The sequence below is a fragment of the Xenopus laevis genome, chromosome 2L (assembly GCF_017654675.1).
Source record: "Xenopus laevis strain J_2021 chromosome 2L, Xenopus_laevis_v10.1, whole genome shotgun sequence".
NCBI lineage: Eukaryota > Metazoa > Chordata > Amphibia > Anura > Pipidae > Xenopus > Xenopus laevis.
In genome coordinates, this window is record NC_054373.1 from 87,965,284 (window position 1) to 88,079,517 (window position 114,234).

Sequence of the window (114,234 nt, forward strand, 5' to 3'; positions counted from 1 at the left end):
AAGTCCACCACACTGCCAGTCACCGATGCAGCAGCTTTTAAAGATTCCTCAGACAGACGGCTGGAGGGGTTTTTACGTGCAATTTACTCATCTGCAGGTTCGACGCTGCGTCCATGTCTGGCGTCAGTATGGGTGTCCAGGGCTGTTCAGGCATGGTCAGAAGCTCTGGTTAAAGACATTCAGAGTGGTACCTCGCGACAGGAGCTGTTAGAATCGGCACAGGCTATTGCTGAGGCATCTAGCTATCTTTGTGATGCCACTCTGGATACTTCACAAGTCACGGCCCGGACGTCGGCCTTGTCCGTTGCGGCACGCAGAACTTTATGGCTCAAGAATTGGTCGGCGGATGTCAGCTCCAAGAAGTCGCTGACTTCGCTTCCCTTTAAGGGGCAAAGACTGTTCGGGGAGGAGTTAGAGAAAATTATCTCCCAAGCGACGGGGGGTAAGAGTACCTTCCTACCGCAGGCCAGAAGTAGAGCAACCACCTCAAATAGAAGGGGAAAAATTTTTCGTGGCCAAAGTGGCAGATTTAATAGACGAAGCAACTCCCCACAGCGATCTCACTTTCGGTCAAAGACGGGAGACAAAAGTCGGTCCACATGGAAGACCAACAGGCCACACATCAAACCCACAGGAGAGAAGCCCGCCTCAGCCTGACGGGGCACTCCCTCCGGAATCGTTGGAAAAAATAGGGGGCAAGTTACTTCGATTCCGGGAGGAATGGATACATCATTCTTCGGATGTATGGGTAAAAGAAATTGTGACAGAAGGATATCACCTAGATTTCAAAACCATGCCCCCCAAATGATTTTTCATGTCCAGGGTTCCTCACAGTCCGCAGAAGGCACTAGCTTTCCTAGAATGTGTAGAAAGACTGGAGCGGTCCGGAGTAATCAGTCCAGTACCACCTACGGAGAGATTCTCAGGTTTCTACTCAAACCTTTTTACAGTGCCAAAGAGGGATGAATCGGTCAGACCAGTGCTCGATCTCAAGGGTCTCAACAAATTCATCCGATCGGTAAAGTTCAAGATGGAAACATTGAGATCAGTCATTCGGGGGATGGAACAGGGGCAACTGTTGATGTCCCTGGATATAAAGGATGCATACCTTCATGTCCCGATATGGCCGCCCCATCATCGTTATTTACGTTTTGCCTTCAAGAACAAGCACTTCCAATTTGTGGCACTTCCGTTCGGTCTGTCGTCCACCCCCAGAGTCTTTACAAAGTTGATGGCAGCAACAGCGGCCACTTTAAGGCTACAGGGGATTTCAGTAACACCTTATCTGGACGATCTCCTTCTAAAAGCCAGTTCAGTGATGAGGGCCAAAGAGGACCTGAACAAGGCGGTGCGATTACTCCAGAGCTTCGGATGGACTGTCAACTGGTCCAAGTCCAACACGGAGCCCAGTCACAGAATGATGTTTCTAGGCCTGGAGTTAGATACGATAGAGCAAACTGTGAGCTTACCCACAGACAAGCAGACCAGAATCAGAGATCAAGTCCGCTACTTAATCACCAGTCAAACCACGACGATACACAAAGCAATGCAAGTGTTGGGAACAATGGTATCAGCCATAGAAGCAGTTCCATTTGCACAAATACACCTGCGACCTCTTCAAGCCAGTATCCTAGCAACATGGAAAGGGGGATCTCTTTCTCGACTCCTGTCGCTGTCGCAGCAGACAAGGACGGCACTTCAATGGTGGTTGAGCCCCGAGAACCTAGCCAGGGGTCAATCATGGGCAATTCCGGAATGGGTGGTGATATCCACGGATGCCAGCCTCCAGGGATGGGGGGCGACATGGGACAAGCAGTCAGCACAAGGTCGATGGTCTCCGGAGGAAGCCAGACTACCAATAAACATTCTGGAACTGAGAGCAGTGAAGCTGGCCCTAATTCAATGGGAAGATCATCTCAGAGCATGCCCAATACGCATTCAAAGCGACAACGCGACAACAGTGGCGTACATAAATCGTCAGGGAGGAACAAGAAGTCGGGCCGCGCTGACGGAAGCCAGGCAGATTCTGCTCTGGGCAGAAATCAATTCAGTAAAGTTGTCTGCAATACATATTCCGGGAGTGTCCAACACAAAAGCGGACTTTCTCAGTCGGAATCAGCTGGACCCCGGGGAATGGGAACTACATCCAGAGACATTCCAAGAGCTTGTAGATCAATGGGGGACTCCCAGCATAGATCTAATGGCATCAAGAGACAATCGAAAAGTAACAAGGTTTTTCGCCCGCTGCAGAGACCCATTAGCAGTGGGGGTGGATGCCATGATGCAGCACTGGCAGTTCAACCTCGCAAATGTCTTTCCGCCGCTCCCCATGCTGCCAAGGGTTCTGAAGAAGATCAAGCAATCTCTATCAACAGTAATAACAGTGGCCCCATACTGGCCTCGGAGAACTTGGTTCACCGACCTGCAGGAGATGTCCGTAGCGCAACCACTTCGGCTAAAATGCAGGCCAGACCTGCTTCAGCAGGGTCCCATAGCTCACCACAACCCGGGTCTCTTCGCTTTGACGGGATGGCTATTGAGAGGTCCGTTTGGCAGAGACAAGGATTAGATGAGAAGGTCATAACCACTATGCTGAAGGCTCGAAAAGCTTCATCGGCCAAGTCATATCACAGGTTTTGGCAGTCCTACTCCAAGTGGTGCGAAGAATCACATTTTCCGTTTCTGGAACTGCAATTGCCTAGGATATTATCCTTTCTACAACAGGGGCTACAACTGGGTCTCAAGCTCAGTTCTCTTAAAGTCCAGGTGTCGGCCCTGTCAATTCTGTTTCAATCTTGTTTAGCGAATGAAGACTTGATCCGCACGTTTCTACAAGGAGTAGCTCATATCATGCCGCCTTTCAAGCCACCGGTTGCTAGCTGGGACCTCAATGTAGTGCTGGAGGCATTGCTGGATCCTCCATTTGAGCCAATGCATGCAATATCTGATACATGGATAACCTACAAGGTGGTGTTTCTAGTAGCAATATCATCGACTAGAAGAGTGTCTGAGATTAGCGCCCTGTCGTGTGTTCCTCCTTACCTAATTTTCCACAAGGATAAGGCCGTTCTCCGCACGATTCCTGAATTTCTACCCAAGGTAGTATCGGCGTTTCATGTAAACCAAGAAATTGTTCTTCGGTCTCTATGCCCAGACCCTAAGAATGATAAGGAACGTAGAATCCATAATCTGGATGTTGTTAGAGCACTAAGATGGTATGTGGAACGATCAAAACCTTTCCGAAAGTCTCAAGCTCTGTTCGTCATCCCATCCGGCCCCCGTCGGGGTCAGGCAGCTTCCAAGTCGACTATATCAAGGTGGATTAGAGAATCCATAAAACAAGCATATTCCGCAAAGGGAAGATCACCGCCTGAAGGACCAGAGCGGTGGGAGCCTCCTGGGCATGGCGAAACTCTGCTTCCTTGGAACAGATCTGTAGGGCGGCTACCTGGTCCTCCGCTCACACATTCTCTAAATTTTACAAAGTCGATACATTTTCTTCCGCCGAGGCTGCCCTCGGACGTAAGGTGTTGCAGTCAGTGATTTCCTAACTCTGCAACCACGTACTTTACTGTTAGCTCGTTCCCACCCTGCTGTTTGGGACTGCTTTGTTAAGTCCCCATGGTTCCCTGTGTCCCCCTAAGACGACAGAGAAAACAGGATTTTTTGATACTCACCGTTAAATCTGTTTCTCTGTAGTCATAAGGGGGACACAGGGCTTCCCGCCCTTGACGAGCTTTGACCGGTTTGGTCGAGTTTTTGTTCAGTTTCACTGGTTACTTTCTGCCTATTAGGAGAGTTTTTTGAAGTTAACTACGATAGCAGCTTTTGGAACAAACTGAAGAGGAATGTACAGTGTATGGGGTAAAGCCTGATGGGCACGCCCCTTATTTAATTATTCAAGTGTCCTGCCTCCTGGAGGATGGAGCTTAACCCCATGGTTCCCTGTGTCCCCCTTATGACTACAGAGAAACAGATTTAACGGTGAGTATCAAAAAATCCTGTTTTCTGGAGTTCTAGCTTAAGTAAAATCCATCTGCTAATTGGTAGATAAGGTTTCTGCAGGAAAGCAATGTCAGGCCCAGGAAGCAAAACACAGACCAGACGGGCCGATTAAAGCTGCTGACAGACCCGTGTGTTGGGCCCTCTGACGGGCTTTCCCGATCTATATCTGGCCGAAAGTCAGCCAGATGTCGATCGGGCAGGGTTAAAAATCCCGCCGGATTGTAGACCGAATATGAAAGTCTACACATTCTGTAAAGCAAGAATCACTCACCTTTACCTGTGAGACACATTTAAATATAAAAAAAGTTGTGAAGCATGAAAAATGTTCCTTGGGGTGTCCAATAAGGGCTGCAATTCCCTATGTGGAATGGCAGACTATATTTTTGGCAGTGCCAACTTGCCTCCAAGCCAAGAGTTCAAAAATAAGCAACTGCTTTAAAGGAACAGTTCAGTGTAAAAATAATTACTGGGTAAATAGATAGGCTGTGCACGATAAAAAATGTTTCAAATATAGTTAGTTAGGCAAAAATGTAATCTATAAAAGGCTGAGTCAGTGAATGTTTAGTATAACATAACACTACTTCCTGCTTTTCAGCTCTCTAACTGAGTTAGCCAGTGACTTTAAGTGCTCTTACACATGGGCAGTTTTACCTGCGCTCCCCTGCATTGTGACTTCTTCCGTTCAGCCGCAGGGTAGTGCAGGAGTAGACGCACTCAATTATTGTGAAGGGGGCTGTACTCACACAGACGGATGTATGCACCAAACACATGCGTCTGTGTTAGTACAGCCCCCTGGACAATAATTGAGTGGATCTACTCCTGCACTCCCCTGTGGCTGAACGTAAGAAAGCGCAATGCAGGGAAACGCAGGTAAAACCGCACGTTTGTAAGAGCTCTAAGGAGGGCCACATGGGACATAACTGCTTAGTGAGTTTGCTTTTGAATCTAAGCTGCATGCTAAAATCAATTGCAAACAGACCCATATGCCCCCCTCAAGTCACTGATTGGTAACTACCTGGTAACCAATCAGTGGAAACCAAGAGAGCTGCAAAGCAGGAAGTAGTGTTCTGGCTATTATGTTAGACATCCAGTCATTCCAGCCTTTATACATGACATATTTGCCTAACTATATTGAAAACATTCTTTATTTTGCTCTGCCTATTTATCCAGTTTTTTTTTTTATAGTATACAATTCCTTTAAGGCCACCAACAAAGGTCTTGGTGAACATGTTGCTCACAATACACTGCTCTAAAGTATGGATCCTTATGCTTTATGCCACATCCTTTCAGAAGATATCTCAAGACAGTTTGCAATTCTATTTCCCCCCCATTTTTAACTTGGGACAGACTACCAAGTCACCTTGTATGGAAATGTGCTCCCAAAGATCTATCCATGTCATATATCAGGTATAAATATTTCTGTTTTGGGTAAAAATTAATAATATTAAGAATATTTGAAATCAGTCATCTTTTGTTAAGTTCAAAAGGCGTACTTTATTAATAAAACACTAAAAATGAAAAGATAAAGCAGTAACAGCACATGGGTTTATATGTTTTGCTTGCCCCTTCACATTCTATACACCAAGACTGTCAAAACATACAAGTCTAAGCTGTTGTGAACAGTAACTTTTCAGAAGGGTAGTAGCCCACAAAAGCAGAAAGGCTTTGCGTTTGACATCTCTCTTCAAAGAAATAAAATACACAGCTTTTACAATTATTTACAATGGTACACAGAAATGTACCTAAAATAAAAACATAAAATTACAAGATGGATGAATGAAAAATTCACTTTAGTTTCTTGCACAGCCTTTCGAGTCGACTCTGGAATTGAAAAGAAAAACATTTTGTTTTATATTCATTGAATAGATAAAATGCATACCTTAAAAATGCTATATATTTTCATAGAAACATGTAACATGTTTGAAACATAGATACATGTTCAGGGGTACGGTTTCCCTTTAATAATGGATATTGAAGAAAGGTCTGTGAGAAGAGCTGTTCACTTAAATCAAGTGTCTGAAAGTTAACATCCTCTTTAATTAGCTTTATAACTCAAAGCATTCATCATTTATATGAGAGAGGGTTTAAACCAAAAACACAAGCTTTTGCATGCTTTCGTTAATAATAAAACTCATTTGATTTGGAAAAAAAAAACAAACACACTTACCGAGAGAAGTTTAATGTTTTCAAATGCTTGCTGGTCTAAGCGATTAATATCCAAACCGTCCACTTCACTGGCCAGAAGACGAATAATCTGTGTTGCCAGAAAATAAAGCAATTTGAATATTAGGTTTGAGCTGAAGAATTAAGCAACTGCTCATGACACAAAAAAATATATAAAGTCTGCAGTCAGAACAAACTATATACTATTTTCATGCATAGAGGTGCATTTTTCTAGCGCTTATTTAGCTATGTCATGTGTGTTATTAAAAGAGATGATTTCTTTGAGTTGCAAGAAGGGTGAACACTACAACGGAGCCCTTGTTTGGCAACAGAAAACTGTTCAAATCCACACTATGGATTTACTTCACTATGTGAAGATTTTTAGGGAAAAAGATCTATATGCATATTTACTGCTGCAACAATGCCTTTATACACAACAGTAAACCTGTGCATATTGATACCTTAACATTTACTTTGGGCAAAACCCACTTTTTTTGTAAGAACCTTCCTACGTTGGCAGCTCTTATTAATAAGGAGCCAATATATTTATTTATGAACCGGTCAAAATGGTATATATTATGGTGTGAGTACAAGCAAAGGAAGCATTTTCAAATATTTTCAAAGCAAATGTTAGTTAAGGAAAGCTGGAATCATGCATATTTATTTTAATCATATATATTGTTTAAATCATTATAAGATGGATGTTTGCTACACAGCTCCTCTAATGAAATATGGTTAGGTCTGGTGCATTTATTTACTAACAAAGACTCCTATTGGGCAGTGCTTTTAAATAAAACTTGATTACCTTTCCATCTCTTGCAGGTACATTGATAAACAGCTCATCCATACCAGCCAAAGGGCTGCCGTTAGCAGAGAATGTGTACACAGGTTCCTGCATGCATGGCGTGCGCAGCGCTGGAGTTTTAAATATGCTGAAAGAGTTACAAGTATTGTTAACAAAAACAGTTATGCAAATTTCACATTTATAAAAGCATGATTACTTTGATTTCTAAAATATAACTGTTCCAAAAAAAATAAGGTGTGGCAAAAACAGTGAAGCCATGCTGTCTGCATTAAAGGACAAAGAAAGAATAACTGGAGGGTGCCAGTTTGTTAGGTACACTTCACTTAGCTAAAACGTTAACCTTCTTCCCCAGACCAAACAAATGACTGAGGTATTTGTCTTTTGTTGTATCCACTAGGCAGTCCTTGCACATAATTGGGCTGGGCACATCTGTAGTACAGCAAGTCTAACCAACATATTTAATAAATGGCACAACATAGCCGATATCCAAGCAACCAATAAGATGCTTTCTTTTAAACTGTTGACCTGCTAATGCTACCTGCTGACTAGTATTTTGTATGATTATTTCAGAACTCCTTTAGCGTACTACAAATTGAATAGGGAGCACAGACAGCAGAACTTTAGTAGGTTATCTATCATAGGTCAACCTTTAGAGGTTTGTGAGGTTTTTTTTTTATACCTCTAATAAAACTTAAAATTCAAATGCTTGCTTATATATGAAAAAATCCAAATATAAAAACCTCAAATTAATGCAACTGAGGGAAAACTCAAATTGATCAAGTTTTCAAGTGCAAACCCCCAAAAATCATGAAGGCTAAAAACATCTTCAAATAGTTCATAGGACCTTTGCCACTGACTTCTACCTGAGCTTGACAGGTTTTAGCTGGATTATTTTTAGATTCAAGCTTTTTGCAGCTTCAAGGCATAATAAATATAGAAAAATTTGTGTTTTTTTTATAATCCTGAAAAATTCTAGTTTTTACTGAAACTACCTTTGAAAAACTCTAATTGTTCATGAAAAACACAACTTGACCTTTAATAAATAACTCCTTAAGTGTACTTGAAAATCATGTAAACTTATAAATAAAACCAATTGGCTGGTTTTACTTTCAATAAGGATTCACTTCTATCTCGGTTTGGTACAAGGTACTGTTTTCTTATTACAGAGAAAAGCAAAATCATTTTTAAAAATTTGGATTATTTGGATAGAATGGAGCCTATGGGAGACGGCCTTTCCATATTTGGAGATATCTGAATAACAGGTATCCGGATAACGTATCCCATAACCTTATCACTTTAAAAATTGATGCAGATTTTGTGAAGTACAAAATATACAATAATTTTAAAATCTTAACTGGTCATGGCAACAATTTGTCAACTGATTACCTGGTATCAATTCTCGGGGTAGCAGCAGGTGTATATCCCAATAAAGAGGTCTCAGCTTGTTTGCTTGCAGAGGGTGTTGCACGACCTCTCTTACTCGTCCTAAATAAAAATCAGAGTGATGTTAAACATTTGTAGTAACATAATCAAACTTTGGCTCCAAAACAGAATGCAAACAATGAGCTTTTAGTATGTAAAGGGGGTTTTCACCTTCCAACACTTTTTTCAGTGCAGTTGTGTTCAACAGAAATAAAAACTTTTTTCAATTACTATGTATTATATTACTATCTGGTTATCTACTATTGAAGTGTAAAGCTCTGAAGCAGCTCTGGGAGGGGTCACCAACTCTGTAAACTGTTCTAAATTGATACATTAGTTGATATATTGATACATTTCTTATCTTTGTCCCTGCTGACCTGAATCCAAATTTCATTAAAGGCAGCTGTTAGAATTGATACAATAGTTTCTAATATGCCATAGATGCTGCTGAGAAATCAACTAAATTAGCAAACAGTTCAGAATCTGCACCTAGATTACAGAGCTACCAACACCACATAGAAGGTAGATTCCACTCACACACCCTGGAGCTGCAAAAACCACAAACCGCTGGTGCTCAGTGTGGGAGGTATCAGCCACCTCACAACCTTGACAAAGGGGTTTTGCCCCGAAAACATTGAATCACACATTAAATTTTGCAAGGGTTCGTCTGCTAGCATTATTCCCTGTGTGCCAATGGATTTTTCCTACTGCCAACACCAGAGACAGGAACATTAAACTTTAAAAACTTCAATTCCGATAAAAACGCAAAAAATAAAAAGTGGAAAGTAATTCCATTTTTAATTGAAAAAAAATCTATTTTTGATGAACAATCTGAAAACAAATGATTTGCAAAAAGTATTTGGAAGGTGAACAACCCCTGTAAAAGGACACTATATTTACTATTTATTTTATTCTCCTATTTTAACTGTCTAATGATAACAAAATATAAATGTCTTGGGTTTCCCTTCTTGCTTTGCAATCCCTAACTTCCAAAAAGTGCTTGCAACCAGCAATAGTGTTTATCCAGGCTTTTTAGTGTCCTAACAGGGGTGAGCAAGGAATAAATTCATATATTCTACTTTCACACTACACAATCATCCATCACGTGTCAATTTTTGATGCTAATCAGATGAAAAAAGGGGTAAGGATGTCAAGTTTAACCAATACAATTGGATCCGTTTTCATTCTGGAAAAAACATGTTGTTTAGTGCTAGTTGGATCCACCAGTACAATTCTACATAGTTATAGCCAAGGAGGCATTCGGATTGCCACTACAAGTAGACTGATGTAAAAACCATAATGCTGACCTTTTGCTGGTATTGGCTACGTTTCCAACAGAAGCTCGAGTTCTTCTTGCAGTAGATGGTTTCTTTGCAGCAACCTTGGCCTAAAAAAAGAAAACTCTCAGTAAAGAAAAAAAAAATATGCATAGGCATGGGGATCTATTATTCAGAAATATATGAAAATGTTGATTCCTGTAAAAAAACAAAAAAAAAACAAAACAGTACCTTGTATTTAAAGGTGAACTCAACCCCCCAGTAATAAAAACCTCATAAGCAGAACCCTACATAGTCCCCCCCCTCCCACATAGGTCATATTACCTATAAGTGCCCCATATCCTTTACTCGCCTATAGGTGCAGAGTAAGCACAGCAGAGCTCATTTCTTTGGGTCCTCTGCCTTTTCTTTAGCAATTTCCATTAGGGATGCACCGAATCCACTATTTTGGAATCGGCCAAACCCCCGAATCCTTTGCGAAAGATTCAGCCAAATACCGAACCGAATCCTAATTTACGTATGCAAATTAGGGGTGGGAAGGGGAAAAAACATTTGACTTCCTTGTTTTATGACAAAAAGTCACACAATTGCCCTCCCTGCCCCTAATTTGCATATGCAAATTAGAAATTACTTTTGGCAGATGCACAGTTGCTACGAACTGGAAGACTGCTTTAACTGCGCAAGCGCCAATACGGCACTCACTTCGAAACCGGAAGATGGCGTCCCTGAGCTCCTTTGCGCTTATTCTGCATCTATAGGCGAGTAAAGGATATGGGACTATGTAGGGTACTGGGTAGGGGTTTGGAGTTATTTAATTATTAAATATATTCATATGATTTGTTCTATTTATCCCTATGGTGTGGCATATACCATGTTCTCACTAGGTTCATTAAATGCAAACTTAAATTGCACTTACCTTAGTTTTTGTTCTGATTACACTTTTCAGAGGATTTAGTTCCACTGTTTCGTCATCAGGCTTACATTTTCGCTTTTTCACTATAAGAACAAATGAGGTGACTGTTAAAGGAAGTAATTTGTTGTACATTATAAACCCAATAAATATGTCTTAATTGTGATTACTCTGGGCAGGATTTGTTATTTATCTTTAAAGTATTTATAGCCAGTGCAACCTACGATCCAATTCATTTATGTTGAGTGTTCAGGGGTTGGTCACCTTTAAATTAACTTTTAGTATGATGTAGAGAGGGATATTCTGAGACAATTTGCAATTGGTTTTAATTTTTCACTATTTATGGTTTTTGAGTTATTTAGCTTTTTATTCAGCAGCTCTCCAGTTTGCAAGTTCAGCAATCTGGTTGCTATGGTCAAAATTACCCTAGCAACCATGCATTGATTTGAATGAGAGGCTGAAATATGAATAGGAGAGGGACTGAATAGAGGAGTAATAAAAAGTAGCAATAACAATAAATGTGTAGCCTTAAAGAGCATTTGTATTTTAGATGGGGTCAGTGACACCAATTTGAGAGCTGGAAAGAGTCAGAAAGAAGGCAAATAATTAAAAACCTATAAAAAATAAATAATGAAGACCAATTGAAAAGCAGCCATTCTACAACATACTAAAAATTAACTTAAAGGTGAACCACCCTATTAAGGGGCAGATATATCAAGGGTCAAATTGAAAATTCGAATTTTTGAGCTTTTTTATGGTCAAAACTGTGAAATTCGACTAGGGAGTATTACATTTTTGATTCGAGTTTTTAAAAAATTTGAATTAGATTTGAGATTTGTCATCCACCTAAAACCTGCCGATTTGCTGTTTAAGTCAATGTTAGACGTCCAGGGATTAATTTGGAGTTGTTTGCAGCCTTTTTGTAGAAAAAAAAATTTCAAATCGAATTTGATTAGAGTTTTCGGGTCCATTCTATTCAACCGAGTTTTAAAAATTCGGTGTTTATAATAAATTTCGATTGGTCGAATTTCAAATTCATGGGAGTTTTTAAAAACTCACATGAATTCGAAATTTGACCTTTGATAAAAGTGCCTCTAAGATAATTTAAAACATGAATGCACGATTTTAAAGAGGACCTGTCACCCAAAGAAATAATTCCAAATAATTTTCTAATATTGTAGTCAGGCAAAATAAACTTTACACTACAGTATATAAAATTATTTAAATCTTGTTTCTTTAAGTGTTGGAATTCACAATCACAGCAAGCAAGCAGGCATCCCATTGTGGACACTTATCAAGGCAATTTTTGTATCTTCCAAAAATCTTGTTTATGCTCCAAAATGGGGGGGACCTGAGGCCCATGATACACAGTTAGACGTTGAGGAGAGAGAAGGAATGTGAGGAAGTTTAGAATGGAATGTGAAAGTAACTGACTAACATGCCAGTATTACAGTTGTATTCTCAAATAGGCATTTTGGTTCATATGAGGTTTTCATTTCAAAATCTGCAGCATTTACATTAGTTGCGTTGATAATACAAAGTTAAGAGTTGGAACAGTGATGAATGTGTGTTAGAAGGTAGGTGGCGAGCGATATATAAGTTTTAATTAAAAAAAAAAAAAAATAATAGGTTTTAAGTTTAATTTGAAAAGGAGTTTTATTAAAACAGGTATGGAACCTGTTATCCAGAATGCTTGGGATCTGGAGTTTTCAGAATAAGTTATCTTTCATTAATTTGGATCCCCATGCCTTAAATCTGCTAAAAATCATTTACACATTAAACTTGTTAAGATTGTTTTGCCTCCAATAAGGATTAATCATATATTAGTTGGTATCAAGTACAAGGTACTCTTATTATTACTGAGAAAAAGGAAATAAAGTTTAAAAATGTGATTTGTTTAAAATTGTTTTTGGGAGATAGCCTTCCCGTAATTCGGAGCTTTCTTGCTAATGGGATTCCGGATAACTGATCCCATACCTGTACAACTTTTATATCTGGATGACAGGTCCCCTTTAAGCAGACTGAAGAAAAAAATTTTAATTGCCATCGCCTGGTGTGCCTTATATAGTATAGTGGCCCAAATCATTTGGGTAGTAAAAAATAGATAGAATAAATATTTGATCTGCTTATGGAAAAACAGTCCAGAAAACATAGTACATTCATAAGAATTAGGAAAGCATGCACATTTATCAATGCAAAAGTCTTACATTTTTTATTTTTTTTTAATGGAAGTTAAGTTGACAGAGGTGATCAGTCCCAAACTAGACAATTGTGTATATACTATTTTTGCATTCTATATAGGTATGACTACTATCTGTTTAACAGAAGTTACCACCGCAGTATGTCCAGGATCCACTGAAAATGAATTAAAAGCTCTTGAGAATATATATATTTACACTACATAAAAAATATTCAACAGCATCCATCCTGAAAATATAAAGGGTATGCATAAATGATTCTTTAAAAAAAAGAAATCAAACAGTCAGCATACCCATTGTTGCCATAATCTGCTGTACAATATCAGACTTGATGAAGATGGTATAATAATAAATCTAGATGTATTCAGATTGAACACAATGTATACATACTGACCTTTCTTGTCTGCCTTGAATGGTGTTTTGGTTACAGTAGATGTTATTTCTTCCATGTCTACCTTCACCTAAAAGAAGATAAAAAATAATACTTTTACCAGCTCATGTAATTCCAAGCTAATTATATACAGTCAAAAAAGTAAAAAAAGTGACTGATGCTTGAACATTATCCTGAAGAATTTGTTGATATTGAATTCATCCGACCCTCAACTTTAACAATGGCCCCAGTCCCTGAACTAGCCACACAGCATGATGGAACCTCCACCAAATTTGACAGTAGGTAGCAGGTGTTTTTCTTGGAATGCGGTGTTCTTCTTCCGCCATGCAAAGCACTTTTTGTTATGAAAAAATAAATAAATTTTTGTCAACAGTCCAAAGCACTTTATTCCAAAATGACTGTGGCTTGTCTAAATGAGCTTTTGCATACAACAAGCGACTGTTTGTGGTGCGAGTGCAGAAAGGGCTTATTTCTCACCCTGCCATACAGATGTTCTTTGTGCAAATTGCGCTGAATTGTAGAACAATGTACAGATACACCATCTGCAGCAAGATGTTCTTGCAGGTCTTTGGAGATGATCTTTGGGTTGTCTGTAACCATTCTCACAATTATCCGCATATGCCGATCCTGTATTTTTCTTGGTCTGCCAGACGTGGGTTTTACAGCAACTGTGCCTGTGGCCTTCCATTTTCTGATTACATTCCTAACAGTTGAAACTGACAGTTTAAACCTCTGAAATAGCTTTTTGTAGCCTTCCCCTAAACCATGATACTGAACAATTTTTGTTTTCAGATCTTTTGAGAGTTGCTTTGAGGATCCCATGCTGTCACTCTTCAAGGGAGTCAAACAGAAGCACAAACTTGCAATTGACTTTTGTTAAAAGTGGAGTAAATTATTATGCAGGCCGAGAGGGGTTCCCAAACTTTGACTCATGACTGTAACACTGTAAAATAGATTATATCTAATATGGACTCTTGCACACAATGTTTTCTGACAGCTGCTCTGCTCAGGCAGAATATGGCTGTGGTTAAAATGCCATCATCCACCCATCACTAATTCCAAAAATGAAGTACTGGAAGCACCCTGTCTATGGCATACCTAACTATTACAGATGGACTTAGAAATGATTGATTTCTGAACACTGGTCTGCCTAGCAGCAACAGACAGAGCGTTAATCAGAAAATCTGATCCAAGAATTTATTAGTCCATCTGCCATGGTTAAGTTGCCAAGAGCTTGGAAAATGGTGCAAGGTGGATTGGTACATTGAATGTCAATTTTTTTTCGAAGCACAGATGTAATCAAAATCCCAAGTGTATACCTGCCTTAAAGGAACAGTAACAACAAACAAAATTTACAAAAAAATTAGTTAGAATAGAATGAAAAAACCCCCACTAAGACTCCACTTCCGTTCCTCTTCAGAAAAGGCAACAGTGTGACCATCCATCCTGCGGCGCTCAATTTCTTCTCCCTGGCTATTCACTGACAGCGTGTCCTCTGCCCTGATCTCCTTCTCCAGCTCTTCTTCATCCTCCTCCCAGGAGCAGCAGTAGGAAGGCAATGTCAACTGGGCTTCCCATTGAAGTGAACCAGCTGGACGATTGCGCTTGGGACTGAACCTGATTATACGGAGCTGGGCAGATACCGGCGCTAGGGAGACCGGACAGACCTCTGGGGAGACCCAAACCAGCCTTCTCCTGCCTCATTCCCTGCCTCTCTCATCCCATTCACCGGCCGCTTCTCCCCCATTCACTGACGCTTTCCAGTCTGTGCTAACTTGCGTTCAACCACGAGCTGGTGACCCTGTGGGGTCCACTGGCCCAGGCTCCCCCATTTGGACTGGCTCGTCCTCCACCACTGCCCCCACCGCTCCCTCCCCCAAAGCCTGCTCGGCCAACTTACTAAGACTGAGATTTTTTTCGGCATAAAACCCCGCATGATTTGTAGTAAACCCCCCCTCCGTGAAGAAAATTAAGACCTTTTACCACAGACAAAGAGACATAGAGTGATGGTGTGCACTGGCTACAGAGGGTAGCCAGCAAAAAAAAGGAATGGCATCTAACTCATTACACACTCCTTACACTCATTTGCAAACTAAGAGGGATGCCTGTGCAATGAGATGCAGATATCATCCCCACTTTTCTCCTTTGACAAATGTTATGTCCCCAGATGTTATGAGATGCAGCTGGCAATTTCTATATAAAATAACAAGCAAGCAGATTTAGTTTTCTAGGTTCCTGAGCAACAGATTAACTTTAGCGGGACTATTACTCTTCCAAAAAATTGCATTTTTCTTTTTTGTTCAACAGGATTAATTTATAAATGTCTAGCCCACAAGCATAAAAAATAGCACATAATTGGCTCACTGCTCATGAAAGTTAGATAAGCATCAAACCTGTAATTTTTGAAGTTGGATAAATACCACAAAATTAATAATGCATACTAAACCCATGACAAAAGATTTGAATGTATACCAAACCCTAATTTGCAAAGAAAAAATTTGGATAATTTGTGAAAGATAGATAGGCAAGTTCAGTTTTTTACACCTTTAAGGTCACATGACAGTTGGTTTGGTTAAGCTACCGTAATCACTATTTGGCATTATTTTAGAATTCACATTGCATAATACTGTATATACTCGAGTATAAGCCGAGTTTTTCAGCCCCCATAATATGCTGAAAGACTCTACCTTGGCTTATACTCGGGTCAAGCACAAAAACGGTCGCCGGCGCCTAAGAATAGTCGCAGGCGCCTAAGAATAGTCGCCGGCGACTATAAGAATAGTCGCCGGCATCCAAGAATAGTCGCCGACGTCCAAGAATGGTCGCCGGCATCCAAAAAGGAGACGCCGGCAGAAACCCTTAATTTTTTGATTGAAACTTACCAGAAGCTGCTGCATTTCTCACCCTAGGCTTATACTCAAGTCAAAAAGCTTTCCCAGTTTTTGGAGGTAAAATTAGGTACCTCGGCTTATACTCGGGACGGCTTATACTCGAGTATATACGGTAAGTTAAAAAATGGCTCAAGAAGATGAAATAACTGCTGGTACACCATTCTACAAAGCAAAAGCTTTTGTGCAGGGATTTGAAAATAAACCATTTGCTCTGGCAGAAACAATGAAAACAGTTGGCTTAATTACATACTGTATGTCTTACCGTGGCAGCTGCCTCCAATGCCTTTTGACTTCCACCTTTTGCTGCAAAATGCAAAAGGATGATTTGTTACTTCTACGTAGATATGATGTGTTATTGTACTTTTTTTATTAAACAAGTTTGTGAGGTTTTTATGCCTCGAAAAAACTCAAAACCCGAATGTAAAATACTACAAACAATGCACTTGGGGGGGGTGTTGGGGATACTTGAATACTCTTATCGATCAAGTTATCTGCGAAAAAAGCTCCAATTGATTAAGTTTGAGAGCGCAAACCACTGAAAAAAAAACCTGAAAATCATGAAGGCTAAAAAAAAATCTTCAAATAGTTCATGGACCTCTGCCATTGAATTCTACATGGCCTCAACAGGTTTTAGCTAGAGTATTTTGGATTCAAGCTTTTTGCATGTTCGAGGCATAATAAATCTAGTTTTTACTGAAACTACCTCGGCAGGACAACTGGACCTTTGATAACTAGTCCCCTAACCACAGACATACACATAAAAAAATACACGATTATCTGATGTATTGAGTATTACTTTTCATCTGAAATAAAGTAGCAAAATAAAGTGCCTGAAAATGTGTTTTGTTTACTACATTGTTCATAAAAATGTATCCAATATCCAGGATATGGTCCAGGTAACTAACATATTCAGCCTTCAAAAAGGGTGACAGTGCTTCAGGTTTTTGAGGATTCATAAAGCTAAACTCATGAACACACACATCACTGTTCATAAGCATCCCAGAGATAACATTTTAGTGCACTATATCTCTGGGTATTTACGTCGAATGTTTTCTATAGCCCAATGTTTCGGTCATAAACGTTTGGTTTTTTTTTCCCAGTTGACTCAACACTTCACCGCAACTTTCAGTTAAATATAACTTTCTTTTTGCACTATGCTTTTTGAACTTTATGTAATTGTGGTATTTCAGCACCCAGGCAGTTACCATTTGAAATGACACAGTGGAATCACTCACCTCAGTGGACTCATCCTATTGCATGTATTTATACACATGATACAAATGTGACACTTAAAGGTTCTTTAGACAAACAATTAATAAATTGCAAAGAGATATTAAAAGCACAACTTGTATGCAAGGATCCTTTCCTATGGTCAGATAAGTAGGCTATGTAACCACAAACTTTTTGTGCTGTTCTGTAAAATGCCTTCCAAGGAGTTAAAGGCGAGGCATTGCATTTTCAGTGTTTAGTATTCCATGGATACACAACCAAACAGAGGAAGCAGACTGATTTTTACATGCTGTACCCTAGAGTTAAACCATACAACAAATGGGAACCACAGTACTAAATGTAGTACCATAAGCTAAAATGTGTTTCACAGTGCACTGAGAATGACAGTGTTAAGCAGAAAGACAGACACAGAGCAGCTAATATTTTTGTTTGGCATTTGACTAAACAGAATTTAAGTAATGCAAAGCATATACAGTATGAAGAGCTTTACCAATGTAATCCAGCCAGCACATTTCTCGTATAGCCATAGGCAATTTGATTATTTCAATATTATACTGGCTATCCACTTCTTTAAGTATATTTACAACGCTTGCCTTCATTTCTTCTGTGATAATCTTGACTGAAAGGAAAAGAAAAAGGTCATGGTACTTCCAAACAGAGCTCTGCACACATTATATTTTCGTATCATCCTGCTTGAAATACACTTTTAAAAATAAAAGCAGTTTTCACAATTTAGAACATTTTGCTGCAATAAACCATTACTAAGAGTAGATGCATAATAGGTAATCTCTTTAAAGATCTAGATTTTCCTTTTAATTCTGAAGGCATTTTGTGAAATACAGGTGTAGTCCCCAGAAGTTATTGCTTGTTGCAGTAATTTTACATTATTTGACCTAAGAAAACACTGTTTTGTTGATATCTAAAGTAAAATATTTGTTTTCATTATTGTTAGAAGCAGAATGGCAGATCTTACTTCTATACAAAATGTGCAAAGGGCTGATACTGAATAGAAAAAAAAAAAGAAGTGGCTTCTCCTCGGGCCTCATATTATAATCTGATCATTGAATATGGGGCCCAAGTGATCATCTTATGACAATTTAGCCAACCTTTCCACTGGATATATAACAGAAAACAAGCAGGAATAGATGTAAAATCTATGACGTCTATTGTACAGCAGGGGAATCTTTTTTTTCATATTGCAAACCACCCACTCGTGCTGTGAGTTATACACATAGATGATAATTTCAATACATTAAAGAGTATGGGTGAATTGCAATCCACTTCACTATACTATATGCAGTTTCCCACTGTATTCGCTACTCTTGCCAACATATAATCCACAAGTAATTCTGGTCTGCCCCACAAAGTATTTTTATAAAGAACAAAGAATAAGAGAAATTCAGACAGTTACAGTGCAATAATTGCTGCACGACACGCTTGTTGCTGTTTATATCAGGGCTTAGGCAGAGAACAACTTGCTATTACATGCCACGGACATCCCAGTAATAAAATAGTAATTGGCTGACATCCTACAAAACAAAGTGCCAAAATCAGAATAAGCTAGCAAAGTAACACGAGAAAGTAAAATAGGCAGGTGGTGCTAATAAGGTTTCTGAGGAAAGGTTAATTTAATTGCACAAAACGTTTGCTTCTAAAGGTAATTTCCTAGTGTATAGTGCGATGGAAAATACTATTTTGATACTATGTCCCCTTAAAACTCAAGAAAACATAAAATGTATACATTGATCCAGAAATGACCTAATGTGCCCATAACACATTCAGAATTTGTATAACTTTGTTTTTAAATAAAATCAATTAAAAAAATGGTGCATAAAGTAAAGGAACACTGCATAACTTGCTAAAATAATATACAAATTTTTCAATACCTGTGTTCTGTTAAAATACTTTCACACTGAGCTCTGTAAAGCACACAATTGGCGCATCAATACCGGATATATCATTTCTACAAAGGGGTTTACCATACATTATAATACTGTACCTTGGCTGTCAAAATCCTTGATGAATGAAGCCAGCTTCTCATTTTTCACTGAGCGGTTTTTAGGTTTGCGACTGGTCTTCTTTTTCCCAGGTGCCATGATGAAAAGGTGACGTGTCCTGGAAAGGTTTGACAGAAGCAAATATGATCAGACACTTTGTGGATAACTCACGTCTCACAATTCAGAGTCAATAATATCAGTCATAAGGATTCTTTGAATTGTATGTACCCAGGGTGCTTATACATCATCATTCACACCAGGCCTTGCTCCAGTCTTCAATAGATAGAAGAGAGAAAAACAATTCTATGAAGATGACTTCCTGTTTATAGGTCAGTAGATTCTGTTTTACAATGCCTACCAACGTGAGATACGTATAGAGGTGCAATAGTACGTGCTGCAGAGGACTGAGGAGAATGCAGACAGATACGAGCATGAAGCTATCATTGCTCTTATTATATATGGATGCGAAACAGTCTATTGACTTCCTGGGAGGAAGGGGGGGGGGCTGCGAGACGTCGCGACGAGGCTGGGTTCTTTAAAAACAATTTAAAAGTTGTGTATTTTTAGGTTTTAGCTATTCTTAGTATAACGTATATGTAATGGTGTATTTTCTTCATAAACTCACACATGAGAATCACAGCCAACGCCTCTACCACAGCCAGGACGGAAAAGCTACGACTTCTATAGTTATAGTCTATACATTGTGCTCCCACCAAAATATAACGACGTTGAGCCCCGCACATGTATATTTAATGTGTTTCTGTCATTAGCCGCCCCTTATAATTCCACTTACCTCCGCTTTCCAGCCAAGCGCCTCACCGGCTACGGTACAGATTCAAACTTAAAAGCGCCTCACGACGACAGCCAATGGGAGACTGGTATGATGTCACGTGAGTGTAACAGATTGCCCGTGACGCTAACCAATTGCTGCCCGTCGCAGCACAACAGGCGTGTCTATCAGTATAGTAGGTATAAGGCGCTAACAGTGGTTGGTAATGCTGTGCAACCTGATACCACCAGCTATTCTAAGCGAGGTGGTGGTAGTAGTTGTAGTTCGGCAATTATAGAATTAAAAAACATTTGTTTCGTAAAATAAAGCGTTCTTAATTAGTGCGTACTAGTGTTGGATGGTCGTCCCAGTCCCCCCAAACGCAAAGGAGGACGCGCGTGCGCAAAGAAGCCTGCCTCAATACGCTTTGTCAGAGAAAGAGCGACACCCACTTAACCTTTTTCAATGGCGGACTAGGGGTAGGCTGCTTATGAGATACGTGCCTGGCACCTACAGGCCCGGACTGGCAATCTGTGGGTTCTGGCAAATGCCAGAGGGGCTGCTGTATGGTTCCATAGAAAGTTACCATATAGTGGGCTGGTAAGGGGATGCTTGGGCTGGTAAATGGGTTGTTTGGGCCTCTGTGTACTTGGAATGGCAGGGCCTATTTTGACTCCCAGTCCAGGCTTCAAGCTTTGCGCCCTAGGAACGTGCGTTTTCTGCCTACCCCTAGTCCGACCCTTTGTGTTCTGTATACTAAACTCATCATGACTAGCCATCGTGTTGCAGTACAGTACAATTAAAAGTCTGTGTAACGCAAATTACAATCATTTTGCAGCCTCCAATTATAGTTCTCTGCTAAGGTAGCTCGACATTTTTTTTCGACTGATCTCAATTTGAACCTTTTCAGCAAAAATGGATAATGGATTGGTAGCGGCTAGTTCCGATCCTAGGAAAGGACCTGACGTCACGGTCATGTGATCCTACCATGTGACCGCTCCACTGCGTCTTACCTATTCGTGAGCGGCAAATTCAAAACATGGGACAGTGGTAATGGGTTCTAGTGGCGGTAGCTTTGCCACCCGGCCGGTATTTTACCGGCCTAGCCGGTAAAATACCTGCAGGGGCCGGTATTACAAATTTACTGGCAATGTAGCTGCTGGTAAATTTGTAATACGATCAAAAGGAGCCCTCGGCCTGCCCCCAATGGCCACCAATCCCCTGCAACTTACCTTTTATTTTGCCTCTTCTAGCGTCCGTGGTGTGGCCTGCCCCTTTTGACGTCATGTCCTCCCCTTTTGATGTCACGGCCCGCCCCTAGCAGCCGGTAACATTTTTTATAAAAGGTGGCAACCCTAAGTGGCGGGCTTCCAACTCTTGAGAGGACCTGCAACTTAATCCCCGGGTTTGCCAACTTGTATTGTTGGTTTGGTACAGGTTGTAACCTCTACCTCAGGTTTTGGGGCAGTTCATTGTGTCACTGGATGATTGAAGGGATCACTGCCTCTGAATTTCTGTGGGGTGAGGGGGGATCACAGTGAATAAATGTCAGGTAGACTGTATTCAATATTTAGAAACCCAAATGCAGCTACAATATTGTTGTTGGAGCTGGGGTTTTTTTTACCATTACTCTCGCACAATTACGGTGCAACAATGGCAAGATAAAAATGAAAGGCAAGACATACTGACACAGTTATAATAATATTATATTCATTAACCATAAACAGCTTTGCTTTTCTGCCATTCACTGAAAGTCTCCCTTAATGGAGAATAATGTAATGGACAACTTGGGAACAATAAATTGTATAGAAACTGTTGCCATGGTGCTTCATGAGCTAACGGAAAATGTGGAGCGCCCAGTCAAGTAATAGAACATGGGAGAAGAAGTCAGCTTCACGCGGATGACCTAAAGCACCTAAGCTTTTTTTTTTTTTTGTAACTTAAATTTTTATTAAGCATGAAAATATGGTTTTACAGACAATAGTTATAACCAAGCATCAAAATCTTACATATGGTTTGTATTTAGAACAGCTGCCAAAGAAGATTATAATGTTACTCTAGACAATAAGCATGTTTTTTGTTTATATGGTAGAGAGAAAAAAAAAAAAAAAAAAAAAAAAATATATATATATATATATATATATATATATATATATATATATATATATATATATATATATATATATATATATATATAAAACAAAACAAAACCCAATGGAGACAGATCTGAACTACTGTTTATGCGGGTAAGAGTGACAACTCAATTTTCCGAGGCTAATAATTCCCAAGGTGCCCATATCTGTAAGTGGCGGGGAGTTGGTTGCGTATTTTAGCAATACCATACTCAAATCTCTTATTGATCTCTATCCGGCGTCTGATCTCTTCTAGGGTTGGTATGGTGCTAGATTTCCAGTGGGCCGCAATCGAAATTCGAGTTGCTGTTAGTATCTGATTTATCAGTGCCTGAGCGGTGTTGCCCACTCTAGGAAATGGTTTGCCCAACAGAAAAGTACACATGTCCGTTGGAATTATGTTCCTCAAAGTCCTGCTCAGTAGGTCTGCAACCTCAGTCCATAATGGGGTGATTGCCGGACAAGTCCAGAATATGTGTGGTAAAGTACCTATTTCCCCACAATTTCTCCAGCATAAAGGAGAATGATCCTGGAAAAGTGCATGTAGCTTGGCTGGGGTGTGGTACCAGTACATCAATATTTTATAGATATGCTCCCTTTGCCTAGAACATTGTGACATCCTCTTTGCATTGTCCCATATGGCAACTCACTCCTGATCTAGTAAGGGTTGGGAGAACTGAGAGTCCCATTTGACCATATATTGCAGTCTGGGAGGGGGATCAGCTTGAGGATCAGAGAGTAGTTGATAGATCCTTGAAATAAGCCCCTTTTGAGGGAGACCAAGTTTGGCTAAAGATTCAAAGCATGTTGGTGAGGTTGCTTTTGCCTTATCGCTATACGGTTTAGCAAAGTGCCTAAGCTGAAAGTATTCAAAAATCTTAAGAGTGTTTTGGGGTAGCTTTTGAACTAGGTCTTCATAGGACAGGATCTCCTTTGTTAGAGGATTTAACAAGCCCCTTATGCTGTGAATGTCAGTGTCTTTCCATTTATTAATGAAGGAGAAATGAAGCCCTGGTGGAAATTCTGGATTATGCAGGAACAATGTGTTAAGTGACTTTAGAGATATGAGTTTATGTTTCTGGTTAACAGCAAACCATAAAGATAGAGTATGTCTCGTTGAGGATAGGAGTGTTGTCTCACCAGCCAGCCTATGGGTAGACAACCAGATTAAATAATTTAAATGAGATAGATTAGCCATATAGTTTTCTATTAGGCCCCATGTATTATTGGGAATCCAGTGTGACCAGGCCAAGATCTGTCTAATGTGAGTCGCTTTATAATACCTCCGGAAGCAAGGAATTCCTAAACTGCCCTGTTTACAAGGCCTTGTGAGAACTGCTGCTGCTATTCTGTGCCTCCGGTTATCCCAAATAAAATTATGACATAGAGATTGGAGATCTTTAAGTGTCTTGAGAGGAACCGCAATCGGGAGTGTTTCAAACAAATACAGAAGTTTTGGCAATATTGACATTTTAACTGGAGAGATCCTCCAAAACCAGGACAAAGCAAACTTATCCCACTTCTGTAAGAGAGATTTAATTTGCTGGACCATGGGGACAAAGTTGTGCCTATAAAGGTCTAGATATGTTGAAGTAATATGTACGCCTAAGTATGAGATTGAATCAGCTCTCCAGCGATAGTGGTGCGCCTCTTGGAGATGTATCAGTGACTGCTGAGAGAGATGTAAGGGGAGTGCTTCAGTTTTACCAACATTAATTTTGTAATCAGAGAGCTTACTATAGATATTTAAAACCTTATGGAGATTCGGAAGGGAGATTAAAGGCCTGGTCAAAGTCAGCAACACGTCATCTGCAAAAAGGGAAATCTTGAAAATAGAGTCTTTTATGGAGATCCCCGAAATATCCTGTGAGTTTCTAATAACCGCAGCCAAAGGCTCAATACTTATTGCATATAAAAGAGGGGATATGGGGCAACCCTGTCTGGTCCCATTCGTTATAGTTATGTTTTTGAGGCTTGCCCTGGTAGCTTTAGTTAAGTTGTAGGGGAGCTATAAAGGCCTCTAATAGCAGTCAGAAAACGACCTGAAAAGTTAAGATGCGACAATAAGGAGAACAAGTAGGGCCAACTCAGGCGGTCGAATGCCTTTTCTGAGTCCAGGCTTAAAATAACTGTTGGAGTAGACGTTTTATTTACAACTTCAATTAAATCAATAGTGCGTCTGGTATTATCACCTGCCTGACGCCCTTGAATGAATCCCACTTGGTCTCCATTTATCAATTTAGGAAGGATAGGGGCAAGTCTGTTTTCCAAAATTTTAGAAAATAATTTAAGGTCTGAATTGAGAAGAGCTATAGGTCTGTAGCTAGAGCAGTTGGTAGCGTCCTTCCCCTCCTTAGGGATAAGGGTGAGATAAGAACCCAAAATGGAGGTTGGTATAGGGGTGCCCCTGAGAAACTCATTAAAGAGATTGACCAAGTAGGGGTTAAGAATATGAGCAAAGGCTTTGTAATAGCTTTAAGGGAATCCGTCCGGGCCTAGATGCGAACATCTATTGCCAAGCAGTTTTTAGACATTTTGTACTCTTTCACTTTAAGGGCCTTTCCTGGGGCGGTCTTTTAGTTTACCCAGTAAAACAATATATTGTTTTTTTCAGGACAACCTGAACTTTAAAAATATGTAAGAATTTTGGTGTAATTCTACTTCTGTAAAATAATATAGGCTTTAATAAAATGAAAAAAATCATGTTTCACAAAGAACAATCACATATATCAGAAACATCATTTATTTTATGTACGAGAACACAGCCGATTTGGAAAGGTCTATGTCTCCTGAACGCGGCAATACCAAATATATATCGTTTTATGGAGATTTCTCACTTGTATAGATCAAAATCTCTAAGCAGTACACTACCAAATTTCTAAAGCACCTCTCCCCAAACAGCATACTTCTGATTTCAAGGCCAAACATTCCACTAACAGTAGGCTTACCCAAGAAAACTACCCATTATTAGAAAGAACAGATTCTGGTGAATCAAAAATGGGTAAATATATCTTTGTACTCCAAACTGCCAAGTTGCAATTGTTTCCTAAAGTTATAATGTTTTATAGAAATTTGTGAATTTTTTGAAAAATTAACTCAAAGCTTCCACTCTACAGCATCATATCTCCCACACATCATTAGGTATCAATGTAAAACACCCCAAATATGAAAGCCTGGGGTCCACTGAACAGTTTGATGCCCAATATGTATCAGTTTACCTAAACATGTGGTATATAGGGGCCATAAAATGTAGACACCCCATTTGAGCTATCAGTTCTGTAATTCCAGATACTGCAAAATCAACACATTTGCATCGTTTTGGGGGAGGGTAAAAGTAGAAAAAAGTAAGTTCACCCCAGAAAACCATATATTTTCGGAAAGTACACATTCCCCCGAATCCAATATGGGTATGCATGTCTTTCTACTCCAAAGCACCAAGCTGCAAAACTTTCCTAAGTTTGGCAATTTTAGGGACATTTTCAAAAATAACCTCTACACGTCCACCATGCAGCATCGTATGTCCCACATAGTATTGAGTATAAAAATAAATCACCCCAAATATAAAAGCCTGGGGTCCTCTGAACAGTTTGATGCCCAATATGTATAGGTGTACCCAAGCACGTGGCCTATAGGGGCCCCAAATTGAAGACCCCCCATTTGGTCTGTCATTTCAGGTACTGAAAAATCAACACATTTACATCGTTTTTGGGGGGCAAAGGTAGAAAAAAGTAAGTTCACCCCAGAAAACCATATATTTTTGGAAAGTACACATTCCCCCGAATCCAAATTGGGTATGCATGTCTTTCTGCTCCAAAGCACCAAGCTGCAAAACGTTCCTAAGTTTGACAATTTTAAGGACATTTTCAAAAATCACCTCAAAATGTCCACCCTGCCGCATCGTATGTCCCACATACTATTGAGTATCAAGATAAATCACCCTAAATATGAAAGCCTGGGGTCCTCTGAACATTTTGATGCCCAATATGTATAGGTGTACCCAAGCACGTGGCATATAGGGGCCCCAAAAGGAAGACACCCCCCATATGGTCTGTCATTTCAGGTACTGCATAATCAACACATTGACATCATTTTGGGGGGGGGGAAAGGTAGAAAAAAGTAGGTTCACCCCAGAAAACCATATATTTTCGGAAAGTACACATTCCCACGAATCTAAATTGGGTATGCATGTCTTTCTACTCCAAAGCACCAAGCTGCAAAACTTTCCTAAATTTGGCAATTTTGGTGACATTTCCAAAAATCACCTAAAATTTTCCACCCTGCAGCATCGTATTACCACATACTTTTAGGTATCAAGAGAAATCACCCCAAATATGAAAGCCTAGGGTCCTCTGAACATTTTGATGCCCAATATGTATAGGTGTACCCAAGCACGTGGCATATAGGGGCCCCAAAAGGAAGACAACCCCCATATGGTCTGTCATTTCAGGTACTGCATAATCAACACATTCACATCGTTTTGGGGGGGGGGGAAGGTAGAAAAACGTAGTTTCACCCCAGAAAACCATATATTTTCAGAAAGTACACATTCCCACGAATCTAAATTGGGTATGCATGTCTTTCTACTCCAAAGCACCAAGCTGCAAAACGTTCCTAAATTTGGCAATTTTGGTGACATTTCCAAAAATCACCTAAAATTTTCCACCCTGCAGCATCGTATTACCCACATACTTTTAGGTATCAAGAGAAATCACCCCAAATATGAAAGCCTAGGGTCCTCTGAACAGTTTTATGCCCAATATGTATAGGTGTACCCAAGCATGAGGCATATAGGGGGCCCAAAAGGAAGACCCCCCCATATGGTCTGTCATTTCAGGTGCTGCAAAATCAACACATTTACATTGTTTTGGGGGCGGCAAAGGGAGAAAAAAGTGCGTTCATCTCAGAAAACCATATATTTTCGGAAAGTACACATTCCCACGAATCCAAATTGGTTATGCATGTCTTTCTACTCCAAAGCACCAAGCTGCAAAATGTTCCTAAATTCGGCAATTTTGGTGACATTTTCAAAAATCACCTCAAACTTTCCACCCTGCAGCATCGTATTTCCCACATACTTTTAGGTATCAAGAGAAATCACCCCAAATATGAAAGCCTAGGGTCCTGTGAACAGTTTGATACACAATATGTATAGGTGTACCCAAGCACGTGGCATATAGGGGCCCCAAAAGGAAGACCCCCATATGGTCTGTCATTTGAGGTACTGCAAAATCAACACATTTACATAGTTTTTGGGGGGGCAAAGGTAGAAAAAAGTAAGTTCACCCCAGAAAACCATATATTTTCGGAAAGTACACATTCCCCCGAATCCAAATTGGGTATGCATGTCTTTGTACTCCAAAGCACCAAGCTGCAAAACGTTCCTAAATTTGGCAATTTTGATGACATTTCCAAAAATCACCTCAAATTTTCCACCCTGCAGCATCGTATTTCCCACATACTTTTAGGTATCAAGAGAAATCACCCCAAATATGAAAGCCTAGGGTCCTGTGAACAGTTTGATACACAATATGTATAGGCGTACCCAAGCACGTGGCATATAGGGGCCCCAAAAGGAAGACCCCCATATGGTCTGTCATTTCAGGTACTGCAAAATCAACACATTTACATCGTTTGGGGGGGGGGGGGTAAAGGTAGAAAACACTAAGTTCACCCCAGAAAACCATATATTTTTGGAAAGTACACATTCCCCCGAATCCAAATTGGGTATGCATGTCTTTCTGCTCCAAAGCACCAAGCTGCAAAACGTTCCTAAGTTTGACAATTTTAAGGACATTTTCAAAAATCACCTCAAAATGTCCACCCTGCCGCATCGTATGTCCCACATACTATTGAGTATCAAGATAAATCACCCTAAATATGAAAGCCTGGGGTCCTCTGAACATTTTGATGCCCAATATGTATAGGTGTACCCAAGCACGTGGCATATAGGGGCCCCAAAAGGAAGACACCCCCCATATGGTCTGTCATTTCAGGTACTGCATAATCAACACATTGACATCATTTTGGGGGGGGGGAAAGGTAGAAAAAAGTAGGTTCACCCCAGAAAACCATATATTTTCGGAAAGTACACATTCCCACGAATCTAAATTGGGTATGCATGTCTTTCTACTCCAAAGCACCAAGCTGCAAAACTTTCCTAAATTTGGCAATTTTGGTGACATTTCCAAAAATCACCTAAAATTTTCCAACCTGCAGCATCGTATTACCACATACTTTTAGGTATCAAGAGAAATCACCCCAAATATGAAAGCCTAGGGTCCTCTGAACATTTTGATGCCCAATATGTATAGGTGTACCCAAGCACGTGGCATATAGGGGCCCCAAAAGGAAGACACCCCCCATATGGTCTGTCATTTCAGGTACTGCATAATCAACACATTCACATCGTTTTGGGGGGGGGGGAAGGTAGAAAAAAGTAGGTTCACCCCAGAAAACCATATATTTTCAGAAAGTACACATTCCCACGAATCTAAATTGGGTATGCATGTCTTTCTACTCCAAAGCACCAAGCTGCAAAACGTTCCTAAATTTGGCAATTTTGGTGACATTTCCAAAAATCACCTAAAATTTTCCAACCTACAGCATCGTATTACCACATACTTTTAGGTATCAAGAGAAATCACCCCAAATATGAAAGCCTAGGGTCCTCTGAACATTTTGATGCCCAATATGTATAGGTGTACCCAAGCACGTGGCATATAGGGGCCCCAAAAGGAAGACACCCCCCATGTGGTCTGTCATTTCAGGTACTGCATAATCAACACATTCACATCGTTTTGGGGGGGGGGAGGAAAGGTAGAAAAAAGTAGGTTCACCCCAGAAAACCATATATTTTCGGAAAGTACACATTCCCACAAATCCAAATTGGGTATGCATGTCTTTGTACTCCAAAGTACCAAGCCACAAACCATTCCTAAATTTGGTGATTTTGGTGACATTTCCAAAAATCACCTCAAATTTTCCAACCTGCAGCATCGTATTTCCCACATACTTTTAGGTATCAAGAGAAATCACCCCAAATATGAAAGCCTAGGGTCCTCTGAACAGTTTGATGCCCAATATGTATAGGTGTACCCAAGCACGTGGCATATAGGGGCCCCAAAAGGAAGACCCCCATATGGTCTGTCATTTCAGATACTGCAAAATAAACACATTTACATTGTTTTTGGGGGGGGGCAAAGGTATAAAAAAGTGCGGTCACCCCAGAAAACCATATATTTTCGGAAAGTACACATTCCCACAAATCCAAATTGGGTATGCATGTCTTTGTACTCCAAAGTACCAAGCCACAAACCATTCCTAAATTTGGTGATTTTGGTGACATTTCCAAAAATCACCTAAAATTTTCCAACCTACAGCATCGTATTACCACATACTTTTAGGTATCAAGAGAAATCACCCCAAATATGAAAGCCTAGGGTCCTCTGAACATTTTGATGCCCAATATGTATAGGTGTACCCAAGCACGTGGCATATAGGGGCCCCAAAAGGAAGACACCCCCCATGTGGTCTGTCATTTCAGGTACTGCATAATCAACACATTCACATCGTTTTGGGGGGGGGGGGGGGAAAGGTAGAAAAAAGTAGGTTCACCCCAGAAAACCATATATTTTCGGAAAGTACACATTCCCACGAATCTAAATTGGGTATGCATGTCTTTCTACTCCAAAGCACCAAGCTGCAAAACTTTCCTAAATTTGGCAATTTTGGTGACATTTCCAAAAATCACCTAAAATTTTCCAACCTGCAGCATCGTATTACCACATACTTTTAGGTATCAAGAGAAATCACCCCAAATATGAAAGCCTAGGGTCCTCTGAACATTTTGATGCCCAATATGTATAGGTGTACCCAAGCACGTGGCATATAGGGGCCCCAAAAGGAAGACACCCCCCATATGGTCTGTCATTTCAGGTACTGCATAATCAACACATTCACATCGTTTTGGGGGGGGGGGAAGGTAGAAAAAAGTAGGTTCACCCCAGAAAACCATATATTTTCAGAAAGTACACATTCCCACGAATCTAAATTGGGTATGCATGTCTTTCTACTCCAAAGCACCAAGCTGCAAAACGTTCCTAAATTTGGCAATTTTGGTGACATTTCCAAAAATCACCTAAAATTTTCCAACCTACAGCATCGTATTACCACATACTTTTAGGTATCAAGAGAAATCACCCCAAATATGAAAGCCTAGGGTCCTCTGAACATTTTGATGCCCAATATGTATAGGTGTACCCAAGCACGTGGCATATAGGGGCCCCAAAAGGAAGACACCCCCCATGTGGTCTGTCATTTCAGGTACTGCATAATCAACACATTCACATCGTTTTGGGGGGGGGGAGGAAAGGTAGAAAAAAGTAGGTTCACCCCAGAAAACCATATATTTTCGGAAAGTACACATTCCCACAAATCCAAATTGGGTATGCATGTCTTTGTACTCCAAAGTACCAAGCCACAAACCATTCCTAAATTTGGTGATTTTGGTGACATTTCCAAAAATCACCTCAAATTTTCCAACCTGCAGCATCGTATTTCCCACATACTTTTAGGTATCAAGAGAAATCACCCCAAATATGAAAGCCTAGGGTCCTCTGAACAGTTTGATGCCCAATATGTATAGGTGTACCCAAGCACGTGGCATATAGGGGCCCCAAAAGGAAGACCCCCATATGGTCTGTCATTTCAGATACTGCAAAATAAACACATTTACATTGTTTTTGGGGGGGGGCAAAGGTATAAAAAAGTGCGGTCACCCCATAAAACCATATATTTTCGGAAAGTACACATTCCTGCGAATCCAAATTGGGTATGCATTTCTTTGTACACCAAAGTATCAAGCCGCAAACGATTCCTAAATTTGGTGATTTTGGTGACATTTCCAAAAGTCACCTCAAAATTTTCACCCTGCGGCATTGTATGTCCCACATACTTTTAGGTATCAAGAGAAATCACCCCAAATATGAAAGCTTAGGGTCCTCTGAACAGTTTGATGCCCAATATGTATAGGTGTACCCAAGCATGTGGCATATAGGGCCCCAAAACAAAGACCCCCAAATGGTCTGTCATTTCAGGTACTGCAAAATCAACACATTTACATTGTTTTGGGGGGGGGCAAAGGTAGAAAAAAGTGCGTTCACCCCATAAAACCATATATTTTTGGAAAGTACACATTCCTGCGAATCCAAATTGGGTATGCATGTCTTTGTACTCCAAAGTACCAAGTCACAAGCCTTTCCTAAATTTGGCGATAAAAGCAACTGTTTTTACATTTCTGAAAATCGCCTAAAAATATTGCAATTGGCCGCATTTATCTCACCCAATTTCTTACATACAATTGTAAAACACCATAAATATTGATGCCAAGGGTCTACTGAACAGTTTGATGCCCAATATGCATAGATATACCAAGGCAGCTGGCATGTGCAGACCCCAAATAAAAATAGAGAATATGAGTTTTCTCCGCTGCCGATTCGCCTTCTGTGAACATAGACCCTTGACTTCATATTATGTGCCTCAAGACCCTCCTAACAGCAATGACCCCCCCAAAACCATATATTTTTGGAAAGTACACATTCTGCCGATTCCAACAAAGATAACGACGTCTTTCTACACAAAACTACCAAACTGCAAAGCTTTTCTAAACATATAGGTTTTTACAACATTTCTGAAAATCGCCTAAAAATGTTGCAGTTTGCCGCATTTATCACACACAATGTTTTACGTACAAAGAAAATCTCTCTAAATATGGACGTCAGAGGTCTAATAAATAGTTTGATGCCCAATATGTATAGATTTACCAAAGTATGTGTTGTGTATGGACCCCAAATGAAAAACGTGCCTATGAATTTTCACGCTAGCCAACTAAGCTGCAGAAAAGAGAACCCTAACTGTACGTTATGTGCCGTAAGACCCCCAAACTATAAAAAGACCCCCAGAAACCCATATATTTTTGGAAAGCACATATTTTGGCGGATCAAACTAAGTAAAATCTATCTTTCTATACCAAAGCACCAAACAGCAAAACTATACTAAAGATACATAAGGAACAATAATGCAGGGATAAAATTGCAATAAAACCACAAAAATAGCGTAAATCAATGAAATAACAAAATAATTGTTCTGACAGTGTAATTAGTGGCCGAAATCGATTATCCAATAGTCACGCTGCCAAAATAACACGTTTTTAAGCAAAAAAAAACAAAAGATAACAGTATAATGAATTCGTAAAAAAAAAAAACACCTGTTTGTGCATACATATTTGTGCACTAAACAAAGTTAACTGAGTGTGCAAATACATGTAAATAAGTGTAAATAAGTGTAAATAACTGTACAAAAGGGACCAAGTGTGCTAAAATTAAAAAAAAAATTTAAAAAAAAATTCCAATCTTTACTAAAATGTATAAATGTATTGTAAGTATGTGTAGGTGCAGGTAAGTGTGTAAAAAAAACGTGCACTTACCGTTTTTGGAGCAGGAGAATCGCTGTCTTCTTTGGAGGAGTCCTGGCAGCGTGTCTGCAGAGTTGCTGCGCAGCAGGAAGTGTGTGGGCGGCTCTGCAGGCAGGAAGAAGGTGAGTGTAGTAGCAGACGCTCCATGCGATGCGTCTGCTACTTTGAAGTCGGATCTGCGACAATTGAGTCGCAGATCCGACTTGACAGCCCCCCAGCCTCGTTGCCTAGGGGGCAGTCTTCTCTCCCCACTCTCTGCGGAGGCGGCAAAAGCCGCCGAAGCAGAGAGAGAGCTCAGCTGCCAAAGAACGTACAATGTACGTTCTTGGCAGCCTGAGCATTTGCCTGCCAGCACGTACGCCGTACGTGCTTGGCAGGCAAAGGGTTAAGGGCCTCATTATCAGCATCCGAGAGTCTGGGAAGATTGGCCTCCTGAAGGAAGTCAGCTAAAAGTGAAGGGTCTTGGGCCAAGACTGGGGCACTTTGATTTACCTTGTGAAGGTTATAAAGGTGAGAATAATACTTATGAAAGGTGTCACCTATCAATTCCTGGTCATAAGTTGTCTGGTCTGAGGGAGTTTTTATAGCAGTTATCCTAGCTTGAGTCTGCTGTCCTTTGAGTTTCCTCGCTAGTAAAGTATGTTGCTTATCCCCTTGCTCGTAAAACTTTTGTTTCGTCCAGACAATTGCTTTCTCTGTGTCTAGATGTTTGAGTTCTGTAAGTTGTTTTCTTATTTCTAGAATTTGAGATAAGAGTCTCTCAGAATAGGGTTTGTTGTACTGGGATTCCAATGTATGTAATTGATTTAAAAGATTAGTGTATCTATTCCGTGCTTGTCTTTTTGCGCTGGAGGTAACTGCTATGATATGGTCCCTAATAGTGGCTTTATGGGCTTCCCATAAGGTTGAAAGGGAGGGTACTGAGCCTTCATTAACTGTGAAGTAAACTTTAACTGATGTTTCAATCTGTTTGCATATATCCGGGTCATGTAGGATCACTTCATTCAGGCACCAGTGTGGTTCTCAAGGAGGTAGTCTAGCTAGATCTAAGGCCAAAGTTATAGGAGAGTGGTCGGACCATGTTATGGGATGGATTTCGCTTGTGTAGGTCAGGCGGAGGCAAGCCTGGGACATTAAAAAATAATCCAGCCGTAAGTGCATTTTATGGACCGGGGAGTAGAAGGTATATTGACTGTCATTCGGATGGTTCAGTCTCCAACTATTTTTTTTTTTTTTTAAGCATCTGCAGTTCATATGTCTGTTTCTTTTCCTTCAGACAGCTTTGGGGGTAATATTGTGAACCTCTGTACCTATGTGTCTCTCAAAAGCTCACTGACAGCTGCTAACACTGGGGGGGGGGTACGGCAGGGGCAGGGCCCTGAGACAGTAATCCCGATGGGCCCCAGACCCCCAGCCCGAAGTGTCTAAGAGATCTAAGCAGGGTCCTCATTAAATGGGGACAGGGGGTGTCCAGTCAGGGGTCCCTGGCGATCTGATGGGGGCCCTGGTTCTAAAGCTGCTTATGTTTATAGTTTATTAGTGTTGTTTCAGAATGTGCAAGTTTGATATGTATGCGATTGGTTGTCAGTTATTGGGATATCATGCCTTATCTCGGTGACATCACTCCCAGCATATTTGCATATGCAAATTAGGGTTCGGTATTCGGCTGAATCTTTCACAAAGGATTCGGGGGTTCGGCCGAATCTAAAATAGTGGATTCGGTGCATCCCTACTTTCTATAGAGATCAATGTAACAGCTCCCCTAGTGGAAGTAAATACATGTTGTTTTGCTTATTGGCCTATGGAAAGAAATTGTCACTTTCATTATTACTGGGGATTAAACACAAACTGCTGGAAACCTTAATGTCTTCTTTTTTCTTACATTTCTCTAGGACTCACAGTGGATCTACAGGAATGAGGAGGAGAGGATCTGTGAGATGACGGATTTGGAGCGCATGAGGAAGAAAATCATAGGCGAAATCAAATGGACAAGCTATGATTATTGTATGGCCAGAGACTGCCTGGAAAATCAGATTGATGGCTAAGGTCCTGCAGGACAAGATGAAGGCCAAAGCCCAACTGAGATCCCTCTACAAACAACAAGAGGAGATAAACTGGGCAATTTTCAGGAAGTTCAAAATACATATCCAGGTGCAGTATCTAATGAATATATTTGTTCAATTATTACTATTTTGTAATGGGGCTGATGTATTGAAAGCCATTGCAATGCTGCGATTTTGTGTAAAACAACCACAAAATGAACATATAAATCCTGTGCAGCTGAAACCTATTGAGATGCCATATAAACTAATAGGAAGTGTATCTTCATAATTTTGGCAAGGAATTGGGATTGGGATCAAATGGCTTGAAAATGCAGAGAAATCCTGCAATTTGCAACTTGTCCCATAATCACAGAGGGAAATAGTACATTAGCATTTAGTAATGTTAATTTGCATAACTGCAAAATTTCTGATAAAAATCCCCCAAAATGTTATAGAATTTCTACAGAGATATCACTTGCTAAGGTAAAACCCTTGGGTACAAGTTTAACGTTATTTGGTTTGGTTTTGCAGAGAGCCCACCAGCCGCCAGCACCGTCGCAGTTTAAACGGTACCACGTTTCGATGCACCTCTGTGTTGGTGATCTTCATGACACAGAGGTGAGTGAGCCATTCTCAATTCCAACAGCGGTGCCTCCACTCCAATACACCATGATTCCACCAGTGGTGCTCCCCCCTTACACCTAAAATATGGTTCCATAGACAGGAGACAGGCCACTTGGTAGACCCTGCATTCAATCCTTCCCTCAAACTGCAGAAGCCGGGTCTGCAGGCTGCCTGGGGTCCAATGGAATGACGAGGAATGCAGGGTTCACTTTGTAGCTTAATGATGCTTATGTTTATGCAGCCATATTCCCTTCTATTTTAGTTCTCTCCACCGCAATTCCAACCACAGTGTCCCTTATTTCCCCAATTATTTCTACCGTAATTCCACCAGCGGTGCCACACTTACACCTAAAATATGGTTCCATAGACAGGAGCACCCTCAAGCCACTCGGTAGACCCTGCATTCCTTTTCACGCCATCCCTCAGACTGCAGAAGCTGGGTCTGCAGGCTGCCTGGGGTCCAATGGAATAGAGGAATGCAGTGTTCACCTAGCATCTTAAAGGCACTCCCATGTATATGTAGCCATATTCCCCTCTGTTTCAATTCCCTCCACCCTAATTTCACCAGCGCTGCCCCCCTTACACCTAAAATATGGTTTCATAGACAAAAGCACCCTTAAGCCACTCAGTAGACCCTGCATTCCATTCCATCCCTCAAGACTGCTGAAGCTGGGTTCTGCAGGCTTCCTGGGGTCCAATGGAATGGAGAGGAATGCAGTGTTCACCTTGTAGCTCAAAGGTGCTCGTGTGTATGCTGCCATATTACCTTCTATTTCCATTCCCTCCATCGCAATTCCAACCACAGTGTCCCTTCTTTCCCCCTAAATATGGTTCCATAGACAGGAGCACCTTTAAGCCACTCGGTAGACCCTGCATTCATGTCCACTCCATCCCTCAGACTGCAGAAGCCGGGTCTACAGGCTGCCTGGGGTCCAATAGAATGGAATGTAGTGTTCACCTTGTAGCTTAAAGGCGCTCATGTGTATATGTGTATACGGCTCATATTCCCTTCTGTTTCCCTCACCCTGCTTCCCTTGATTTAATTTGGCGCATTGATGCTGGGAGCAAATCCGATCGCCATTAAGGGGCCAGGAAGGAATTTTTCCCTCTAGTAAGCAGATTGTCCCAGAGGTTTTTTGCCTTCCTCTGGATCAAATAGTGCAGTTTATCTAATTATTATCAATCAAGTTCCTTTGTGTGTGTTTTTATTCTGGGTATTGGTCACATTTGGGAGGTGTCGGGCTATTTAAACATGTATTTGATTAAAACACATGAATGAATTTAAGGCTCCTTATAAGTAATAAACAGGAGGAGTCTTAAATAATATATGCCCAACTCTGAATTCGATATCGAGGCTTCCCAATCAATTGGTACAAAGGGTGAAAAATCAGGACAACTATTTAACAAAATAATTTATTTATTTATATATAATAATAACAAATCAAATTATTACTTCTTACAAAATCCACCAAATACTTCTTGATATCCACTCAGTACAAATTCAAAATAAAATTTACCACCAGATATTAATTGATAAGACCAAAATCATCAACACGGCAAGCATCCACAAGACAATATACACTTTTACTAATAATGAGGTATTATCTAACTTGGAATCAAAGGAGGAATATGTGACTGATCTGGTCTGTTTAAGGAATTCTACCCTCAATCTATGACTTTCCCATTAAGTCACTAGCTTGGACATCATAATATATATGTACTAATAAAAGGGTAAATAAACCCAAATTAAACAAATTATTCCCAGTTTGCAATGCTGGGAAAGTCGATGTTTAGGGTATAACTATACAATATATAGGAATAACAAATATCCAAGCAGATAACTTAATTGGCATTAAATATAACTACAATTTATATTTACCAGTTGTAAGTTCTCACTGGCCTGTGATGTCACCCTGATCTCTCTTCCTGGAGCTTTAAGACATCTGATCCTTTTATTTTATTTGTCTTGTAGTTTAAAAGTCTGTTTTTCTCTTTACAGTCCTCTTTTTCAGTTCTTTCCTTTCTTTCCTCCTTCTTGTAGCCCCTCTCTCCTTTTCTCTTCTCTTCTTTCTCTTTTTTCCTTTTCCAGTGTCTCCGAATTTATCCCTCATTTCTGTCTAAAACCCCTGGGATTAATCAACTAACCAACTGGAATTAAAGGGTAGTCTCCAAAGTTAAACTATCACCAGATAATCTAAATATTTTGTAAAATGTCAATTATTGACCCCTGGACATGATGTCCTACACTACCTGTAGATGGCACTATTGCCTTAAACATCGTGACCTAAAAATATCCAAAAAATACAAAATAGCCTTTGACCTCCTTAGTCTGGTGTTAACCATTAATGTTGACATTGCCCCAGACTGGAACAATGCTTTATGATTCCTTAATACCTTTGGTACCTACAATATACTTGTGAACACACTATCCGTTCATAATTGGTCTGGTCTTGATTAATTATTTCCCTAACAAATATAAAGGCTCTATTCTATGGATAGCTTTTGAAATTCTTTAAGATGTTCCTATCTTATACTCAAACAGACACCAAGGATTATACAACTTTTGAAATTTGGTTAAGATTAAAGTTGTGAAACACCTGGGTCATCAGTCTGGTAGAATAAATCTCATGGATCTTTACCATCCAACATTAATTTGTATAAAACAAAATAAAACACATATTCCTCATTACTACATGATAGATCAAACATGCATAATATATAAATCATGTATACAAAAAATAATAGAAGGTTATATTATATAAAATAGAAACAATCATATGTTATTATTGAATCTAAATATTCTTATGATTAATTATTCATTTATTTGAAAATCCGACAGAGGGGTAACCTATAGATGGGGTGGGTGGGTTGGGAATGGAACAAATAAGAAACACTAAAAATTGAAAGAATGAAAGTGAAATCTACTCATGTTCTTGTTTTATAAGAAACTCAATCAGTGGAAACCAAGTGAGCTTCAAAGCAGGAAGTAGTTTTCTGTTCTGTTAAACATGCAGTCACTCCAGTCTTTATACATTACATTTTTGGCTAACTAACCATATTAGTAACATGTTTTTTTGCACAGCCTATCTATTTACCCAGTTTTTATTTTTATACTACTGAACAATTCATTTAAGCTCAGGATAGCAGAGGAATTCAAGCTGCCATCACCTTTCTGCTATGGAGCACTTTGGAAGTCAGATTCAAGCTCAAGATTTTAAAAAAAAAAAGGAGTAAACCTGAACTAGTACTATATAGCTATTTGAGGATGAATTGAGTCTTAAAAAATGTTGGTGTTACTGTTTCTTTAAAGATAAGATCTGTCATCCCAGTGTCTTTACTATAGAGACTTGACAGGGCTGGTAAACACTTGTAGGCTGCAGCTATATTTATATGCAAAATGTATTTCAATAAGTGGGGAGAAGTTATTGTGGAAAGGGTTACTACGCAGGACAGGATATGGTTAAAACTTAGCTGCACAAGGGAGATGAAGGCAAATTATAGAAGGGAAAGGATAAAGTGAATGTATGTGTGTACTTTGTGGAGAACGTGAGATAACATGATATCTTTTCCCTCCTATAAGTGTAATGGAACACCAAAGGTTTTGTTAAGCAAAATGTTTGTCAATTCATTCTTTTGGGAACAGCTTGCAAGTGCTAGCTAATGCAATAATGTATTTACCGGCACAAGCAATTTCTACAGAAATGAATTGGGTGGGGTGGCAATTTGGAGTGGTTTAGTGTATGTTCACAGCACTGAAAACACTCAAGCAGCAAAATGCTGGGTCCATAAAGAGGGTACACATCAATGACTGTTCCATTAAAAGAGGCTAGTATGTGTTTAGGATATATTTCATTATTTAAGCTAATTGAAAGGCTGAAGAATTTGTTGCAATTTCCCATTGACAAATTGGAAGCTTGTGGTCTAGGGCACTACCAGACGTGTTCTTCACACTGCTGCTACTTCATCTACTTACCTAAGAGAGCTGCAAAAAATGGAAAGTGGCTCATCTTTTAGGCCAAACTGCTTGGCAACTTCCTGCATTAGAAACTGATTGGTGGTCAATTTCTTCCCATTCCAACTGAGTTTGAGGGCATGGGAGCTGTAGTATGAAGGGATGTTACAGATGGTTTACTCAGAGTCATGAGAAATTAGTCCGTGAAAACTATTCTCATGAAAGAAGGATACTACCTCCAGGTGATGGTCCTCCAAGCTCTGAAATACCTGAAATGCAGAAACGGAGTTTCAGTAAACATATTCAATACATGTTATTATATTTTAAGACTAGAAAGTAGTCTCTGACCCTCTCCCAACTCAAGACATAAGCCTTCATGCACATGATTGACACGTTTCCCAGAAAGCACCAGCGGCCCTGTACAAGTGGAGAATGTGGAGCTCAGGTGGCACCAAGGAACCAAGGAAAAAGATGGTCAAGAGAAGACATATGGGCCTTTACTGCATTAGGGCTGCTGTGTATCTGAACTGGTAACATCACCTCTAGCACGAGAAACATTATTTCTATTCCAACACTTTTTTTATCCACAATACATCATTTAAAACCTGCTTACCAGGTGCAAGATTTAAAATGTATCAGTACTGAGATTAAGTGGCCACTGCACAGATTACACTTTAAATTCAGATTGTAAAATCCTGCATAGTTCACACCTCTAATCACCTCTGCACTGTTCACACCTATAACCCCTCTATTGTTCACACCCCTAAAGCCCTTTGCTGTTCACATCTCAGACTGAAAGTGTCTACCCTGTTCACACCTTATGCAAACTGCTGGAGGGGCACCAGCATTGTGTCACTGTATGTAGCACAGTATGAACTGCCAGGGCTGGATTTATAATGCAGGTGCCCCTGGGCCTACTGCCGCTCATCACCCCCATCCCCTCCCTTTCCTTTGCGTACATGTGGAAATTTTCAGCATCGGGTCTGGAGTACTGGTGATTGGTGCACATGGCATTTTAACAACTATTGTATCTCCTGCAAATTCCCAGTGCTTCCGAACCAATGCGGGCGTGGTTTGGCGGCATGCTGTCCCTCTAAAATTCTGCTGCCCTAGGCCCAGGCCTTTCCACAAATCCGGGCCTGTGAACTGCTCATATTAGAGTCGTCCTGATAGGTTTCCCTGTCTCCAGCTGTAGTCTGCCTTCCGTATGCTCCCTGTGTGTGCCATACTTTGCCTGCTCTATGCCTCCTGTGTGTGCCATACTCTGCCTGCCCTATGCGTGTCGGAGCTGTGTGTCATACTCTTCTTGTAATGTTCCCACCATAAAACTCAACTACAACTGCCACAGATATGGAGAAATGTTTTGTGCAACAAAGTATGCCCTTGTATTTCAAAGTCTTGTAAGTCTAGTGATTGTGAATCCCACTTGGGGTTGTTTGCCTTAAAGGGGTTGTTCACCTTTAAGTTAACTTTTAGTATATTATAGAATGGCTTATTCTAAGCAACTTTTCAACTGGCCTTTATTCTTTATAGTTTTTGAATTATTTGCCTTCTTCTTCTTCTGACCCTTTACAGCTTTCAAATGGGTTTACTGACCCCACGTAAAAACAAATGCTCTGCAAGACTACACATTTATAGTTATTGCCACTTTTTATTACTCATCTTTCTATTCAGGTCTCTCCTATGCATATTCCAGTCTCTTCTCTCCGGGACCTAGGGTTTTCCTGATAATTGATCTTTCCGTAATTTGGATCTTCATACCTTAAGTCTACTAGAAAATCATGTAAACATTGAATTAACCCAATAGGCTGGTTTTGCTTCAAATAAGGATTCATTATATCTTTGTTTGGATCAAGTTCAAGGTACTTTTTATTATTACAGAGAAAGAGGAAATTATATTTAAAAATGTGGATTATTTGGATAAAATGGAGCCTATGGGAGAAAGACATTCTGAAATTTGGAACTTTTAGAATAATGGGTTCCCGGATAACGGATCCAATACCTGTACAAGTTTCTGCTATACGTTGTTTGCCATCACCCAGTATATTTACATCCAATTAGTAGTTAGCCAATCACAGCCCTGCAGTCACACAAGCAAAGACTGGCCTTAGTCCCCTACCAGGTCAGCCCAGCTGCTAATCCCCCAGTATCTGTCTATAGTGCACTTGTATTGTAGTACTTGTAATGTACTTGCAAAGAAGAATTATATCCCCTCACAAGTGTCTTTCCCCCCCTAGATAAAACCGACACCATAACATTCTGCCCTCATAATTTAAATCTTCCACCAGTTTAGTTACACATCTTTGCATTTTCTCCAATTTTTTTATATCCTTCTTAAAGGGGTGGTTCATCTTTAACTTAACTTTTGGTGTGTTATAGAATGGCTAATTCTAAGCAACATCTCAATGGGTTTTCATTGTTTTTTTTAACTTATTTGCCTTCTCACAGCTTTCAAATATGGGTCACTGACCCCATCTAAAATCAAATGCTCTGTAAGGCTACAAATGTATTGTTATTGCTGCTTTTATTACGGGTATGGGATCCGTTATCTGGAAACCTATCATCTAGAAAGCTCCAAATTACGGAAAGGCCATCTCCCATAGACTCCATTTTATCCAAATAATCCAAATTTTTAAAATGATTTCCTTTTTCTCTGTAATAATAAAACAGTAACTTGTACTTGACCCCAACTAAGATATAATTAATCCTTATTGGAAACAAGACAGCCTCCTACTGTTAGCATTATTATGATATTTTGATTTACTAATTTTCTTACATTTTATTTTGTTTAGATTACAACCATTTCTTTTAACCAACACTGAACTGACTGCCACATCTTACACTGATAACAATTCTTATGTTAACGCACTTTAATCAAAAGGATTGTAACTTAATATGTTGCAAAACCAATAAAAATACTGAGAAATATAGTAACAAGAGAATAACCCCTTGCTAGTCCATTAGTTGGCATCAGAGATAATCTCGAAATAAACCAGCAGAGAAAGTGCCTTCAAGCTAACCTTACGAAATCTTTTACATTTCCATTAAGCAGAGAGAAATGTATTCAGGTGTGGGATCCAAAGCTCTGAATTACGGCAAGGGCATCTCCCATAGACTCCATTTTATTTAAATAATGCTAATTTTAAAAAATAATTAGCTTTTCCTCTGTAGTTATAAAACAGTACCTTGTACTTGATCCAAACTAAGATATAATTAATCCTTATTGGAAGCAAAACAAGCCTATTGGCTTTATTTAATGTTTACATGATTTTCTAGTAGACTTAAGATATGCAGATCCAATTTATGGAAAGATGTATTATCCAGAAAACCCCAGGTCCTGAGCATTTTGCATAACAGTTCCCATACCTGTTCTGGTTAATAGGTCCCAAGCATTCTGGATAACAGGTCCCATAATAAATGTTATAAAACAGCAATCCGGAAGGCAAAGAAAGGAAATGAAGAGAGCATTGCGGCTGAGGCTAAGACTAACCCCAAAAAGTTTTTTAAGTATATCAATAGTAAAAAGATGCAGGTTATTTGAAGGCTTGTTAAGGGATCATGTTCAAAATATCCTAGTGAATGGCATTATTAGCAGCAATCAGCATGGCATTAGATGTTAACTATTTGGATTTTGCCAAAGCATTTGATACCCTGCCCCACAAACTAATGCTTTCTAAACTAAGGACTGTTGGGCTTAATGAAGTAGTTTCCACATGGATAAGAAACTGGCTACAGGATTGGGTACAGAGGGTGGTTGTTAATGATACATTCTCTACTTGGAGTAAGGTTCTTAGTGGGGTCCATCAGGGCTCGGTATTGGGTCCACTTTTATTTAACTTGTTCATTAATGACTTAGGGGAGGGTATTGTAAGTAATGTATCAATGTTTGCACAAAACTATCCAGCCCAATTAATTCCATCCAGATTCAATGTTGATAAATGTAAAGTCATGCACCTGGGATGTAAAAATATCCACTTATACCCTTAATGGGACTGCACTAGGCAAATCCATTTTGCCTAATACAGATGGTCCCTGTACTGTTAGAGAAGGTCCTTAGACAGGATGGGAATTAGCTTGTTCACATATGAGCTGACTAGTTTCTATCCCTTTACTGGACCTAGTGTCAGGTAATTGCCTAATACAGATGGTCCTTGTACTGTTAGAGAAGGTCTTTAGATAGGATAGGAAATAGTTTGTTCTTGAATGAACTGACTAGTTTCTATCCCTTTACTGGACCTGTCAGGTATTTACCCAATACAGATGCTCCCTGTACTGTTAGAGAAGGTCCTTAGACAGGATAGGAATTAGCTTGTTCTTGTATGAACTGACTAGTTTCTATCCCTTTACTGGACCTGTCAGACATTTTTGTCCTCTGGTTCACCCCAAGCACTTCTGGGAATGTGGCTAGTAGTAGCCTTGGTAACGGTACATAGCAACGCAGACTGAGCAGCTCGGCTGACTTGTGAGATACCCAGTGCTTTGCTCAACATGTTCCCCCCGACTGATTCTCTCCTGAAACACGATAAAAACAGTAACATTATAGCCATAAAAAGTAACATCTAAAGGGGTGGTTCACCTTTAAGTTAACTTTTAGTATGTTACAGAATGACCAATTTTTTCAATTGGTCGTCATTATTTTTATTGTTTTTGAATTATTTGCAGTTTTCTTCTGACTCTTTCAAATAGAGGTCACTGACCCCATCTAAGAACCAATGCTCTGTAAAGATACAAAGTTATTGTTGTTGCTACTTTTATTGATCATCTTTCTATTCAGTTCCTCTGCTATTCATATTCCAGTCTCTTATTCAAATCAATGCATGGTTGCTATGGTAATTTTGACCCTAGCAGCCAGATAATACAAACAAGAAAAGCAAAAGCAAATTGTATGAGAATATCAATCTCTACATCATATTAAAAGTTAACTCAAAAGTGAAAGGACTGTCCAACTGAAAGTCTGCAAGTCGGATATGGCCCACCTAGGTATAACTAGGTTAGACGCCTTTTCTGGAGAAAAATCAGTCCTTTCTATATTTTCATTTTTCTTGTGTATTAAGAACAGTGGCATGATTGGCATCAAGCATAATTTTTACTGGCCTGCTGGCAATCATAGGTATAGCCCCCAGCCTGTTAGTTTTCCTCTACTTCTATTATAACTTCATTTTTACTACCATTATGACCAAAAACAGCACTCATTAATCACCCTAAATAACTCTAAGCTCCTCAGAGAAAACAGTAACCCCAAACCCTTATGGCAGAATTTAATTTTTTTTAAAAAAATGCATTCCATTAAACCAGGGTTACCAGATTACTTGAAACTTCTGGGACATGTCTAGAAAACACAGCTAGATGGGCTACACCAATGGCAATTTCATTTAAAAGCAATCAATGCAGCCCTGCAACATGCATTAATGATACATGTCCCTGAATGTTCAACTGATCTGGTAGCGTACATAGACAAGCTCTTTTTATTGGGCTTATGGAAGCAGGACCTCACTGTACTCGAAATGCCAGGGTATAACTTGAATCTGAGCCTAGGCATGCCTATATACCTAACTCTTAAATTATTAAAGACTAAACATTTCAAGAAAACCCTACTTCTAACTAAAACTTCAGAAACCTAATGGTAAATCATTCTGGTCCTAAACCTGAACATGTTTTTTTAGCTGTCTACCCAATAAAAAAGAAAAACCAGCTCCCTGTCTTGTCAAGTTTGTAACAAATGATACAGTTTCTAGAACTATACAATAGACTATTGATTTGTTCATTAGTGGCCAAGTTAACAGGCAAAATGGCCTCTATTTAGCCAGCTCTTAAAGGGCAAGGCAAGCCCAATGAACTTGTTTCTTTATATTAAAAGACTTACTTTAATAACTTTAGCAGCGCTGTATTCCCATCAAACAAGAGTAATTTTCACGCAGCACTGTTACATTTAAATAAGAAAAATGCAGACTTGTTTCTACTCAGTCTCCCATGAGGCTGAGGTCTGAGAGCAAGACCAGGATTCTGTGCACTGTGTTTACCAGAGTAGGTGGATTCATTAACCTAAAAGGTTCACCCTGTAGCCAATAGCAAACTACCTGTCTGGTTGCCATGGTGACACACTACTTCATATGAAAGAACTTCACCAATCGGCAGGCTATTTTTTAGCTTTCCACAGGGATGATTGTTCTTTCCCTTAGCTACCTCCCTACCTGACAGTACTTTTGGCTTTACCACTACACTACAGGTCTGAAACAATTTTAGCGGGTCAGAGGAACAAGTTAAAAATAGCGCATGTGCAAAGGGGGTGCATCCACCATCGTAACATCACCAAATGTAACATGGCGGTGCGGAAAACACTTGAGGAGACATCAACATTTCGGATGAGTGCAAACAAATAAAGCGATTCAGTGAATCAAAGGAGTGTTGAACTGATGAGCAAAAACAGTACTAAAGGCTTGCCTTGTCCATTAAATTAAATCCTAAATTGTAAAATTTAGATTCATAAACAGCGCTGTGAAATATGTTGGCACTGTATAAATACATGTTAATAATAATAATAAAAAAGTTAAAGTTAGAATATGCATAACCTTTCCAGTATACAAACATATTTAGTGTCTTATGTGACGCAATCAGCCAGCCATATGACCTGCATTTCTTTTTTTAGTCACGTCCTCTAAAAGTCAACAGTCCACAGTCCACATGCAGTTTTAACAGTTCCCATACCACCACCTCCAAAACCAAAGACACCTCTCTTAGATGCAATCAAACCAGCTGAAGAGATTTTAAATGCAATTCTTCCACCTCGGTAAGTTATATTTATATTCTGTTTGTATTTTTAATATACAAAAAAATGGCTGCACATATTGGGCCTCAGCACACATACACCTATACTTCATGGGCCAATAAAAGCTGGCAGTATAACGAGCGATGTTTATGACCAGCTTAAGAAATAATTCATCTTTATTGGTGGGAAAACAAAGTAACTGTCATGGGCAACATCCATCAAAATCCTTTAAAACCAAATAATATATGTATGTGCAGGAAGACACTTATAAAATATAAAACCTAATACATATCCAGATAACATATGAGACCAATACTTGTTGGCACTGTTCCATAAGATCTAAATAGCTACAATAAATGCTGTCTCACCACACTAAAGGGCCCAAAATGTGAATTGCCTAATAACATTTCTATCATTATTTGTGCACCACAAGAGTAATTATTCTGGAAGTCACTTCCATCAGTACTACATATGTCCCCCATCAAGACTCCAGTTATGGACATTACACTGTATAGACATCCAGTCCTGTGCACTCTTACATATGTAATACTGAGGAAATCCAGTCCAATGTGGTGCTCAATATATGTTGTCAGAAGTATATCCTAGGTGTTACGCACCATAGAAAGCCCTGAATGAGATGCATATCTGAGTGCTATGTATGGTGTGAAGTGGCTGAGGCAGCTAAAATAATCAGCCATCAAAAAAAAAAAAAAAAAAAAAAAAATATATATATATATATATATATTATTTTAATTCACACTGTTACCTACAAGTGATATACATGGAAAGACTAGTGCATCTGTTAGTGATACATCTACATCACTCATGTAAACGTAAAAGTTTATTACACCAGATTCTGAACTGCATATAATACATGTTTAAGTACTACTGCGTGGTGTGCAGTTTTGTTTATTGTATTGTTATACCATGCACCTCCTTCCAGTTAATAACCCCTTTTAGATCAAATGCGTAATAAAATGTGACTGCAATATTTTAAATGATAAATTTATAGGTAAAATTAACTCTTAAAGGAATTGCTCAGTATAAAAATAAAAACTGGTTAAATAGATAGGCTATGCAAAATAAAAAATGTTTTCAACATAGTAAGTTAGCCAAAAATGTATAAGGGGCACATTTACTATTGGTCAAATATCGAGGGTTAATAACCCTCGATATTCGACCATCGAAGTAAAATCCTTCGACTTCAAATATATACCGCATTTCCTTCGCTCGTGCAAACGAAGGAAAAACGAATAAATCCTTCGAATCAAACGATTCAAAGGATTTTAATCCATCAATCGAACGATTTCCTTCGATCAAAAAAAGCTTGGAAAGCCTATGGGGACGTTCCCCATAGGCTAACATTGGTGCTCAGTAGGTTTTAGGTGGCAAAGTAGGTGGTCAAAGTTTTTTTTAAAGAGACAGTACTTCGACTATTGAATCCTTAGGCAGGCAGAAGAATAGGAGAGGATCTGAAAAGAAAGATAAGTTCTATAGTGAATAAAGTACCCCCTCTTGTAAAATATAAGGATATTATAAGTTACTGAGGAGTTCCAGACCATATAAAAGCACAAGGCAGAAGGCCAAGTGTTTTTATACAGGTCATGGAATTCCGAGGGGACTTCTAATATCCTCATATTTTGCAACAGGGGGGACTTTATTAATTATAATACACAAGTTTTAATGAGTCATGTGACAGAAATGACATCACTAAGCTGTTATTTTAACCAATGACATCACTAAGCACCATTTATAAGGATATCATTTACAGGGTAATTATGGCTCAGTATACATGGCTGTATAATAAAAATATAATAACAATAGAAACCAAGCTACAGAATGAATCTAAACACTGCTGACTGGGCAACTACAAAGAGAAAGGCAAATAAAAAAATGTAAATTAAAAAACAACTGCAAAATATTCTCATAATATTTCTATATAGTATATAAGGTTAGTTTTAAGATTAACTCTCCTTTCATATTACTTTTACATTTTAGAATATTGATCACATATAGGTATCACGTCTACAATAATTTTGTATTTGGTTTTTATTTAGAATATTGTTGGAAATTCTTCTAAATAGTGTTAATTGTGCAAACATTTTAAACTCGTTTTGTTGAGATTGTTCCCCTCATCACAAATGCATTCTTTCCTTTGGTGACAGATGAACTCATGAGACAGGTGACTATTAACTGCGCAGAGAGGGGATTACTCCTGCTTCGAGTCCGTGATGAAATACATAGGACCACCTCTGCCTATTAAAATCTCTGTATGAAAGTAGTGTTGCTTTCGGTATGAGGAAAGCTTTGCTAGCCGAACAGGGAAAATCAGACATGGAGAAGAGAGTAAGTTCTTTCTAAACAGTTTTTTTTTATTTAGTACATTGCCATGTGTACATAATATGTGATTTGTAACCTTATCCAACTTCTTTCCTGGTGCTTCTCAACTTCTAAATAATAAGAAAAAAATCAGATTGTGCTCCTTGTTTATTATTGTAACACACCTGCTATTTTACAGCTTTTTGGTTACCCTGATTTGTACTGTCAAATCTGGTATTAGATTGTGCTACCTGCTATTGTTTCTGGTGAGGAGTAGTTTTTTAAAAACAGATAATAAAATCACCTACACTATAATTGAAAGGGAAGTTACTCCATTTCTTGTGGCAGAAGGGCAGACAGATATATTTCAGGGCAGTGTTCTGCTTGTCTTTATCGTATGTATAATTACTGTTATAATTATATAATCTGATTTGAAGATTCCATTTCTATATTTGCATGAAAAGGCAGCAGCCAAATGAGTGACATTTTATTAAAGATGGCATTTCAAGGAATACTTTTTTTTTGGGGGAGGGAAGCTGATCAGCATATGTAAAATTTTGCACCAGTGCTTTGTTCAGCCATAAGCTTTGATAAGTCTAGTGTACTTACAATAATGACAGCATTCTTTGTTGAGCCAGAGTTTAACAAAAACACAATTTTAATCTAGCAAAATACACAGAAATGCAAAGAAAATCTTTTTTTGCATCAAAGTGTGTGTTTTCCCAGGTTACCCCAAGAAGATGCAAGTAGTTTAGAACAAAAGAAATAATAAAAAAAAAAAACTCTAAAACTTATAATGTCCAGTAGATGGCAGCACAATAAAAGTGGAATAACATCAGGCTCTGTTACAGTGCTCAATTAACCTGGTCCCTGGTTTACAGAAAAATAAGATATAAGGAATAATATCACAATCTTATACACTTGTGTTATTAATATTAATATATTTTGATAATAATCATAACTGGTTGTAATTTCTGCTCATTTCTATAACCCCCATTTTTGTGTTCCTATTTAAAAAAAAATCTGTAATTGGGGGGATTACTTTCTTTATATCGATGTTCCCTTACCATTTATATCTGATATGTCTGATATATAATTTATATAGCATCAGCATGTTGCCTTTTAAAAACTGTACAGAAGCCCTGGGAATTAACATTTTAAGGGATTGTTGTTAGTTGTTTACAGGAAGCATTTGTTTTCACTATGAGCCCTATGACGACTTCTTTTTATGATTCAGATTAGTGTTGCCACAGCTGTAGGCTTCACAGTCCGGGCAGGACTGTGATGTAGTGGAGCAGGTCAGTGACATCACAAGGTGAACCAGGTGATGGCATGGGGCAGGGCTATGATGAGATGATCAGCAATTGGCCGATTGCTGTGTCAGTCTTGGAGAATCCTGCCCTGCAGTTTTGAGTCAGACAGACCTTTTTTAATGCCTCTCTATATCATATTAAAAGTTAAGTTAAGGTAAACAAGTTGAAAATTTATATAAATTCACATTATTGAGCAGCTAGTAAAAAGCTGCTTATGATCTTGACTTCAACATTAGTTTTGGCATACCACTGCAGCATCCATAGTACTGAAGTACTGAGATGCCTTTGTACGATGGAACCTCAGTGTCCAAATTCTAGACTCAATTGTAAACTTGGTTATTCTTGATTTGTAATAGTTAAAGAAAAAGATACTCTAACATGTCGGTCCAGTAAAGGTTAAATAATAAATGTACATTTATTTATGAAGCTCTGGATTGTTTTTTGTAGATTGCAGAGTTAGAGATGGAAAAGAAAGACCTGGAAAGATAAGTGAATGAACAGAAAGCCAAATGTGAGGCTATAGAGAAACATGAGGCAGAGAGATGCCAAGTGGAAGAGAAGAAGCATGCGGAGGAGATACAGTTCCTCAAAAGAACTAACCAACAGCTAAAGGTAAGGAGTCCACAAGCAGATATTAGGGATGTCCAACTTCTTCCCATTACAGATACTGATGTATTTCGGCAGTTGCTGGAAGGGCGCCGAGTGAAACAACCCAAACGCACAGGAAAGAGTGGCTGCATCGCTAATGCAGAGAGCCAAGTTACCAGAGGCGGTTTTTGCTGCCCCCAGTAACTGCCCACTCATTGCTTACTCAATGTACTGTCAGTAGGACCCAAGTCTTGTAATAGCAAAGCAGGGTTTCTCCTTCTTTGGTGCTATTCTTGTCTCTACCACTATGGGAGCACATAGCAAATCAAATAATTTCTGATTTAATTTTGATTTCCACCATAATGAAATCTTCTCCAAGCTGCTTTTTGGAATGGTAAGGGGGTCTGGCATGTCAGAAACCATTGCCTCTCAATGTATGTAATGTATTTGGGATTAAGTATGGACCATTCGTCCATACAAAATCTCTCCAGTTCAGTTAAATTTGATGGCTGCCGAGCATGGACAGCCTGCTTCAAATTATGCCTTAGATATTCGATGATATTCAAGTCAGGGGCTGTGACGCCATTCCAGAATATTGTACTTCTCCCTCTGCATTTCGAAGTGTGTTTAGGGTCATTGTCTTGTTGGAATATACATCCCCTGCGTAACTTCAACTTTGTGACTGATGCGTGAACATTATCCTGAAGAATTTCTTGATATTGGGTTTAATTCATCCGACCCTCGACTTTAACAAGGGCCAGTCCCTGAACTAGTCACACAGCCCCACAGCATGATGGAACCTCCACCAAATTTGACAGTAGGTAGCAGGTGTTTTTCTTGGGATGCAGTGTTCTTCTTCCACCATGCAAAGAGCTCTTTGTATGACCAAATAACTACATTTTTGTCTGATCAGTCCAAACACTTTGTTCCAAAATGACTGTGGCTTGTCTAAATGAGCTTTTTCATACAACAAGTGACTCTTGTGGCGTGAGTGCAGAAAGGGCTTCTTTCTCATCACCCTGCCATACAGATGTTCTTTATGCAAATTGTGCTGAATTGTAGAACGATGTACAGACAGACCATCTGCAGCAAGATGTTCTTGCAGGTCTTTGGAGGTGATCTTTGGGTTGTCTGTTCTTACAATCCTCCACATATGCGGCTCCTGTATTTTTCTTGGCCTGCCAGACGTGGGTTTTACAGAAACTGTGCCTGTGGACTTCCATTTCCTGATTACATTCCTTACAGTTAAAACTGACAGTTTAAACCTCTGAGATAGCTTTTTGTAGCTTTCCCCTAAACCATGATACTGAACAATCTTTGTTTTCAGATCTTTTGAGAGTTGCTTTAAGGATCCCATGCTGTCAGAAGTGCTCTTAGCCCATGGAACTACTAACAGGTCAGGCAGCTGAGGTTTCATGGCTGTAGTTTATCAGAGCACAAATCACATGGCTGGGGGCACCTAGGAAACTGAAAACATGTCTAGCCTCATGTCAGATTTCAAAATTCAGCACAGAATTCTGCTGGAGCACCACTGTTAACTTATGCGTATTGAAAAAAAAAAATGACCGTATCCCTTTATTTTAGCTATAATAACACTGCGTTTACCATCTGAATTAAAGCTTTGAAGCTTTGGACATAGCAAGGAAACCTCTAAAACATATATTGTTTGGTTATAAAGTGTTCTGCAATGTTTCAGCACTAAAAGAATCCCAGCTATCTAGCTGAGTCATTTTGTGCAAATTTAGTTCAGTTATAAAAGGCCATAGCACTGGCCCTGCAAACTGACTTTAAGGGTGAAAACAAGGGTAATTTTTCTCACTACTGCTTACTTTCAGGTTACAGTAATAAGAAAACATTTTAGAGGTTTAAATACATACTTTATTATTAATTTTAAAGATGAATTAAACCACACTGAGATAATATTCCTGGGATCACCCTTCCTAATTGCTTTCTTGGCTCCTTTGGAGTAATGCTTTGTAAAATGTTGAGCATACAGATTCTGCAGAACAAGTAAGGATTGTAGTAGCGTCTCAAATTTGTAGGTCACCACAAATTTGCACCTGGGCAGTAACCCAGGCCAATCAATCATTAGCCTTTTTTTTCTTTCCCTTTGGCCAGCAGCAGGTGAAATAATGAAAGCCAAAATTTGCAAGCCAAAATAAAGAAATATAAGTATCTAAAGTTTCCCTATTATCTCTGCAAGCATTAAGTGCAACTGCATAATTACCTTCCACTTCTTCTGATGTACTTTGCCAAAAGTAAATACTGGCTTAAACTCCTTTCTGATAGTAAACTATTCCATAGCTGCAGTGCTTTAAGTAGATGTTATTAGAGGGCACATCAAATAAAACATAAGAGCATTTTCTCCCTAAAATAACATGTACTATACAAAATCTTCTTTCAGCATCACAGAACCAACTTGGCACTTAAATAAATAGAGTCATTCTGTATTCCAGGCACAGCTATAAGGAATTATTGCGCCCAAGAAGTAAGAAGACAGGAGTAACATCTGTGGACAGGCTGTCTGTGATTCAGATTCTACTGCAGTGCAAATGCCAAGAAACCCATATTTCTAACTTTAGGACATTTTTAATTATATCTGGTTGTTGTTTATATTAAATCCTTAGTTGACACAAGAAATGTTAAAAGGTTGCTCATTATGCTGAAATGAAACACCTCAATATTTTTAATATCAAAAATTCTTTTGAAGCTCCATTTGCTGCAGCCCCATCCAAGTCTCTGTATTACTTGCAGAGTGATTATTACCAGGGTATCCTTCTTACACCACTTATCAAAGCATTGCTGAAAGGCCATGTGTGCAATTATGCAAGTCTGGCCTGTCCAATTGGCAGCTTGTCGGTCTTAGTGTGCTGCTTGTGTGAAATTTTATCGAAGGAGTACCTAACTACAGTTGAGATCTTCAAAAACAAAATCTTTATAAGGATAGGTCTAGTTGCACGCAGGTATTTCTATATAATATTGTGCCACTGGCACATGCAATAGCAAAAATGAATACAGCTTTTAACTTTTACATAAATCCATTCATTACCACCATTATTATTATTTTTTGAACATAAAGTTCAATTAATGTATAGAAATCTAAAATATAATAGGCGTCTTTTTCTGCCTATTTTTTTTACCCCGTGCTAGCGCTCCTACTCTCCAAAAAAATACCAGATTGGGGTAGTATATGCCATGACACCATATTGTTATAGCAGTTGCATAACTATAGAGGAAGCAGACCCCTGCAGTTATGGGAGGACCAGAGGGACAGGGGGCTTGGACTACGGGGTCTACTGAACTGAAATCTCCACTACTGTGTTGCCTGGTTAAAGGGATTCTGTCATGATTTTTATGATGTAGTTTTAATTTCTAAATTACATTGTTTACACTGCAAATAATTCACTCTTCAAAATAAAATGTAATTCCTGAACCAGCAAGTGTATTTTTTAGATGTAATATTGGTGTGTAGGAAGCCATCTCATGTCATTTTGCCTGGTCATGTGCTTTCAGAAAGAACCAGCACTTTAGGATGGAACTGTTGTTAGGCTGCTTGGGGGGGAAAGTGAGGGGGATGATATCACTCCAATTTGCAGTACAGCAGTAAAGAGTGATTGAAGTTTATCAGCGCACAAGTCACATGACTTGGGGCAGCTGGGAAACTGAAAATATGTCTAGCCCTATGTCAGATTTCAAAATTAAATATAAAAAAATCAGTTAGCTCTTTTGAGAAACAGATTTCAGTGCAGAATTCTGCTGGAGCAGCACTATTAACGGATGCATTTAATAAAAAAAAAATTCACATGACAGTAATGATGGGCAGAAGCGCAATTGTGTGCAGGGAGGGGGGCCGATGTTGCTATGTGTGACGGGCCTCTTAGAAGTTTTGTTTGTGGGGGTGCTGTCAAAGTCTTGTTACAGCCAGGTGCCCTAGACAACCCGACTGGTCACCCCTCCCGTGTGACATGCTTGTTTGTACAGGGACATCACACGTGCACATGCTCATTTGCACAGTGAAGTCATGTGGAGGTGCCAGAGAGGTTGGTTACAATATTCAGTGTGGGGAAGAGGGTCCAGATAAGGAGCACCCCCTGCCTTCACTGTGTTACAGTGTCCCAAGCATCCCCTACACTACCCTGAGCATTTTTGCTCAGGGTGCAACGGATACCTGGGAAACCAGAACAAAATGGCGGCATGACACTCATTGTAAATGTACTGGCCCAGGGTATTTGTCCTGTTAGTGTTAGTATTTCTGCCCTAATTTTATGATGACCTTTATTTCCCCTTTAAAAAGTCAAGTTTTTAGGTTAAAATCCTCTGCCGATCAAGAGGAACAACTCAGTTACATTGTGAGTAAAAGCATATTTAGTTCTGACCCCCAAACTGGCAGTCAGTGAATTATCTGTATATGATGCTACTGCTTTTATCCAACAATAAATACAACTATCTATAACTAGAAAAGACTTTGCTGTTTAAACAAAACCAATACATGGTGGATCATCAACTTCCTTTACAGGCATTTCCATTACTACATTTCAAATAAATAGTGTTTCTCTCATTTCCTGGATCCAGCTAAAGCAAGCAATCACTCCATACTCACATTTAAAAAAGACTTCAAACAGAGACAAAATAAACTATGCTTTACGGAAACTCTTCAAGGGTGTATTTTTCCTTTGGGTTGATGCATGGCTGCTGGTTCGTGTTTTTAAGAGAAATGACAGCAAATGAAAAGGAATCAGACTATTTTCATAGATGTCATTTCTAAACTTTTCTAGCTCAAAACCAAATGGCAAATATGTAACAGGGTCCTCCACCTAAAAACTTTTCTTTTTTTTTTGCACAGTGAAAAAATCAAATTCTAAGCAAATCTCCAGGATACATTGATTACAAAATCCCAATGGTTTTGCAGTTATTTGTCAATTAATTTATTATAAAAGCAATATGTGTCCGGCTATTTATATTCTCTGCACTCCTGGCTCTGGCTCCGGAAACAATGTTGCATATTAGCTGATAAAAGCGAATTAAATGAACTGGATGAGACCTGACTCTTGTTACATTGTTTTAAGAGTCAGACCCTTTAGGGCAGAGACACACACTCAGATTTGGGGAGCGACAAATCTCTTCTTCGGGGCACCTAATCTTCCCAAACTGCCTCCCCTGCCTTCCCGCCAGCTAGAATGTAAATTGCTGGCGGGATGGCACTCGGAGCGATTTGTTTTCCAAAGTCGCCCGAAGTTTCCTCATGAGGCAACTTCGGAAAACGAATCGCTCCGAGTGCCATCCCGCCGTCGATTTTTCTAGCCAGCGGGAAGGCAGTTCGGGGAGATTAGATCTCCCTGAATTTCCCCGAATCTGACCGTGTGTCTCTGCCCTTAAACAGAAAGAACCTACAACAAAACTGCTTAGCATAATATATTCTTTCATTGTGCAAAAATCTGATTTTTAGTTGGAGGACCCCTTTACTTGATCCTAATTTATTACCTGCCAGGAATGAATAGGTAGGGCATCCAGGAATTGCTTGGGGCTTTATAATACCTCAGAGGGATGTTTTTTCATCTCATTAATTTGCCATTATTATCTGATATAAAAATTTAAAAAGTGAAGAACTTTATATAAATGCATGAAGTACAATAAAACTTTATGATGAATAAGAACGAATATTTAAAAATATGATAAATATGTGACGTATCTGGGAATGTATTGTGTGTAACTGTGAACAGGGGGACTTTTGGTAGTCATGGGGTGCCATATTACGTTAACGTCAAGTTATCAAGGCCCTTCCCCCCCAGGGGACCTAAATTATTAGACAAACAGAACACAGGAAAATGGAGCCCAATGAAAAATAAGCCTGTGTCATACCCTGTTGTCCAAACTCTGTCCATGAGCCACACAAGCCACACATCTTTTTTTAATCCATGAATTGTGATTTTCCATCTCTTGCTATCTCCAGTATTAAGAACCTTTCTACCACTAGGCAAGGTGGGAAGCTTCTCTAAGGCAAAAGTTTTGCAGTGGAGGTAACAGTAACACACACCCATCAAGTTCAACCTTTTAAGTCTATATAAAACCTGTCTTAACTGCTAATTGATCCAGAGGAATGGGAAACCAACATTTGATGGCTCTCCAAATTTGCCTCAGAGGTACATGTGCTGCCTGCATAGATATCCCTGTATGATGACCAGGTTGTTTAGCTCTGGCCTTGTACTTTTACAATACGTGATGCAAGGTCTTCTCCTAGAGTCAAACTGCATGGATGCACTACTGAACAATGGAAAAGTGAACTGAATCCTGTCTACTATGGATTATTACTGCCCTACATGATGCCTCAAAAACCCAGCACAAACAATGTTTATACATAACATCCTTTAGCTAGTGGTGGGATGATAAGAGTTGCACTTTAACAGATCAAAGGCTGCAGCTTGGGCTACACAAATTTAGGAGTAGAGGGGGTTGAAACTGGCACTTACAATTACTGTGCCCAACTGAAGACACCTCAAATGAGAACCAAACCCTTGCTAATTAAAACGCCTACCCTACATAGACCCCCCTCCCTACTCTCTCCCAGCCTAGGTGGTACCTTTGGTAAATGCCCCTAGGTGGTACCTTTGGTAAATGCCCCTAACTCTTTACTTTACTATGCAGATTCAGGGCATCAGAGTAAACGGGTGCCATCTTCTTCTCTTCAGTAATCTTCGGGTTTTCTTCCGGCGCTTCTGCAATTTCCGTGAATTTCGGCACATGCCCACTTGCTGCGAAACAACAATAGAAGATTGCTCCAACTGTGCATGCGCTAACACGCCAATCTATTCCCAAAGATTACCAAAGAGAAGAAGATGGTGCCTGTGAACTCCTATGCCCTGAATCTGCACTGAGGGGTGAGTAAAGTGTTAGGGGCATTTACCTTAGGTACTACCTAGGCTGGGGGGAGAAGGGAGAGGGGTCAATGTAGGGTAGGGGGTATGGGTTTTTTATTAGCAAGGGTTTGGTACTCCTTTAAGTCATATCTACAAACATGCATTATTTTATGAGAGAAACAGTCCTATCTTATTGGGTACTCCTATTTATTTAAAGGGGAACTATCGCAAAAATTTTAATTTAATATAAGCTTCAGCATACTGAAATAAGAAACTTTCTAAATACAATCAATTGAAAATTCTGTAAATTTCTGAAATAATCTACTTTATATTCACTATTCCTCTCTCAGCACAATCAATCAACGAAAGGAGAGCACTTCAATGCAGATTTACTGCGAATTCTTTATTTATTTACTGCAAGACACAACATGTTTCGGGCCATCACTGCCCTTTCTCAAGTGTATAAAACAGACACACAGTGAAGACTTTTAAGCACACCCCTCCCACCCAGGTGACTTTCATCATCCAATCACGGATGGTAAAAAGTTAAATAGATGCAAAAGATAAAAACTAAATGTCATTCAATATTCAGTGATCAATTTTCAATTAGAATCCAATTTCATTGGGATGCAGATTCAGTGCCAGTACTACACAATTCGTGCAAGCTTGTAGCAATGTCCATCATATAAAGTGATTCATTGTATATCATATTAGATACGTGTGTTAAAATGATAAATCGTGTTTTTTGTACAAAAATCATTGGATACAAATACTAGAATACAGAAGAATTCAATTTTTATTCAACCATACATTAAGACAGTAACGACAACCTGTTAAAAGCTAAAAGTACAAAAAATCATGAGCTGACAATATCAGTTATTCGGTCTATCAAAATTTATCCCTTAAAAACAATTAAAACCGCTTAAGACATTTTTTAGATTTACTTAGAGCTATAAGTTCTTACCCTATTTCTGCCGTAAATGTAGCATTTATTTTCTACTTTCAAGGTCTGCAAAGTAAAATAAAGTCAGGTTAGTTAACTATTACAGGTATGGCTTCAGACTCCAAGAGTCATTTAAGCCATCAGAATAAAGTGTACATTATCTTTTGATCCATCTTCCTTCAATTTGCAGGAGTCTACTAAGTCTATCATCTCCTCGTCTATCAAGGGCAGCTTCTTCAAGAACGCACCAACATAATTGCATCGAATTATGTTTATGAATAAAGAAATGTTTAGAAACTGAAGTGTCGGTTTGTGTATTCTCTTTAAAATTTCTAATGTTGCTTTTGTGCTCTTGGATCCTTATTTTTACTGCCCTGGAAGTCTGACCTATTTGCTTAAAAGCCACACGGGCATTTAAGCAAATACACTACGTGGGTAGATATACATGTGGCATATACGTGTAAATTGATTTCATATCCTATTCCTCTCTCAGCATCTGTTTCTCCTCATGCCGTCTTCATTCAGGAGTTGGGTGTCAGATAAATGATCGAATATATGTTATAGGCTGCTCCTTTTGCCTAGAAGATGTATTAGAGCTCACTCAGACATAATGTCTTTCTACATGCAGAATTTGTGCAAAAGGCAGTTATTTTGTTAGATTTTATGTGTACTGGAATCAGTTATTTGAGTGAGCTTTAATACATATGCTAGGAAAGGAGCCCCCCCTATAAGATATATTGGATCATTCATCTGACACCCAACCTATTAGCCAGAATGTTTAGGACCTAGGCTTTCTGGACAAGGGATCTTTCCGTAATTAGGATCTCCATACCATAAGTCTGCTTAAAAATAATGTAAACATTAAATAAACCCAATAAGATTGTTTTGCCCCTAAGGATTAAAAAAAGCTTAGCTGGGATCAAGTACAAAGTAGTGTTTCTTTAGAGAAAAAGGAAACACATTTTTAAAATCTTAATTATTTGATAAAAATTGAGTCTTTTGGAGATGGCCTTCCTGTAATTCGGATATTTCTGGATAACGGATCCCATACCGGTACAAAGAAATGAATAGGTGCAGACACATCAATTATCCAACGCAACATTACCTTTTCACTATAGCAATTGGCTCTTGTAGTTGCATGAGTGTCACACTTGGTAATTTTGGGCTAGAAGTTAAAGAGTTCTGCTAAACTCGAATAACTAGTTCTTCAGCCCAACACCTTTCTGAATAATATGGACATAATTCTTATAATTAAAGGGGTTGTTCCCCTTTGAGTTAACTTTAAGTATGATGTAGAGAGTGATATTCTGAGACAATTTACAATTGGTTTTCATTATTTGTATTATTAGTGGTTTTTGAGTTATTTAGCTTTTTATTCAGCAGATGTCCAGTTTGCAATTTCAGCAATCTGGCCCAAATTACCCAAATTAGCAACCATGCACTGATATGAATGAGAGACTGTAATATGAATAGGACTGGATCTGTATAAAAAGATGAGTAGTATAAAGTAGCAATAACAATACATTTGTAGCTTTTGGAGCCTTTGTTTTTAGATGGGATCATTGACCCCTATTTAAAAGATGGAAAGAGTCATAAGAAGGTGAAAAACTAAAAAAAAAAGAAATAATGAAGACCCACTTAAAAGTTGCTTAGAACTGGCCATTCTATAACATAAGAAAAGTTATCTTAAATGTGAACCACCCCTTTAAAAAAGTGTCAGTGCCACTCAGATGGCTAATGGGCACATCTCTACGATTGAAGCTAAACATTGCATCATGGCTGAAATGATTTCATAATCAAATGTTTTTGTGAAATATACTAAACCGGATTCGGAGAAATATGCTTTTAAGACAAATTATGGAAACTTGACAAAATTCCAACAACAAAAACCTGTAAGCTGCTTGTTTGCATTGAAGTACATGCCAGACCAATTTGGAGTGCATATGATGCATGCTAACAGAAAATTGATGCTTTTCTAGGGTGTAGACTCCTCGCTTGTGTCTCTGCTACACAGAGCTGCACATTTTCTTTCTCAGTAACCAATACTGAATCATGTGCCAGGAAACAATAACCAGGCAATGAGCAAACGACAAAACACAGATGGCAACCATTACACTACTACACACAAAAACTTTCAAATAAAAGCTGTCCAATTTTATCTCGAGGGACTTATCTGTCGATTATTAATATTCTTTTTTTATAAAGTATCAACATATTACACAGTGCTAAGAGCAGACATATAGCATGTGCAACTGAACAGATGCCATCAGAGTTCCTTTTTTTAAAAATCCATTTGCTTAAAGGAGAATTATACATCTCAAACAATGCAGGTTTCTATAAAGCTATATTGCATAAAACAACTCATATGTAAAACCCTGCTTCATGTAAATAAACCATTTCCAAATTAATATACTTTTTTAGTAGTATGTGCCATTTGGTGACCCTAAATAGAAAACTGCCATTTTAAAAAATAAGGGCCGTCCCCTAGGATCGTAGGATCCACGGTGCACACAAACATACCATACATGTTAGGTCACATTAGCCAATTAGACAGAGCTCTGTCTTTTGTTTCCACACTTCTTCCTGTTACAGTAAGGGGCACATTTACTTAGGGTCGAATATCGAGGGTTAATTAACCCTCGTTATTCGACCATCAAAGTAAAATCCTTATCGAAGTCGAAGGATTTACCGTATTTCATTCGATCGAACGAATTTTAATCCATCAATCAAACGATTTGCCTTTGATCAGAAATTACTTAGAAAGTCTATGGGGAAGGTCCCCATAGTCTAACATTGGTGCTCGGTAGGTTTTAGGTGGCGAAGTAGCGGGTCGAAGTTTTTTTTAAAGAGACAGTACTTCGACTATCGAATAGTCGAACGATTTTTAGTTCGAATCGTTCGATTTGAAGTCAAAGTCGTAGTCTAAGGTCGAAGTAGCCAAGTCGATGGTCGAAGTAGCCAAAAAAAATACTTCAAAATTCAAAGTATTTTTCATTCTAATTCTTCACTTGAGCTTAGTAAATGTGCCCCTTAGAGTTGTAGTATTTCTGGTCAGGTGATCTCTGAGGCAGCACACAGACCATCACGAAATGGTGGTTCAAGGCAAGAGGTGTAAAAGGGCAATATATACTTAATCATATAATACAGTTTAATAAGATTATTTAATGTGCCATTTCATTTGATATAAACGATCTACTATTGGGGGTACAGTTTCCCTTTAAGACACAGAGCAACAGTAGATGAAGAATTGTGGCTTGCTAGCATCCTCCAGATCTCTCTGATCCTCGGCTTGCAAGGGGTTTTAGTGGTTAGTCAATAACGCACACTTAGGCCATGGGCACATGAAGTATAGGCCCCGCTGCTCTCTGCTTGCATATTTTTGCATGCCGAGAGCAGCTCCGCTCCATGCCTGCTCCATTTGCCTGGGCTGGCCTCTGCTCCCACTCTGCTGCATGTGAGCACACGCATGTGGATCTAATTCAAATCAATTGAGATGGGTCATGGAGCAGATCAGCTTCTCTCAGCCTGCAAAAAATATGCAGCAGCAGAGCCTATGCTTCATGTTCCCTTGCATATGAAGGTCTGCTTGTTTGGTGAGGCTGCCTACATTCTGGGCCAAATCGGGCTCTACAACTGTTTGGTCCCTGGGCCAATGATTGGATCGTAATGAGCGATTATGGAAACCTGTTTGGAGAGAAGCTCAAAAAAGTGCCAGTTCAGTCAGATATCTACCGGGGAGGACAGTCAGTGTTTAGGCCCACTGGTGCCACAGTATCAGGGCTCCTTGTCGCCCCCAGGGGCCCCCTGTTCAAGCCACAAAGCCCCCTCCTTTTTCTTGCTCGTGCGCCTGCGCTCCAGAACCCGGGGAGAGACGTGCCGGGATCTCCCGGTGCGTCTTACAGTAACCATGTAACACAGGAAAGACTTTTTGAATGGGATGCAGTTTAAATCTTGCATTTAGCCACGGGACCCAAGATCTGGTATGGAATTAACTCCATAAATCATTGTCATTTCTATTGTCTATTAAAGAAGTGGTACCAAGGATTATGGGGACCCAGTTTTGGGTCCCGACCTATTGGTTCAATATTACTGGGTTGTAAAAACAAACACTGGATTCATTCATTTGATCCATTGTAGACTACCACCCTGCAAAGATATTTAAACACAGGAGGCTTTCAGTTGCTGTAACTCTTCAACATTGACCATTCTGTTTATGGATTTGTGGGTGTTGAGCTTTTCACTGTAGACCAGCTGATAGACAGGCTCCTTACAAGTGTTTCCTCAACAATGCAGACAACCAAAAACATGTCTTCCCTTTACAGACACAAAGCCACACAGAACAGGAAACAACACTATTATTTCCATTGTTAGTAGAATGGAAAAATTGACTTATGCGCGGATCAATTCACTTACGTTATGTAACAAGAAAATCTTTTCCTTTTCATCACATGAAATTAGCCATTGCCTTCAGAGTAGACATAGTAATGGCTCTTCCCAGTGAGAGCTATAAAATTGTGGAATTCACTGGTAAGGAAAGTTGTTTTGGCAGATACAATAATCAGTCTCCAAAAAAGGTTTGGATATGTTCTTGGAAAAACAAAATACGCAGTCTTCACTAAATCTTACAATGTGGATCCATAAAGAAAGCCGACTACCATCCAAGAGTCAAGATTTCTTTAAACTCATTAGGGGGAATTTAGGAAGGGTTATTGTTTTCTATTTATCACCATAAACAGAAAGGTTTGTAGAAGTTCAGCCTTTTGTTACATGATGTTAGACCAAATAAGAGTGCAATATTCTGACAGATTTATTAAAGATCCAACTCGGAATCCCCATGTTGATTCAATAAAAATTTCAGATAGAACCTTTGTAAACTAGTGGATCCATTCAGAAGATTTGTATTCATTCGATGCAGTTTGATGTATTTTTAGTGATTATGCCCAAAACTAGTAATGATCATTCAGAATTGATTGTTAGAAAAGTTGACCCCAGTAAAAAACTCACATTTTTAAGTTAAAAAAAAAAAACTTGAATTTTTCGAGTTTCTTTTTTAAAAAAACTAAAATTTTACAAGATTTATTATACCTCAATCCTGGAAACAGCTTGAATCCAAAAATAAAACCGTCTAAAACCTGTTGGTAGGAGTCAACGGCAGAGGTCCCTTGAACCAATCGAAGATGTTAATAGCCTGCATCATGTTCGAACTTTTTTCTGAGGTTTTTGCCCAAAAACTCAATCAATTTGAGTGATTTCAGTTTTTTCCCGCCAAAACTCACAGAATAGAGTTTTTCCTATTCGAGTTGTGAGTTAATTCACGGTATAAAAAAAAACCTCAACATTCGACCTTTGATAACCCCCCTATATGTTCTGTTTTTAGGACATTGAAAGAATCAGTTGGGCTCTGAATTCTGAATCGAAGGAAAGCGTCTTTTGCTGGTCTTTTCCGGGCTTTAAATACATAGGTGTATCAGAAAGCGACAAGCATGGATCAGAACTCACTGATTCTTTCAAAGACCTGCAGCGAGCAACTGACTAGAGCTGCAAGACGAGGGAGAAGAGGCACCAGGTTTTAACATAAACAATTGCAATTTTATCACGATGTCCCCTTTAAACATTTGGGGTAAATGGACGTAGTGAACACTGCCCTTCATCTGCATATTAGTTATTCAGTTACACAAATGGAAAATACTGCTGCTGTTTTTTTTTTAGAACTGTATTATGAAAATTTTTTGCTACCCTAGTAGTCCTGGAGCAAGTAGATTGTAGCTGGTATGATACCTTTTAATTTAATTGTTTGTAATAATTTTCTTTTATAAATCATTCTTCTCTGACTCCTTATTTACAAATTTTTACAACAGATGTGTGTCACATCATGATGCAAAATGGCCAGGCCTTACAAGGGTGCCACGTTTATAGGTTAAAAAGATAACTCAACAAAACCAAGTCCTCATCACCGCTTCTCTTACTTAAAGGAGAAGGAAAGGTTAAAACTAAGTAAGCCTCATCAGTAAGGTCCACCTAAATATACCAGTAAACCCCCAAAGTAATGCTGCTCTGAGTCCTCTGTCCAAAGAAATACTGCATTTCTTTCCTGCCTTCAGCTCAGACGTCCTTGCCCGGGTATGAGCATGCTCAGTTTGCTCCCCCCCTTCTCTGCTGTAATCTGAGCCCAGAACTATGAGTGAGCAGGGAGCGACTCGGGCAGGAAGTGATGTCACAGCAAGCTAATATGGCAGCTGCTATCATACACAAACAGCTTCTAGAGCTTTTTACTCAGGTATGGTAAAACATTCTACAGAATAAATATAGCATTCTAGCTTGCACTATTGCAGCTAATCTAAAATGCCTCCGTAGCTTTCCTTCTCCTTTAACCTGTATTGCTTATACTTGCCACTAAAAATTTATGTTCTCGGTATCACGTATAGTATAAGCAGAGAAGCAGGAAAAGCCTTCATGTTTTACAGAGATTTTAAGAGGTACCAGTGTAAAAGCTTCATTTGTAGTAAGATGCGGTGATTATCACACACAAAGATGAAGCTTTTAATAAATGTGAAGGACATTCTGAAAAAGTTTGAAGTATTTTAATAGCAAAACAGTTTGACATCAGTGTTTCTGCTTCAGTTTTTTGTGTTTGCTCTGCTGGTCCTGGGAGTTTGTTTTCTTTTTGTTGCGGTTCTTGTTTTTGACATTATGAGTGTCATAATAGCGCACACCAACTTTTTTAGAGTGCTGCTCGCGTTCTTGCCTTCTCCTCTGCAAAATAATGGAAACAATTAGATCAATTTGGGGAAACAAAAAATAACTTTAAATCACATGAACACATAATTCATATGGATCAGTTTCAGCAAGATTTAACAATACCCAAATGAATAAGGACAGCTGGTGCAAGTGTAGTAGCAATGCTGCACTCTCCTCTCTGGCTCGCTTTCCCACAACTGCTCTACAACTCTACATATAATGCCAGGGGTCAGATAAGCAGTTTTAGGGTAAGGACAAACGGGCAGATTCGGGGAAATTAGTCGCCCGGCGACAAACTGCCTCTTCTTCGGAGCGTCAATCTCCCCAAACTGTGTGTCCTTACCCTAAATATAAATAGCACATACAGGAGACTTTTTTTTTTAATCAATTCTATCTGGTAGGGCTTAGCAAAAAGATGGACAACCCCTTTAATGTGTGTATACATTTACTGGCTCCAGCTACTCCATCTATATCTAAGAGCCACTGTTGAGCGGACTGCAGTCCATGGTGCTAAATCGACATTATCACAGGCTATAATCACTAAACTTACTTTTAATTAAATAAATTCCTGTTGGCAGTTAAGGAGGTGAACTTTTTTGCAACAAATACACTCGATCACCATGTGAAAAATCCTAATTATCGGGGTTGGAAAATTAAGTCACACCCATCATTGCCAAAACAGATGAGTCCAGATCTCAATCCAAAAGAGAAATTTCGTGCCTGCACTTGAAAAAAAGCTGTTCATTCACGTTCCCCATGCAACATGACAAAGCTCAAGCAGCATTGCAGAGAAGAATGGGGGGAGCAGGTATATTGCAGTGTGCACATGTGCAAAGCTGATTAACCACACAGATTCAAGTTTGTAATTGCTGTCAAAGGTGTAAAGGAGTGTAGTGTATACTTTTGCAATCAATTATTTTGTGGGAGGCATTTGACAAATACATGGCTACATCTGTTGAACGGTGTCAAAAACCAAGATGAAATCTACGGTAATTCTATGTTCTAAGACAATAAACCATAAAAACTCTCAAGGGGGCAAATACTTTTTATCGGTAATGCCAATGTGAAAACCAGGTTTGCTGCTTAGATGTATCTTGAACTGTAAACAAAGCTGCTGGTATTTGCCTTACAGCAAAATATAACCAATGTGTGTGACCAGTATTACTTAGCGTCAGTTATATCTATAAAACAAAAGTAACAAACCTCTTTTGATGAAAGTTTCTTTTGTGGCTGTTCACTTGCCTCTTCATCATCATCACATTGTTTTCTTTTCTTCCCTTTTCCTGGAATACAAAATTATGCTCAAGTTATGAATTTAGAACTAATGTAGAACTAATGTATAATGTATAAATATGGTTGGATGAATCAGGCAGGGGCAATGCTTTACCCATTAGGTCACAGAAGGATGGGGGGCCCAAACTTTGTCCTTGTCCCCACCCATGATGTCAGTTCCCTCCAATTCCCCCACCTTCTGGCGGCTTATTTATATATTTCTACTTGACTGTCAATGTCATGGTATTCAACGAATATCTAAACCCGAATCCTATAGCTCCCAAACACAGATTTCACATCAAAGGTGAAATATACAACTGGTTAGCAAAAGGGGTCAATACATATGTATGATCCCGGAGGTTCCATTGTCTATTTAGTGATTAAGATTTTTTTTAATCACAAAAGAGTGTTGTATGCAAACAGTACATATTTGGGGAGTCGGGGCAGACAAGGCAGCCTCCTTGTTAGATTACAGGTAATATATCATCAATAGCATGTTTACAATTGCTCATTTGAAAATAGGAAAGAAAAATCACATGGCAATAAAGGCAGACTTTGAATTTGTGCTGAGGGGTCAGTGTAAGCGAGTTTACATTAATACCTTTAGCTTGCTGATCCTCTTTTGGTTTTGCAAACAGGTTTTCTGTCAACTGCTTAGGAATTCTGCAAAGACAATTTTTTAAAAAAAGTGGTTAAATACAGAATGTTTTAACCGCTATTAGAAAGATTTTTTTCTATTTTACATATACATACATTCTGGAAGCTGGACAAAAGCTGCCCCACATCATGCACACATTTTACAAGGACAAATCTTGAATTATTAAGTGCATAATCTTTTCCTGTTTCTAATAAAGTTTAAGCAATCTTGACATGCACAGTCAACTTGGGCAATTCTAACCCTTCAACGACAGGATCATTGTACACAAGTACAAAGAGTCGGAATTTCCTCATTGTACAGTACTGAACAACATACAGACTAGCATGAGAGGTGAAGGCATAGTGTGCAAATGGTTTACAGATTCTACAATATGAACTTAGTTGTGTTAAGTATCTGGGATTTCATTAGACAGCAAAATGTATTCAAATATGATTCCTGTAACTTGCTTTTATGAACCCACAACCAGCTGAAGTTTAGAACGGATAACCTCTGCTCTTTACAAGATCAACAGACCTTGGGCTTTTTTGCAGTTTATATTTTTCTATAATATGCAGCTATTCCATTCAGTTTCCCTAAAATTATAAACACACATTTGTATGCACATTTTCTGCATATAATGTAGTATAGTATAGTAATATAGTACTGGTAGATGCACAGATGCAGTGTTTAAAGGAGTTAAATTTTAGTATCATGTAGAGAATGATATTCTGAGACTATTTGCAATTTTAATTTTTTATCTTTTAAGTTATCTTTTTATTAAGCAGGCTCCAGTTGGCAATTTCAGCAATCTGGTTGCTAGTGTATATATGATCATAGCAACCATGCATTGAATTGAATAAGAGACTGGGGGAGGGTCGGAATAGAAAAGAGGAGTAATAAAAAGTAGCAATAATAACAAATTGTAGCTTTACAGAACATTTGTTCAGTGAGGTCAGGGACTTCCATTTAAAAGATGGCAAGAGTCAGAAGAAAAGGGCAAATAAAAAAAAAAAACCTATCGAAAATAAATAATGAAGACCAATTGAAATGTTGATTAGAATTGGCCATTCTACAACATTCTAAAAGTTAACTTAAAGCTGAACCACCCCTTATTTAGTAACATTCTATTCTTTTATATATATATATATATATATATATATATATATATATATATATATATATATATATATATATATATATATATATATATATATATACACAAACGAGCAAAAATAGTAGCGCACAACTGGGCGGATGACGTTTGTGACCAGATATAATACATCCTCTTACACTATAGATAAATTGGTGAAAGAGAACTGGCCCATCATTATGGCAGATAAGGATCTGGGTAGATTATGCCCTAATCCCCCGATGATGGCATACAGTAGAGGGCAGAATCTACGCGATTTGCTAGTGGCGACAGATCCAATACGATGCTACCAGAAAACACCGTCTGGTTGGCTCAAATCTGGGAAACCGGGGTGTTACAGGTATATGTCACCAGGGGAGGCGTTCCACCATCCACACACGGGACAGAAAATAAAAATCAAGCATCGTATTACGTGCACAACCACTCATGTCATATATATGATAACATGCCCTTGTGGTCTCTCCTATATTGGCAAGACCGATATGACACTGCGATTACGCATGGACGGGCATAGGTCCGCAATCAGTACAGCCTATAGGGATGGTAAGTCGATTAAGCCAGTGGCTAAACATTTCCTCGAAAAGGGACATAGATTGCCCACGTTCAAGTACATTGCTATCGATCATGTCCCAGAACCTAGACGGGGTGGCGATAGATCTAGGTTACTGTTACAACGGGAAACATATTGGATAAGGAGATTAGGCACTATGTATCCAAAAGGTTTGAATGAACAATGTTTCTTTAACTGTTTCCTGAGTCAGAGATAAAATGGCTATATGTTCATGGAAGTTTGTGGTCTGAGATTTATTATGCACTTCAGCTTTAAAACCCGTGTTTGACCTTTAATATTTCATGTTTGGAGTATTTTCAATATATTTTTGTATCTGTCATTGTATTTGTGACATGGAGATAATCCCATTAGGTGCCATAGGAATACCCATATGCCTTGGAAATATGGAATATTTGAGTTGGTTAATTTGGGAACATAATTAAGATGGCTATGGAGGGATGATGCCTAATGGGATGTGGTGATTGGTGGTTGGGGGGACTCTGGGCACACCCCTTAGGGGGCAGTGTGTACTTAAACAGTGTTTTTATGTGGATGTGTAATCTTGATAAAGGCTCTGGACACGAGCCGAAACATCGATTGCTGACCATTTTAATCATGACATAATAAATTAATTTTTTACATGAGAAAACCCAGGAGTGCGCTACTATTTTTGCTCGTTTGCATCTACTTTTTCCCAGGAGCAGCACCCGGGTAGATGTAAGTAATTGCCAGGAGGAGTGCGGATCAGTAATATTGGATTATATATATATATATATATATATATATATATATATATATATATATATATATATATATATATATATATATATATATATATATATATTTATTTATGACATACTGAGCTTTTGGGAGCAGAAACTTTATTCCCATAAAGCTCTAACTTATTTCTAGACAAATGAAAGCAGACTGTGGGAGAAAATCTACATAATTCTGATTTAACAACCGGCCTAACTTTCTACCGGTTGTTTCTAAATGTTATGTTCTGCATGCTTCTTCCATAAAAAAAAAATTTTGTTTACGGCACCACCTACTGTTATGATTTAAAACAGTTATGTTTGATCCTGTTACTTTATTGTCGTGCAGGTTTTTTAGAACACATTCTACAAAACGTATGATTAACTTTGCAAGATCTTAGTCTTGGTCAGGTTTAAAAAACAAAAATCTTATTTTCCTGTGCCTTAAACAACATTGTTCTCATTTCCTGCTGAAATGAACAACATGTTCCATACTTTCTTCACCAGTGTTAATATCTTAATTACACTTTTCATATAACATGGATTACATAAAAAGTGCCAACACAACAATATTTCATTAGAGAATATCACAAAGCAGATCCAGTGGCAAGTATCCCAAACCATCACATGTGGCACAGATTTTATTCTCTTGCACAACAAGTGCTAACGAGACAATGTTACAAACCCATTTGAAAACTGGAAAGTCTTCAATCAAAAACCATTCAGTGAATCATTAGATTTAATAAGTGAACAGTTTTCAACTCCCTCAGAGACGGTCTAGGCCTTAAAAACATCTCCAGATTCCCGATACAGAGAAAACCCAAGAAGACCTTTTCATACAGCCAGGCAGTCATGTTAGGTGAGAGAATGCTGATGAATTAATTATGGTATCTTGGGAGAAAGAATGGTGCATTTCACCCAATACCATTCCAGGGAGATTACTGGACAAGTGAAGCTGTTGCAGTGCCAAGATTAAAGCCGCTGCAAACTAAGTGTCTGTAATTCCAGTTTCACTAAATGGAAAAGCAGCTAACATTAAGCCCTGCACTGGACGAATGATGTATGATGAAATAAGTTAATATCCAGTTAAGGTATTTATGTTACAAAAAGTCAATAGTGAAGGTATACCCAGGGCTCCCCCAACAATTCCAATGGAGCTGCACTTTCTAACTGTTTTAATTGTACTAAAGTGCAAGTGCTATAATATACAAAACCGAAATCATGGCAAGAAAGCAGCAATGCTCTTTAATTCAAGTTACTCTTCCACCTGAACCTGTTCTCCATTTCAGAAAATCTGATACTTTACCTTAAAGCAGAAAATCTTTTGGCTTTGGCTTTTTCTAGAAATCTTTTGTACTTTGCAATCCGATCATCTAACTCCTTCACCAATGCTTTAGCACTTCTGTCTTTGGTGTTTGAATTCTTGGTTCCATCCGTTAGCAGATTGTTGCTTTTCTCCTCTGTTTCTTCTTCTTCTGAAGGGTCTTCTTCTTCTTCTGACTCAACATCAGAGATATCTGGTATTCCATCAATAGGCACTAAATCTTCCTCAGAGAATTCTGGTGCCACATAGATCTTGCCAAAGTTTTGCCGGACATTGGACATGAGATCTTTTATCTGATTTCTGTCTGGTTCTTCTTGATCCTGAGAAGCCTCAGTTGCATCTTTTGCATCTAATCTCTCCTTGTTAACACTGGTATCTGCAGTAGTAACCTGTGCTGTTTGTAAGGGCTGTTTGGAACGTAAAATTACAGTAAATTTTTGTTTCTTCTAATATACATATTTGATATACGTGGAGTAACACATTACTGCCAGGATAAGCCTTTAAACATTAATTAGTAGATGTTATTTTTTTTTTTAAACCATTTTTACACAAACATACTGCTTGTACTAAAGTAACATCGTATTTAAATTTTAAAAAAAGTGCAAAAAGAGCAAATGTGCCCACTGTTTATAAATGAGCCCCAGAGTCTTTTAGGATGGGTCAGTGTTTTTAAAAGGAGAAGAATGGCCCTCTCCTTGCACAAATCTGAAATATAAAATAATGTCACTTTTGTTTCTACTAATAAGAACAATCAAAATAAATCAGCAGTCCACTAAGAATCCATTTGTATAATGAGGCTGACCAGCTTCTTATCTCACAGCCTAAAAAATGGTCCAGCAAGGGGATGAAGATCTTTGTTTATACGATAGGCTTCTCAGTGGACTGTTGATTTGTATTCATTATGTGCGGATATAAAGCAGAATGTGACTTGGATTTTGCCCTGTACACAAAAAATGCCCTGAAAAAAAAAAAAAAAGAAAGAAAAAAAAAAGAAAGGAAATCAGAGTATCTAAGGAGTAATAGAAAGGGAAATAAGTAAGAAATGATAAAAGGCAATGAGAGGAAGTAAGACGAAACTATGGAGGACAGAGCAATAGTAAGGGGTAACAGGGTTGTTCACCTTAGAGTTAACCATTAGTATGATGTAGAGAGTGACATTCTGAGGCAGTCGGTCTTAATTTTTTTTTTTTTGTTGTGGTTTTTGAGTTATTTAGCTTCTTTTTCAGCAGCTCTCCAGTTTGCAATTTCAGCAATCTGGTTTCTAGGGTATATAATACCCTAGAAATCATGCACTCATTTCAATGAGAGACTGGAATATAAATTGAAGGGGACCTAAATAGAAAGTTCAGCAATCAAAAATATCAAGAACTATACATTTGTAGCCTTAAAGAACATTTGTTTTTCAGATGGGGTCAGTGACCCCCGTTTCAAAGCTGGAAAGGTTAGAAAGTGTCAAATAATTAAACTAAAGCAAACAAATAATGAAGACCAATTAAACCTTACTCAGAATTGGCCATTCTATAACATACTAAAAGTTGAAGGTGAACCACCCCTTTAAGACTTAACTCCGTATAGAGAGAAGGCAAGAATGGTAAGTTACCACATGGAATGATGAGACTTGTGGGACAAATTACTAAGGACAATAGAAGTATATATAAAAGAAAAATAAAGTATTTGGCCTTACGCAATTAACCTAAACAAAAGGAAATCCAAATATTGCTGATGCAATAATTTATTAATAAGCTGGATAAAATATGTGAATTAAATATTGCTTTAACATCCACATTTTAATAGTTTAATTGGTGTGGTTTAGTTTAATTGGAGAATAAATATGCTTCAGTATATAGATGGCCAATCATTTGAGACACCCAGTTAATATAAACATTGCTTAAGTAAAATGCTGAAATCAGGTCCGAGTTAATGACAGTTAGTTATTAAATGAGAACTAAAGATTCAATTTAAGGAGATACCTCTGAATTTGGTGCATTAGGAGGTTTAACAAAGAATGGAATCCTTCCCCTCTGCCAGTCATTAAGAACCATTTTTGAGACAGTCTGACGATCTGGTTCACCACCCTAGAGCAAATATAAATAATATATACATATATTTATTACTATAGCACTTCTTAACAATTCAGCTAAAGACGCAACTAATCTTGTTTAATTGTGCTAAGGACAAAGGCAGTTGAAGTGTGTGCAAGCTATGACTGAAATATGGGGTGGCTTCTGTTGCTCCTTTGCCTGCTTTTTATGTTTTGACTGCTTCAGGCTGACCACGCTTTCTAAACCATCAGATCCTCCTTGACTGTGCACTATGCTGGTCCTTGTTTGAGGATCACACGTTACCAGGAAGACTTTAGTGGAATGAAGAATATGCTACATTAGATACAAAGAAACGATTAGCCCATGAAGTTCATCCCTTCATTGTAAACAATTCAGGTTGTTACCTTCTTTCAGTTTTATTTCAAAATTCCAACTTCATCTTAATACTTGTATTTAATAACCTTGGTATATTTTTTCTTCTATTTATAAATTAGCATTCAGCCTAAATCGTGTCCTTAGCATAAATGAGGCTTGCTTTTAAGTTCTTCTTAGGTGTAGCTCCCTTTTAAATCTAGGAAAATTTGGTCAAAAGTGTAAAAATTGGACAGTTTAACAGACCTTTAGAAGTTTTCCTGTTCTGAATGCAAGCTTTTCCAGGAAATCCTCTGGGTTTTCCCAAGACTCTATCCTATAGGTCTTCCTAATGTATTCAGGCTTGGCTCTGTCGAGCACAGCAGCAATGTGGTCTTCTGGACTTTTAATCTTTTCAACTTGTACCTATGTATGAGATAACAAGACATGTATAAATACTTGGATGGCATTTACAAACTTTCAAACCCACAGACACAGGAGAAATATAAACACAACAAAACAAACAACACTTCTATACTATAAACTGCACTCAGGCCACATGCAGTTTCACTTTTATGTCTATTTCATTACTTCATTACAAGCATCCTGTATGAGTTCAATACGCACCACTCCCTTCAACACAATGTCTGTTTCAGAGTCTCCAGATGGATATACGACTCCAGGGCAGTCTATGAGAAATATACGCCGCATCAGGGTAATGTATTGCCAAACCTGAGAATAAAAAGAAACCATCAACATAAGTACACTGTCTTACATCAGTGACAAGTTACATAAATGATTTAACAGTTTAGTGTAACTGATCTATTTGATGCTGAAAGGTGTATTAGCCAGGCGATTCATTTTGTTCTTTAGAATTACAATATTTCAGATGGGGCTATTCTTAAAGTTACTCATTGAAAGACAGCAGATGGGGCACATTTTGATGAGGTCTGCCCATAGCAACTAATAAGATATAAATAACGGGATTTTTGTTACTCACCGTTAAATCCGTTTCTCTGTAGTCGATAGGGGGACACAGGGAACAGCTGGGGTTAGCAACCCCCCCCCCCCGGAGGCAGGACACTTGATAATTATTAAAAGGGGGCGTGACCTAGGGTCTGGCTTAACCTACTGCTACGCCAATGTAATCAATTTGTACCAAAGAGACTGCTAAATAGAACATAAAAACTTGCAGAACTGTAATCAGGGAACAGCTCGGGACTTAACACAGCAGCCCCGAGATCAGCAGGGTGGGAGCGAAGAGATTGTGACACATTATTATACCACTGACTGTAACACCTTTCGGCCAAAGACTGCATCTGAAGAGGAAAAGGTGTGTAAACTGTAGAATTTTGTGAATGTGTGAACAGACGACCAGGTAGCCACTCTGCAGATCTGATCCAAGGATGCAGAATTGTGCCAAGTAAGCACCCATGGATCTAGCGGAATGTGCTTGAACGCCTTCTGGTGGCGGTTTCCCCTTGGCCACGTAGGCTTCATGGATGGTCTCCTCTAGCCAACGTGCAATGGAAGTCTTGGTTGACAAACAGTTTCTGTGACCGTCTGAAGGCCTTTGATTTTTCCAGGTACAAACGAAGGACTCTGACTACATCAAGGTTGTGAAGACACTTTTCCTTAGAGTTCTTGGGCTCCGGACACAGGGAAGGCACCGCAACTTTCTGGTTTATGTGGAAGTGTGGAAGACACTACCTTGGGTAGAAACGAAGGTACTGTGTGTAGAACGGCTTTATCTTTGTGGAAGACTAGATAAGCTGGATCGCAGGATTAAGCGCTGAGCTCCAAAACTCTCCTGGCTGATGAAATCACCACTAAGAACACTACCTTCCAGATGAGCCACTTGTCAGAGATAGTCCCTAGTGGCTCAAAAGGTGGATCCAGTAAGGCCTCTAGGACTAGATTTAAATCCCATGCTGGAGTCGGAGGACGAAAGGGGGGTGCTACGTGAGCTACTCCTTGTAAGAAGGTATGCATGGAGTCTTCTAGAGCCAGTCGTGAGTTGAAGAGAGCCAACAAGGTTGATACCTGTACCTTCAAGGAACTGAGCTTGAGGCCGCGTTGTAGAAAGCATAGAATCCTTGGGATGTTGTACTCGAGGAACGGTAGTTGAGCGTCTTGACACCAGTTCCAGTAGCTGCGCCACACTCTGTGGTAAGCTTTAGAAGAAGTGGATTTACGTGAGTTTAACAACGTGGCAATGACCTCTTCAGTCATGCCTCATCGTCGGCAAATGTCTGCTTCAATAGCCGTCACCAGAGCCAATTGTACCGCCTGTAATTCCAGAACGTTTATAGGAAGTTTAGCTTCGGACGTGGACCATGGACCCTGTACTGAGAGGTTGTTCCATGTTGCCCCCCAGTCCTGAAGGCTGGCACCCGTCGTTATTACTGTCCATTCCGGAGTCACCCAGGATTGGCCCTTCGCTAGATTTTCTTGTTTCAGCCACCAATGGAGAGAGTCCCTTGTTGATTGCAGTAGTGTGATCTTTTGATAGTGGGACCCTCCTTTCCATCCAGATAGGATGTTGGCTTGCAGGGGACGTAGGTGTAACTGAACGAATGGTACCGCCTCTAAGGACTTGTCCCAATTGATAGTCCAGCTGAATTCTTGAAGCATTAAGATCGCCTTTTGAAGATCTGCTTTGCCCTTCTCCCTTGTTCTGAATTTCAGGAGAAGATTGTCCAAATAGGGTGTCACAGAGATTCCATGGAGTCGTATTGAGGCTGCAGTGAACACCATTAGTTTGGTGAAAACCCTGGGGGCCAAGGAGAGGCCGAAGGGGAGGGCTACAAATTGGTAGTGAAGGTCCTTGAAGGCAAACCTCAGGAAGCAATGATGAGGTGGCCAAATGGGAACATGAAGGTAGGCATCCTTGATGTCCAGGGACATCAACAATTGCCCCGGTTCCATTCCCCGAATCACAGAGTCTCCATTTTGAACCAAACAGAACTTGTTTGTTGAGAGACATCAAGTCGAGAACTGGTCTATAATAACCATCCCTCTTGGGGACTAGAAACAGGTTGGAGTAGAAAATTTCTCTACAGGAGGAACTGGTACAATCAATCCGTTCCGTTCCATCTTGGATATGCAGTCCAAGAACGCTTGAGTTTTGGATGGTGCGGAAGGGAATCTGGACATGAGGAATTTTCTGGGGGGGCGGGAAGAGAAGTCCAAATGATAGCCTTCTGAAATTATTTTGTTGACCCAACTGTCTGAGGGAGGAATGTGCTCTTTCCTCCGGTAGCTTCGGATATAATCTTTTCCAAAAAGCCTTTGACCCTTGAATGGTACTGACATAAGGGCTTTTTTGGAGCTGTGGTCGGCTGTGCAACTCTTGAGCCATAGGGTTCTACATGCTGCAACGTATAGTGCTGAAGTGCGAGGTGTAATCTGTGCTGCGTCTAAAGTGGCATCGCACAAGTAGGCTGATGATTCTGCTATAGCCTGTGCCTTTGAAAGAAGTTCAGATCTGGGGACTCCGTCTTGGATATCACCGATTAGAGATTCGGACCATGTTTGTATGGCTCTTGATACCCAGGTAGCCGCTAGTACTGGGCGTAGAGTGGATCCAGAAGATGAATATATAGACTTTAGGAAACCCTCCAGTCATCAGTCCAGAGCAGACGGATGTTGGGGCTCACAGCCTTTGGAATCTTCAACGCGCCCTCTTCCTCTCTTTAGAAGATACGTTGGATGGTGGAAGCTCCCCTTCCGACTGAGAAGATTCTGCTCCTGCTGATGAAACTTCCGAGTAAATCGGACCTACCGGTATTGCGTTTTCGGCTGGTCTGCTGGCCCAGCTTAGCCAAGGCCTTACCCAAATTGTCAGTGATGGAAGGAAGACTCTGTAGGGAAGCCAGAGACTATGAGAGCTGGACAGCCCAGCGGGGGGCTGGTGGTTCTGTGGAAGTGCCAGCGCAGTCAAGCTGGCACCTTCTATCCCAGCGTATGTGGCTGTTAGATTGAGGTAAGTGGCGTAACCTCTCTGCTTCCCCGACCCCAGGCAGTGCAGGGCAACAATCTGGGGAAAGCCCCAATTAGGGTTGCTACCTTTTCCCAAATGTTTTACCGGCCGGTGGGGAGCAGGAACAAAAAGAGGCGGATAGTGACATCAAAAGGGGTGGGACAGTGACTCAAAAGAGGTGGGACAGTGACTCAAAAGGGGGCGGGGCAGTGACACTATAGAGGGCGTGGCTACGGCGCTGAGATTTTCAGACGGGGGTCAAAGTCAGAAAAGATAAGTTACAGGGGATTGGGGGCAGGCCAAGGGGTCTTTTTGAAGGGTATTACAAATTTACTGGCAGCTACATTGCCGGTAAATTTGTAATACCGGCCCCGGCCTTGGCAGGTGTTTTACAGGCTAGGCCATAAATACCAGCCGGGTCGCAACCCTAGCCCCAATGTGCATAGCTTCTCTGTACACTGGGGAACTGAGGCAGACTGTGAGATGAGGGAGGGGGAGGGAAGATTAGTGTGCAGACGAAGAGGCAGGTAATAGCAGCATAGACCAGGGTTGACAGGGGAGAGCAGGCATGCGAGAAGAGTCAAATTACTCACACTTTTTGTCCATACCGGCCAAATACCATCTGCGTCCTTAATAGGAGCAGGGATTGTAGTGGGTGGTCGATACAGCCCTCAGTGGTTTCCCACGAAGGAGGTCCCCCTTATGATACAGATATTCCTGATCCAGGGGGCCCTCGCCACCAGCTAAACTGGCTTGACTTATTGTGCAGGATGTCCAACCTCCTAGCAGGACACTTGAAAACTGGTTAGATTGGCATAGCAGTGGGTTAAGCCAGACCCTAGGTCACGCCCCTTTTTAATCATTATCAAGTGTCCTGCCTTCAGAGGATGGAGCTTAACCCCAGCTGTTCCCTGTGTCCCCCTGAGACGACAGAGAAATGTTGATACATTAAATGAGCTCCAGTGCTGCATAGGCAATTTCCTAAATGTAGAGTGAATGCAAGGCACAAATTCATATATGTTGCTTCTTGATAAGGCTTGAAAAAAAAAAAAAAAAAAGTGTTGCAACCTGGGTGCAGGTAACAAGATGGGGCAGACATCATATCAAGTATAAAGCAGCTGAGGGGAAATGGGCAAAAAATTTTGATGGTACAACAATAGCTATATGATGCATTACATTCTTTCTAAATGCATCTTGGAACTACATACAAACACATATTTGTTTAATAACTATACTTTTATAGCATAACATTATTTCAGCTCTTAGCAGTCAATCGGCATGTGTCGGATGTTTAATTGCCATCTTCTGATGATTGTTCTGTGCAAAAATTTTACAGCGTCAAGCTCCATGGATCTCTACACTTAAATATTTTACAATGAAACCTTATAACATTACATTTTACATGCAAATTGATTTAGAATGTGCTTCCCAGCAATAAACAGATTGGTTCAAAATCATATTATGTTTAGCCACAACTAAAAGGTTGATAAGTGTATTTCACCATAATAGAGAAAGCGCTACACAGCAAGCCACTCGCTTATTGTAGCGTCAGATGCATGGTGAAACCCTACTGCTAGAGTAGATCACTTTAAAACTATAAAGCTACATATTTATAATGTAGATAACATGCTTAGTAATTGATTTGACTCACCTTTGTTTCACCAGCTATTGGAGCTACGTTGCAAACTTTCTTGGACCTTAGTGTATTAATTACAGAACTTTTGCCCACATTAGGATACCCAATAAATCCCACGCTGATCTGCTTTTTGTCAGTGTGTAGCTGATAAGAGAAAAGATAAATTAACGAAATTCCAAATGAGACAGAAAGTATTCTTATAAAGTACAGACTAGACAATATAAAGATAATGATGTTTACACTAATATCTACTAATTACTATAAGTTACAAGTTTAATGAATCCCCGTTCATACCCACACGTTTTTATCTACAAGACTGAACCCTCTAATAAAAGCAAAAAATATTTCCCATTTAAAAAAAAAAAAAAAGTTACAGCATTATACCTAGATCTCTGCTGCATCTACATAAAAGCCCCCCTCCCAACTTAATTTTGTGGCCACTAGCTAACAACACCTATTTTAGATTTCCTTTTCCCAATTCTAATGGATTCTATCCAGTCTGACATTCTCAAATGTCTTCACGGTGCATTAATGGGCATCATTACTGATGATTACTGATGGAAGAGCTTAAGTGTATTTCTAGCTACCACTGGTACACTCTTACAAGTGAAAGCCTCACAGTCTATTACAGGACATGTAGTCAACACAGACCAGTGCTAACAGACAAACTTGAAGCACTTGTCATTGCAATTGCAGCCGCTCTTAATGCTAAAATGACAGTGCTTAAAACACAAACATGTTTTTTTTCACAACTGCAAAAATTAGTAAATATGCCTACGCTAATCCCTAAAAATGAATATGACTAGACATGCCATATTTTATATTCTGAGCTTAATGCACCAGCCTAAAGGTTGAGCATCAATATAACAAGAATGATCCCAGTATTCAAAGTTGTTGGAGGAGCTCACCATATTGGATTGCGTCAGTGACACACATGATCAGTGCGCACAGGGCATATTAAATTCTGATGCCAATTGTGCTGGTTAACAGGTTGCCATGTAATCAGAATCTAAATTAATTACTAATCAGCCTTATACTGTAACATTTATAGTCTATATATACTATATACATATATACATATATACATATATACATATACACATATACACACACATATATTATACATATAGTATATATATATATATATATATATACATATAGTATATATATATATATATATATATATACATATAGTATATATATATATATATACACATATAGTATATATATATATATATATATATATACACATATAGTATATATATATATATATATATATATATACACATATAGTATATATATATATATATATATATATACATACACATATAGTATATATATATATATATATATATATATACACATATAGTATATATATATATATATATATATATATACATATAGTATATATATATATATATATATATATATATATATATACACATATAGTATATATATATATATATATATATATATATATATATATATACACATATAGTATATATATATATATATATATATATATATATATATATATATACACATATAGTATATATATATATATATATATATATATATATATATACACATATAGTATATATATATATATATATATATACATATAGTATATATATATATATATATACATATAGTATATATATATATATATATATATATATATATACATATAGTATATATATATATATATATATATATATACATATAGTATATATATATATATATATATATATACATATAGTATATATATATATATATATATATATATATATACACATATAGTATATATATATATATATATATATACATATAGTATATATATATATATATATACACATATAGTATATATATATATATATATATACACACATATAGTATATATATATATATATATATATATATATATACATATAGTATATATATATATATATATATATATATATATATATATATATACATATAGTATATATATATATATACATATAGTATATATACATATAGTATATACATATAGTATATATATATATATATATATATATATATATATATATATATATATATATATATAGTATATATATATATAGTATATATACATATAGTATATATATTGAGTCGGTCCCTAAGCACAGGTAACTGACAACAGCACAGATCATGTGCTATGAAGCAGGCAAAAAGAAGATAAAGAGCTACTGGGGCATTGTTGGTGGCATGGATATTCACTGCTAAAGGATTATGGCTGGCTCGGGCTGGTAAAGAGGCACAAATAATAAGGTACAACATTTCTGCCATATATCTTCATTGAACTTTAGTTCTCCTTCAAAAAAAACTTATTAATGTATTGTATGTCTACTTTTTGTTTCTCTCTCCAACCTGTTAAACCCTTGGAATATAACTTGAGACCCCCCTTCATGAAAAAGTTTGTGCAGCTCATACTAGGAGGCATGCACACACTCGAGACATACGGTACCTTTCCAAATTGTCTAAGTAGTTGGATGAAGGCTCCTTTCCCAAAAGAGTTGGTGAGGCTGGAGTGAAAAGCTAATGTTGGATAATCCTGCGATAATATGGCAACCCAGCGTTTCTGTAAAACAGAAAATTAAGAGTATTGACAACATCACAAATATAAAACATTTAAAATGCAAAAGCATCAACTCAATCCTCTTCTTAAACTGGGTCTATCATTCATTTACTATTATTGTGTAGAATAAATATGACATGATAATCGTGCTAGGGAAAGGAATCAGAAAAGGATGGGGAAAGTAAAATGGATCCCTTGAGAACGCAAACTTGTGCAAAACACAGAGAATGGTTTTGTTCCTACTCAGACAGTGGATAGGGACAAAGTAAAGTAATGCAAAACGTGTAGCTGTTTCCTTTACTTAGCGCCCATCACTGCTCTATGTGGATCAAAGTGCAAACTCTCTACTTTGCCCTGGCCAGAATAAGTCCTTTAAAGGAGAAGTGAACCCCTTTGGCCCTAAAATCCCTCCCCTGTGTTGCCGGTTCAGCTCTACTGCGCCGAAAGTCACAAAGTTTCCGAAAAAAGAAAATCTGAAAACTTTGTGACTTTCGGCGCATGCGCAGTAGAGCTGAACTGGCAAATACTTCTACTGTGCATGCGCCGCCAAACGCCGGGCAATCCAGGAAGAAGACCGCACGGGAGAAGATGACGTCTGTGAACTCCGTTGACAGGACCTGCGCTGAGGGGTAAGTAGTAACTTAGGGGCATTTGCCCGGGGGTGGGGTGGGGGGAGTTAAACCAGGGGGGGAGAGAGGAGGGAAACACAGGGGAGGGGGGGAGGGATATTAGTGCCGAAGGGGTTTAGTTCTCCTTTAACCACTGCAGTTTCAAAATTTAGATTTTCAAACAAATGCAATTCTTTTTAAAATTCTTATAACCTGTGATTACTCTGCATTATACAACTATACATGACTGAAACGGTGTCTGTTATTTTTAAGTTAGTGTTTGCCTGTGTGTGGGGGTTATAATGATGGTCTAGAGTTATGCAGTGTGCAAATGAATGTGGCTTTTTAGACTCTTAAATAATTGCCTTTCAATACTAATTATGCTTTATTCAACATTGTACTCTTAATTTCTTCTAATTTACAATAGATATTTTGCAGACTAAAAAACGATTGTTGAGAGGGTTTTATTTTAGGGGTTTTTTTCTTGGTAGTGTTTAAAGGTTTACTTTTACAAACAATGTCATTTATTTCAGAGTAGACACCAAAGAATGAAAATATGTTATTAAATCTGGAAAACAATGTGTGCATCATTTAGATGTTTGGAGCCTACTCTGGTGTCACGGATTGAATTACAGTGTCCTTGATCAACTTTGACTGAAGTATATCTCATATCTGTACCACTCTCTCGCTCTACATTGATTTTGTGGATTGAAACTAATAACAGAGCTCTAAACACAGCAAAAACATGTAGATCTCAGGACTAGCAAAGGGAATATCAGGATCCAGATACCTGGAGAATAAAAAATTGGGATCTTGATTTAAAAAGACTGCTCATTGCCAAGTTTGAACAGAGAAGAGGCAATGGCAGAAAAAGAAAATTTAACAGCAGGGGGTCTTTAAAACCAGATGCAGTGAACATCAGCAAAGCTTTGCTCCATTATCTATTACACAAAGTTTCCACAGATTTGCTTCCATCAATTTTTTAATGGTAATTGATAATGATTTTATACACACTTGAGATATTCACCAACAACCCACAAAGGTGAAGATGACTAAGACAAGCAGATTTCTTTTTTGAAATTATTTCCAAAATGAGAATAGCATAAAGTGCATTATTCTGATAGAATCAATGTTTCCCCTTTCCACCCCTCTACTCCCCCAAGGTTCTTCCAAGTACCCAAGATCTGCTTTCCTGTTAAAGCAGTCCAATTAGTTTAACATAACAAAAAACAGATTATGGGTAAAACTTAATGCAGTGAAGGCCAGCCAACTGTTACAACCTTTCATAAAAAAAGACCACTCATTTTGTTGGAAGGAATGTGCACTCCTGCAATGAAGGCAAATAGCCAACATGTAATTGGTACAATTAATATGAACTATTAGATTACAGATATTAAAAGCTCAGGGTGTAAGCCGTCTTCATAAAAAGCTGTGTTAGTGCATCAGGTCAAAAGTCTAATTTGAAAGGGAGGTAGGTTCAGTGAACTAAAGCAATTTACACAGCGGACAATGAGTTCACAAACCAGCGTTCCTACAAAGGAGGTTACAGAATTAACATAATCATAGTCAATGTGGCAAATCAAAATAGAGTCTTATTCAAGTATTTTCTGGAGGGTTATGAGTTTGTTGATGATTAATTTAGTATTTGGTATTATGGAGCAGAAAGACAAAGTAAGAGTGTTAAATGCTGTGCTTATTAGCTGACCTGTCATACCCGTGATAATGTGTTAAATGGCATACATAGTATGATTGCATGTTGGAAAAGGGCAAGCAGAATTTTTACATGCCATCTACTGATGGAACAGCTCTACACTCCTGACTCCTAGACTCATATTTCTTGTTGTCAGAGCATACCCCATGCTATCAAATATTCAATCAGCAGGAATAAAGAATAATGAGGTGCTGTTTGCAATGTCTTACTGTTATGCTAACTAGAATCTTGGCTAAAGCTTGATCAAAAACAGTGACGTATATTAGGTTGTGAGAGATCTTACTGTAGCCCATGCAGGGACCAAGTCACACTTGTTCAGGACAAAAATGAAATTCTTCCAAGGCTTCTCCTTCTTGAGATAAGTTTCGATATGTGGCGAACGAGTACCCATGGGATCTCTGGAATCCAAGACTTGCACAACCACATCAGAAGAATCAATCACCTAAAACAAATATATAAACATGAGATTGCTAAAGACAGATTGATAAAACAAACATACAACAAAACATCAATTTTGCATCCCCTGATTTTAAGATTTCCCTTATTGTACACTGTTTTTGTCTTCCCGCCAATATTTAATGCATAAAGCATTTCCCTGAATTTACATTTTCCACCATTTTTTGTACGGGTTTGCAAGTATTTTTATCCTTATATAATGGTATTAAAGGGGTTTTTCACCTTTAAATTAACTTTTAGTATGACTAATCTATTTCAAATAGATTTAGCTTACATAGGCTTAAAAGATGTTATTTTTCACAATACATGTGCAGGATTCCTTATCCAGAAACCCATTATGGAGAAAGTTCCAAATTACCAGAAGGCCCTCTTTCATAGAATTCATTTTAAGCAAATAATTCTAATTTTTAAAAGTGATTTCCTTTTTTAATAATAAAACAGTACCTTGTTCTTGATCCTAAATTCTATGAATCCATACTATAGCAGAACAATCCTATTGGGTTATATTCTTAATATAATTTTTAGCAGACTTCAGGCATGGTGATTAAAATTTACTGAAAGATCCCTTATCAGGTACCAAGCATCATGGATAATGGATCCTACACCTGTACAGAAAGTCTGCAATATAGGAGATGGGCCTCACTTTTGATCTCAATGGGATCTCAGCATATCTAGTAACTGCCCATGCAGCTATTTTATGAACAGAAATCTATTTATGAGAAAATATGACACACAGAAAACGAGATCCAGGATTTGGCAATGGCTGAACTTTTTGCAAATTTTCAATTCAACTTATTTTTCTGTTAAACCAAATGTAAACCCTTGTGGATTCATGTGGATTTAATGCTCTGTATAACTGAATGTGACATTTTTTGTTTATAAATTATGATTTTAATATGTATATTAGGATTCAGATTGAGTTTGGAATACAGGCAGAATTTTTTTTGGCAGATTAAGGAAAGTCAAACACTTTCTCCAGCTGTTTTTTTCTTCACCTTACAGCAAGATGCATGCAATTGAATGCACGAGTGACATCTCCTGATTTAAAAGCAGAGTATTTACAATTCAATTAGGCTGTGGAATTCAGAAAACACTTATGTGTTTTGATGCTTGATTAGATGTTCTGGTACACTTTATTCCTTGTAATGTAACACAAAGATCAGATTGCATAATTAATTACTTTATAATTTGCAAAATATTCGGGGTCTAACAAATTTATGCAGTATTTATTCCATTTATGAACCACAAAAATTAGTATTTGATCCATTCAAACCTAATTAGGATTGTTTCTTTAAAATGTGCTTGTGTTTTTTATTTTTTTGCAGCTGTCTAAGCTTCACAATTAAGCTTGGTGAAAAATACATTGCAACCGACCACAACAAAACGGAGTACATCAAAGCAAAAAAAAAAAAATGAAAAGATAGACAAACAGCATCCTTCAAGTTACTATAGTATAGTATGGGACCTGTTATCCAGAATGTTCAGGACCTGAGGTTTTCCAGTTAAGTTTCCATAATTTGGATCTTCATACCTTAAGTCTAGTAGAATATCTTGTAAACATTAAATAAACCCAATAGGCTGGTTCTGCTTCAAATAAGGATTAATTATATCTTAATTTGGACCAAGTACAAAAAAAATTTGGATTATTTGGAAAAATGGAAGATGGCCTTTCCATAATTTGAAGCTTTCTGGATAACGGGTTTTAGGATAACGGACGCCTTTTTAGTTTTATTTTCACAGGGCCTCTAAACAATTGCTTAGAATAATTTACTTTGCACTGCAGAAAAATATCGCAGCAAAAAGGCAAATGTTGCACTTTTTCATTCAAATACAATTTTCGAGGGAAGCATATTTATAAAATTGCAATGTAGTTCAAACATAATGTTTGTTCTCTGCAATGCAAGATGTTTTAAGGTAATTTTGAGTTTTGATTGGGATGGTCTCCAATGCCATAACAGTCTGCATTCTTTTTACTTACCCTATAACACATTTTAGGACACCCTTGAAATACATTGCTTGGCCAATGCACAATCATAAAAACGGAAAAAAAAATGTAAATCTGATTTTATTTAAGATTATTTTTTCGTTACAACATATAGGGTCACATTTTGTAGTGAGCTTGTGTATTTTTTTTTTGTTGTCTGTATTTGTGTCAATGGAAAAAGAGCAGTTTGAGAGCAAACATTAATTTTGCTAAGGTAAAAAAAACTTCCTACAAAAACATGCAAGCAATGGTGTTTGCATAAGGCTTATATATGTCCTAATAAAAGTATTTTTTAACTTAATAATATTTGGGCTACTGTTTTACTAGTAAACTGGCCAGAGCATAAAGAACAGTACTAGCCTAGTTTTCTTTAGGTTTTAGTCGCCTTTAAATGATGATAAACTATTGTGTGTCGCTGGTGTAGGATAAACCTTTCTCCTTTTACCACAAAACCCTCTAAGAGTCCCTACTACTTAGCCAGGGAACAACCTCAAAGAAGCCCGATTTCTAAAAGGATGACTACTGCCCATATGCCAGATTCTTTCCATCACTGGAATCACTTTGCACACAGATGCTTTCACTCAGTGGGTATTATACTGCTGTTAGAATTCTTACTGTGACATGGCCTGGACTGTCACAAATTGCTTTTGAATAATGCCAGAAAATTGTCTCTCTTTAAATTAAAAAAAAGTAACTGTCACATCCCACCCTGCCATGTATGTATGCTTATACTCTTGCAGAAGCCATTTTTTTGTTTGTATTTTTTTTACAGCCTTTAACCAGTCATAGGTCTAATGTATAGCAACCGTATTACGGCAATTAACATACCTTTTTATGAAAAAAGAAATAGGAATAGGTATTTTTAATATGCATTACGTACAATGCTGCTCTCAATGCCCTTACCACCCCACAGAGATACAAATAAGGCATGAAGTAATGGACCTAAATACTTAACAGAAACCATTTTCCTAAAACTCATAAATCACAAATAGAGCAACTGGCAATACTAAGTATATCATGCTAGCTTTAATCACTATAATTTGTTATTTTAACACATAGTATATAAATTAGGCCACGGCTGGATTTAAAGTAATTCTCGAGACAATAAAGCTTGAAACCATTTATAAATCGGCTACATCTGGAATTTGTTTCTGCGTTGCTGTATAAAATGCAAATGTTATTACAAAAAAAAAGTGAAAATGTGATTAAATATGTGAAATACAAAAACAACTTCAGCTAAAAACAGATTTTAATACGGCATAAACATTTTGCTTTTACATTTCGCTAATAACTATATACCTCCTGTAATGTTTTCAGAAAACAGGGTGTAATTAATCTTTACTACAGATACAAGAAACAATATCTGGAATTCATGGGTCCTGGGATTTTTCAGATGCCTTCATCTGATCAAAAGGTTTTTCCAATAATTATTAACAATATGGCGAAAAATCTGTTAAAACACAAACTCATAAAGCTGGCCATATAAAATAAGAGGCGCTTGCTTGGAGAGGTCAGAAAAGGAGCAGACCTGGACCTTATTTGGCCATTTTGCTGGGCCAAATAGAGCTGATCAACTCTTTGGAACAAGGAGACAATCACAGAATCATCCAGGAGGATCGTATCAATGCACCAACATTCTACAGAGTTTGTAAACCTGTTGTCGGGCACCAAAAACTGCCCAATAAGTTGCCAAATCCATCTGGAGGAATCAAATTGGCAGCTTTTAGCTAATTTTAGTAAATTAACAAAGTAAAAGATACTAAAGCTAATTTACAAACATAGGTGCTAAACAGCCAAGGGGCAAGTTGTCCATAGAATCAGCAATACATTTTGGTCAATCTACTACCAGGTAGAAAATGAAAGCAAAGCTTTAATTGATTGCTACAGGCAACCACACAATACCAATGCTAGTAACTCTGCTCCACTGTTTAAATATTAGAGTAAAAAAAAATTTTTAAAATGTATAATTGTTAATTAAATCTGGTGCAGTTAAGAGAAAATCCAGGATTGGGTTGCTGCACTTGTCAGTGTCTAAGAGGCATTTCCAGTGATCAAATTGCAATTGCAATTTATTTCAGCTAACATATGGAACATACTTTGGGGTAGATTTATTAAGGTTCGAATTCTAAATTTGAATTCAAATTTTAGAGTAGAATTTTTGGTCAAAACTCACAAATTCGAGCTGGGAATAATCCAAACTCCAATTTGATATTTATCATGCCTTGACCCTGGGAACAACTCGAATTTGACTATTCGCAACCTAAAACCTGCAGAGTTCATGTAGAAGTCAACGGCAGAGGTCCAGTGACCCGTTTGAAGATGTTAGAGAATTCTGAGAAAAAGCTAGATTCAAGTTTATTCGAATTCAAGTCAATAATATTCATTAGAGTTTTAGACATTTAAGTTTTTTTTTTTTAAATAAGATACTATTTGAATTTCGAGGTTATTAGAGGTAAAAAAACCCTCTACATTAGACCTTTGATAAATCAGCCCCTTTGTGTCTTAACATATGCAATGTTGCAGAATCTTATAAGCTAATAAACATTTTTGGGACATGCTTGCGATCTCTGTGGATTTCTGGGTAAGGGGTATTTCCTGTAGTTTGGATCTCTATAACTTACTAGAAAAAAACATTTAAACACGAAATAAACCGAGGAAGATTTATAACCACCAGCAAAGGTGTTATCCAGCTTAGCACTTGTACTGATTTTTATCATTGAACATTTTTTTTTTTTTTTTTTTGCTTAATATTGACTCTATGGGAGAAGGTCTTCCCATAATGCTCAGCTTTCTGGATATCAAGTTTCCAGATGAGAGGTCCCTAACCTGTACTGTACATACAAAAACAATACATTTCGAAAAGTTGTTATGAAAAGATATTCAGCTTGAAACTCCGAATTTCCATCCCACTGACATGCCCATAGAGACTTGTATAAGCCAACACTGTATTCTCTTGTAATGATTTTTTAAGCCTGCCCATAGATGGCCAACAATATCACAGTATTTTAAAACAGGCTCATGTATTCATCACATTATCCACTTTTGAAAATACCATATAACCTCAGGAAAAACATGTTTATTTGTGAGTCACTAACCCTTTTTTAATGGGAAAATGGCATCTAGAAAATAGTTTTCTCTCAAAACTGTCCAGATATGGAATAATGTATAATTAATGCAAGGAGTCATTTCTTATTTATGATAGTGAAAAACAGGATTTGAAGGACTAAGTAACATATTTGTTCTATAAAGTCTACTTAAGAAAAAACTATTGTGAAGACCTTGTTAAAGTACTTCATCAAAATAAAAGGTTTATGGAATTCACCAAGCCAAAGGCAGAGCAGCAAAGCATCAGATGCTATGATCGTGGATCAGGAGAATACAAATTGTGCCAGATCGTGCAGGACCACATTGGTGCACATGCTCACTGATCTGGACAGTACAGGCTGGAAAACTTATATGTCCAAACATAGTGACAACAAATCTCACTGTGTTGCATTCAGCTACACAGACAAACAGCTACATTTGGTCGTATGCCGTTATATAGGAGTCCTGTATAGGAACCAGGGTACAGGGTTCCTGTACACCGATTAATTAAGTTAAAAAGCAAAGGAGAGGTTATTTAGTTTCCCTTTAAATAAAATACACCTGGATAACTTCATAGTTTCTCCCTTTGTTTAAAATCTCATACTGGTTTGTTCTGTTGCGCTATGTGAAAATAAACAGTGGTCTCCTTCAGCAGCTGGTGTGTATAAAAAAAATCTGATGCTTTGAGCAAGGTGGAGGACTTCTTAAAATATACTGATTAAAATAAAATACACGCTCTGTCAAAAATGTATGATTAAAGCATAGCCATTATGCCAACACATGGCAAAGAATAACATAAAGACTATAGCTTGGCTTATATAAACATGGGTAACTTAGCTATAAAGTCTGGATGTGCTCTATCCATGGAGTATTACTGTAATGGAAAACTATAGGGTGTAGTATATTCCACATGACAGCCTCTAAGACTTAACCCTTTACCCTTTAAGTAAACCCTACTCCAGGAAATTGTGTGTACAGACATCATTGTAAATAAACTCAAGATTGTTGATCCCTTTTCCATAGGCTAAAAAAAAGTAATTGCCAAAGTGCATATTAATTTAGACAGCTATTTCTACAAAATATTCATCTAATCTTGTTCATAATTTAAAATAAATACCCAATAAAAACTACATAGCAGAGTCCCATGACCATCATACAGACTTAATCATGTGATGGGCTAATACAGGTATGGGACCTGTTATCCAGTATACTTGGGACCTGGGGTTTTCAGTTTAAGGGTTCTTTCTGTAATTTGGATTTCTGTAATTTAAGTCTGCTAAAAAAAGAATAAAACAATAAATAAACCCAATAGGATTGCTTAGCCTCTAATAAGGATTATTTATATTTTATTTTGAATTATTTGATTATAATGGAGTCTATGGGAGACAGCCTTCCAGTAATTTGGAGCTTTCTGAATGATGGCTTTTCAAAATTATCTATCTAGCTTTAATATAGGTGTGTTTTGTGTCCAATTTTCCAAGTGACTTTGTATTTTCTCTTACAATAGGTCTGGTAAGATCCTACCTGAACTCTACTATACAAACAAATGCAGACCAAAAACAAATTCAATGCAGCTAAGGCAATTAAAACATTATCTTGCATTCTGGTAGAATGGCCAGTTTACAAGTGTGCTTTTAAATGTTGACCAAGACTTATTTTTATTATACCTTATAAAGTTCTCCCCAGATTCTTTTAGACTGGCCTTTCTTGTAGATCTCCTCACGGACTTCATCTCTTAAGAAAGGAACAAAATGTATTACATTATTTGGGTTAAAAACAAAGTTATCTAAATTGGGCAATACAGTTGGAGGTCAGTATAAGCCTGTATAGGTGTTGTCTCTTTATAAGACACATTTGAGGCTTGTCTCTGACATAAGGATCTCTGATAGAAGAATGCCTATGAAGACAAACAGACAGAAGCAGCCTACAGTCAATTTAATTTCATCCCACAAAATAAAAGAATGCCTAATAGCTTAAAATAGACTTGCTGAGTGATCTTGAAAATGTTTCAACACTCATCCAAGTGGCTTTATAAGTTCAAATGAAGTTTGAACTGATGTTCAACAGATTAATTTTAATATCGAAATGTCACATAAAAAATTAAAATAACACAAATGATTTTATACAAAATAATTTGCTGCAGGATCCCCGTGTTTAGCAGTCTAATGAATCTGTCAGGATGATGACCACTATTACTTGTGACACACTGTTGCTACTACAGTCTCTGGCAACCTGCATGGCTTATTACACCAAAAGGGATACACCAGTTTATACAGCACATACAGTTAGGTCCATTAATATTTGGACAGACTTTTTTTTCTAATTTTGGTTCTGTACATTACCACAATGAATTTTAAGTGAAACAATTCAGATGCAATTGAACTGCAGACTTTCAGCTTTAATTCAGTGGGTTGAACAAAAAGATTGCATAAACATGTGAGGAACTAAAGCTTTTTTTTTTTTAAAACAATCACTTCATTTCAGGGGCTCAAAAGGAATTGGACCAGGGGTTCAAAAGTAAATGGACAATTGACTCAAAGGCTATTTCATAGGCAGGTGTGGGCAATTCCTTTGTTATGTCATTATCAATGAAGCTGATAACAGCCCTGGAGTTGATTTGAGGGGGGGGGGGGGGGTGCTTATATGTGGAAGATTTTGCAGTGAACAAACAACATGCAGTCAAAGTAGATCTCCATGCAGGAAAAACAAGCCATCCTTATGCTGAAAGAACAGAAAAAACCCACCCGAGAAATTGCTACAATATTAAGAGTGGCAAAATCTACAACTTGGTACATCCCGAGAAAGAAAGCACTGTTGAACTCAGCAACGCAAAAAGTCCTGAACCTCCACGGAAGACAACAGTGGTGGATGATCGCAAAATCATTTCCATGGTGAAGAGAAACCACTTCACAACACTCTCCAGGAGGTAGGTGGATCGATATCCAAGTCTACCATAAAGAGAAGACTGCATAAAAGTAAATACAGACGGTGCACTGCAAGGTGCAAGCCACTCATATGCATCAAGAATAGAAAGGCTAGATTGGACTTTGCTGAAAAACATCTAAAAAAGCCAGCACAGTTCTTGAAAAACATTCTTTGGACAGATGAAACCAAGATCAACATCTACCAGAATGATGGCAAGAAAAAAATATGGAGAAGGCTCATGATCCAAAGCATACCACATCATCTGTAAAACGGCAGAGGCAGTGTGATGGCTTGGGCAAGCATGGCTGCAAGTGGCACTGGGACACTAGTGTTTATCCATGATGTGACACAGGACAGAAGCAGCTGAATGAATTCTGAGGTGTTCAGAGACACTGTCTGTTCAAATCCAGCTAAATGCAGTCAAATTGATTGGGAGGCGTTTCATAATACAGATGGACAATGACCCAAAACATACAGCCAAAGCAACCCGGGAGTTTATTAACATAAATAAGTGGAATATTTTTGAATGGCCAAGTCAGTCACCTGATCTGAATGTCAGAATAGAAAGAATAGAAAGGCTAGATTGGACTTTGCTGAAAAACATCTAAAAAAGCCAGCACAGTTCTTGAAAAACATTCTTTGGACAGATGAAACCAAGATCAACATCTACCAGAATGATGGCAAGAAAAAAATATGGAGAAGGCTCATGATCCAAAGCATACCACATCATCTGTAAAACGGCAGAGGCAGTGTGATGGCTTGGGCAAGCATGGCTGCAAGTGGCACTGGGACACTAGTGTTTATCCATGATGTGACACAGGACAGAAGCAGCTGAATGAATTCTGAGGTGTTCAGAGACACTGTCTGTTCAAATCCAGCTAAATGCAGTCAAATTGATTGGGAGGCGTTTCATAATACAGATGGACAATGACCCAAAACATACAGCCAAAGCAACCCGGGAGTTTATTAACATAAATAAGTGGAATATTTTTGAATGGCCAAGTCAGTCACCTGATCTGAACCCAATTGAGCATGCATTTCGCTAAAATTCGGACAGAAAGGCACACAGACAAACAGTAACTGAAAGCCGCTGCAGTAAAGGCCTGGCAGAGCATTAAAAAGGAGGAAACCCAGAATCTGGTGATGTCCATGAGTTCAAGACTTCATTCTGTCATTGTCATTTTCAACCAAGTATTAGAAATGAACATTTTTTCAGTTTTTTAATTTGTCCAATGACTTTTGAGCCCCTGAAATGAAGTGATTGTGTTAAAAAAACATTTTTATGCACTTTTTGTTCAATCCACTGCATTAAAGCTGAAAGTCTGCAGTTCACTGCATCGGAGTGGTTTCATTTAAAATTTATTGTGGTAATGTACAGAACCAAAATTAGAAAAAAAGCTGTTTGTCCAAATATTTATGGACCTAGCTGTATATTTATATATTTTAACAAACTGGTAACAAGTGTTTAGTAAATCTAGGCTATTCCTTGCACATGGTAGTATTTCTTAAATGGGTTGTTTAACTTTGCAAAATGCATTATATTCATTTAGTATACCATAGTAACGGCTTTATGATTTCTATATTCTATTTTTGCAATATTTCAAAGAATTAGGGATAATTTCAGATTATCGCAACCCCATCCAAAGTGTGTATTAACTAAGATGAATGGCACCTGCCATTCACTGTGCACAATGAATTGATTTCAGACAGAAATGCGTTTGACCCTAATCCGCCCCCTCCCAACCTGCACCTGGCCCACCGTTCCCCCTCTATTTATAGACCTGCCCTACATCACAAAAGGGGCAGGCACAAGTCTATAAATTTAGGCGCCAGAAGATGGCAGTGTTAGGTCGTGATCCAAAGATTTTGTTCAGGAACCGGCCCGAACCCGTCTGACTCATGGATCGCATATACAATTTATCATTAAATGGTATTAGTACTTTAAAGGATCAATACCACTTAATGATAAGTTTTATATGCATTTAAATAAAATATGGAATTTTGTGTGCACTTTTTAATTTACTATATTAAATAAAGACATTTTGCTATCCATCATTTATTTGACTATAGTCAAAAATCCCAAAATACAACTTTATCTGTAAAATATAATTCCTAGGTGCAATACACATCTGAATTTTTATTCAACTTCAATTCTTTTAATTAGGTGGTTAAGTACCTGACACCAGTGTCTTCTGTAACCAGATCTCTGTCATTCTGCTGGTTATAATTCTCTGCCAAGGCTTCAGCATTCACAATTAGCTCTTGGACATCACACGCCGAAAGGTTTGGCCTCTTCCTTTGAGCTTTGGGGCCAAAGGTTGTCTCAAATGTTTCAGTGTCAAGGATGTGAACTTTGGAATTCTGAAGTAAAATAAACATTGAAATTTATATACGGTAAGTAAGGTTTGTGAAATATATATATATATATATATATATATATATATATATATATATATATATATATATATATATATATAACTTTTTGAATGATGCATTTTGCATGGTGGTGTGTAGAGATGAACAAATTTTTTACCCAGTATCGTTTTTTGCCAAAATAAAAATAACCTTTCTCAATATGGTCTGTTGTGCAGGGAGAAAAACAAAATTTTTTTCTTTCAGCAGACATCATTATTAATCTGCCCCTGCCTTTTACACTAACCAATGGGATCAGAGCCTAATTAGGATTTTTTTTTCCAACAGACCACCAGAAAGCTGCATTAACAGTGAATATAGAATATAGGTGGATTTAGTAAATGGATTTTGAAACAATACAATTTAAATAGCACAATGTTTCCACCATTTTAGAAAAGAGGCTCTTTAACTTGGACCTCTATAAGGTTAACATCAGAAAGGGTGAGCTATATGCCATGTTTTAAGCAGACCAAAAAACCCTTTCTTATACTGTAATCCTGTCAGAAGAGTAAACTGCAAATCTGACATTTACCCACTGTAAGTAAATCATACCCTTTGTTTCCATAATCTAAAGATTTTTTAGACTGCAGTAAAGGTGGGACACTGTAGTGGAGGCATTCTCACACACACAAGCAAAATACCAGTTCTCCACCAGGTCGTTTTAACAGTGTAGGCTCATATTACAAGTTTAAAATAGGTCACACTGTAAAAACAGTATTATTGATCCAGAAACAATTAGGAAACTGCTAGATGTTGTTGCCTTAGACCATACCCTGGGGGTTCAGATCTTGTGTTCGTTTCTTTGAAGATAATTTTCAAAGCAATACGATAAAATAAAAATACAAGCAGGGTAATTTCACACAAGAAGTGCCAGGACGGTAAAATCCGTTTGCCAGAATTTTCTCATGAAAAATAAATGGGTGTTTAGCTACAGAAACACAGAACACATAAATATGCGTGCATTCCCAACCATGAGAAAACAGTTCAATTCCATAGGTTTGTCAAGTCTCATTAATCTCATATTAAAGAACATGGGCACGTTTAAGTCTGGTCCTGTAACCGAGACTGCCAGCTTTGCTTGGAAGAATGTGCTGCCCCCAGCTTACAAAATACACATTTCTGAGAAGTTTTTAACTCTGATAACATTCCCCTTAATATTTAATAAAACACATATGGATAGGAGTAGAAACAAATAACAAAACAACAAAAACATTAGAAAATAAAAACATATTGGAGACAAGTGAATTGAACAGAACTACAAAAAAAGGGCAGCTATGTAAAGAGTATGGAATACTTGAACGGATATGAAAGATCCAAGCAAGGCCATGCTGATGTCATATCATTAGACAGCAGCAAGGGAATACCTCCTGATCTAATAAAAGTTAAAGCTACAAACTAGACAATTTTAGTCTAAAAACAAAATATTTATTTACAGTGGTGTGAAAAACTATTTGCCCCCTTCCTGATTTCTTATTCTTTTGCATGTTTGTCACACAAAATGTTTCTGATCATCAAACACATTTAACTATTAGTCAAAGATAACACAAGTAAACACAAAATGCAGTTTTTAAATGAGTGTTTTAAATGGGTTTTTATTATTTAGGGAGAAAAGAAATCCAAACCTGTGTGAAAAAGTAATTGCCCCCTGAACCTAATAACTGGTTGGGCCACCCTTAGCAGCAATAACTGCAATCAAGTGTTTGTGATAACTTGCAATGAGTCTTTTACAGCGCTCTGGAGGAATTTTGGCCCACTCATCTTTGCAGAATTGTTGTAATTCAGCTTTATTTGAGGGTTTTCTAGCATGAACCGCCTTTTTAAGGTCATGCCACAACATCTCAATAGGATTCAGGTCAGGACTTTGACTAGGCCACTCCAAAGTCTTCATTTTGTTTTTCTTCAGCCATTCAGAGGTGGATTTGCTGGTGTGTTTTGGGTCATTGTCCTGCTGCAGCACCCAAGATCGCTTCAGCTTGAGTTGACGAACAGATGGCCGGATATTCTCCTTCAGGATTTTTTGGTAGACAGTAGAATTCATGGTTCCATCTATCACAGCAAGTCTTCCAGGTCCTGAAGAAGCAAAACAACCCCAGACCATCACACTACCACCACCATATTTTACTGTTGGTATGATCTTTTTCTGAAATGCTGTGTTACTTTTACGCCAGATGTAACGGGACGCGCACCTTCCAAAAAGTTCAACTTTTGTCTCGTCGGTCCACAAGGTATTTTCCCAAAAGTCATGGCAATCATTGAGATGTTTTTTAGCAAAATTGAGACGAGCCTTAATGTTCTTTTTGCTTAAAAGTGGTTTGCGCCTTGGAAATCTGCCATGCAGGCCGTTTTTGCCCAGTCTCTTTCTTATGGTGGAGTCGTGAACACTGACCTTAATTGAGGCAAGTGAGGCCTGCAGTTCTTTAGATGTTTTCCTGGGGTCTTTTGTGGCCTCTCGGATGAGTTGTCTCTGTGCTCTTGGGGTAATTTTGGTCAGCTGGCCACTCCTGGGAAGGTTCACCACTGTTCCATGTTTTTGCCATTTGTGGATAATGGCTCTCACTGTGGTTTGCTGGAGTCCCAAAGCTTTAGAAATGGCTTTATAACCTTTGAAATTGAACTCAGGTGTGATAAACCACAGTTAAGTTATTTTTTAACAAGGGGGGCAATCACTTTTTCACACAGGCCCATGTAGATTTGGAGTTTTTTTTCTCCCTTAATAACGTAAACCTTCATTTAAAAACTGCATTTTGTGTTCAATTATGTTATCTTTGACTAATAGTTAACGGTTTTTGATGAGCAGAAACATTTAAGTGTGACAAACATGCAAAAGAATAAGAAATCAGGAAGGGGGCAAATAGTTTTTCACACCACTGTACATGCAAAATAAAGCTATTAGAAACCTGTTTCCTTAGCTACCCAGAAACATGTTAGGTTACCAAAGAACCAAACCTAAAACATTGGTTTCTAGTAAACATCTGATGGAGCGATTTTTCTCATTGCAGAGAACACCTATGTTTTTAAGTAGGAATGCATCAAATCCTGCATTTTGCTTGGGATTCGTCAACATTTGAGCATTTTTGGCTGGGCCGGAAGAATCAAAACCCTAATAATAAAGGGACTTTAGACCACATAACAGAAGGTGGCAATTTTTTTCTTGTGATAATTTACATATGCAAATTAGGGTTAAGAATTGATTTATGATTTCGATGAATTCGGCATTGAATATTTAGTGTTCTGCAGAACCAGAAAAATGTTGATTCGGTGCATCTCTAGTTTAGCAATGATTTAGAGATGTTTTCATATCAGAACTATTGTTTCTTATTCTAGGAAGCTATTGCTTGCAGCATTGTCATTTCTGAAGGAACAGTGATGGCCAGTGTATTTTCTTTGTGGGCCTATTTAGCAAAGGTCAGGGAGAAAAATTCTCTCTTTTCATATTCTAATACCAGTAAAAAAAATTTTACTTTCAATTTTTGCCAGGGATTTGCAGAGTGGTGGTTTTAAAGAGATACTGACTTTTTTTTTTTTTTACAAGTTTCATAAAATTATCTATGCATGCTATCTAGAATTTTGCCATATAAATATCTGCCTGATGGTTTTATATTACCCATCTGTTCCTCTATGAGGGGCTGCTATATTTGTGCAATAGTAGTCTGTTAGAATAAGAAGCTAAATCTGACAGGTTGAGAAGGGACAGTCGGGTTAAAAAAAAAAACAGTCAGGCTTTGGAACTTCAAATAACAACTTACAAAAGCAGACCTTTTTGCCAAAAATTATGACCTATAGATAACTTTTAATGCACATTTATATTTTGAAAAGTGTCAATATCACTTAAGGGTGAGGTGGATTAGTCTTGCAGTAGTATTTTGGATAGATTATAGAGAGGATTATAGAGATTATAGAGAGGATAATGAGTGGTAGGAAGGAGATTGTGTGGATCATTTTTCCTCACTGGAAAAGAGGCATAATCATTTGTTTATCAAAGTTTGGGGTGGGGATATTTCTAATATTTTATCTCCAGTTTTAGGGTAAGACCACACGAGGAGATTTGGGGAGATTTTGTCGACTAATCGACTCGTCTTTTGAGCGACTATCTCCCCGAACTGCCTCAGTGTTTTTCCCCATAGGCTAGAATGAAAAGTCGCCTGCGCTAATTCACACGAGGTGATGCGTTTTCTATAGTCGCCTCACTGAGTTCGGCTCAAAATCTCCCCGAATCTCCTTGTGTGGACTAGCCCTTAAAGCACATGAAAAACATTACTGGGCTCCAGGACTTTGCTATGAACTTTTGCACAATGTGAAAAATGTTTCACAACCTTTGACTTACTCAGAGCACCCAATATCACATCTATCACACAAACACACTCCAGCTACAATCATGCCACACAATTCTCCGTGGTGAATAGGTCGCTTCACTTCTATCTACCTCACACTCAACCAACCCTTTTCATCCAATCTCTTTATAACATATTCCCTCACTACCACTCTCCTGGGAGAAATCTGGTCTGCATTATATTATTACTGCTAAAACTAACATTTTGCTAATATACCTGGAAAAGTAATTTTGTTCATGTTTTATCTGCAGAAAGAAGCAGACATAAAATTTTAAAGAAAGATGACTTACATGAGGTTTTACACGATCATGCAGAAGAGACATAGGCAGCTTGGTCTGCTTCATCACCACCCTGTATGGATCTTTCCTGACTGAATCCATTTCATCTTGAAACTTTTGCAAAGATGACTGCTTAATAACACGAGTGTTCCCTATTCAAAAAAATATTTAAAAACTGATCAAGAGTAAAAGTCAAGTCAATTTGACAGGATTAGTGCTTCCAGCAAAAACAAACAAGCAGACCAAACATGAATACACAAGTATATACGATAATACAGGTATGGGACCTGTTATCCAGACCGCTCGAGACCTGCGGTTTTCTCTATAGTCTTTCTGGAATTTCGATCTACTAAAAATCATTTTAACAATAAATAAAACCAACATGATTGTATTAACTCCAATAATGATTAATTATATTTTAGTTAGGATCAAGTTACTGTTTTTATTATTACAAAGAAAAAGGAAATCATTTTTAACAATGAGAATTATTTGGTTCAAAAGGAATCTACGGGATATGACCTTCCTGTAATTTGGAGCTCTCTGGATTATAGGTTTCCCAAGAATGGTGTAACCACAGTCCATAACGCTTAGCCTAATGTAAATTGCAATCAAAAACACACACCTCATGATTAAGAAACTTGTTTTGGTATACATAAAAAGTGTTAAGGTTTACTAACCAAACCATTTGATATTGGGTTCCACCCTGGCAACAGTTCCAGGGGTGACTGATGATTGGTACTGCAAGGTCTTAATAACTTTCCCACGGTCGTTCCTAGAAGAGAAAACAAAGTTAAAAAAAATTGGGTGGAAAAAAAAAAGAAAAAAGATATTGTGTGGTCTCACTCAATGTTACCATAAAGAACATATAATAAACAGAGGGCTGACCACTGAGAATTTACAATAAGCCCACCGTAGGCCTACTTACCGCCGCTCTTTCTGACGGTACATATTAAGCCTCTTGATTGTTGCCCGGTCCCTCATGTTGTTACCCCCAGCACCCTTCACACGATCTACACACAGAATAGAAGAGACACCATTAGAAATATTTAAAAACAAACTTTATTTTCTTGGTAATACTTAACAGGAAAACTTTGAACATCATTTGCACTAAACTACTGCACAAGTATAATGTTGTGGAGAGTTATTTCACATCTAGTCTATGATGGTGAAAAAAATCAGCTGTAAAATGTAACTCTATGCCGCTGTTGCTCGTTTTTTGGGCATTTTATTTTTCCATCAACCATAGGGTTTCATGAAAAGAACAGCTAAAGAAGCCTTTTTATTCGGAACCATTGATAACGGAATGTGAAATGTACAGATTGCACAACTTGGGTAAAAGAATCAATAACATTGTATCTGTTCATCCAACACCGGCAAATAGTTTGGCAACAAATGTCCTATTTTAGATAATAAAAAAAAGGTTTTATTCTATAGTTTTGTAGAGTGCCGAGAATGATATTTCACCACTGTTTAAGAACTAAAACTCCTTTACATTTTTCAGGTCAAAGATATCCCATGTTCAAACAGAGCCGTGGGCAACTAGAGGCACTCTGGGTGTTGAACTACAAATTCAAAACACCCCTCGACAGCCTTCAGAGGTATACTGGGAGCTAAAGTTCTTGAACATCTTAAGGGGATTTGAGTTGCCCATGTATAAACAAATTAAGCCAGCAATTGAGCATTAGTCTCCACAGAACCAGACTGCACTGCCTACAGCCTCTACTGCTTCATCAGCATCCTCTCTAAAACCTTTTAAACAGCTGTTTCCCCAACATATAGTTTTAGTTCAGTTAGAGATAAGAGGCAGTTTAATACTGACTACAGTGTAAAGCACTAAAGTTCATTTTATGGTGTAAATAAAAAGACCAATGTCAGCGCCATGTCATACAAGGGTCAACTTTTAAAATTTTAATGGTACGCTTAACTAGAACATTTTCAGATATGTGGACAAAAAAACTGGTTAAAGGGGTTGTTTACCTTTAAACAACTAGTTGGTTTCAGATAGATCACCAGAATTTTTCCAATTACATTCCATTTTCTATGTGTGACCATTTTTCCAATATTGAAATGTAAAGTGTATTTTTTCACCTTCTAAACAAGCTCTAGGAGGGAGGGGGGACGCCGACTCGGAATTGTTTTTAAATTGATACATTTAGTTGATACATTTGTTATCTTTGTCTCTGCTGAGCAGAATCCCAAAATTTCATCATTAAAGGCAGCTGTTAGAATTGATACATTAGTTACAAATACTCCAGAGATGCTGCTGAGAAATGTATCAACAAAATGTTGCAAAAATTGTAACAGTTCAGAGTCTGCACCTGAATTACTGAGCTGCCAGACTCAAATACCAGAAGGACATTAAACTTAGATTTTGGAAAATGGGAAAAAATAAATAATGGTAATTGAAAAAAAGTCTTTATTTCTGGGAAACAATCTGAAAACAACTGAACTGTGACCATTCCCATTGATACAAAATTCTAACATATCATGCTTGTCTATGCAGAAATACATGTTGAAGCCACACAAAGGGGGTTATTTATCAAAGGTCGATACATTTTAGAGTAATGTGAATTGTTTTAAACTCTGATAAATTAGATTTTATTCACATTTCTATTGGTATGTTATTTTTGAAAATTGTTGAACGTCTAAAATTCGATTGAATAGTCCCGACCTGAAAACTCCAGTTGAATTCGAATTGAATCGATTTTCCTCTGAAAAAAAAAACCTTGACTTTTGCACGTCAATTTTTTTTTTTTGACACACAGAATTCAAGTCTATGGGGCATCATTTTCGAACCGAAACTTGGCAAAAATTTGGCTCGTCGCTACTATTAACATCTTCATATAGTTCAAGGGACCACTGCCATTGACTTCTACATGAAGTTTTAGGTGGAGAATAGTCAATTTAGAACTGTTTCAAATCATGACGTTTTTATCTGCAATATTTTGTTAACTTACATTATATTCTCCCCTCCAGCTGGTCGTCTGCGTTTCCCTGCATCGTGGCCCAACGCACTGCATCGGATTGTGGAGTTCTGCCCTAAATCTATCTAGCATTACACTTTTTAGAGAAATCTGGAGTTCCATTCCCATTAAGGTCTAAAAGATAACCTTGGCAATGCATGAAAAAATCTCAGGCATCTTCAAATTCAACACACTTATGGGATGGTTCACCTTTAAGCCAATGGCCAATGCTAAGCAACTTTTCAATTGGTCTTTATTATTTATTTCTTATAGTTTTTAAATTATTTGCCGTCTTCTTCTGACTATTTCCAGCTTTCAAAGGGGGGTCACTGAGCCCCATCTAAAAACAAATGCTTTGTAAGACAACAAATTTACTGTTATTGCTACTTTTTATTACTCATCTTTTTATTCAGTCCCTCTCCTATTCATATTCCTATCCCTCTTATTCAAATCAATGCATGGTTGCTAGGGCCATTTGGACCCTAGCAACCAGACTGCGGAAACTGCAAACTGGAGAACTGTTGAACAAAAAGCTAAATAACTCAAAAACCACAGATAATAAAAAACACCAAGTGCAAATTGTCTCCGAATATCACTCTACATCATACTAAAAGTTAACTCAAAGGTGAACAACTCCTTTAACAAGACGTATTGTAAATGCCCACAAAATAAAGGCTTCAGAAATGTTACATGAGATACAATGTGGAAAATATGACATCTTTTAAAAGTGTTTTGTTCAGCAACTGTCCAGTGTGGAATTTCAGCAAATATCTGGTTGTTGTGGTCCAGTTTACCCTAGCATACCAGGCAGGGTTTGAAATAAGACACTGGAAGATGAATAGGAGAGGGTCTGAATACAAAAACAAAGAATAAAAATTAACAATAATATCGTAGCCTCACAGAGCAATAGTTTTTTTTAGTTGCTGGGGCCAGTGACCCCATCGGACAGCTAGAACGAGATAGAAGGAGACTATTCAAAAACTATAAAAAGAGAGATATATAGGATAAAGGATATTCTATAACTTGTTGAAAGTTAACTTAAAGCTAAACTACCCCATTTTAACCAGGAAATAGTTAAAAAGTGGGCAAAGTCTGTGTAAGCAACAAAAGGTGTATTGATATTGAAATATTTGAGAGTCTCTGTAAACATGTATTTGTTTGACAAGTATTCTAGACATTAAGGTAGGTCCAGCTCCTCTCTCTCTGTTTTGCGACCAGGCTTGCCGGAACTTAAATACACAGATTGAATTGCTTGCTCGCCCAAGTCAGCCCTCACGTCAGTTCTCTTACTAACCAGGATTGCTGCTGGCGGTAGAAGGATTGATCGTACTCCTTCCCTTAAAACGCGGCTTCACCATTTTTGTTGCTGTGTATTCCAACCGGCTGAAAGAATAGGGATAGAAAGGGGACCGCTGAACACCGGAGATAGAAGAGTCGTCAGCCTACTTCCAGGCCGCAGCAGCTAGAGAAGGAACTACCGCTAGGCTCTATGGGTAACGCATGCTACTGCTGCACGTGTCTGAATGGTCCGGCGGCCATGATTGTTCTGGGCAGTTCGCCCTTCCTACGTTGGTTAACAGAGTCTGTGTTGTAGCTGAAATGGCAAGTCCTGAAGAGAGCGAGAGAGAGGACTGTAATACTTTTTCCATTCACTTTAAAATGTTATAAATAGTTAGTATTCTTTGTCAAAGTAGTGTATTTGTACTCTACGTTTCCTATAAAAGTTGCTAGGGAAAATGGCGCAGGGACATATCTGTGTAGGAACTACTAGTGGGACTGGTTTATTAACACTGGACGATATTGCACCATGGCAGTACCCCCAAAGCAACCAATGATTGATTACCATTTACATGTATGGAACTTGTTAGCCAGAATGCTTGAGACCTGGGGTTTTCCTGATAGATCTTTCTGTAATTTGGATCACCATACTTTAACCCTTCTTCAAATCATTTACACATTAAATAAAACCAATAGGATTGTTTCATTTCTAATAAGGATTTGTTGGAATTATATAAAGGTCCGTTTTATTATTAACGAAATAAAGGAAATATTATTTTTTTTAAATTTGAATGAAACAGAGTCTGTGGGAGATGGCCTTCTAGTAATTCGTAGCTTTCTGGATAATGGGTTTCCAGATAACGGATCCTATACCTGTATCAGCCAGCTGCTGGTAAAATAACAAAAGCAAAGATTTGACTGGCTGCCATGGGTTACTGCCCAGGTGAAAATTTTGCCCAGTGTTTACAAATTATAAGCACTACCGAGTTTACTTCTTATGACTGTATTGTTTGTTTTCATGCTGTTTTCAATCTGAACTTAAAGGAGCAGTAACATCAAAAAATGAAAGTGTTTAAAAGTAATAAAAATATAATACATTGTTGCACTAGCAGGGTTGTCACCTGGCCAGTATTTTACCTGCCTGACGGGTAAAAATGATGCTTGACCCCAATGTTATTAATAGAGCTCAGGAGCGGCTTTAAATGCTGCTCGCTCCTTCCCCGCTCGCTCAGAACCCCCTAGGCAACGAGCGGAGCGGGTGGGAAAGGGGCTCCTGGGGCGCGATCGTCCAGGGGCCCCATAAACGCAACAGACGCACGTGTCTGCGCGCTGCTGCTGCTGCCTGCACTTCCGGGTCCCTCCAGCGACGCCCACGCATCGGATCAACGGATCTGGCGACTCCCTCCTGCTTCTCCACTCCTCCTGCCATCATGGACACAGATCTGCAGCTACACACCCCAGGTTAGTGTAACACACACACACAAAATACACTTACACACACTTTATACACTAATACATGGTTTGATTTACACTTACACACACTCACATACATTTTTTGGGGGATCAGGGGGGTCACACACACTTGGGGGGGTACATACACTTGCACACACAAACACATGCACATAACATGCAATTTACCAATTGTACACATGCACACACACATACACTGTTGTGTAGTTTTTTTTGTTTTTTTTTCCATATTGCATCGTTGTGTTTTTGGCTGAAAAAAATGTTTTATTGCCTTTGCGAATAGCGTATTCACTAACCGTACTGTGCAATACCTTTTGTATGTTATTTCGGTGATTATTTTGAAATTTTGGGGATTTTGGTGCATTGTTAGCCATTTTATTGCATTTTCAGCGCTGCATAACTGTTGCTTGCTTTATTCTGTCCATAAAACCTATTTTGCCAAGCTAAAATATTCAAACTGTAATTCTGATGTCTGATTACACTAGTCTGAAAAAAAAAGCATAGATTTTTGTGGTTTTATTGGATTTTAGTAATTTATTTGAATTTCACACTTTCTGTATTATTTTGTTATGTCTTGTAAATTTTATCTACTATATCCAATTGGGCGTCTCTGTGCGCCACATAGTTTGATAAATCTGTGAATATTGGGCATGAAAGTGTTCAGTAGACACCTGTCGTTCATATTTAGGATGGTTTATGCTGATAAGTTACGAAATGTGGGGCATATAATGGGGTAAAATTCAAGCTTCGTGACGATTTTCAGAAATTTGATAAAAACCGTTACGTTCAGCAGTACTTTGCAGTTTGGCAGCTTGCAGTAGAAACACATATTTACCCATATTGGATTCTTCAGAATGTGTGCTTTCTGAAAATATATGGTTTTCTGGGGTCTCTGTAATGTTAGGGGGGTCTAATGTCGCATAATACACACACCGGGTGGTTATATTGCAGCAGCCAGCGCATCAGCCGTGAAAATGTATATACACTATTGTAATTTGGGGGGTCTCTGTGCGCCACATAGTTTGGTATATCTATGCATATTGGGCATCAAAGTGTTCAGTAGACCCCTGACGTTCATATTTAGGATGTTTTATGCTGGTAATGATACATGGACAATATGATGCTGGAAAGTTGAAGCTTTGAAGCAATTTTCAGATATTTCACCAAAACCGCCAAATTTGGCAAAGCCTCGCGACTTAGTAGTTTGGAGCAGAAAGGCATTGGTACCCATTTTAGATTCAGTAGATTGTGTACTTTCCAAAAATGTATGGTTTTGGGGGGTAAGCATATATTTCTGTGTTTTTACCCCGCAAAAATGTAGTCAATATGTTGATTTTTCATTAGCTGAAATTACCCACAGGACTATTTGTATGCGCTAACTTCATTTTGGGGCCTCTAAATGCCAGATACTTTGGTAAACCTATGCACAGTGGGCACCAAACTGTTTGGAGGACCCCTGGCAATCATATTTAGGGTGCTTTTTCTTGGTGCGTAATGATACATGGGTGATATCGTGCTGGGAAGTTGAAGTTTTGAGGCAATTTTCAGATATTTCACTAAAACCGACCATTTTGGGAAAGCTTTGCGACTCAGTAGTTTGGAGCAGAAAGGCATGGGTACCCATTTTAGATTCAGTAGAATGTGTACTTTCCAAAAATATATGGGTTTGGGGGGGTAAACATATATTTCTGTATTTTTACCCCACAAAAATGCAGTCAGTATGTTGATTTTTCATTAGCTGAAGTTACCCACGGGACTGTTTGTATGCGCTAACTTCATTTTGGGGCCCCTAAATGCCAGATACTTTGGTAAACCTATGAACAATGGCCACCAAAATGTTCAGAGGAACCCTGGCAATCATATTTAGGGTGCTTTTTCTTGGTGCGTAACGATACAAGGGTGATATGGTGCTGGGAAGTTGAAGCTTTGAGGCAATTTTCAGATATTTCACCAAAACCGACTATTTTGGGAAAGCCTTGCGACTCAGTAGTTTGGAGCAGAAAGGCATGGGTACCCATTTTAGATTCAGTAGAATGTGTTCTTTCCAAAAATATATGGGTTTGGGGGGGTAAACATATATTTCTGTATTTTACCCCACAAAAATACAGTCAGTATGTTGATTTTTCATTAGCTGAAGTTACCCACAGGACTATTTGTATGCGCTAACTTCATTTTGGGGCCCCTAAATGCCAGATACTTTGGTAAACCTATGAACAATGGCCACCAAACTGTTTGGAGGAACCCTGGCAATCATATTTAGGGTGCTTTTTCTTGGTGCATAACGATACATGGGTGATATGGTGCTGAGAAGTTGAAGCTTTGAGGCAATTTTCAGATATTTCACCAAAACCGGCAATTTTGGGAAAGCCTTGCGACTCAGTAGTTTGGAGCAGAAAGGCATGGGTACCCATTTTAGATTCTGTAGAATGTGTATTTTCCAAAAATATATGGTTTTGGGGGGTAAACATATATTTCTGTGTTTTTACCCCACAAAAATTGCAGTCAATGTGTTAATTTTTCAGTAGCTGAAGTAAAGACCTGAACAATTTGGATGCGCTAACTTCATATTGGTGTCTCTAAATGCCAGATACTTTGGTAAACATATCAATAATGGGTATCAAACTGTTCAGTGGACCCCTGGCAATCATATTTCAGGTGCTTTTTCTTGGTACCTAATATAGTTTGGGATATGCGGAGCAGCAAAATAAAACCTTTGAAGTGATTTTTCAGAATTTTGAAATTTTTCTAGAAAAACCGCTATGTTCAGACAAGCTTTTATGTTTGGTAGTTGGGAGTAGAGAGACATAGTTACCCATTTTGGAATCAGCAGAATGTGTACTTTTCAAAAATGTATGGTTTTCTGGGGTAAACCTACGGTTTCAGAAATCTAAAGCATGCCGTTTTCTGCCTTAGTGCTTTCAAAATTCGGTAATATACTGCCGGGAGTTTTTGCTGTACAGAAGTCCTAAATCTCCCTAAAACTATACATATCTGGTATTGGCACGTTCGAGAGACATAAGGCTTTCCAAATCAGTTGGATTTTCATCCATAAAATGAAATATTTTTCTGGTATAAATTGATATACTATGAAAAATGGTAATTTTTCATTTTTTTTTGGTATTTAGCACTATAAATTTTTTTGCACAGGTGGAAATACATAAAAACTCAGGCAGATTTAGAAAGCTCAGTTTCTACCGAAAAAAACAATGTATAGTTTTCCTAGGTAAACTATAGGTTTCCCCTCAGAAAATGCCCCTAAAGTGAGAGAGCTCAAAATGTTTAAAAAACGGCTGGCATTTCGCGTAACCAAAATGTGAAATTCTGCTGGCACTTAAAGGGTTAATTGGCTCATGTGACCTAACGTGTGGTTTGTTTGTGTGCACCGTGAATCCTAGGATCCCAGGAGGCAGACCTTATTTTTTTTAAATGACAATTTTTTATTCATGTTACCCAATGGCACATACTACTAAAAAAAAGTATATTATTATAAAAAATTGGGTTATTTACATGAAGCAGGCTTTTGCATATGAGTTGTTTTATGCAATATATTTATTTACAGAGACATGCCTTGTTCGGGAGGTATAGTTTTCCTTTAATCTTTCATCTGGCGTCCCAGGAATCCCTTCTGCTCAAGTTTTACTGTACTGCGCATGCACAATCACCAATAGTCAAATGAATCAAGATTTAATAGTAAGGTGATGCCAGCACAGTGCTTAGGTAGTTTTTTTTCCAGGGGGTGGTGGAGTTTTCTTTTAAGGGGATCACTGACCAAAGGAAAAAGTTAGTAATCTATTTCACTACAGATTAACAATTTTCACCCCTCCCCATGAAAAAGGGTTTACATATCCTTTAAATTTCTGGACAACTGGCCACTGTTTAGATCTGCAAAAACCTCCAGCAGATGGCAGCACTTCATCACTGTTTCTCAGTCATTTTATAAGCTTTCTTCCAACCAACACATATTTTGAAAAAGCAAAAAGCAGTACTATATATATATATAGGGCTATACCAGAATAAAGTACCACAAGGAATTCATGGTGTATGACTGCCGTTTTAGGTCAATGACACACAACAATTCTGGGTAATTTGTTGTCCAATTATAATAATAATTATTATTATTTTCAATAATTTCTAAGTGACAAAGCATGGTGATCTAAATTATGGAAAAAAATCCTTATCTGGAAAACCCAGGACCCAAGCATTCGGAATAACAGGTCCCTTACCTTTAAATACCATTGGTATGGTCTAATGTTCTGTACAGCTGTGGCCTCCAGTACACAAAAAGTACATTTTTGGAATACAGAGATTCCAGAGAAGAATACAGTATCTTGTTAAATAATGTAGATGGTAAATCTAAGTAATGAGAAAGTCTTGGCAAGCAGATGGATATGTGCAGGTCCCTTATTCATCAGCAGATCTTTGATGAGGAAAAGAAAACATTCTTTGAGATGTAGGCTGGCCATAGACGCAAAGATCTCATTGTACGAATCGAGGATTCAGATTTTCAGAACGAGTGTGGAGAGTCCCGACATTTTTCATCGGACGGAGATCGGTCGTTTGGTAGATCGGACAGGTTAGAAAATTTCTGTCGGCTGCCAATAATATCTCTGCATGTATTGCCGATCGTACGATTTTCAGTGGGAGACTGTCACTAGCTTTGTCTATCGTACGATTGCTGTCAGGGGCAGAACATCGACTGATCTGTTTGGAATGGTAAGACTTTGATCTGAATGGTTAGTGGCAGGTCGGGAGAGGGAAAAGCCCGATCGTACATTGATTCGTACGATCGGATCTTTGCGTCTGTGGCCAGCTTTAGGTATGTTTCTAAAAGGTGAACAGTTTTTTTACAAGTGAGAACTCTGATATTGTTGACTTTTAGGGGCAGATTTACTAAGCTCGAGTGAATGGTTCGAATTTCAAAAAGTTCGAATTTCGAAGTAAATTTTTGGGTTCTTCGACCATCAATTAGGCTATATTCGACCATTCGACTTCGATTCGAAGTAAAAATCGGTTGACTATTCGACCATTTAATAATCAAAGTACTATCTCTTTAAAAAAGACTTCGACTTCATACTTCGCCAAATTAAAGCTACCGAAGTCTAATGTTAGCCTATGGGGACCTTCCAGAGTACTTTTCTAAGTTTTTTTTGGTCAAATAGCGCATGCGCCGAATGTCACATTGTGACATTCGGCGCATGCGCAGTAGATCCGTACCAGTAACTGTTCCTACTGCGCATGCGCCAGAAGACGCCGGTCAAAGCAGGAAGAAGACACGCGTGGGAGAAGATGGCGACTATGAACTCCGTGGACAGGACCTGCGCAGAGGGGTGAGTAACAAGTTAGGGGCATTTTCCCAGGGGGACAGGTAGGCCAGGGGGGAGGAGGGAGGGGGGGCAACACAGGGGAGGGGGACCGGTTTTGCACCCAGGGGGTTTCCTTCTCCTTTAAGGAATATTAAGTTTATGAGTATGCTAGAGTGTGTCTCTTCTCCATTTCAGTTGTGGTTGAACATAAAGTACATGTCTTCAGTTTCAGAAACTCTTTGAATATTGTAATTGTTAACATTTACTGTTAGCCCGAAGACTCCCATAACTACAATTATATTTCAATAATGTTAAAATGGTTGAGGTTTTGGTGCAGTATAGGAAAAGGATAGGAAACTGTGGAGCATAAATGATGAAAACCTCTCTAGTAGCTGACTGCACGTGGACAGGTATCCTATGCGGGTTGGTGAGTATAAGTAGCTTTTTGTATATGCTTAAGATACCATGCATCTGTGAATAGAACATACATTAGGTGTATGCCAGAAGATGTGGGCTGATTCACTACAAGTGATGCTCCAAAGAGGAAAAACATCTTGCTGCCATACAGGAATGTTCTTAAGGAGACAGTAACATCATGAAAATGAATGAAAGTGTTTGTAAGTAATTTAAAATACAGGTATGGGATCCCATCTGAAAACCTGATACAGTAAGCTCTGAATTACAGAAAGGCCATCTCCACTGAGTCTACTCTTAGCAAATACTAATCTGCTAAAATAGCATTAACCCTAATTGATGGCAAGATAATATTACTGAATTTAATGTATGAATGATTTTGAGTGATCCAAATTACAGAAAGATCCATTAACTGGGAAACCCCAAGTCACAAGCATTCTGGATAATAGATCCTATACCTATATAATGTACTGTTGACCTGCACAGTACAGTGTTAAGAAACGAGAGAGAATAGCATGTAGCCCTTGACACCGCACCATTAATAGAGCCAATAAAGACTTTGTCAAGGGCTATGTGTTTTATCTTTCTCTTGCTTTATTCACTTACTCTTGGTTCTGACTCTTGAAACAATATAACAGAAATCAGTTCTTCAGTTTCTGCAAGGTAACAGTGCATAACATAGATTTATATTGACACTTTTCCACCGACACTTTACAGTACGTTACTACCGATTTAAGAAATACAAAAATTATTTGTACTGTAATGTTAAGCTCCCATTAACTCACTGTTAATATTAACACAGTGCTTGTTAATTTCCTGGGGATAACAATTTCCTGGGGATAACGATTTGACGGGTTAGGGTCAAGTGTCAAACAAGTTCTGTTGAAATGACATATTAATCAAAATAGTAAAAGTATGCAAATACATGTTATATTCTCTTATATAAATATTTCCAGACTGTCTGGAATATTTTACTCACTGTTAGTGGCTAACTACCAGGGGTGCAGGGGGGGGTGCTATCAGGGGGGAATTTATTAGCACGTGTGCCAGGAGCTTGCTGCTGCATGATTTTTCAGAGCGGGGAAGCAAGGGGGGGCTGGGTGCAGATGGCTAGTTACAACACTGCTCACTGAACATTTTGTAAATCTGCACCTATATGCCTTTTACTGTGGGTTAATTGTTATTATTTTATTCATAATCATTCTGTACAGAAATAATGTGCCGTTACCGTGGGCATTTATCTTGTATGTTATTTCTTCACTAGAGCAACTGACTGCTAGACACTGACAACTTTGAGTTATTTGCAGAATGTTACTTACAAGTCTGTTCAATCAGGTTGTCTCCTGCTATTTCTTTATTTTGTTTCTGGCATCTGTATCACTACACAATAAATCAATATATATATATATATATATATATATATATATATATATATATATATATATATATATATATATATATATATATATATATATATATATATATATAGTGAATAAAGTACCCCCTCTTGTAAAATATAAGGATATTATTAGTTACCGAGGAGTTTCATGACCATATAAAAACACGAGGCCGAAGGCCGAGTGTTTTTATACAGGTCATGGAACTCCGAGGTAACTTCTAATATCCTCATATTTTACAACTGGGGGTACTTTATTTATTATAATACACAAATTTTAGTGAGTCATGTGACAGAAATGACATCACTACTCACCGTTTATAACTGATGACATCACTACTCACCGTTTATAAGGATATAATTTACAGGATATTCATGGCTTTTGTGTATTATAAGGATATTATGACTTCCTTGACTCTATAAAATTGTTATTATACAGTTTATGGAAGTCCGAGGTGACATAACTAATATCCTCATATTTTGCAACAGGGGGTACTTTATTTATTATAATACAGTTTATTTATTATAATACACAAGTTTTAGCAAGTCATGTGACAAAAATGACCGTTTACAACTAGGGATGCGCTGAATCCAGGATTTGGTTCGGGGTTCGAATTTTTTCAGCAGGATTCTGATTCAGCTGAATCCTTCTGCCCAATCAAACCGAATCCTAATTTGCATATTCAAATTAGGGGCGGGGAGGGAAATTGCATTACTTTTTGTCACAAAACAAGGAAGTAAAAAATGTTTTCCCCTTCCCACCCCTAATTTGCATATGCAAATTCGATTTCGGGTTCGGTATTCGCCGAATCTTTCCCAAAGGATTCATGGGTTCGGCCAAATCCAAAATAGTGGTTTCCCTATTTATAACTGATGTCATCACTAGTCACCGTTTATAAGGATATAATTTACAGGACTCTTGTGTATTATTTATATATATTTATATATATATATATATATATATATATATATATATATATATATATATATATATATATATATATATATAGTATATGAATTTTTGTGTGAGTATGTGTGTGTGTTTGGTTTCACTTCCTTATACAATACCCTATGTGTGCTTTGTTTGTTCCACCTCAGATCAAACTTATTTTAACTTTGCCATGCTCTGCTTTTTCTTTCATCATCTTAACATCTTCAAATTAACAAATGTACTCTTTAACTTGAGCTGCAACCTGTTGACAACCCCTCTCCATTGTTATTCTAAGGGGTGAAATAGTGACAAGTGGAAATTTGCTCCAATTATAGTAACCAATACCACAATCAGTTATCATTTTTCTTGTATGTTGTATAAAAGCAAGCATTTTGTTATCATTGGCATGATGGATGAAGTGGCACATAAGGTGTAGTATGTAAATTGTATACAGGCCCAACTTAGCAAATGAAAATAGTTGAAATATTGGCTAGACCACACAGTTTTAAAGGTCACACCCATTCTATCACAGACATCTCACCTGTGAAATCCTCACTTGATAACATGTATACATAGTTTCTCTGGTATGCAATATAAATGTACTCCTTTATTCCTAGAAACAAAGGTAATTGTCAACCACCCTCACATTATTTTGTTCTAATTGTTAATATGCACCCTCAAACTGTGAGTTTTTTTCTTATCTTTACTTCTCTATCTGGACTGCTGTAAATTTGTTTGCTGCATTTGCCGTATTTCTGATTTGGCATCCCGCAGCACTTATTTGTCACCCCCCAGCATTAAAGGGGTAATTCCTTTATAAATTCACTTTTAGTTTTCATTTTCTATAGTTTGTAATTTTTGCTCATATTCTGCTTCTATCCAGCTTTCAAATGGGGTTGTTGCCCATTGGGCAGGTGGAAAGACAGGACCCCATTGTAGTCTGCTCCCTCTGGAGCTCCTTAATGTGCGCATGTGACATGTAAAGGTGGCCATACATGGGAAGATAAAGCTGCTGATATCGGTCGTTTGGACCAATTTGACAGCTTATCTGCCCGTGTATGGGGGCTTCCGACGGGTCTTCCCGATTGATATCTGGCCACGATATCGATCGGGAAGGTTTGATTTTTAACCGACTGACCCGTCAGAGCCCCTTGGCGTATCGAAATTCAATCGTTCAGCCATACGGCCAAAAGTTCAAATTACCCCCGATATAGCCATGCCGTTAGTGGCATATCGGGGAAAGATCTGCTTGTTTGGCGATGTCTATGGCCAGCTTAAGTTAGGGGGCAAGTGATGAGACATATGCTTCCCCCTCCTACCCCTTACCAATGCAGTGCTGACTGTCAGTGCTGTATTGCTGGGACAAAAAGTAAGGCACAAATTTTACAATTATTGGTGTACTTTAATTTATTTTTCATAGTGTTATATCATGGTGTTTTAGTTCATTTTTATTTAGTAGTATGTTATAGAATGATCTATTCTTAACAGCAGTTCATTTTTATTTTGTAGTATGTTATAGAATGACCTATTCTTATCAACGGTTCAACTAGTGTTTTTCATTTATAGTTTTTGAATGATTTGCCTTCCACTTCTAC

The 114,234-nt window shown here is 38.3% G+C and overlaps 2 protein-coding genes and 1 pseudogene across 4 annotated transcripts; 1 reads left to right on the forward strand and 2 right to left on the reverse strand.

Moving 5' to 3' along the window:
* Positions 1-5,481: 5,481 nt before the first annotated feature.
* Positions 5,482-20,158, reverse strand: cdca8.L (cell division cycle associated 8 L homeolog). 3 transcript variants are annotated; one of them, XM_018245093.2, is made up of 11 exons: positions 19,915-20,055; positions 19,292-19,407; positions 17,783-17,911; positions 16,325-16,365; positions 13,175-13,241; positions 10,589-10,668; positions 9,703-9,782; positions 8,360-8,458; positions 6,974-7,100; positions 6,173-6,259; positions 5,482-5,826 (listed from the first exon to the last, which is right to left on the reverse strand). In XM_018245093.2, exons 2-11 carry the CDS (start codon positions 19,386-19,388, stop codon positions 5,791-5,793), a joined length of 843 nt encoding a protein of 280 aa, XP_018100582.1. In that variant the 5' UTR covers positions 19,389-19,407; positions 19,915-20,055; the 3' UTR covers positions 5,482-5,790.
* Positions 20,159-39,433: 19,275 nt separating this feature from the next.
* On the forward strand, positions 39,434-52,757 carry LOC108707502 (annotated as a pseudogene).
* An 11,871-nt stretch (positions 52,758-64,628) lies between these two features.
* On the reverse strand, positions 64,629-103,299 carry gnl2.L (guanine nucleotide binding protein-like 2 (nucleolar) L homeolog). Its single transcript, NM_001087044.1, is given in 16 exon segments — positions 64,629-64,815; positions 66,004-66,083; positions 66,674-66,735; positions 70,471-70,895; positions 72,459-72,563; positions 73,149-73,307; positions 73,509-73,613; positions 78,515-78,643; positions 80,985-81,098; positions 83,698-83,856; positions 90,606-90,672; positions 94,040-94,224; positions 98,897-99,036; positions 99,562-99,656; positions 99,810-99,894; positions 103,142-103,299. Coding segments are annotated over 16 exon segments (2,124 nt in total). The 5' UTR covers positions 103,206-103,299; the 3' UTR covers positions 64,629-64,665.
* Positions 103,300-114,234: the final 10,935 nt, after the last annotated feature.

Coding starts and splice junctions, on each gene's coding strand:
- cdca8.L (XM_018245092.2), bottom strand. CDS start 19,540: ATGATGATGTATAAGCACCCTGG. Junction 13,242..16,324: donor CATTGGAGGCAGCTGCCACG/GTAAGACATACA, acceptor ATCTTCTTTTAG/GTGAAGGTAGACATGGAAGA. Junction 5,827..6,172: donor AAAACATTAAACTTCTCTCG/GTAAGTGTGTTT, acceptor TTTCAATTCCAG/AGTCGACTCGAAAGGCTGTG.